At 37.2% G+C, this 102,903-nt stretch overlaps 7 protein-coding genes, 1 long non-coding RNA gene and 2 pseudogenes across 16 annotated transcripts; 6 read left to right on the plus strand and 4 right to left on the minus strand.

Moving 5' to 3' along the window:
• Window positions 1–2,208: 2,208 nt before the first annotated feature.
• On the minus strand, window positions 2,209–4,697 carry LOC147495921 (histidine biosynthesis bifunctional protein hisIE, chloroplastic-like). Its single transcript, XM_086564705.1, has 5 exons — window positions 4,398–4,697; window positions 3,874–4,119; window positions 3,689–3,784; window positions 3,413–3,564; window positions 2,209–2,784 (listed from the first exon to the last, which is right to left on the minus strand). The coding sequence occupies exons 1-5, from the start codon at window positions 4,572–4,574 to the stop codon at window positions 2,589–2,591; spliced, it is 867 nt and encodes a 288-aa protein (XP_086420831.1). The 5' UTR covers window positions 4,575–4,697; the 3' UTR covers window positions 2,209–2,588.
• Window positions 4,698–6,871: 2,174 nt separating this feature from the next.
• On the plus strand, window positions 6,872–9,238 carry LOC147495922 (putative cinnamyl alcohol dehydrogenase 1). Its single transcript, XM_086564706.1, has 4 exons — window positions 6,872–7,093; window positions 8,081–8,366; window positions 8,551–8,638; window positions 8,766–9,238. The coding sequence occupies exons 1-4, from the start codon at window positions 6,879–6,881 to the stop codon at window positions 8,960–8,962; spliced, it is 786 nt and encodes a 261-aa protein (XP_086420832.1). The 5' UTR covers window positions 6,872–6,878; the 3' UTR covers window positions 8,963–9,238.
• Window positions 9,239–12,392: 3,154 nt separating this feature from the next.
• LOC147495923 (uncharacterized) lies at window positions 12,393–14,057 on the plus strand. Its single transcript, XM_086568498.1, has 3 exons — window positions 12,393–12,959; window positions 13,301–13,352; window positions 13,459–14,057. The coding sequence occupies exons 1-3, from the start codon at window positions 12,393–12,395 to the stop codon at window positions 14,055–14,057; spliced, it is 1,218 nt and encodes a 405-aa protein (XP_086424624.1).
• A 4,362-nt stretch (window positions 14,058–18,419) lies between these two features.
• Window positions 18,420–21,238, plus strand: LOC147495924 (putative cinnamyl alcohol dehydrogenase 1). Of its 2 annotated transcripts, none has more exons than XM_086564708.1 (7): window positions 18,420–18,557; window positions 18,626–18,732; window positions 18,931–19,044; window positions 19,137–19,367; window positions 20,104–20,389; window positions 20,576–20,726; window positions 20,892–21,238. In XM_086564708.1, the coding sequence occupies exons 2-7, from the start codon at window positions 18,641–18,643 to the stop codon at window positions 21,086–21,088; spliced, it is 1,071 nt and encodes a 356-aa protein (XP_086420834.1). In that variant the 5' UTR covers window positions 18,420–18,557; window positions 18,626–18,640; the 3' UTR covers window positions 21,089–21,238. The 2 variants fall into 2 exon arrangements, with proteins under 2 accessions (XP_086420834.1, XP_086420833.1); XM_086564707.1 differs by having other exon boundaries at window positions 18,500–18,557; window positions 18,630–18,732.
• Window positions 21,239–22,187: 949 nt separating this feature from the next.
• LOC147495925 (protein MOS2 pseudogene) lies at window positions 22,188–27,033 on the plus strand (annotated as a pseudogene). Its single transcript, XR_015197857.1, has 2 exons — window positions 22,188–23,789; window positions 26,894–27,033. The product of XR_015197857.1 is annotated as a protein MOS2 pseudogene (transcript).
• A 1,630-nt stretch (window positions 27,034–28,663) lies between these two features.
• LOC147495926 (uncharacterized) lies at window positions 28,664–31,984 on the minus strand. Its single transcript, XM_086564709.1, has 9 exons — window positions 31,711–31,984; window positions 31,378–31,621; window positions 31,158–31,307; window positions 30,409–30,466; window positions 30,218–30,310; window positions 30,004–30,102; window positions 29,490–29,581; window positions 29,264–29,323; window positions 28,664–29,179 (listed from the first exon to the last, which is right to left on the minus strand). Exons 1-9 carry the CDS (start codon window positions 31,914–31,916, stop codon window positions 28,931–28,933), a joined length of 1,251 nt encoding a protein of 416 aa, XP_086420835.1. The 5' UTR covers window positions 31,917–31,984; the 3' UTR covers window positions 28,664–28,930.
• Window positions 31,985–33,685: 1,701 nt separating this feature from the next.
• LOC147495927 (uncharacterized) lies at window positions 33,686–57,519 on the minus strand. Of its 3 annotated transcripts, none has more exons than XM_086564713.1 (9): window positions 56,339–57,519; window positions 56,016–56,065; window positions 54,082–54,119; window positions 53,856–53,915; window positions 52,516–52,564; window positions 52,311–52,420; window positions 51,640–51,734; window positions 34,603–34,809; window positions 33,686–34,468 (listed from the first exon to the last, which is right to left on the minus strand). In XM_086564713.1, the coding sequence occupies exons 1-9, from the start codon at window positions 57,472–57,474 to the stop codon at window positions 33,859–33,861; spliced, it is 2,355 nt and encodes a 784-aa protein (XP_086420839.1). In that variant the 5' UTR covers window positions 57,475–57,519; the 3' UTR covers window positions 33,686–33,858. The 3 variants fall into 3 exon arrangements, with proteins under 3 accessions (XP_086420839.1, XP_086420840.1, XP_086420841.1); XM_086564714.1 differs by lacking the exon at window positions 34,603–34,809 and adding an exon at window positions 48,087–48,138 and having other exon boundaries at window positions 34,141–34,468; XM_086564715.1 differs by lacking the exons at window positions 33,686–34,468; window positions 34,603–34,809 and adding exons at window positions 47,761–47,972; window positions 48,087–48,138.
• Window positions 57,520–61,277: 3,758 nt separating this feature from the next.
• LOC147495928 (uncharacterized) lies at window positions 61,278–64,387 on the plus strand. The gene is made up of 2 exons (XR_015199357.1): window positions 61,278–61,569; window positions 64,151–64,387. It is a non-coding gene; the product is annotated as an uncharacterized LOC147495928 (long non-coding RNA).
• A 15,302-nt stretch (window positions 64,388–79,689) lies between these two features.
• LOC147495929 (histidinol dehydrogenase, chloroplastic-like) lies at window positions 79,690–83,773 on the minus strand. Of its 5 annotated transcripts, none has more exons than XR_015199356.1 (10): window positions 83,434–83,773; window positions 83,271–83,313; window positions 82,714–82,778; window positions 82,283–82,462; window positions 82,138–82,169; window positions 81,832–82,049; window positions 81,016–81,075; window positions 80,773–80,883; window positions 80,336–80,537; window positions 79,690–79,892 (listed from the first exon to the last, which is right to left on the minus strand). XR_015199356.1 is itself a non-coding variant. In XM_086566998.1 (10 exons), the coding sequence occupies exons 5-9, from the start codon at window positions 82,140–82,142 to the stop codon at window positions 80,370–80,372; spliced, it is 513 nt and encodes a 170-aa protein (XP_086423124.1). In that variant the 5' UTR covers window positions 82,143–82,169; window positions 82,283–82,462; window positions 82,714–82,778; window positions 83,271–83,313; window positions 83,434–83,773; the 3' UTR covers window positions 79,690–79,892; window positions 80,336–80,369. The 5 variants fall into 5 exon arrangements, 4 of the variants coding, with proteins under 4 accessions (XP_086423124.1, XP_086423125.1, XP_086423127.1 ...); XM_086566998.1 differs by having other exon boundaries at window positions 81,881–82,049; XM_086566999.1 differs by having other exon boundaries at window positions 81,881–82,049; window positions 82,259–82,462.
• A 479-nt stretch (window positions 83,774–84,252) lies between these two features.
• LOC147495930 (putative purine permease 11) lies at window positions 84,253–92,792 on the plus strand (annotated as a pseudogene).
• Window positions 92,793–102,903: the final 10,111 nt, after the last annotated feature.

Below are 102,903 nucleotides of genomic sequence, written 5' to 3' on the forward strand. Positions count from 1 at the left end.
AAGCGCAACTTTTAGGATTTACTATTATAATTTAAAAAGGTGAGGGGAGCCAAACACGTAGTATCATTGTGTAAGTTGGCACCCCCTTACTTCGTTGTATGCAATGAATTTCATTTTTCAGATCAAGGCGCATCTGTCTTAGGTACCCAACTTATTTATACCTTAAAATAGAATATATGCACCCTGCTGATCCTTTGTCCCTTTTTAAATCCAGCTCCAACCGAGCATACGTCTGCTGCGGGAACAGGAAGAACGGAAATCTACTTTTATGTTCAAGTCTTTCCCGTTGGAATGCTGGGGGCGCCTCGCACGTCATGCTTTGTATCTGAAGTTGTTGGCCCATGGTCCTCAGTGAGGAAAGGACCTAGAAAAAGCAGAGAAGAGGGGACCTCTAGGAGAAGCCGAAGCAGAAGCGGAGATGGGGATTCTGCACGTAGTCAACTCATTCAAATCTGTAGGTTACTGCGTGCCCCATACCAAACTTTGCCTGTCTATGATTCTCTGAATTCTATTGGCAATCGTCCGTCCATCAGTCCGAACCGTCACAACAGGAGTGGTTAAGCCTAAGTCCAGAGACCTTTTCAGATGCCTGCCTTCACTAAAGAAAGGGAAACCCACTATTTATCCTACCATAGTATAGGTTTAATCCTACTATATAGTTATAGTACTGGAAAAGCGGAGGGAGAGACCCATTTGAGGCAGTGACCGAATGACCCAGTCAATCCTAGGAATAAGCCCGTTTACTAAGAAGTAGAAGTTCACATGCCCAAGCCTGAAGTAAATCGAATCGGCTGTACACGGTTAAAGACTCCACTTTACCGCCCCTAGCTATCGTTGTGATGACACCCATCTCTAATACAAGTTTGCTGTGACTATGGCTGCTAATGCTATCGGGGTACCCTTTTGTAAGTCCAAAGCCATCGTTCATACTTTCTTTTTGATAAAAATGGATCCTCGAACTGTGAGAGAACAATGTAACGAGCAAGCCAGTAGACAAGGAATCTACGATGTTCTATCACAGGGTTCCTTAGACCCATGAAAAAGTTAAGCCATGCAGCAAACAGTTTTTAAGGACATTTGTCCTGGAGGCGACTAGTTACCCAATCACTGCCTTCTTGTGCATGAGGTCCTACTTGACAACGGGTACCCTTAGGAGGAGCTAGTTATAACATGTTTTGATTCCCAGTTATAGCTAGTCCTCCCTAAGGTTCTAATCCATTGTCGAGAGTTTGAATTGGGGAAGTATTGGCACCCATCTTAGATTTAGCTAAGATTCGTGAGATCGCCCGTTCCATCTGCTCATTTCTTCAATCAGTGCACCTCGACCTAACCTAATGAAATTGAGGGAGAGGCGGTCCTTTCCTGGCCGGACTTGCCCTTTCTCGGTCAAGGAAAGGGGATAGGTGTCCATCTTTTTTGCAATGACCATCCTCTCTTTTTGTGTAGGGTTCTCTCATTGAAGCATTAACCCCAAGTTATTTCTCTGGATGCAGAGTTTAAGATAATTTCATTTGAAAATTATAAATTAATATCCAAAACCACAAAGTGAAGAGGTTATCTCATTTTGATCTCTTAGTTTCCAAGTACTTATGCACCATAATCACTGCTCATTAACGTATTTCGGTTTATTTTCAATAAAAATATATTCTGATTCGAAAATTTGCCGCTAAATCACTATAAATCTAAGAAAACTATTATACAACTAGATCGAGTTTAAGATAATGTTATTTGAAAATTACAGATTAATATTCTAAACCACGAAGTTAATAGAATATCTTAATTTGATCCCTTAGTTTCCAAATATTTATACACCATAATTGTTCATTAACGTATTAAGGTTCAATACATCTACATCCAATTTCTGATTTCCTATTAATTGTTTTTCTATGTTAGTTCTATAGTTTACAATTTCTATACAGTTTGCATACATGTAAGAGTTTATTTTAATAAACTCAAGTCTGCACAGACAGTCAGAAAGATTGATCAAGTGATTTAAACCAAAGAAGGGAACCATTCCGTACTAATGAGATAGAGATTTTCAGGAAACACTTTGCATCCCCATCAAATGAGATAGAGATTGTACTTGCTTCATATTTGGGAGACCTACGCAGTGGCTGGACCACCTAGCCCTTAACCCATAATATAAATCTATCCTCACCAGCAAACTTTTGCGAAATTTGCACAATACTAAGCAACCCCTTCAGTCCATACTTTGATCAGTCTCTAATCCAGTTAACTACCAATTCAACAAGAGTTCGTGACAAACATGAGATAATGATAAAAACACCGATCAAGTGAAACTACAAACTCTAAGATCATATGAAGCTACATTCCGCCACTATAATAGTATCTTAGATTTCATAAAGTACGGGAACACTTCTAATCCAGTAATCCACCACTGAAAAGAGTGATTCGAAAACATGAAAAAGAACGACCCCTTCGACCAAAAAGCTTGGATTTGCTCGACTGGCCAGAGTCATTCTATTCAAATCAATACGCATTGACTCCACTGTTATCAGCTGTTTAGTAACAAAATTGAATAAACCACTGGAGATTTCCATTGGGTTGCTACTCAGGTCTTGGCCATGTCAACTGCGACTGTTCTTTTCCTCAATACCTGACCGGGAGAATCTCTGTCTAAGGACTTGGAGGACCTCCTCCAGCGTCACATCTTTATTTTTCAGTAAAACCATGCTATGAAACAACACATCCGCGGCCTCTGCAGCAGCATGGGATTTATTCTCGTTCTCCTCCAATGTCCGACATAACTCGTCTGCTTCTTCTCTACACAAGTGGGTTTCAAAATAGAATATACAACCATAAGAATCTTATGTTTGTGCCAATAGGAAATAAATAACATCTCAATATAAATCCAAGTTTAAGCTTGCTGCTAGGGTTTTATAATCTGGAAACAGAACAGTTCTTTTGGTGCCAAGTACAATATGAACCACCTACAAGCACCATTGGAGTAGGTTTAGATGGAACAGCATCTTCCCTGCTTTAGTAATTAATACTTCACATCTCAACTCCAAAAAAGAAGAGATGAAACTACATATTAGGGTTTTTAAATTATTCTCTCTCCAAGTAAAATAAGATTGAATATCTAATTAAAGCACCAGAGAAACTACAGAAAACATCAGATACAAGGGTTTTAGCAAAGCAAATCAGATGAAAGTTGAACAAGAAAACATTCCAGATCATTATAAAGACAGAAGTGCCATCAACCAGCCATATATGCTAGCACGTGAAAAGAACAGATTTTGACTTGAGGAGGAATTTTCCATCCAGTCGTGTGTGCAATATAATATTACAGTCCAGTATGAGCTGCAGAGTGTAAAATGAAGCTAGAAAACAGTTGCCCCTGAGAATAATGCAAAACTAAACATATGTGTATATAAAACATTTGAGATACCGAATTTTGGAGCACAACAACTTCTGGTCTAGCAATAACCGCTTTGTCCATGATGGTTTCCCATTTTCTATGGCTCCTAATTCTGCTTGCCGCTGAGAGATTGTGGACTCTAACGAGTATAAAGTTGTTAATGCCAACGTATTTTCTTTTACCTGCATTTATTAATCATAAACCACATGAATTAAACTCTCCTCAAGAGATTTGGGTTATTACACCTCAAATTGGCTAAAAGAAAGGTATATAAAATAAGAAAATAAGGTATCAAAATTTCTCAACCTCGGAGCCTTTAAGATAATCATTGACCGAAACATAGTAGCAAGTCTCCGATCCAGTGTGGCAAGTAGGACCATCAGGCTTGCCAAGATATATTATCTGAAAACATTATTATCATATTAACAGATGGTAAATCTGACAGTCTCAGGTAAGCACAAATCACAATGATCAAGTCCAAAGAAGCTTACAGAATCGCGGTCACAGTCAAGAAAGATGTCAATGACATTAATAAAGTTTTTTGATGTCTCCCCCTTTGTCCACAATGATGATCGCGAACGGCTATAAAATGTTGCTTTATGAGTTGAAATGGTGGCAGCAAGTGCCTCTCTGTTTGCAAACCCTTGCATTAAGATGGCTCCAGTGTCCACATTTTGAGCAATCGCCACTGCCAAACCTTTGTTGTCCCATTTGATGCTATCCAACAATAATTCCACCTAAAATTATCCCCGACAAGAAACAATAGACCATCTCATATACAAATATCCAAACTGAAAGGAAAAGGATAAAAAGAAATGTCAATGAGTCCACAACTCTAAACTATACAAGGGGATCTACTCCAATAAAATAAGAAAACATATAGATATGGAAACTGCATGTAACTCGCCAAATCATGATATAAAGGCTAATGGTAACAATTGACACAATTGAAAGGGATACTTACAGTTACATACATTCACATAACTGATTTAATACAAATATATACTGGGGGTACCTTTTTATCGGAACCTGAAGCTTTGATAACGAGGCTTCCTTGAGACACCTTTTTTCGGTGAAAGGTAATACTATTAGAAGAAGGTGGAAATGAACCAGTCTTGGAAGCTGGAGAGAGAAACTTTAACGAATTACTGGTACCAATTGATGATGAACCAATGAAAAGTGAAATTGACATTATTTCCTGGTGAGTAACCCAAATTAAATTAAACAAGGAATGATGATAATGCAAAAATAAAATAATGAGGAAACCAATATAACAAAGTATCTAAGGGAGTAAGGGGGCTATTTGTTTTTTTTTGGGTTAAGTTATAAGAGGGTTGTGTTATGTGTTATAAGAGGGTATTATAAGACCATGTTATAAAGTGGTTTGTTTTTCATTTTAAGTTCTTCTTATAAGCACTTGTAAAAATAGAAAAAACAAATACACGACATTCTATATATGGTTATTTGACAAATATAACCCTACTTTACATCATATTTAATTTGAATAGATTAATTTGAAACAAACGTATAGTTTGATTTTCGGTTTCAAATCAATTTTGATAATTAGAATATCGATTTTAGAAAATTACCTTAATTGGGCTGCGGTCTTTGGTGGTAGTGGTCTTAATAAAGGTAGTGGTGGTAGTGGAGGTGATGATATTGGTCTTAATAATAAGCATGGTGGTGGTGGTGGTGGTAGTGGAAGTGGTGGATGTTTTAATAAAGCGGTGGTGGTGGTGATAGTCTTAATAGAATGCGATGGTGGTGGTGATAGTTTTAATAAGACGGTAGGTGAGAAAGCGATAGTGGTGGTAGTTGTGGTGGTGATGATGGTGGTGGTAGTGGTGGTGGCTAGGGCAATGGAGTTATTTGGAGAAAAAGATAATGAAAAGGGAAAAAGAGATAAATGAGGCTAGGGGAATATAGACAGGGGTGTTTAAGCTATTTTTCAAGTTATAAGACTTACAAAATTGAAGTAGATCCAATTTTGAGTGATTTATAAATTGGAGCCTCTTATAAGACATTTATAGTAGAATCATTATAAGAGGCAAAAAACAAACCAAAAAAATATCCTAAATCACTAGGCCACATCTTATAAGAAGTTATAAGACCTCAAGGTCTTATAAGAGGCAAAAACAAATGGCCCCTACAAAGGGACATTTAGTAGTTAGAGAAACATATAGCGGTAGCTCTGTATGTACTTGTTGCTAGGGCTGGAAATGGAGCGGGTTCGGGTCGGATCAGACTATACCCATGCCCAGATCTATTTTTTCAATACAAAACCAGATCCAGATCCATGACCCGAATGGATCCAAAATGGCATACCATATCTGAACCATTTCTATAAATGGGATAATCGGACCCGACCCGACCCAACCCAAATTGCGAACCACAAGCTCTCAATCACCCACGTGTCTACAAACAAGAGAGACCTATTATTATTTGGAAGATATATTAACAAAATTTTATATTTTGGATTCGGATCTAGGAGGATCCGAACCGTTTAGAGTAAAACCATATTTGAATCCGAATTAAAAATGGATAATCCATATCCGACCCATTTTCTTATTCGGACTCATTATTAAGGTCCAAACCCGTTGAAATGGGTTTGGATCGGGTCAAAACCCGCACCATTTCCAGCCCTACTTGTTGCCCAATCAGTAGGGACTAGGGCCGGTTCTACCCTATAGCCCCAGTCCAAGGGCCCAATATATCCTAGCCCACCTACAGTTTTAAATTCATTATTGTTTTATTGTGAAAAAAAAAACTCACTATTTGTTTTTCATTTATTTTAATTTGTTAGATAAGCAGTTTTATATTGGAAAATTGGAAATTAAAAAATCACATTAAACCCTTTCATTTCCCTCGCGTTTTCACCTTCTCCAACAAATAAATGGTTTTACATTGGAAAATTGGAAATTAGAAAATTGCATTAAGCCTTTTCGTTTTCCTCGTGTTTTTACCTTCTCCAACAAATAAACAGACACTTTATAAAAAAATAAAAATAAATAAACAGGCACGCCTCCATAACTAATTAAATTTCTTCATCACCTTATGACAATTTATCAAATGTGAGGCATTAAAGCCAACACTTCAATCTTATCTCTATCATTCTTTTGCCTTATTTGGTTTTTCTATATTGTTTAATTTTGTTTACAACTCTCTCTCTCTCGTGTAATTTTTTATTAAATAAATCTATTGAAATTTCGAGTTTGTGACCTTGTTGTTTGGCCATGATCTGCTACGGTGTTATAGGTGTAGGACATTTTTTTATTCTTCCACTCTTCCTTATGTTATTTATGGTGTTTTGTCTTGGATCTCTCTATATGTGAGGACCTCCCTCACAAAAAAAAAGTTTGTGGAGACTCAATATATCCTTTGGTCCCTGGTAAGCCGGTGTTGTTTTTAATATTTTTGTATTGAGGTTTGGTGGAATGGAAGGCCATTTAACTTCTACTATGTTGTTTTTTCCATTACCAGGCATGAGATTGTAGGCATGGTCAAAGAAGTTGGCTCCAATGTTCACCGCTTCAAAACTGGTGACCATGTTGGAGTTGGAACATATGTAAACTCCTGTAGAGAATGTTCCTACTGTAAAGATGGCCTAGAAGTTCATTGTGAAAAGGGTCGAGTCTCCACCTTTAATCGAATTGATGTGGATGGTACAGTCACAAAAGGAGGATACTCCAGTTTCATCTTAGTCCATGAAAGGTAATTCTCTTCAACTTATAAATTATTAAATATCCGAATCATGCTTGCCTTACGCTGCGTATTATCCATGTATACTATTTTACCGTGTAGAGTACTTAAGTAATTAATATTGCAGTAGTTCCCAAATAACCGATCAAAAACAAAAGAAAAAAAAGGTTAACTAGTATTAGCCCCCACTAGATGAGCCAATTAGGATTTTCTCCCACTAGATGGGAAATTAGATCTTCCCCCTAAATACACACAAAAAAAATTTGGTCAACCCATTTTGACTTTTTTTTTGTGTGTATTTAGGAAAGAGACCTTTTTTTTTGTGTGAATTTAGGGGGGAGACCCTAATTTTCCATCTAGTGGGGGGAAATCCTAATTGGCTCATCTAGTGGGGGGTAATACTAGTTCACCCAAAAAAATAACAATTCCAAATAGCGATCCATACTGTAAGGTGCACGTAAAGAATTCATGTGGCGATTTACCACAATCCAAAGTTATGTTTCTTCTTTTTATAGCTCGTCTGTCTGTGAGTGGTACATCATTGTTTCTTTGGTATAACTTCAAAAGAAAATGAAAACTGAACTATCCGCCTAACAACAATAACCCCCTTTTCTCTTATTCCTCATTCCTAGTATTTCTTTTGTAAAAATGCAAGTCGTGTGCTGTATTTAGAACCTTACGTCGTTGCGCTTGTGGGTTTCACATTCTACAGTTGAGAGTTATTGTGTCCATTATCTATTTGTCCTTGATTTCAGAAAGCTTGAACAACTCCCAAGCTTCAATATTCAATACCCCCTATCTATTCCTATATATTCCAAGCTTCAAAATTACGGAAAGACTTTTGCAAGCTCGATATCCTGTGGTCCGGCTGTACCGTTTTCATTTAAAAGTTCCTCTGCCAACTTGACATTTTTTAACGTCTTTTCTTTTGTAAAAAAAGAGAATGTGTTGTAACTTGTCAGGAATAAATTTGGTATTTTGTTCTTCCTGATTACACAGGTATTGCTACAGAATTCCTGACAACTACCCATTAGCTTCAGCAGCACCTTTGTTATGTGCTGGAATAACAGTTTATGCTCCCATGATGCGCCATAAGATGAACCAACCGGGTAAATCTCTTGGTGTGATTGGGCTTGGTGGCCTTGGTCATATGGCAGTGAAGTTTGGAAAGGCTTTTGGATTACATGTAACAGTTCTCAGCACAAGTACATCTAAGAAAGATGAAGCCCTGAATCTCCTTAAAGCTGACAGATTTGTACTCACAACTGACAAACAACAAATGGAAGTAAGTTATAATATAATGGCCTTTTTTTTAAAAAAAATATTGATAATACCCATTGGTATTTAGATTCACATTAATCTACCTCTTGAGTTTGCATACCTCTAATAGTTTATCTCCAGACAGTGATATGTCATATGAAAGAAATGAGAAGCTTTTGAATGGTGACCGAGTTTTCTATAACGTGTAGGCTGTGGGGAAGTCTCTTGACTTCATAGTTGATACTGCATCTGGTGATCAGTTAGTTATCTGTTTACCTTCCAATTCTCCAAAGCATGGTAATTATTTGTTTGTTGAATTAGTCTTTCTGAAACTGGTTTTTAATTGATGGAGATGTTATAACACATAGTAATAGGCTTTTAGTGCTCGTGTCAATACTAAAATAATTTCCTTTCTTCTTGGTAGGTTCCAAAACTCTTTCCGGGAGTATAGCGGGTGGTACGAAGGATACACAGGAGATGTTAGAATTTTGTGCTGCCAACAAGATATACCCGGAGATTGAAGTTATTCCAATCGACTATATAAATGAAGCACTTGAGAGGATGGTTAAGAAAGATGTCAAGTATCGTTTTGTGATAGATATTAAGAACTCTTTAAAATGAATGTTTTCACAATAAGAAAAGAGTTCCATTAGGTATTGCATTGTATGCAAGCTAGAACATAAATCAGTAGTACATTGTAATAATTTTATAGAGGGGTTAAGGAGATCCCAAGAACTAGGTTCAAAGGGAAGAACAAGTCATAGAATGCTGGTGATGAGTTATGCATTGTTGTTTATTAATCATTCCATGCTTGATTAATAAAATGCATGATATCCTGAAGCGAATACATAGGTTGAGTTTTTTGGGAAAACTCTTAATGAAGTTCTATGATCTTTATGAGTGGAGTGCATAGTTACAGGAGCACTCTTGATAGACTCACCTAGTGAATGTGAAAGTAGAGGCCGCTTTCGATCTATGAGAATGAGGGCTAATTCTCTAGATCATTCACGAATCCAGGAAGAGAGCACATGGCTTTTAATGTGCAGAACATGAAAGGAGAACACTAGATATGTTGTGCGTGATTATAACTTATTGTATACTCAAGACCTAAGTTTAAGACTTGGTCACTTATGACTCTTATACTTTGAGTAATTTTCACTACGTAAAGGTTTAAGTCTTGGACACTTTCATCTATGTATAACATGTTGATACTGATATTGATTGCCCTTAAATATATTTTATATTTTGTTTTTATCAAAAATAAGTGGGAGATTGTTGTGTTATTTTGAATAAAACAAGAGGTGAACTTGGGCTTGGGCTCTTTGATCCCTTATCTTCTTTTTGGTAAAACCTGTTTCCTGATAGGGTTGGAAACATAATTGGATATGGTTTGGGAAACAGAAACGTGATAGACTTGTATAATCCAATCCTTATCAGGAAACTGAAGAAGTTCCCTACAATCCGGATCTACCTAAGTGCTCCACGTTTTTCCTCTATAAATACTCCTATATCAGCAACCTAGAATATAAGCGAAAAAACTATTTTCTATACTATGTTTTGGGCAATCATAAGATCAGTATCGTGGTTCTTTCTTTTCTTTTTTGGTTGATCTGCAGTAAACAAAGGAGAGTATAACTGGTTGTTGTATTCTGGAGGTTGACGTGTTTTGTATGCATAAAGAGGAACAGACGCGAAATAACTTTAAAGAAAGCGTTTGATCCGTGCCTCAGTCATCCTTCTTTATATTCACAGTTTGTTCTTGTTATAGTAATTGTTACCAACACGAAAATACCCGGATGAACTAGGTTAGTTATAGGAGATACTATTAGTAGAGATATAGTTTTAGAAAGTTCTCCATTATTTCTCAATATAAGCTTAGTTTTTATTCTTAAATGTCTATTCTTTATTGCTTTAATATTATGGTTCCTATAACATAAGGCTAAACCTCCAATAGAAGAGGTTTATGAACAAGAGACAAAGGTCACATAAAGTGGTAATGAACAAGAGACAAGGTCACATGAAGGGGGACAAAGAGAGAGGAGAGAGAAATTTTTTTTTTCTGTTGGAGAGAGAATGTTTTGTTTTGATATGGGCAAGGGTAAAAGAGTCAAATTTTCGTTGAATTGGTCCAAATTGAGTGTTTTGGCTGGATTGAAAAGAATTGGTACTTTTCGTGCCTTATTATTTAGGATATTACCCGTCTCGGCAGTTGTAGAGCGGTCAGCATCTGTAGCTCCGTAACCTAAAGTCCAGTCCAATCCAAAATGTAATTTGTTTGTTTGTTTTTTTTTTTTTTTTGTGACATGAATCAAAGGAAGTATCAGATGATTCAAAGCTTAAAAACAAAGTTAGTTTAGTTACTTGAAAGAGAAGCAAGCATGTGGAGGCAGACGTTCAGGGCAAAACTGGGTGAAGGACTACACAAGGAATACGAGGTACTTTCATATCTCTACCATGTATAGGAGAAGAAAAATAAACAAGATAGAGAAACTCAAGAATGAAGACGGCATATGGAAAAAAAGGTAGAGAAGAAGTGAGTGAAATGGTTAATACTTTTTTCAAAGACTTATTCAGCACTGATAGTCCAGAAACATATAACACAATTTTGGAACTTTTCGAGCCAGTTATAACAAAAAGGGAGAATGATATCCTAGGAGAAGTACCTACCGATATATAGAGATATGGAATGTTGTCAAAAAACTACACCCTCTTAAAGCACCAGGTCCAGATGGTTTCCAAGGAGTGTTCTATCAAAGTTGTTAGGAAGTTGTAGGACCTCTTATTAGGGGTGGGCAATGGGCCGGGTCGGGCTAACCTGGCCCTAAACATTTAAATGCCCTTTAGATATTAAGGCCGGATCGGCCCGGCCCTAAAGTCAGCATAGGGTCGGGTCGGGCCGGGTCACAAGTCTAAATCTCAAGCCCTGACCCTACCCTAAGCCCTCTTTAAAGGCTTTAGGGCCGGGTTTTAGGGTTGAGTTTTAGGGCTGGGCCTATATATTTTCTTCGTTTTACAAATGTCATTTTTCATACAAAGATTGTTTTTTTTTGTTTATGTGTTACAAATGTCTGCTCTGTATTTCGCTTTAATGGTGTGGACGGAAACTTTTAGTTCTAGACTTGGCTTGGATGTGAATAAAAATATAATTTATAAGAAGTAAGTGGGAAAATAAATTGAGAATAATAAGTTCTAGACTTGGATTTGATAATCAAAGGAATAAAGTCTTATTTTTTTTTTATTAGGCTAGTGCTCATTGTTCTTCATGACTACTAGATAGGTTGACAAGTTTTTGTTATATAAGACAAGTTATTGGAAGTACCCTTGGGTGCAAGTGATAAATTACAAAGGACAATGTTATTTTAATTTACAATATTTAACAAAGAGTTCGACAATTATGGTACATGTATTTATAGTGAAAATGTAAAATTATAACTAGGGCTTGGTTAGGGCTGAATTAGGGTCGAGCCTATGTTTCAGAACCTTAGCCCTAGCCCTGCCCTAGAAGGCCTTAGGGTCGGGTCGGCCCTGCCCTAAACTCTGTGAGGGCTTTATAGGGCTTAGGGTCGGGTCAGTCAGTGCCGAGTTAGGGTCGTTAGGGCTAAATTCCCACCCCTACCTCTTATCACCAAGACAGTTAATGATTTCTTCACTTATAATATGTTACCTCCTGATTTAAATGAAACTTTTATCACCTTAATTCCCAAAATTCCTTGCCCAGACCATATCTCAAAATTCCAACCCATAAGCCTATGCAACTTCACCTACAAAATCATCTCAAAACTTCTTGCAAATAGACTAAAAACCCCCATTGCATAAAATAATATCCCCATTTCAAGGAGCATTTGTCAAGGGAAGATTCATTGGTGACAATATAGGATTGGCAAGTGAGATCTTCCATCACATAAGAATGATGAAAAAGAAGAGACAAGGATGGCTAGCCCTCAAATTGGATATGAAAAAGGCTTTCGATAGGGTGGAGTGAAATTTTTTATACCAAGTACTAGAAAAACTTGGTTTCAGCAACAAATAGATATCAATGATCAACAAATGCATGGAGATGGTATCCTATAGAGTGCTTCTAAATGGCTCTCCCTTGAGTCATATTTTTCCACAAAGGGGTCTTAGGGAAGGAGACCCCTTGTCACCATACTTATTCATACTTGTCACAGAAGCTTTGTCAAGACTCTTGGGTAAGGCAAAAGAGGAAAAGAAGCTGAGTGGCATCAAGATAAGGAAAAGATCACCTTCAATCAGTCACTCACTATATGCAGATGATTTGATTGTATTTAGTAAAGCTAGTTTTGAAGAAACTAGCAACATGAAGGAGTTGCTAGAGAAGTATTGCAATGCCACAGGCCAGGAAGTTAACTGGCACAAATCCAATGCTTATTTCAGTCAAAATATACACCATAGGCACCAGAAAATATTGATCAAGAAATGGAGAGTCAGAAAGTTCACAGAGAAGGAAAAATACTTGGGGGTGCCAATATTACTCAGTAAGAAGAAATGGGAGGATTTTGAATATCTTGTGGACATTCTGCAAAAGAAAGTTACAAGTTGGAAGGCCAAGATTCTCTCACAAGCAAGCATAACCACTCTTGTCAAAGTTGTGGGTCAGGTAGTACCAATATATGCCATGGGAGTCTATCCTCTATCAGTAAGTACTTGTGAGAAGTTGGACCAAATAAACAGGCCGGGACTTTTGGTGGAATGGCGTGGATAAATCAAATGCATGGCATACTCTTAGTTGGGAAAAAACCGTGTAGAGCAAAGATTAATGGAGGTGTAGGCTTCCGTAAGAGCAAAGGGACATGAACACGGCAATGCTTGCAAAGCATACCGGAGAATGATACAAGATCTTGAATTTATATGGGCAAGAACTTTCAAGAACTTATGCAAATGGGATTGCTTTTACTCAAGAAACAAAGATATAAGAATGAATCTAAGTCATATTTCTAGAAAGGTGTCAAGAAGAGTTTGGATGCGAAAGAGGGCTTTATGTGGTCACTTGGTAATGGCGTTAGCATAAAAAGCATTCATTGAACCTTGCTTGTTACTCAATGACAAACCAATTCATCTGTCAGACTATGTCACTAACGATTTTTCTTTCCCAGCAGTGGAAAGGAGTGGATATGTGAAGGATTTAGTAGTAAATGACACTACTGAATGGAATCAAAAAAGGTTGGGAGAGCTGTTTCCCAAACCAATCATGGAGTGCATCAGCCTCAAATCAGTAAGGCCAAGCAATCAAGACAAGATTATTTGGTGCAGAGAAGACAAAGGGATGCTTACAGTAAAATCAGCTTATAAGATGCTTTCAAGAGAAACAGAGAAAGGAGAATGCTCGAAAAGTAATAGCAGAAGTATACAAAGAATCTGGAATCTCGAAATAGATGCTAGTACTCAACTATTTTTATGGAAGCTTTATATGGGTGGTTTAGCTACTGGAGATATGTTGTTAAGAAGAAAATTCCTAAGAGATGTGAGTTGTGCTTTCTGCATGAAAGAGATAGAAACATATTATCATTGCTTCTTAGGTTGTGAGTGGTCCAAACGATTATGGATGGGATCTATTCTTGGCCAGAGAACAATGCATAATGAAGATAAAGATGTCAGAACTGTACTGAACACTTTGCTAGGATGGGGTTTGCAGAAGAATGACTCTAAAGGCAGATATGCAAAGACCTATGCTATTTGTCTATTGTCGGAAATCTAGAATTATAGAAACAGGGTAAAATTTGAAAAAAAGGAAGCTAAACCACAAGACCTCTACAATCATGTATATACTCATACAGAGCAAATCATGGAAGCTTTCAAGTCCAACAATGCCTCTCATAGGACAAATGTTATGATCACATTCACTTTAGCTGAACAAGTGCAGTATAAGAACTGGTATAAGATATATTGTGATGGTGCATATGAGAAGACCATAGGAAGAGGAACTGCAACGACTTTCTCGTAAGGGGCAAGATGGAAGGATTGTAGGAGCAGTTTACGAAAGTTCAAAAAGCCAAAATGTCATGGAAGCATAATGCAAAGGTGTTGAACTTGCAATTATAATGACAAAGAAACTCCAGTCCCGCAGTAGTGATATTAGGAGACAATCAAAGTCTTATGAAGAATTTTGCAGCGAGAAGAAAACACTATAACAAGAGACTTCGAGAAGATAGCTACAGCAGAGGTTTCGGGATGTTACGAAAGAGTTCCATGAGACTAACCCTTCCTTAGATTTTAAATTCTTACGGCTAACCGTAAATTGTAATACGAGAAACAAATCAATTAGCTAAATGGACCAACAAGTATGCAGGGGATTAGTCCCCAACCTTGTTGGTCGCATGATTCTGTAACACCTCTCTTTAAAGTTTAAGTACGAATGAAAGCCGCTTTCTATCGAAGTTTTTTTTCTTTCTAAAACCCAGAGTCTAGCTCAAGTCTTGAATTGCACTAGAAGTCCGAGCAAAGTTTGACCAAAGAAAACGATATATTACTTGCTAATTAACTTGTCAAAGTTTATTGAGTACACATTCATGCTTCCGAGCAACATAATTTGCGTAGACATTGACAATTGCTGCCTAATCGATGAATTAACCATAAATTCCATCATCAAATCGGCATCGAAAGTAATATTAAACCATAACAATTGCGTAGCTTGAGCTCTTCGAGTATGTGTCATAACTTTCGCAAAACGTGATCGAGGGTGTAGTATAAGAACCGCAGACGGCGCCAATTATGTTTCGAGCAAATATGATCAAAACACCAAGTGTTGATGAAAAAGACGAAGAACGTAGAAAAGTAATTAGAAAAATGATGGTGATCGGGGGAATGATGAGACTGTACCTTGTGGTTGCCTACGTACCCAAATTATCGATGGGATCAAGTCTTAAGAACGTAGTTCTTAATGAAAAATAGTTTGGTATTTATATAGGTAGAGTAGAGAGTCCTTGTAGCTCAAGTAATCTTGTAGCTTGAGTAATTGTGATATACTATAACTTTCAACTGATAATTATCTCTTTGATAAGAAACGAATCTGGACATAAATCAACGTACATTAGTGGCAAACCATGTGGCTAAAGCCTTAGCCACATGAGTTAATGGGCCTGTACATTGATCCATGATATTGCGAATTGGGTTTTAGCCCTGTCGATTAAACGAATAAAGTGGAGACTCCTACCAATGGACGTTTGCCACGTAGGTGGGGGTCGAAACACAATCACATGAAGCATAGGGCAACCCTCGACATCATCATATTGATCAAACTCTGGTTGTTTGAAGTCTTTGTTATGAGTAGCCCTTTGGACGGCGAGAGAAAATTTGTCCAAAATACCATCTTCAACCGCCAGATTTTCTAGTGAGTGTCTATTCAAAAGGATCGCCGTCGGAAAGAGCTTTTTAATCATTTCTCTGACACGTTGAGGAGTCATCGATCCAGATCTGTTGGATCGTGATCATAGTCACGATGACGCCTATGGGAGCGAACAGAACGAGAAGAAAACAATGAAGATTCATCATTTCTGTGTCGAGATGATTGTGGATGGTACGTTGGGCTTTCATTACGATAATGTTCAGAATGATAAGAACCGTGTTGCTGAAGTGTTTCACCATCTTGATGGTTCCGATCATGAGTCGCGATCATTATTCGTTAGCCATTTGAATTCCTGACTTGCCGATAATTTGTAGGATCGGGGTGCATTCGACGATTATTAGCGATTACCTTGCCTACCGAGAACGCGTGACCAAGTGGGTGGAGATTTCTGGCGAGGTCGGAAATTAAATTAAGCCCATTACTCTTAACTTCGTTGATAGTCATTGCGAATATCGCGAATCTCATCCTCACCACTTAAACGATCTCACACACTATTATGTCGTTGGCGTGTGTGGCGTTATGGTGTGACAGATACAACATCATCTGCGAGTGGAGCGCGTTTAAGATTACGCTGTAGTAATTATTATGTTTTGCGGATAGTCTTTAACTTTTGAAGAAGTGCTTCTCGAGACATATGACTTACATTATCCGCGATCGATCTCTTGGAGAATCGCCGAGGCAATAACCTCCATGGCCCGAATAATTTGGCGCATTGGTGGAAACGATATTAGAAGGTATTATCTTTGTCGGCAAGTTGTCCTTGACCATCATGTTCGTGATGATCGCCGAATCACATCGGGACCTTGAGCTCTTGAATATGCGTCATAACTTTTCGCTAAGCGTGATCGAGGGTGTAGTATAAGAACCGCAGACGGCTACCAATTATGTTTCGACCAAATATGATCAAAACACCAAGTGTTGATGAAAAAGACGAAGAACGAGAAAAGTAATTAGAAAAATGATGGTGATCGAGGGAATTATGAGATCAGACCTCGCGGTTGCCCTCGCACCCAAATTATCGATGGGATCAAGTCTCAAGAACGTGGTTCAATGAAAAATAGTTTGGTATTTATATAGGTAGAGTAGAGAGTCCTTGTAGCTCAAGTAATCTTGTAGCTTGAGTAATTGTGATATACTATAACTTTCAACTGATAATTATCTCTTTGATAAGAAACGAATCTGGACATAAATCAACGTACATTAGTGGCAAGCCATGTGGCTAAGGTTCAGCCTTAGCCACATGAGTTAATGGGCATGTACATTGATCCATGATATTGTGAATTGGGCTTTAGCCCTGTCGATTAAACGAATAAAGTGGAGACTCCTACCAATGGACGTTTGCCACGTAGGTGGGGGTCGAAACATCCAGAATGCACCATGTGTGAGAGATTTCCTGAAACACAAACTCATGTTTTCTTTGAGTGTTCCTTTTCTAGAGTTATTTGGTGCGGAACAAATTTGAACGGCCTTGTTAATCGGAGGAATATGAATAGTGGCAGCTTTAAGGAGCAGTTATCGTGCTTACTAAAAGATATAAGGACAATGCAAAATGGTGACGTGCAGTGCTGCTACTTTGTTGGGGTCTTGTGGATTATTTGGATCGCGAGAAATGACACAAGGTTTCAAGGGAAACGTCCTCATCCAGTTCGATACATCAACAGAGCCTCTAAACACGTACAGCTGGTCAAGGAAGTCATGTCCCGTCAGATGCATAGGGAAAAATGATGGTTTATATTAAATGGTTCCCACCCAAAGACGGCCTTGTTAAACTCGAATCTGAGATGGGGCTTCTATTGGAACCCGGATATGCAGTGGAGGATGTATTCTCAGGGATTCAGTAGGTAATTTTATAATGGGAGCATTGATTCCAATCTTTTTCGCAACCAACAATGAAGCGGAATTTGTAGCTCTTTTATACGGACTTCAAATTGTGGTAGAAGCAGGATATATGAAGGTGGAGGTAGAAACAGATTCTCAATTGTTGTTTAAGGTTTTAACGGATGAAAACTTAAACTGTCATTGGTTATTAGCTAGAATTGTTACTCAGATTAAGCTAGTGCTGAGTAAATTTCAAGAAGTGCACTTCAGTTGGTGTTATCGCGAAGCAAATGGTGCTGTAGACGCTCTAGCCTCACATGCTGTGGCTCAAGTAAAGAACTTCCGATTGTTGGAGCAATCAAATGTACACATCTCAACTGGCCCTGTTGGAGACTTGTCTTTCCTTCCACCATTTTCGTCTGTATGGTGGCATCAGGCACCAATGGTTGTAAATATGCAAGTCCTTTATGATGTCCTGGGCATATGTAAATTTCGTTTGGTTTAATTAATAAAAGTTTTAGTTTTACATAAAAAAGAAAGACAAGGTTACATGAAGGGGACAAGAAGAGAGGAGAGAGAAATACTTTTTTCTGTTGGAGAGAGAATGCTTTGTCTTGATATGGGCAAGGGTAAAAGAGTCAAATTTTCGTTGAATTAGTCTAAATTGAGTGTTTTGCACCAAAGAAAACGATATATTACTTGCTAATTAACTTGTCAAAGTTTATTGAGTGCACATTCATGCTTTCGAGCAACCTAATTTGCGTAGACATTGACAATTGCTGCCTAATCGATGAATTAACCATAAATTCCATCACCAAATCGGCATCGAAAGTAATATTAAACCATAACATTCATTGTCAACGTCAGACGGATTCAAAGGCCCAAAGCCAACATTTATTTGACTAGGCCCATCGGGCTGAGGTTGGCCCAGCTTAAGCTGCCATCACTAGTGACGACTTTTCTTCATCCTTTATATACTTGAAGCTCGGATGTACTCTCCAAAACCTCGCATCTCTGCTTCACGTGTGCACAAAGGTTTGTTTTGGACTATGCTTGTTTTCAGTTTGCATAATAACTAACGAATGTTTTTTTTTTGGTATCAGACAGTGAATATAACAATGAGTAGTACAGAAGGTGAAAACGATAATTGCTTGGCGTGGGCAGCTAGAGATCCATCTGGACTACTTTCTCCCTACAAATTCAGCCGCAGGTACGTCTACTATTTTGCATGATTGCTTTATTCATGTGGAAGAACTGTTGTCATTATTTATGTATGGTCTAGAAACATTACCAAGAAATGGTAGAAGAGCAAAATCTTTATTGAAGGAAAAAAAATGAGAATGGGAAAGTAAGTAACTATATATTACCAAAATCTCATGCCTTACTGACGACATTTTTAAATTGACAGGGTGCTCGGACCTGACGACGTCTCACTGACCATCACACACTGTGGAGTCTGTTATGCTGATGTTAGCTGGACAAGAAATGCGCATGGAGACTCAATATATCCTTTGGTCCCTGGGTAGGCCGGTGTTGCTTTTCATATTTTTGTATTGAGGTTTGGTGGAATGGAAGGCCATTTAACTTTTATTATGTTGTTTTTTCCATTACCAGGCATGAGATTGTCGGCATGGTCAAAGAAGTTGGCTCCAATGTTCACCGCTTTAAAACTGGTGACCATGTTGGAGTTGGAACATATGTAAACTCCTGTAGAGAATGTTCCTACTGTAATGATGGCCTAGAAGTTCATTGTGAAAAGGGTTCAGTCTTCACCTTTAATCGAATTGATGCGGATGGTACAGTCACAAAAGGAGGATACTCCAGTTTCATCTTAGTCCATGAAAGGTAATTCTCTTCAACTTATAAATTATTAAATATCCGAATCATGCTTGCCTTACGCTGCGTATTATCCATGTATACTATTTTACTGTGTACAGTACTTAAGTAATTAATATTGCAGTAGTTCCCAAATAACCGATCAAAAACAAAAGAAAAAAAAAATAACAATTCCAAATAGCGATCCATACTGTAAGGTGCACGTAAAGAATTCATGTGGCGATTTACCACAATCTAAAGTTATGTTTCTTCTTTTTATAGCTCGTCTGTCTGTGAGTGGTACATCATTGTTTCTTTGATATAACTTCAAAAGAAAATGAAAACTGAACTATCCGCCTAACAACAATAACCCCCTTTTTTCTTATTCCTCATTCCTAGTATTTCTTTTGTAAAAATGCAAGTCGTGTGCTGTATTTAGAACCTTACGTCGTTGCGCTTGTGGGTTTCACATTCTACAGTTGAGAGTTATTGTGTCCATTATCTATTTGTCCTTGATTTCAGAAAGCTTGAACAACTCCCAGGCTTCAATGTTCAATCCCCTATCTATTCCTATATATGGTACCTTCTTCAAAATTACGTAAAGACTTTTGCAAGCTTGATATCCTGTGGGTCGGCTGTACCGTTTTCATTTAAAAGTTCCTCTGCCAATTTGACATTTTTTAACGTCTTTTCTTTTGTAAAAAAAGAGAATGTGTTGTAACTTGTCAGGAATAAATTTGGTATTTTGTTCTTCCTGATTACTCAGGTATTGCTACAGAATTCCTGACAACTACCCATTAGCTTCAGCAGCACCTTTGTTATGTGCTGGAATAACAGTTTATGCTCCCATGATGCGCCATAAGATGAACCAACCGGGTAAATCTCTTGGTGTGATTGGGCTTGGTGGCCTTGGTCATATGGCCGTGAAGTTTGGAAAGGCTTTTGGATTACATGTAACAGTTCTCAGCACAAGTACATCTAAGAAAGATGAAGCCCTGAATCTCCTTAAAGCTGACAGATTTGTGCTCACAACTGACAAACAACAAATGGAAGTAAGTTATAATATAATGGCCTTTTTTTTTTTGAAAATATATTGATAATACCCATTGGTATTTAGATTCACATTAATCTACCTCTTGAGCTTGCATAGGTCTAATAGTTTATCTCCAGACAGTGATATGTTATATGAAAGAAATGAGAAGCTTTTGAATGGTGACCGAGTTTTCTATAATGTGTAGGCTGTGGCGAAGTCTCTTGATTTCATAGTTGATACTGCATCTGGTGATCATCCCTTTGATCCGTACATGGCACTCTTGAAGACTATGGGTGTTTTGGTCTTAGTGGGCTTTCCAAGCGAAGTTAAAATTCATCCCGCAAGCCTTATTATAGGTTAGTTATTTGTTTACCTTCCAATTCTCCAAAGCATGGTAATTATTTGTTTGTTGAATTAGTCTTTCTGAAACTGGTTTTTAATTGATGGAGATGTTATAACACATAGTAAGAGGCTTTTAGTGCTCGTGTCAATACTAAAATAATTTCCTTTCTTCTTGGTAGGTTCCAAAACTCTTTCCGGGAGTGTAACGGGTGGTACAAAGGATACACAGGAGATGTTAGAATTCTGTGCTGCCAACAAGATATACCCGGAGATTGAAGTTATTCCAATTGACTACATAAATGAAGCACTTGAGAGGATGGTTAAGAAAGATGTCAAGTATCGTTTTGTGATAGATATTAAGAACTCTTTAAAATGAATGTTTTCACAATAAGAAAAGAGTTCCATTAGGTATTGCACTGTATGCAAGCCAGAACAGAAATCAGTAGTACATTGTAATAATTTTAAGTGACCTGCTTTCAATGGCTCATTTTTAGTTTGTATTACTGAAATCGTGGTTTTTCGGATTTGTTCACCTTATGCTGCTGATAAAATCACATTTGTTCTTTAGTTTACTAGAAGTATAAATCTCTCTCTGTGTTTTCAAATACACAAGATTCAAATACACGTCTTCTAAGTTTTAAACATTTGTTTATGGGGATATATTTGATTGATATAACCTTTGGATTCAAGCAGACAAGCTTGCGCAAATGGTCTTATTCTGTTCCACACTTCAGTGTTTTACAGGAAACTAAGAAAACTTGGTAACCAAGATCCCGGGCAGAAGCTTAGTGCAGATTAATATCTTCAGATGGATGAGTAATCAAGAATGAAAAGCACAATATGGACAACTAAAGAAGACACACAACACAAATTTCATTTCAACATAAAATCATTTCTAGCACAAAATTCAGAGACTCACATAACAACAAAGAATTCAAACAAGTCCAACTGACTTCCGCTTCGGAAACTTCCTTCCAACTTCTTCAAGAAACTTCTCCGGGCACCCTACATACTCAACACAATCCTTCTTAACAACCTCAACAAGTTCCCCTTCACCAACTTTCTCAAGGTTCCTAATCAATATAGTCAATGTCAACTTATCCGGAACACAACCATTGCCTTCCCTACATTACCAACTTGTAAAAATGCACCAATCATTTCAGTATAAGTTCTTGTATCAGGTACTAACCCTTGATTCTTCAACTCGAAGAAAAACTCTTGGGCATTTTGAATCATATTATTCTTACCAAACAAATATATCATGTCACAATATAATGCTAAGTCTGGTTTATACCATATTTCATTCTTAACATCAACTTTAGTTTTTGCTATTTTTAGTGATTGTACTACTTGTATTGCTTCTGTTGATTTCAACACTATTGGTCCATGGTTTCGTAATGTCGGTGAAATTTCAAATATTTCAGAAAATTCGAAATCTCACGAATGTTGACTTAAGAAATTATAAAAACATGAAATTTTGTTCCAATCATCAAAATAATGGAACCAACAACGAAGCTTTCCTTCTCCCTCTCCTCAAAACCAAACCCTAACAACAACAACAAAAGGGTACCATCTTCTTCCACTTTCTCTCTCCAAGAAACGGGCCCATCCTCCCACGAACAACAACAACAACAATTCGTGACAGAATTCGACCCATCCAAACCCCCAACACTCATTAATAATAACACACTTGTCATCCCCAGACTCGAAAACACATGGAATCCATACAAGAAAATGAAAAACATAGACACCCCCCTTCAAAACATCCAAGACCCCAATCTCACTTTCGAACTAGAAACCACCCCTGCTTTAAACATGGACACCGACCCCTCCATGTCTTATGGTTTAAACATTCGAGACAAGAATATTAAAGAAGAAGAAGAAGAACGAGGAGTTGTTAGTGGGGGTGGTTATAATCCAGTGGAGAATGTACTACTTAAGAAGTTTAAAGAGGATATGAAGAATTTACCGGACGATAGAGGGATGGACGAGTTTGAGGATGTACCCGTGGAGGGGTTTGGTGTAGCTATATTGAAAGGTTATGGATGGAAAGAAGGACAAGGGATTGGGAAGAATGCTAAAGAGGATGTGCAAGTGGTGCAGTATGTTAGGAGAGGGAATAAAGAAGGGTTGGGGTTTCAGCCGGATAAGCTTACTTTCGATAAAAAAGGGCGTGAGCAGAAACAGCTCGTTGCTCCTAAAGGGGAGAATGGGAAGACTAGACATGTTATTGGGATTGATGAGAAACTTGTTGTTAGGGAGTTGAAAGGGGTTCATGTTGGGAAAGTTGTTAGAGTTGTTAGTGGTAGGCATGTTGGGTTGAAAGGGAAGGTTTTGGACAAGGTTGATAGTAAGGTTGTTTTGAAGTTGTCGAGCAATGAGGAAGTTACTGTTGGAGTACAGGAAGTTCTTGGAGTTGGGTACTGTTGATGATGAGTTGTGCGTGAAAGGGTTGCAAGAGGAGAAGATGCGTCGTGGGGGCTCTAGAGATGATAGAAGGAAAAATGAGAGATCGAGCTATAGGAGGAGTGAGATCAGGGATGACAAAAAGAGTGATAGAAGAAAGGATAGAGAAGAGAAGTCCATTAATGGAGCAGGATATGGACCTAGTAGCAAGGAACAAGAGAGAAGTGTGGCAGTTTCGTGGTTAACTAGTCACATTCGTGTTAGAATTATTAGCAAGGATTATAGAAGAGGGAAGCTTTACTTGAAGAAGGGCGAGGTTTTAGATGTTGTGGGCCCGAATACGTGTGATATATCTTTGGATGAGAGCAAGGAAATTATCCAGAGTGTCCACCAAGACCTTCTCGAGACGGCAGTCCCAAAGCGTGGGGGTCCAGTTCTCGTCTTGTATGGAAAGCATAAGGGTGTCTTTGGATACCTAGTGGAGAGGAATATGGAGAAAGAAACCGGTGTTGTGCAAGATGCAGATAGCCATGAATTGCTTAATGTGCACCTGGAACAGATTGCAGAGTATCTTGGAGATCCAGATTGTATTGGGTATTGATTTCTATAGAAAGAGTGGTGTACAACACCATATGCTAAACCCTGGGAAAGTAAATACTCCTGATGTAGAGGTATCAACTTGTCTTTTGAAGATTTAAATTTCAAACAATGAATTTTTCTCTATGAATATTTGTGGAGTTCAATATGTTACATTATTATCATGTTAAACTTGAAAACTTGGATTTAAGCAACATGGCTTGATGTCTATTTGTGTGCTATTTATATGTTTGAATTATAACGCAACAACTTTGTTTTTACTCGTATTTATTTGTATGCAACATAATGGATAAATTTGTTATGCTGGAGGCAAGCAGTGCTTTTAACTGTTACAGTGTGAGCTGAGATGCTTTATGATCATAGCCTTGAGGTGTTGTTCTTGAAGCCTGACCCCACGAGCATGCGTCCTCCATATGGATAAACAAATGACCATATAATTTTTTCCCAACAATGTCAGTTTCTTTTGTTCATCAGAATCAGTAGAAATGGATGTTACCTTTGTGCATCATATTGTGCGTACTATCCACATATTTAGCTTGAATATTTGTTTGTATGTTTTCTAGTTATTGTACATGCTTTATTTGTATCAAGTCAGAGTAACCCCCTATCTTTATTATCTTCTTAATGACTTGATGAGGACTATTAATGGGGACTATTACGTAGATATATATACCAAATGTATCTATTTAAGAAAAGGTTCATATATTTATGCGTCCCCTTTGTATGAACTAAAATTTGAAACAAATGCCAATCTATCTAATTCTGAATCTTATCCATAGTCTTAGTATAAGTTAGTCTCACACTCTGACGAATAAGTCATCAGTCTCACATGTAAATTATATGTCATAAGATGGGTCGCTTTGGTTTCTGAAAGCCTTTTTTTTTTGAATTAAGAGTCCAATGTGTTATGATTCCTCTCAACCCTACAAGTTTATTTGGTATATAAGAGAATCCTTCCAGTTGACAGTAATCCCTAGGGCAGGAAATGGAGCCCTCAACTTCGGATATCCATATCCACTAAAAACACATAAAAAATATTTATTTTAATAATTTTCATATATAAATGTAAGATATAAATTATTTTAGTAAAATATAATCTTGTTAAAATAGTTCGATATTCGAGAATTTAGATTCAGATATGGTCTATTCATAAAAATGAATTCATATGTTGACAGATAATTCCCAGCACTAGTAATCCCTACACGGCCATTTGTTAGCAGTGCACCAAACAGAGAGAAGTCCGTATCTTACAAACATTACTTGAATGTCTGTTATCAGGTAAGCCCTCAGCCTTTGATGGGGGCACACTGACGCTGTGACCCAAGTATTTTTTTTCCTGCCAAAGTTCACACCTACGGAACACAGTGTTGAGTCTGGCAATGTTGTGCATTTGAAGAGCCACTTTCAAAGTTATAGTTTGCTCCGTTAGGTGCATACATCTGGTGAAAAAGTTTCTAAGGTTCTAGGGTTGGTGGATTGTGATTGCGTCTGTGAAATGCCTGCTGAGGGTTCTACAAGATTGATATCTAGACTTCAGAGTTGGTTGTTCCTTTTATTATATCTTTATGCATGAGCTTGACTTGTTCTCAACAGACCATGAAAAAATTCTGAACTCTACCAACTCATGTTTAAGCTAGCTTGTTGTTAATGTTTCTGGGAATTTTTATCCACCAGCAAATAATTCTAACCAATTGTCACTTTTTATGCTCCCATGAGTTTTCCCATAGGAATGAGCAGATCAGTATAAACTTGTTGTGGGATGATAATGGATGAGCACCATAGGTTTCACCTTCTTAATTGGGAATTAGTTTGCTTGTCAAAAAAGGACGGTGTTTGGGCCTTTGGAGGTTTGATTTAGAGAGGGATAGCTTGTGCTGACTAATAGTTGAGTCGAGGTTTGGTGAATCTCATCTTGGTTGGGAGAGTGGTCCGTATGGTTTTGGTATTTGGAAGGGCATCTAGAAGGTGTCCCAGGTTTATAAGTGGACTATGAGGTATAAACTTGTAGTTGGTAATAATATTCTGTTTTGGGTAGACATTTGGCTGGGAGATAGACTTGAAAACGGGTGTTTGGTAATTTGTTCAACATGTTTGAGCATTAAGGGTGCAGAATTTGGTGATTAGCGAGTGCGTGGTTAGATCCAATGGGGCTTTTTCTTGGAACCTCGGTTTTCTTAGGGCCTACATTGATTGGGTCGTAAGAATGGTCGTTTGGTTCCAATTTTTTTTTCAAATTACGAGTGAAATGTGTTCTAATTCCCCATAATTCAAAATTTTCCTTCAAAAGAGCCCAAAGGCACTAACATACTTGTTATTCAAGTGAATAGTCCATGAACAGTTGATAGTAATCCTTCTATGAACATTTTACAGTAGCCAACCGAACAAAGAGAAGTCCGGGTCTTACTAACATTACGTCATTAGCTGAATGTCTGCAAACAGGAACTCCCTCAGCTTTTGATGGGGCACACTGAGGATGTGACCAATGAATTTTCTTTTTCTGCCAAATTCACACCTATAGAACACATTGTCGAGTCTGGCTGTGTTTTAAAGGGCCACTTTCAAGTTATTGTCTCTTTTAGATACATCTAGTTGGTGAAAAACTAGGTCCTTGATGGCTCTAGGTTGGAAGAATGTCATGGTTTCACTGTATCAGACAAATCAGAAATTGTATTAAATACAATATGTTCTACAAGATTAATAGTTCCCACGTTTTTTTTCTATATGTCTGTATAACCTTGAAAAAGGTCTTTTAATTGTACTCAGCAGACCATGAAAAAAGTTTCAACTTGTGTTTTTAAGCTAACCATGAAAAAAATTCAACTTGTGTTTAAGCTAAGCTTAGTTGTTAAAATTTGTGGGGATTTGATATCCACGAGCACGGAGCACCATAGAAATTGTTACCACAAAAAGGAAAGATAAAAAATCAATGTGTAAATTTGAGGCTGACAATAAAGAGATCTTAAAGTTTTCTGCATATTTTGAACTCTATCGTAGTATGGTATGACATGGTCACTGCAATGTATCTATAATTGAGGCTTACAATGTAGAGATCTCCAAATTGTAGCTGCTTATGCTACTCTTTGACACCCTTGTGCTTTTCATTTGTGAAGCACCTGAAGCCATTGTCCCTGCGAAGTTGTTGTTGGATGATTGTTACTAATGTTTCAATGTTTTCCAGTTTGACCGGAAGCAAGGGAAGCTTTGGAGGGGATAGAACTAGATATGGCAAGTCAAGAATAGGCCACTAGCATTCTTGCGCTGTGTGATAAGAGGAGGTTCACTATGAAGTTAACCAGAAAGCTTAGTCAGGAAAATCTTCTGAAGTTCCAGCTCTTACTGAAATGAATGTCAAATTATCAAAATTTAATGTTGTGCAGAATCTAGCAAGGTCTCTATTTCTACTGACTTTTGCTGTGAGTAAAGATTGTACTATACTGTACTCTGGGTACCTGGCAATCATGCTCGGATCTGGACCTGTGATCAGACTCTCCCAGTTTTTTAATTGCTTTGAGTTCTTGGAATTCGTATAATAGAGGTTTTTAAACTTGAAGGAGGGTCTGACTGTTGAGGGAGGTCCTCGCTCCTGGACTCTAGAGATCTCCGTCTGAGTAATCATAGAAGTTTTTGACAGAGGTACCTGTCTGATCATTTCCAACCATAAAGTTCTTTCTGATACACTGGGTTTGAAGCAACTTTAGGACGCTCATCTCCTGTGTGTGATTCTGTGCAACTAACAATCTCGAATGGATATTGTTAACTATAGCTGTATAGGACTATAGGCTTCTATCTATTGACGGACAGCTAGCCTGGTGCTGTGAAACATGCCTACTGATAGTAGGAAATTAAACAATAACCCCACACAAACATTGCTCCAAAACCACAAATTGTATTCAATTCTTATTTGGGTTAACTACCCCCCCTAGATGAGCCAATTAGGATTTGCCCCCCACTAGATGGGAAATTAGGGTCTCTCCCCTAAATACACACAAAAAAAAAAAAATCAAAATGGGTTGACCGAAATTTTTTTGTGTGTAATTAGGGGGGAGACCCTAATTTCCCATCTAGTGGGGGGCAAATCCTAATTGGCTCATCTAGTAGGGGTAACACTAGTTCACCCTTCTTATTTTATAGTTAATGCATTGAATTTCGCCTCCAAGTAATCCTCATCAATTCTGAGTCTGGAGAGATATAGCTATCACCTCCAACACATGCAAGCGAAGACTTGACTCTTACGACTTCGGAGTGTAGTGAAATTTTAAAAGAAACAAATCCTAATAGCTCAGGGATTTTTTGCTAGTATTAGTATCACAGGAAACAAGAAACATCCGTCTCTTTTACGTGTTAAATTATATGCTAATCACAAAATGATAATCAGGAACCAGTAAGCAAAACACTTCTTTTGAAGATCTTGCTAATTTGCTGTTACAATATAGATTTAACATGTCAATGCAAGCTTCTCTCTGCTTCGTTGCTTATACTGCAACTTACCATACATGGACAGTCAAATTAAGCACCACGCAACGAGTAATTGATTTCCTAAACTAGTCAAACACAGCATGAAATACGTAGTTACCAAGCAGCATGGGAGGACTAACATGGTAGTTCAAATTTTGACACCTGAAAAATCAACAAATATGGAGATAGTTGAGCCTATTATGGTTGAGGCTGAGCCGTATCCTGATAGATGCACCTGCCTTACCTAGAGTGAGATTCTACAGGCTTTCCTAGTAGCCACAAAAGCAACAATCAATCTGCCTTCATCATTTCTCTTAAAAAATGAGACCCTTTGTTAAAATGTAGAAAAGCATTAGAAAACAACATCCACGCATCCATTTTCAGTAGGTCCAGAATCCAGATAGCAATGATCAAGGAAACAGTTCTTCCAACAAATATAAAGCAATTAAGTGCCAGAAACCCCCCCTCCCTATCATTATATCAGGAGAACAAATTATATCAAGAGAACAATTTTATATTTTTGAATGAGAAAACAGAAAACACCATAATCTTATCCTTTCACGATTAAGGTGATCTGTGATTCACTTTAAATTCTACCATAATCCAAAATGAAATGGATGTCTGACCTACAAACAAAACTCATCATGAAAAGATTTGAACTGGGGCAGTAAAAGTATATGAACTACAAGAACAGAGTTCTTGACTCAGCTAGTCGAAAAGAAAGTTCTCATTTCAACCACTAATCTTATGCATCAGCTCCTCATTTCTTGTTATTCTGTAGCGAGAAAACAGGTTCTCCAATAATGCTGTTAGACTTTGCTGCACTCTTTGAATCACCTTCCTTCGTCTCACTGGAACCATCCCTTCTCTTGGTGTCCAATAAACCAGAATGGGTGCTCTCGCCAGCGCCGTCACCAGAACCACCAATCATAGTTTTGTATATTGACATGGCCTGAGCCATCATGCTGGCAGGGTTCGCGGCCGTGCTAGGGAGTAACATGGTTGTGCCCTGCAAAAGAAAATGAATGAATATAAAACTTTTTGCAACTTCCACCGATTGATATTATAACTGTTGACAGGGTTCATTACTCACCTTTTGGGCAATTTGACCAAAGGCGTGAATGTATTGCTCAGCTATTCTTAGACTTGCGGCCTGCAAAATGGTCAGTCAGAACCTTAAGAGAAAGCAAATATAGAAGCTGAGAAACTAAAAATCTTTTTGTTCTCTTTTTCTTCCTAATGATTCTTTATGAAATGCAGTTCTTTATAAGATAAATCAGAATTAAAAGCATTGCAATCAAGGTTGGGCAACTACAGACCTCAACTCCACCATTTGTTTTAATGGCTTCCGAAAGCAGATAAATTCCTTTGGCAGTTGCCTGTGCTCTAGCAAGTATGGCATCTGCCTCTCCTGGTAGATTGAGAAGTAATAGTGTTGCAAAAGAACACATGTGTAAGTAATAAAAAGGCAGATGAAAAGGAATAGCAGAATTACGAATTAGACAAGGAACTACTTTCAGTTGTCAGCTTTACAGTATCATGCAGCTTTTGAAGTGATATAATGTTACTTTATCAATCAGAAAACAGAGATTTTATTTATCGTGTTCATGAACCATGAACAAACAAAAGCGAAAACCAGTTCAACTGTCCCACAGGAAAAAAAGTGGCCCAACAGAACCAAGTGCAAGATAAACATGTCCTGTCTAACACAGGACTAGTTGCATTAGCTATTTTTTTCTGTAACATGATATATTAAAGATATGCAGTAGTATACACATATTATAAACATAAAAGAAACGATGCCAAAAGTATTACAGAATCATAGCCTCTCACCTTTAGCTCTATTAACCTGATCCATCATTGCAGCTTCTGACGCTAAGATTACACTGTTTTTCTTTCCATCGGCAATATTAATGTTTGCCTGCCTCTCTCCTGTTAGATCATACACAAACTATGTTAAACAGTTAAATGATGCAAGAAGACTGATATTTTTCTACAACAAGTATCAGTATTTGATTTTGAACTACTAAGTTTCACAAAAAAACACCTTCAGACTCGAGAACTTGAGCTCTTTTTCTACGCTCTGCTTCAGCTTGCATCTCCATAGCAGCTCTCACACCGCGTGGAGGACTAATATCCCCTACAAAGGAAGAAAACATAGTAAGCAGATTATAAACATTTCTGAAGGAAATAGTAAGAAAATGAACACTTAATTAAATGACTATCATGATCTCTTACTTATTTCATATCGAAGACATTTCAGACCCCAATCTTGAGCAGCACTGTTTATTGATTCCTAAAACACATAAATGACAATCATAGAACAACATATTGCTGGTTGAAGATGGATGAAAAGAATGACTACAAGATATGCAGTATGAAAACATATATGTGGTCCTGAAGGCAACTTGGTGGATAATTGGAAGCCCTATAGCATTCTTGCGGCAAGTAAACTAACATAACCTTCTCAAGTATGTTTCTGAATCTGTAACTCTGTCAGTCTAAACTACATGACCGATAAGTAGAAAGGGAGGAAGAATCTCATCCCAAGACTAGCCCAGATAACATGTTACTGAAAGCCAAAAATAAGCCACTAAGGCCAGATACAACAAACAACATAGTCCAGGGATCAATTGGAGAATAAACGAAAAAAGTAATTAGAATTTCAATCTCAATCTCCCAACTCAAAGAAAACGTCATCAGTAAGAATGATACACAACAAAAAGAATAATTGACGACATATTCTCATATTCGGGAAACAGAATTAGAAACATAAAAGTTTTAATAAGGTACATTTTAGGATAAAGAAACCAAAAGGAAAAAAAAACGACAGAATTGCATCAGGAAGCCAGTAACAATCTACCAAATTTTGATCAGAAACAAGGTCCGCAGCATATAAACATATAACTCCTATATGATGCAGTTTTCTCTCAAAGAAACTAACTTACTAGTAGATCAAAAGACTCGAGAGTCGAGACTCAACTTACCACAATTTTCTCATTCAGTGTATCTCTCTCCTCGAATGTTTTATCCAAAGTAATCTTTCCCAGTTCACTACGCATTGTCGTCTGAGCGAGCTGAATAATAGCAAATATGGGATTCTCAACACCATAGGATGCCTTGTGTGGATCCACAACCTACAACAGAGACACCATTATTATTACCAAAGTTATAGAACAAAACGAGCTGAGGTAGTTATTATTATACCTTAACATAAAGCACTCCATCAATCAAGATGCTGACATTATCCTTAGTAATAGCAGATTGATCTGGAATAGGAATGGCCTCTTCCTTGAGTGAATGAACATAAGCAATTCGGTCGACAACAGGAATCAAGATATGAATCCCAGAATCAAGAGTCCTTACATACTTTCCAAATCGTTCAATAACAAACGCCTTTTTTTCAGGGACTATTCTAATACCCCAATTGGTTGGTGGTGTCAGCTCATATCTAATAAACACAAAACAACAATGTAAAGCCCTAAAAATATCTGGAAGCAAACAAGCAAATAAAATGAAAATAAAAATAATAGGATATACCTCATACTAAGCTCATCACCAGAACGACCGCTAGCCCGGAAGTGACGGACAAGGGATGAGGGTGAAGATGGGTTAAAGTGAGGAGAAGAGAAAAGGGATGGTGTAGAAGATTTAAGGAATGGGCTCGAATAGGGAACTAATGCTGCTGTTGTATAACATCTTCTTGTTATTGTTGCTGCATTTTTTGTTAGAGATCTTAAATTCATTTTCCAAGATTTTAATAATAAAAACAAGTGAGGGTTTTTGTGGGGTTTATACTTTATAAAAATTTATATATATAGAAACTAACGAACCCTTCTCCAAGAAAACAAGTTAGTTGAACCGTCTGGAAACACTGTTCTTTTTGTGGATCCGGATCCGACCCGACACGAAAGCCTTTTAATGTGGGCCTTGGGTTTTAAAGCCCGCCATTTAATAGTGGATAATAAACTAGTATACTGAAATCGCTGTTCTAAAAATCTAGGCGGTCTCTAGGCGCTAAGCGGTGCCCAACCGACTCGCCTAGGCCTTAGTCGTTTTAAAAATCGGTGGACCAACTAGACGGGTTTAGGCGGACCGATTAGGCAGCCTCTAGGCGGTCCAGTAAAAAAAAAAAAAAATTTTTTGAATGATTAAATGTCGAAAAATAAAGGCCCGTGTAGGCTTAAGATTTGAATGAGTTTAAAAGACTTAAGTCTAATATAAATTATATGCCACTATAACAAAAAGTATGTTTTTATATGAAGTCAATATTCCTCAACTATTACTCATTTTTGTAATAAGTATTTTTATCTGTGTTTATTTTTTGAGTTATGGTAAATGATTTTTCTTCATTTTTTGTAGTATATGTGTGTATTTACTATATATATTATGAAAAAAAACCGCCTTGCGCCTAGCTCATCTAGGCACTGCCTAGAAGGCCTAGGCGCTAGGCGTTGTCCCACCGTCCAACTACCGCCCAGCGTTTTTTAGAACACTGATTGAAATGGGCGTGAGCGGAGAATTGAAAGGGTGTGGAGAGTGGAGAGGGAGAGGGAGAGATTGAAAGGGCGTGGAGTTACTGACGAAAAGGAGAGATGGAGATAGACAGAAACCAACCAAATGACATTTTGACCACATACCCCCATCAGTCCAGAATGTTTGCTCCGCTCACTTGATTAATTTGTGTACGACTTGGCACTTCATGGTTTTGTCCGAGACAGCTTCAGCAACACTGTGGATACTTTTTTGCCTAATAAACTCCATATATGATCTAATGATCATCTTCATTTACTGTCCATCCCAAAATTTCATCACTTACTCCAATCCTTGTATCCCATGAGACCGGGATGACGACAGTCCACTTTTATAAAACTTGATTGGAAAACCTTTTTTTTTTTGTGTATCGTTCTAATGATTTACTACTAAGATATACAACCCCTGTAACTCTGCTCACACCATGAAGAAAGGAAGGATGACTTTTCCTCTTTAATCATCACTTGGTCGCTCATTGATCTACCAATGGTACATACTAAAGATACTATATCCAATAGCACTGGGCTTTATCCCCAGTGAGCCAGTATTCGTGACTTCATGCACAGACTTCAGCTCATTCAGATGGATGGATAAGAGTACCATCTCTCACACTCATGTTCGTCAGGAACATCCTGGGAGAGGTCCCTAGGTAGCTTTCCGGCCACCATGACATTAAAACGAAAAGATATTACGTACTCAATAGTACGAAAGAGCTGAGGCCACTTATTTATTTTTCTCTCAAAACGATTTCTGATAAGTTGATGCATTTAAACTCTTTACCCTACTGTTCTATCTGGTGATTAAGACATACAACATCCTTAAGCTGTCTACAGCACGAAGGTCATGGACACAGCAGTAATAATAATTACCCATAGTGCAAAGTCAACTCTAGGTAGATTGTATTCTATATGAAATACGATTGACCTAAGCCAGTCACATTGGCTCAAGAAATTCCCAGGAAGAGATGTTTAAAGGCATGTTATAAAGCAGTAAACTTGGACTGTATGCCATTTACGGATTTACCAAATTCATCATTGTATGGATCAATACAACAAAGTTCCCAAATCAAAGACCAAAATACAGTTTGTCACAAACTTGACGATTACATCATATCCCCACAGATAATGCATTTTAAATCCGGCCAACTCATAAAATCTAAGGCTTATATGGCTCCCAAAACAGAGTACAACCAACAGGATAATCAGACTGGATTCCAAAAAACGACCGAGGAACAACTGAACAAATGAAACTACCCTGACAAAGATTAAAACCTTGTAGTTGTAGATCACCCCCTTCCGTATTTGTAATAACAATCCAGGCGAGTTTTTTAATAACCTTCTGGCTGATCATGACCATTTCTTCTTTAGTTATACCATTGATGCAGTCCACGGACACAACAACATCCCACGCCATTTCATCTTCCGATTCGATTCTATCTTCCAAAATCCATTTGACAGTTGGCTCTTCCCCTAACGGACACTTCTCCACACCAGTAAACACCTTGAAAATAACTTTCCGAACAGCATCTTTAAACGCAACCTCCTTGTTCAACATTTCAACCTCTTCTTCAACTGTGTTTTTGTTGCCGTGGGTCACAACACTAACTCCATAGTACACGGCATTGATTCGTTTCGCCCCATTCTTAAGACATTTGAGCTTAAAGAGCTCAAAGAACATTCCAACCTTCTCTATGTCTACCATGTCTGGATATAAAACTTTCCCCTCACTTGAACCTTCTCTAAGTTTGAGCTCTTTACTGAAAATTCTGGGAAATGAAGAAAGTGCCAGTGGGGAATATTATAAAAAACTTTCAAAACACAACTTCTTTGAAGCAATGAAATGGAAAATTAAAAACTCATTCAAGCTAAACACTAGAAATAAGAAGTTGAGTCTGTTTACCTTGGAAATCGCTTTCCAGATGGCTTGCTACTGCAAAATTGTCGAAATGAGGCTGGGATGAGTTGAGAAGGACGCGTTGCTGAACTTGCTCTTGCAATGTGATTCTTCAGAGGTGTTAGTGTTACTTTCCAGAATACCATTTTCTCTGTATGGCCCTTAAACCCTTTTGTGCTCTTTTGGGGTTTGAGAATTGAGACACAACTTGTGCTGAAGTTGACGAGAATATGAAATAGTATCAGATATATCGTCATAGCAAAGCAAAAACTTGAAAAAGTTGGTAAAAATCGGTAGATGCAATTTCGAATAAATACCGTACCACCAGTTATTTTAGTCTTGTCCTAAACTCCTAATGACATGTAAAATCCAATCAACCCACCCCTTTAATTTTCATAATATGAACCAATCGAATAGGATAACTACATCCGTAGGAAATACAGCTAACTAAGGACTGTACGTAGGATATAAAACCATCATGATCCTCAAGCCTCTGAGGGGAAGCTAACAAACTTTTGGAATTACATGTTCAAGCCAAGGGATGAACCTTGGTGCTTCAGAATGATATGTGTGAGAAAATTTTAGCTCACGAGTTTAGGATGAACCATGAAGTTGTAGGACTTATACCTTTGTTCTCCCAGGGTTACTTACACTCCCAAGTCTCCAATAATTGGATCTAGTTCACTGAAATAGAGTTTCGGGAGCAAGTGACTATTACTTAATTGATCCTTCTCACAACTGTTTACCTTATATTGTATGGCATTTAACATGCATGTCCATATATTATTTATTTATTTTTCCTGATAACTTCATAAAAATCACATATCTGAAATGCAATGAATACTGAAGTGAGAACAACTCTAATCGTCTAGAAAGTCAAACAAGAAATAAATACAGACTACAATGTGGGAAACCCAGAATGAAAAGATCAAGAGTTCAAGACAACTATTGGAGCAGAAAATCACTTATAAAGAAAAACAGAGAGAGAAGGCCATGAATATAAACATGATCTGTCTTAAGGAACAGAGAATTGACAAGAAGAATTCTGGAAATGACCATGTTTGACTTTGACCCAAATCGAGTAAGGTTGACAAAATCAGTTTAGTCAAATTTCATAAGTCATACTATCAATACAAATTTCAAAATTTTGCGAAAGAGGGAAACCAAAGCAACCCGAAAATTTGGCGAAATTTGGATACCAAAAATCGCGCTCTATCGTTATTTTGGATCTTTTTGGAAACCTCAAAATCGCCGCTCATATGAGGAAACTGAATGTCCCTTTCTCTCCTCTCTCCCTCACTGGCCAGTACACACTCTTTTCTCATTGTCGTTGTGCAATATTCTAAAGTAGGGTAACTAGAATACTTCACTCATCTCTCAATTAATTGTTAACAAATTGTTTTTCATCTCTCTTAATTTATGGTTTTTCATTTCTCTTGCTTAGATTTTGCTTGCGTTGATTCTGCTTCTATTTTTCTTGCTTCAAAGTATGTTTTATATTTTATTAGTTATTGATGTGAATTTAACATATCGATACTGTCCCGGTTTTGCTTGGTTTGAAGGTACTTTATTTTTATCTTATTTGTTCGAAATTAGTATCTTCATACTATTATAATTTTGGTTGGTTCAAGGGTGTTTACTTCATAATGATTTTATTTCGTTTGAAATTATGGGGGTGTTTCAATTTCCACATAAACTCTAGAAATAAAAAGAGCAAAAAAAAACTCATGTTTCTTTAGTAAATTGGACGTATTTTTTGTCTAAACATAATGTTATACATATTGTGATGTTGGTGAATAGTGAAGTCCAAGTGGTGCTCGAACGTCATCAGGAACCCTAAATAAGTTACTTTGGAGCATTGGTACTGGAACATACCTATTCACTCACAAGAACGAGGCCTCAAGATATTAGACCAAATACTTATTCACTTGCAACCCATGGTAAAGAAAATGTATATTAAAATGTGCCGGATATTTAAGTTAGTTAAAATTCACCATATGACCAAATCATGTCATATACATTTTACATATATCGTACAAAGGTTTAAATTCCTTGAAAGGATCTTACTACTTGGAATAAGCATGTTTTATGTATACTTCTCCTCCAGGGTTCGCGGTGGCTGTCCTTTCACAGTCGCCTTCGTCCCCATGACGATACATGCCTGGAATTGCCGGGGGATTGGTACCACCAAGGCAGTTCAAAAACTAAATGACCTAATTAATCGGGAAGTTTGATGTAGATATAGTATGTCACTCGAAAACAAAAGCATGTAAGGAAAGTATTGGCATTCTTAGTAAGCAACTCAAGTTCAGTGGACACTTTGCAGTACCATCTATAGGACTCAGTGGCAGTTTGGCAGTCCTCTGGAAGGAAAGGGTGGGCCTGGAGATTCTTGGGGCATCACGAAACCAAGTGACAGGTAAATTTTCAAGTTATTTTCATACAGAACCCTGGTTTTTCTCGTTTATTTATGGTGAACCTGTAGCCCATAATAGAAATGAAGTTTGCAATGAGTTGAGGGATTTTGCCCCTCTACTTCCTGGCCCCTGGTGTCTGTTTGGAGATTTTAATGCGATTTCCAGCTTAGATGAAAAGATTAGAGGTAGAAGCAGGATTACAAAAAGCATGTATGAGTTTAATAGTTTGATTAATGATCTAGGTCTTGTGGATTTCGGCTTTAGAGGCCCAAAATACACCTGGAGTAATAACATAAGACCTAGTGATCATATTTTGGAACGACTTGACAGAGCTTTGGCTACTCCTAATTGGCTTGCAAAGTGGAACGACTAGACAGAACTGTAACTTCCCACTTTGGAGCATTGGTACTATAACATACCTATTCACTCACAAGAACGAGGCCTCAAGATATTAGAACCAAATACTTATTCACTTGCAACCCACCGTAAAGAAAATGTATATTAAAATGTGCAGGGTATTTAAGTTAGTTAAAATTCACCATCTGATCAAATCATGTCATATACATTCTACATATATGGTACAAAGGTTTAAATTCCTTGAAAGGATCTTCCTACTTGTAATAAGCATGTTTTCTGTATACTTCTCCTCCAGGGTTCGCGGTGGCTGTCCTTTCACAGTCGCCTTCGTCCCCATGACGATACATGCCTAGAATTGCCGGGGGATTGGTACCACCACGGCAGTTCAAAAACTAAAGGACCTAGTTCGCCTATTTTGGAACCAAATATTTACCTTTAATGATTGTCTTATACATTGGAATCAAGAAAATGTACAATATTCTACTAATTCTGAAACCAAGGCAAATGCAAAGTGCGAGCTTAGCTTAGCTTTGCTCATTCTACTAATATTCGTAGGTTAATTACTTTTCACCTTGAAATCGTTTTTTAAATTGAATCCAATCTAAATGATATATTTTTTTCTACATTGATTTATATTGAGCTTTGTGTGCTATTTTAAATTGTCAATTTGGCACCATAAGCGTCATCGAATTATTTATCTGTATCTCCAGGGGTTAATATAAATTACTTGGGGTTTTTAATAGTTTTAGCACGGTCCAGTTATCTTTTGATGAAATGGTACGTTGTCGCTTGCCATCAAAATCAAAATATTATGTTGTGTACGTGCGTTAAAGAGTGTAATGAAGTTGGATATTCTCATTGTATATTCTCATTGTATATTTGCGTTAAACAGTTTCATAATATTTACATAAATATATCTGATGCTTGATGAAGTTGGATAAACTAAAGTTTTATGTATATCTGGCCTTTTAGTGTTGCATGTTTTGTTTTTATTGTACTGCACAAAATCATTTTTATAATATTCTTCTTGATGTGCCGAACGCATGATTGTTTCCTCAAAAGTGATGAGCTCTTATAGTTAATTTCCTTTAGTCAATGAAGTTTTCATTTGCTACTGTGCTTCGATAAGCATTATATAATTGTATTAGAGAAACCTAATAGGTCTTAATCCTTTTTATTCTCATTTTATATGACTCTAAAGGCAACCAAGTTTTGCATATATGTACCACATTCACATCCACTATTCTCTGAATTGCTAGCAGGAACCATACACCGAAAGAATAGAACCAGTACACCATAATACAATGTCGCCTCAAACCCAAAAGATGGGAGACTTACCTACCTAGACTTCTTTAGGTAGAATCCACTATTTTGCTTCTTACCTATGCGCTATGACACTTAATTATTATGTTGTCTAATTAATGTATCGCTCTAAGAGAATAACATACGTACAATTTTTTATATGACTACACATTTGGACAAGATAAATGGTATTAGAGCATGGCGAGCGGTACTTTAATTTACAGTTGATTAGCTTGCATGATGACTTTATTCATATACATTCCATGCAAATAATATAATGTGTGTCTTGGAAATTTTAGTATGTAAACTTGATTCTGGACTATATTCTTCAATTGTGTGTGTGCAAAATTGGGAAAGAGTTCAATTGGAAGTTGACGTCTTGGTATGCAAATATTATTGCCTTTCTTTTGCAGGTGTAGAAAATTATTATTGAGTAGTACAGTAACATTGTGAAAATATAAAGTGAAATAATCTGGCTTGGCAATTAGATTCATCATCCATGTGCGGAAGCTTTCGTTAATATTTCCCACCATTTCTTAGGCACACCATATTGTTACTTTCCAATCACCTCACCTCAAATTTTATACAATCCAGTGTAGTGGGAAGAAGCAAACAAGTAGTTCTAAACTTCTTGGAACCGCGGTTTCTTTTTTCAGGTCCCGCCTCAAATGTTGAAGCCCAGGATAGAGTGTTTGAGCTGGATGGAGATAGGTCTTGCATAGTTGATCGTGCCCAAGTCATGGAAAACAGGAAGGATGACTTTGAAGTTTGAATGATCTGATTTCTTTACAGGTTTGATAACTCTCAATTGTGCCCATAAGTTTGTCTTACAGTTTATTCAGTTACATGCAGTATTAGTTTCGCTACTGCACCTTAACATAAATAAGTATGGAGTTGCCTCACCATGTTGGAATTTGGGAATTTCACTACTGCACCACATCGATAAGTTGTAATTCTTAGCATTAACTAAGATCAATTACTGTAGTGTCAAAAGTTCAATTTTGAGTTCTTTGATAGCATATTCTATGGCCAGGATATGTTTTTAGTGGGCTACCATGGCGTATAAATGGAAAAATTCCTTAACATTCTGAAGCTAAGCTACATGCTTCAAAGATGTAACCAAACTTACACATAGGTTTAATTTAATGTACATAGCCATTGAGGAATCGAAACGTCATTATATCCTTTTACGCCATGGCTGGCAAACCTTTCGAAGCATGTTCTATTTTACCTTTTGTTTGAAGGAATTGTTCTTTCAATTTCTATTTTTTGAAGCATCATTTTTCCTGATAATCTTTTAAGCAAGTTTGAAAAAGACTCAAACAGTGCTCAATCTGCTAACCAAAAGGCTGAATAGAGGCTTGGAGGTTGTAATCAGATGGCTCTAACAAGTGTGATGACCAAATTCATACTTATCATTGTGTGACAGAAGCTCACTGTAAGTCACAACACAAATACGGAAGCTGATAAGCATCATTGGTCCTTCATAGTATAGGCATTGGTCTCTTACAAGTCTTTACAAGAATCCTTCACAATACTACAATATATCTTTGGTGTTGTACTTTTGGTTTTTGGTATTTGTTTGTTTCAATTACTAATTCCTATACTCTTAGAAGTAGGAGATCTATTAATATTCATTGGATTTCATTCTTTTTTTACTTTTTTTTTTTCATGTAGTGAAATGTTTGTTGGATCCACCTGTATATTACCTATTGAAAATCCTTACAAACATTTTGTATGAGTATATGATCATGAGGGAGGGGATGCACACTAAGACCAGAAAATAAACAACTTCATGTATAACCCAAAAACTATTCAGTTATAAAAATTTAAAATCTTTTACTGCCTAATTTATTTTTCAATTTTCTCAACTGCATAAACGTCACCTGTTCAGTAAACCAATTAAGCTACTAAGGTATAAAGCTCAGAGGAGGTTCAATATATGGAGCACTAATGCTAAAAAGAATGTGCAACTCTGGATCGTAATGACCAAAAAGAAAACTATGCAAGGTGACTAAGTATATATTTGTGTAACACTTTTCACTTACAGTAAGCATGAAACCGAAACTGATGTTGGTAGCAAACGTGAGCACCATTTATTGAGTCACACTATAAGTTGTCATTATTCGTTTTTTTGACTTTCAAGTTTTGGTTGCAAGTCTTTCAAGCAAACATCACAACAAATAGAAACAACACATGCTGTTGGTTAGCTTAGGCTTCTCAATTAGTCAGCGCATCAACGTTTTCATAACAAACATAGCACTATCAAAAAAAGAAAAAAAAAAATGATTAGATGGTATTACTATTAAGCAAAAATTTAACATAAATCAAATATTTTACTAAGCCGAATAATGATCAAACGGGCAATCTTAGTTTATATATACACTTTTTAAAATTATTTACAGATTTTGATTTATATTTCGAATAACATATTGTTCATCCTAGATAAAGTGATTTAACCGCTTGGGTAATATTAAAAGGCGCCTATATAAATGTTAGCTATACACAAAATTTTGATTAGTTATTACTACCAATATTCACCCTTACATGTATGAGGATGGGTGTACATAATTCACAATACTATTCATAAATTAGGGGGAAAAAAATGACTGGTTGTCAAAATATAATCAATTAAAAAGTGTCGTCGACAGTTAAATGTTAAGAGTTCAATGACTTTTCCAATTTGAATTTGTGCATGAAAGAAAGATAGATTCTACTTTTAAATTTTAAGATTTATCAGTGGTTTGGTCATAAATCAAATTAATTATGTTTGTTGAGCTAATTTTCCTTTTATTAATACTATATTATTATGCCTCAACACCCTTTCTACGAATCATTACAGTATTCTATAGTTAAAAATTTTTTTTTTTGATACATAATAATTCAAAAAATATTAAAAATAATCAAATCAAATTGTATGAAAACGGTCCCGTTCGTTAAACGGGCTCAAAAACTAATTTACTATCAGTAGTTGAGTAGACTACCTCACTACTCACTAGAATCTCCTTTACTACGTACCAAAAATATGAATGTTTACCATTTACCAAATAATAACTACAGCCCAAACAACCTTTATACTAGACAATTTCAAGTGCCCTATATTACATGAATTATATCAGATAGATTACGACGAAAAGAAGAAAATGTCTACATGTCAAGTGTAGTGAAGTCTTGCATTAAGAGCATAGAATAGCTTTCATTGGCTAAAGTAACATACTCTTCCAGACGGAGTCGAGCAAATTAGCCTCAGGAGAAGATACCAAAGGTCCATAGCAGCATGAGACCATAAGGTGTACAGTAAAGGTTTGCAGTATGGGCAGAATAAAATTCCATGGGAAGTAATTTCTAAACCTGCCATATCCATAAAATCATGTACTGGCTTATAGGTGGTGTAATTAATGGTGTTTAAAGGAGTAGGTTCTACAAATGTTCCACAGACGTACACATGCTAGAAGCTTCAAACCATGGCCATGTGATTACCCTTAGTATGGGACATTGGGACATGAACTTTGAAACTTCAATATATTTGTTGTTTGTCCCACGAACAGTTCCTACAGGCTCCAGTGTCCCATGTGGAAGTTGAAATTGCTGCATTTCAGCTTCTGTGTTTGGTGCTTTTAAACCAACAAAATCAATTTATGAACATTTACGTTGTTTCTAGAGTCTAGACTCTAGACCCACAAACAATTTATACACTTCGCATTTGCAAACACAGGATGAGAAAAGAACCAAGATACGGAATTTATATCAATTCAAAGTGGCTTCCTTTCCTCCAGCAACTTGTAGAATCATAGTATCATGCCACCAAATGCACAAAAGTTAAAAGAATAGGCCAATTTTCGATATGGACGTCCAATATATCATGTGTCTGCATTTTTACCGTCGAAATGTTGTTGGCATCTATTATAGCCTTTGTAAAGTGTAATATCTCGATGCACAAGTCGATATCTGCTATATGTCAGCATTTTAGTGGGCATTGAATTTCAATTATAAGAACGCGTGTGATTAGAGTATTAGACTGACAATTACTGTACAATCGTGGTCTATTCATTTCCATGTATCTATCTTGAATTCTGAATTCCATGTATCTATCTTGAATATACAAGTGAGCACTACAACTGTACATGTTTTTTGATCCCTTCTGACAAATGCCGTACAATTTTTTCAACAGTTTCGATCATAACTACCTGACTATTAAAAGAATATGGAAAGCTAAGCTGGCTGCACATTGCGAATTGTTCATGTGGAAGGTGTCTCAAGGAGGCCTAGCCACTGGGGATATCCTTAAAACAAAGGGAATGAAGAAAGACTTCAAATGCCCTTTCTGTGATAATGCTGAGGAGTCAACACTACATATTTTTTTCTCCTGTGAATGGATTCGAGGGATTTGGTTCACAGGTTCACTTAATCACTTCACAATTGGCTTTGAGAACTGACTGTTATAGCCAATGGAACACTCTTGACTGGGTTAATGAGATTATGCAATTGAATGCAAAGAAGGGGTGGCAGACTTAGGAATGTATGCTTGTATACTACTTTATAATATCTTGATGCTAAGGAACAGCATAAAGTTTGAAAAGGCACAACCCAATAGAGACAGGCTTCTGAGTACTACTAGGCATAATAACCCTGGACAGGACCAGGATCAGGATCAGGATCAGGACAATGGAAAAGAAGCTGGAAGCTTTCAAGCAAAGGAACCCTGGACAGGACCAGGATCAGGGAGTTTCTAACAACTTTTCCACCTCTATAACACCTCGTAGGGCTGCTAAAATACCAGGACAAATCATATTCTGGGAAGTAGTACTGCTAGGCATAATAACCATAGTAATGCAAATAATACTAGCAGTAGTAATAGTAATATAATAGCTACTGGTTCTTATATTTGTTTTGATGCTGCCTATAACAGGGCAACTGGGAATGCAGCTGCTGGAGCTGTCTCTCGTGGGACGCTGAAGGATGCATTGGGGGGATAGCTTATAGGAGATTCAAGGCTTTCAATGTGGATGAAGCAGAACTAAAGGCAGCAGAAGTAGCAGCAATCCTAGCAGCCAGACTTGGTCAAGCATCTACAACAATCAAGGGGGACAAACCCAACTATCATAGAAGCTCTAATAGACCCAACCTCTTCCTGTAGTTGGAATCTATAAGCTCTGAGAGATTTTGTAATAAGCATTTCATCTAGACTTCAAGTTAATTTTAAGTAGATTAGCAGGAACAACAACAAGGATGCTCTGCTGAGGTTGCTAAATGGGCTTTAAGAGCAGATGGTCTTCCAGTATCACGACCAAATGCTCTTAACAGACGTATTGGACCTGTCTTTGATATTCAATGAAATGGAATGTTTTATCGCGAAAAAAAAAATGAAAAAAACTTAGTTTTTCGAGCAAACAAACAATTGATAAAATTGTTTATTTGTCTCCCAAATTTTTTATCTGTATGTAACTAGAGCTAGTCTGTGATGATAAAATTTAAGGCTTCAGAGACATTCCAGTGGCCGCCTAATAGGGGGGTGATAATTTGGCCCTCACGCCCTCAACCCGCCCCTCAAAATTGCATGTTCAAGCCCTCAAAAGTTGGCCCTCACAGATTTGAGGGGCGAGTCGGCCCGGCCCTCATGCTTATAAGGGACGGGCTAGGGTCTAGGTTCTGAAACATGAGCCCGGCCCTCATTAAGCCCTCACCAGCCCTCACTTGGCCCTCATACGTTTTCTTGTTATTTTATATTATATATATGTATTATACTCTAATTATCTAAGTTATATAAAAAAAAATTGCTAAATTAGTTTTCAATAGGAAATAAATTAGAATATAATATAACATATGCGCTTTTTGTAATTGATTTAATGATATGTATATAAGTCATACATAAAAGCAAATCAAACCTAACAAGTAACAACATAGTTAAGTATGAAAAATGTAGATGTTTTAAGAATATCATCTCTTCCCCCATCTCTATCTATTATTATTTTTTCTCTATCTATTATTATTTTTTTCTAAAGGCATAAAAATTAGTTTTGTATACTTAGTTAAAATTGATATACATAATCAAAGTATGATAATAAAAATAATAAAAAATAAAAAATAAAAAATAAATAAAATCCCAGCGCTCTCTTCTTCCCCAGCGCTGCACTTCTCGTGCAACACGCGCCTAGCCCCACCCTCATCCACCACCATGACCATGGTTATAGCCAATGGAACACTCTTGACTGGGTTAATGAGATTATGCAATGGAATGTGAATGCAGAGAAGGGGTGGCAGACTTAGGAATGTATGCTTGTATACTACTTTATAATATCTTGATGCTAAGGAACAGCATAAAGTTTGAAAGAGCACAACCCAATAGAGAGAGGCTTCTGAGTACTACGTACTCTCTATGGAAAAGAAGCTGGAAGCTTTAAAGCAAAGGAACCCTGGACAGGACTAGGATCAGGGAGTTTCTAACAACTTTTCCACATCTATAACACCTCGTAGGGCTGCTAAAATACCAGGACAGAATCATATTCTGGGAAGTAGTACTACTAGGCAATAATAACCATAGTAATGCAAATAATACTAGCGGTAGTAATAGTAATATAATAGCTACTGGCTCTTATATTTGTTTTGATGCTGCCTATAACAGGGCAACTGGGAATGCAGCTGCTGGAGCTGCCTCGTGGGACGCTGAAGGATGCATTGGGGGGATAGCTTATAGGAGATTCAAGGCTTTCAATGTGGATGAAGCAGAACTAAAGGCAGTAGAAGTAGCAGCAATCCTAGCAGCCAGACTTGGTCAAGCATCTACAACAATCAAGGGGGACAACCCAACTATCATAGAAGCTCTAATAGACCCAACCTCTTCCTGTAGTTGGAATCTATAAGCTCTGAGAGATTTTGTAATAAGCATTTTATCTAGACTTCAAGTTAATTTTAAGTGGATTAGCAGGAACAACAGCAAGGATGCTCTGCTGAGGTTGCTAAATGGGCTTTAAGAGCAGATGGTCTTCCAGTATCACGACCAAATGCTCTTAACACATGTATTGGACCTGTTTTTTATATTCAATGAAATGGAATGTTTTATCGCGAAAAAAAAAAACGAAAAAAACTTAGTTTTTCGAGCAAACAAACAAATGATAAAATTGTTTATTTGTCTCCCAAATTTTTTTTATCTGTATGTAACTAGAGCTAGTCTGTGATGATAAAATTTAAGGCTTCAGAGACATTCGCAGTGGCCGCCTATTAGGGGTGATAATTTGGCCCTCACGCCCTCAACCCGCCCCTCAAAATTGCATGTTCAAGCCCTCAAAAATTAGCCCTCACAGATTTGAAGGGCGAGCCGGCCTGGCCCTCATGCTTATAAGGGGCGGGCTAGGGTCTAGGTTTTGAAGCATGAGCCCGGCCCTCATGAAGCCCTCACCAGCCCTCACTTGGCCCTCATACGTTTTCTTGTTATTTTATATTATATATATGTATTATACTCTAATTATCTAAGTTGTATAAAAAAAAATTACTAAATTAGTTTTCAATAGGAGATAAATTAGAATATAATATAGCATATGCGCTTTTTGTAATTGATTTAATGATATGTATATAAGTCATACATAAAAGCAAATCAAACCTAACAAGTAACAACATAGTTAAGTATGAAAAATGTAGATGTTTTAAGAATATCATCTCTTCCACCATCTCTATCTATTATTATTTTTTTCTAAAGGCATAAAAATTAGCTTTGTATACTTAGTTAAAATTGATATACATAATCAAAGTATGATAATAAAAATAATAAAAAATAAAAAATAAAATCCCAAATCTTCTTCCCCCCGAGAAACCCGGTATTTGCACTTCTCGTGCTTACCGTTTGGTTTGGGGTTTGTTGACCTGGCTGCGGGTTTTGGCTATGAGAGGGAAGAAAGGTCTCGCCCTCTCAGTAACTTCTTCAGGGGTCTGTGCCCCCCCTAAGAAACGTGTCCATTGTTCTTTCCGGGATCGTCATGGATGCACCAATAGAGTAAACGGTAATAGGTTTACTGTTCCCTATATTTTCACGCATTTCGATAAACAACATTTGGATTACCAGTTGAGTATCGATAGAGTACGAGATGAAATTAAGGATGATCGTGAATTGTATTTGTCACTAGAGAACTCCTTAAGGTCATTAGACAAATGAGTTTTTGTGGCATTGGTCTTTGCATCCATGCACTTGGGATATCATGTCGTCATCCAGATGATATCATAGAACTGCCTGCTTAGATGGAGAATGGAGAACCCGCATGTGTTATGGTGGGCATACCACAGCCGCCCTCTAAGCCCAACACTATGGATCTTACACTCATGGCACACAGGGGTAACGGTGATACCCCTAATCAAGTTGGTAATGTTTCGCATCTTGACGAGACGTTACTTGATAGTGCATTCCGTATACCTTTTCGTACTGTGAAAAGTATACCACATGTTTGTCGTTTGTCTTTTTCTGGTGCACTGAAATCTGCTCTCGGGATATTACGGTGATCCCGGGTTGATTATGCCTTGGGTTAGATCTCCTTACGCGTCTTTGTACTCTGCAAGTTTTTCAATACAAAATAGGGGCAGGCTGACCCGGCCCTCAATCACGAGGGCTTTTATGGTTTGAGGGGCGGGCTAGCCCGGCCCGGCCCTTTTATCACCCCTACCGCCCAAGAGCTTTCGCCTTTCGTCTCCAAAATTGTTTATTTATCCATGTAATTTGTAAAAATGATACCAAGGAAGCCCAAATGAATCAATTCACAAGCGGCAATCATATCTTAAAAAAGGCATAGCCAGTGCATATTTAAATGGCCGGCCACCTCTCTTTTCTGCCTGACTTCTTAAGTTATTAAAATCCCCCATCACCCTTTCGTTTGCGTACGTGTCAACGCAAATTTCGTCATAAAGGGCCAATTAGCTTAGTAGCACTAAAATCTCCTGTTTACAAGACAAATAAAGGACATTACCTTTCGACCCCCTTAAGTTGATAGAGAAGTTACCAAAACTAAAGCAAGCAATTTTTTTTTTTTAAAGTTGGTAAATTAACATTTGTGCACATGGAACTGGACATGACTAGTCGAAGTAGTAAAAGATCATTTGCAGAATAACTCAATAACAAACTGACAACTCAATATTGCCATCCAATTTTTGCAGCGTATCATTTCAATACATAACACATACACAGAAAGCGCAGTACAAATATATATAGAGGAATAAATTGCTAACTCGCAAACAAAATAATTACATACAGTCTCGACTCAATCCCAGCTACGTGCATCACACCAATCAAACGAACACTGGTTTTGGCAGCTACAATCCCTGCACCCAGTTACAATGTGTTTATTGGAGCCTTGTAGCAAAAAACAAGGGGGTACCCTACCCGCAACAACACAAATTTCAAAGGTAGGAAATGCAACAAGGACTTGAATGTACCTGTTGTGGCTGCCCTTCAAACCAGGTATCCTCGACTCCAGTCTTAACAGAACTGCAATAAAAAAGAAATCAATGTAAGAGAGACATAACAATGCTCACTCACTCACTCACTCTCACTCTCACTCTCCCTCCCACCATTGTCTTTTCTGGAAACGCCATATTATATTAAAATATATACAGTCACATATTACTCATTATCTACATTAAAAGCACTTCTTAACACATAACGTTTGTTGAAAAAGTCCGAAGATCTCATTTATGACATCCCTGTAGTAGCTCATAAGGACCATTAGATAAGGAGCACTAATCACAAGAAAGTGAAAAACCAGGAAAGTTTATAAAAAGTAAAACGACAAATCAGCACAAGTCAACCAACACAGAGGACTGTCTTCTCTCCTTGTTCTTTTCCTCTCTGCTATTCTTCAATCTGTTAAACCAAGTTGATTTTTTTAGTTGAGATCTTTCACCTCCTAATCACATTTTCACTTTACAGTATCAACTGTGTATCAGCCGCAAATAACACGTTCTTAATAAAATTGTGAATTAAAGTTGAGCTTTGGTTTTGTTTGATATGTTGTTCCACAATAAAATAATTCATATCAATAAAAGGAGGGAAAAACACATGGAGAAATCTATCAACTTAAAATACAAGAACGTGATTGTGAAATTTGAAAAAGACAACAAGATCTCTACTAAATAAAGACCAAGATCTATCATTTACAAGCGATTTTTGGAAAATCACATATAACAGTATCTTTGCAAGTCCAACCCAGTTACCAGTGTTAATTTCTGTTGTTGAAATTTTTTTCTAGTAAATTACTGGTATAAATCGGCAAAATTTAGAATGGGGACAAACCTAATAATTAGTGGATCTGTTTTTTGCTATTTCTTTAAGAATTTTCAAATGAGGAAGAAGCAGCACCAGTGGAGACTAGAGACTACAGACCAGAGACCAGAGATGCTTTCTCCCCATTTTCAGTTATATATTTTCTCCTTTATGTCCTGTGAATTGTGCTATCTCGTCTTTTGTTTGAAAAACAAGTACCATTTCAGCGATGTCAGAACAAGATTAGAGGGCTAGCAGACCCCTTGCTGAAAAATGTAAAGATTGAAGGTAAAACACTTGGAAAGATAAGACTTACTGTTCTTAGTAAAAGAGAAACATATACTAAAGATAGGGTCATGGGGAGGGGCGGGTCACCATTAACAGTTTTTTTACTCAGCCTCCTTTCCAAGTCCGAAGAGAGTAGGCTTCAGGGGGTGGAGATTTGATGATGGGTTTGAAATCTATGTAACACACACACTTCATATTCTAAAAGATCTATGTTGGACACTTGCGTTGGTCAATCTGACACATTACACATAGGCTTTCACAAGTGTTTCTTTTAAACCTGAAAAGACTAAGAACACAATCTGCAAAATATAGTACAACTCCATCATATGGCAGTAGCATAGTTACTTGTTTGTAACGAAGCTCTTTGCCCAAAAAGGCAAGAAGAGATGTGTAACTAAAGAATCGTAATTGTTTGTTTTTTTTTCTTACGTGTCCATGTGTCCTACATATCAATCGTTAAGTCCGGACATGCTGTGTAGCCTAGCACGCTTACCCGTGTCAATGTTACTTATTATCTTGATTTGAATAAAATGAAAACGACTTGTGCGAACTCCAAGTGAAACACCATAAACCAACAAAAGTTGCTTCATCTCTAAAGATTATCAAAACAATATGGATTGTTGAACTCTCACCAACCGATTCCCATCTACTTTTGGGTCAAAAAGCAACTTTTAAGAGAATGTTTAACTTAAAATCATAAACGTGGTCCCATCTGATTCATTAAGGATCTCACAATTAATACTATAATAAATTACTTAAATACAGTGCAACTGAGCTAAACACCAACTTACTGTGTGGCTAGGTGACAACCAGTGCCACGGTAGCAAGTTAGCTCGGTTTCCAAACACATGTGATTTCTAACCCCATCAATTTTCTATAGTTGATGACAAAAACGCTATGTCCGGAATCAAAACGTACTTCAAAGAAACAACCATAATTCAGTAAATGAATAGCATGGATAAGACCCTCATAACTCGACATTAATCACTCTAATTCACGAAGTATCACCACAGGAATGTTTGCGCGGCCAACGGCCTTATAAAACTAAAATTGCCTTTCTAAAGTCTAACATATATGCAATCAAAGGCTTGCCTAGGCTCACCCCAAGCCCCTTGCGCTTCGCGATTCCTCAACTCTCGCCTAACCTCGCCTAGGCCCTTCACCTAGGCTCACCTCCAAAGCCTAGGGAGTGCCAGCGCCTTTAACTGCACTGCAGAGGTTCTACTACAACTAGGAGACAGCCTAAAAATATCAATCCAAAATTTGGAAAAATAAAATACTAACACCAGAATTCAAAACAAAAAATTGTAAACATATGAACCTACTATAAATATAAATACTAAGACCGAAATTGAGATGCAACTTTATTCCCTGAAACCTGGTGAAAGTAGGATTACTAACTGATATGTAACATACCCTTAGCTCCGAAACATTATATGGTTACTGTGTAGTATTAATCTTGTGTAAATTAGTGTTGCCAAATGGTCTCCATACATGGGTCAATCAGACACATTTATCCCATTCAAGATGTAATAACGAAATCAACAATTGTTGCACAACCACTTGATTCTCATACTAACTTGTTCGTGCCGATGCGAAGTGCTCTTCCGATGCACCCCAAACATTTATAATCCCCTTCGGAGCCTAAGAGTGGTGATGTTGTACACTAGCACAAGTTAGGTATCACTATTACTTTATTCTGGGAAAAACTCCACCAAATCCCATATTTTGAACTTTTTGTAAGCAGGAAACGTCAGTGTAGCAAAGGGTGACATATTGAAATTTACTATTCCTCTCGCTCTTAGTTGTTGTCCAACTATTCGAAGAAAGGTCCCCTCTCAGTATCCATAAAGTACGCCCGCTCTAACAGCTCGAGATATAAGAGTGAGTGGAGATTAACAATATAGTATGTACTTACACTTTCTATCATTTATACTTTGAACCCTCTTCCTTATTTACACTTCACAAAATTCCAAATCTATATCAAAAGTCAAATTTGCTTAAAACTTAAGTTCTACGATAATTATAGTTAGTCAGGATAGGTTAATTTAGATGTAAGGTGTGAATATTAAATGTTTGGTACAACAACATGCACCACTGAACACTCTTTTGAGACGACGGGTTTAGCCTTTCATTCTTCGAAAGAACATAGAATAAAAAATTATTAACCTAAACTGTTCTAAATATAATATGTAAAACAAATCAGAGAAATAAAAAAGTATACTGGGATTGAAGTAAAAAGTGTCCACCACAACGACCAAGCAATGCATGTACCAAACATTGCTGCGCCTAAGTACTTTAAATAAAAATAGGGAGTTGAGGCATATAAATATAGAAACAAGCTTCGCCACTGTACCACTGCCACTTATGCACATAAACACTAATATACAAACACACGGATAAACACAACTTGAAAAATTCTAATGAAGTGAAACTTACTGTGGGTAGTGGGGCTTAGAAGGCAAGTCAGGAACATGGTATGCGTCCAACCTAGCATTGTAGTCATTAGGCCTACGAATCACCAATTGCGCACCCTGTTTATATGAAAGGCATTAGACTGATCAAGTATCTGAGAAAAATGCGGAAAGTGCTGAGATTTATAGTGTCTAAAAAGCCTTGCATAATAATATAAACTTCCTAGGGCTTCTCAACTCATTGCTAATTAGTTTTCAATTGGATGCTCCTAAGATTTAATATGATATCAAAGAAGGCTATTCCTCTGGCCCAAAGGGCTCAAGTACTCCATGTCACCCATTTAAAACTTGTCCACGCGTTAGGCTCAAAATACGCTAAACGTGAAGAGGCAGTTGAACTTTATAATTCCATATTGAGTGCTCAATTGACTAAAGCCTCGCATAATAGTAAAAAAATCCTGGGACTGCTACATTCAATGCCAATTGGTTGAGTTGGATCCTCCTCAAATTTAATAGAAAGCTTCTACTTAAACCAATTTGAAAGTTGAAACAATTCATAATCTCTAAGGCTGTTAAAGCTACCACAATTCCATCACTAAAAAAGACGGAATAAAAGGCAAGCATAATACGATACAATGAGGAAAATAATTAATTAATATTGTGCAAACGATAATGCACACAAGATCAAAATTGCACCTCTAAATATATAGTCCCTAGTTTCATCGCTTGACTTGCTTCTTCCACAGAAAAAAATTCCACAATAGCATAACTCTCCTCTTGATTAACGTGGACATCATGTACAACACCTACAAACACAGATGCAACAACGACAAGTGAACTTGCATAATGAGAAACCAAAATAATATGAGTACATATTTAAATATTTAAAGTGAGAACCAACCTGAATGGAAAGAGCCTTTTACTTTACAATTAAACAACTCAACAATTGCCTGTTTGAAGTGATACAACAGTTAGACATATGAAGTAACACATTAGGCAAATACCAACAATATATACATATAAATACAATGCCAATATGCAAACCAATAACTCTCTCTTTAGATTTCACTTTCATATTTCAGCTATAATGCATATGGTATCTTTGACATTTTGGAAGAAAATTCAACATTCAGTTGATATAGGGAAATTATAAAATTAACTAGAAGCAGGAAAACAAAAAAACTGAGCAAATAATAGAAGCAACAAAAGAGAATACAAAGGCATTCCAAAAGAGAAGAAATGGCTTAAAAAAGGAGAACTCTCAACTCTCTCTCTCTCCCTCTCCAAGAGTAAGAAAATAGAAAGGGCAATATCCACATTGGAGAGATGTGCTATTAACTACATTGACTTGTTAATTCTGCAAACTAATTAAGATAGATTGTTGTGCTTCCCTATAAAGTAAGCACAGTATCCCACCTATAAAAAGCTGAAATAAGCAACGCCTACAAGAAATGCGACAAAGCTCCACTGATCCCAGACAGTAGAGTGTTAAGCACATACCTGACTAGACTTGCATAAGCAATAACCATTACCATTCTCTATTTTTTTTTAGATCAATTGCCCAGACAATCAGTCAAGTTATATATGTGGAAGGCTTGCGTAAGTGTGTAGGTTGAAAACTTCTGCCAGCAATCTATTCAGTTTTGACCAGGAAAATTTGCATCAGTTCTAGCAGCTTGTCTCTATGGACTTGTATATTCTATTTATTTAATAATATCTCTAGGACTTGTAATGGAAATTAACTAGTATTTTCAATGAAGTCGTTATATTTTTCTTCTTGAAGGAGTTTGTTCTCGGTGATACAACTTCGTATCCCTTTGGTGACTTTCCATAGGGTGGTGGAGTTCTTGTTTTTTTTTCGAGTTTGTGCACGTGCTTGTCCTTGCTGCTCTTTTACCACTCAGTTGGTGCCAATTTAAAAAATGACTAGAGACATAGGGGGAGTCGGGGATGCACTGCCTAAAACCCTAGGGACAAAAGGTCATCTAGGGCCGATTTTTATATCACTTATGCATCTCGAGAAATAATGATTTGTCAGTTTAAGATAAATAGCTTCTGAAGAAATATATTGTACTCTTAAGATTTATAATACTTCGAAATAAAATTGTTTTTAAGATTTTGATTGGCATCTCTGTTTTTAATACAACGGGTAAATGTTTATTATGTTAATGGACATTCTCTTCATACGAGGAAAGAACAGGTTTGACGATGCAGTAACTTAAATAAATAGCATAACAACACCTCTTTGCTTGTCTCTGAAGGAAGGCCACCAACATATAATCGACGTGCATGCCTAGAAGCCTACACAGGAAAGATGGAAACAAATACACAGTTAGGAGTTAGGACTTCTGACATGATTTGCATCAGCACCAATGCAAAAGCCCCAAATTCACATTAACAGTGACACCACCAAGAAAAACTTCAACAGTGTATAACAATAAAACCAAATCTTTCTGAGCATAAGCACCTGTGACATCACATGAATCCTTGACATTGCCTGTTCAACTGCAGCAAGAAGCAACACAAATGGACCATAAAAGTTAAAACACCTTTTTATTAAACATCACAAACATTGCACAAGCGTTGCGTGTGATACACAATTGTATATACGAAAAAGAGAATATAAACTTTTATGAAAAGAATATTTTACAAGTATTATACATGTACCATTTTAGTATATTATAGTCAGTTATATAGGACCAGGAGTATGGATTTAAAGAACAAGGGGCCATGGAATCAAAGCTAGAAATAAAACAGTACACGTAAATGTGAAAGCTGAATAAAGGTGTAGACTTTAGAGCTACACGTGTGGAGTTCAGTATGATAAGAGCATTAAATGCGCAGCCCACCAATTCTAGCTCCAAATGCCCAATTGTGAATTACACTTGCAAGTTACAGGAATATTACAGCATGTTTTAAAGGGCAAGACTGCTGTTATCAGAACAAAGCATAAAACTCAAAAGTATCAACCATAAGGACAACAACTTTTAGTTAAAAAATACAAAATTTGATAAGTATATAAAGTATAAACTTAACTCCACTTCCTTCTTCCGTTTATATAGAATTTTAAAGAAATACCGTTGCTCAGTTTTGTCCATTGGCTTCGAATATTTAGAGAAAGTTAATCACACTCCAAGAGAAACAATTGTCCTTGGGATATCACCACCAATAACAAACATCAAAACCAAAATATTTCTCCAGTAATGTATCTACTTATCCACCATTTCCTGCCCAACCACCACAGGGAAGTTATATATGCAAGTTTTCTATCTCACAAAAAAATCGAAATTGACAATATTATGAACCTGATTTCTTCTACTTCTCTACTCTGTTTGCTTTTGTCAAGTGGCAGTGGGGCTTCGTTCCTTTACAATTTTGTGCTACCAAAGTGTGAATTTAGTCCACAAGTGATACACTTGCGGTTACTTCAAAATATTATTTTTAGATTTACACATCAATTAGTTCTTGATTCATATTGATACATACACAACACCGTGTCACTAAAATTTCATATACTTGTTTCTTCCATCAATCTTTGTGTTCTTCCATGTTAAAATATCAATACAAGATATTTGTTTACAATAATATATATGTTAATCAGAGAAAGAAACTTCGCCCACTCACAATTTGGTATTTACACGTTGTTTTCATTAAATTTTCGTTTCCGATTCAATCCAAAAAAGGGAAAACAAAAATGAACAAATTCTACCATATTCAAGTCCTAAAGTGCTGAGAGAATGGAAAAGAAGGAACAACCATTGGAGACGCGAGGACAGTTTAACAAAAAAAAAAAGACGACAACAACAACAACAACAACAAGTGTTCACGTATAAGTAAATAAATATGGCATGAATACGCGAGTCTATCCATCACATATAGGCTTTAACAGCACACAACCGGCGAGGTGAAGTAAGACCTGAAAGATCGGATGGAAGGATATATGGACAGGTAAATCCCTTGTGGATTATAAGGTATTCTTTTAAGAGGGGATTCCTTATTCGATATATGGACAGGGGATCCCTTGGGACTACTCAAGAATTTCATATATAACTTATGTCATGTCGTAATTGATTAATTTGTATCTTGAAAAAGAATTCAGATAATCTGCATCACAGATCTAACTGGAAGGAAGAACGAATCCATGAAATGTTGGCTGGCCCTTATCCATATATAATCAGTCTGAAAGATCCATAATACCTCACAAACGAAAATAGGCAACAAGACTCTCAAGTAATGTCAACAAGCAAGATGACATTTTGCAAAAAAAAAAAAAAATATACTTGACACAGTATTTGATAGGAAAAAGCAAACCGAAAATGTTCATCCCAGTGTCGAGTAGAAAAATGTTTGAAAAGGTGAAGAAAAAAAGATAGCAAGGAAACAGAGTAGTAGAGCACAAACCTTTAAGAACAGAGTCAGGAGAAGCTGAAGAGTGCTGTCGTGACTGTTTCCTGTAGAAAGTGTAGAAAAATGGACACATTAAAATTGGCAATACTTAGAAACTGGGAACTAAGTGCTCCACTGGTTTGTGTTAGCCGTCTCAGCTCTGAAAATATATACAGTTAGCATCAAAGGGGTTGCTCCTAGTGCAATCAAGATGAGAGAATGAGAAAGCACGTTTAACTTTCTAATAGTTTGGTTTATTATATATACTCTATAGATGCCAGCATGCATATTTTCGTTCTTTTGGACAATAACTAGCAAGCTGGGTCAAAGGTGCTTACAGGGTAAAGCAGTCGTTCATATGAAGGACATCTCGGAGGGGGTGATGATCGATCCGGTGGACATGGGCATGGAAGCTGCCATCTGGTTTTTCCTGGATGTGAAATACTGCACAATTAACATTGATACCGCCACTTCCTTGAACACCACAAGAATGCCAAAGCATGCAGAGGTCTTGATTCCCTAAATGAAGGAGAAACACTGGAACTCGATGTTTGTAAACACAAAAAGCAGGTGTATCATCCGCAGCTAAGATGGATTCAACTGCCTCCTCTAGGCCAGTGACCTTGATCAATTTCTGCTTATTCTGATTGTTGGTACCATAATCTTCATCGTCTGCTTCAGAATCAGAACTATCATCATCAGAGGTAGAATGATCTTGGACAAGTGTGGAAGGAAATGCTCCCTGGACTAATTTGTAGGCATACAAGTGCTTCTTAGAAAACATGAAGAGAACATCATCAAGAATGACATGTCTCCCATTTCGGCATGCAAAATTATTATGAGTAATATCCTTGTGCAGGCCATATTCCCAAGTATTAGTAGTGACATCAAAAGAGCAAACACCACCGGGGTCAAGTCCAAAGTAGGCATATATCTTGTTATTCTTTTCATCAACAACATGTTTGCGTTTTGTGGGTATTGAATTGTCTTTAAGAACATCTGCCGAAGGAGAAGACAAGAAATCCCAACTGTTTGTAGTGGGGTCAAAAACCTCGGCCCATGGTACGGGATCCTCATCGTGGGTAGATCCCAGAACATAAATTTTTTCATCCAAAACGGCTAAAGTAGGGCTGATCTTGCCTCCAATCATCCGAATTTCATCTTCCAACTTGCCAGGACGACAGGTGTCAATAGAAAAGACATAAGACGAGGGAACAATGCATGAAAAGGAATTGTGAGGGGAATTATATTCAATACCGCCAACGACATAAACTTTTGAACCTAACCCGGTACATCCAAACTGAGGCTTCAATTTTTCAAGAGGAATATCACATATTAAACAAGGTGGACTACTACTTTCGTTCTTGGGATTGAATTTATACCAGCTGTAATGCTTTCTCTTCCTGGCCCAAAAGCACAGACTAATGTCTTCTTCCTCTTCCGTCCTCTTGAGATCACTGTAACCAGGATTCATCCTTTCAGACTCACGAATTTGATCGCCTAGGGTTCTAAATTTTTTGGTTTTGGTGACCCCCGTTTTATATGTCGCTATGTCGGTGTTCCATCAACCGATATATTTAAGTTTGTCGGTATTTTTAAGTTTCACTTTTGGACTTCGTGGGGAGCTGTGTAGGGCTGTCAACGGGCCGGACCTAAACAGGACACACCTAGGTCCAGGCCCGCAATACATGGGAACTGTTATTTTTGTCTAAAATTTAATCAAATTTGTAAGTGGCAAGAGTCGAACCCACAACTCTTGTGTGGCAGGCACAATACTAACCAATATGGCTTCCAATTTTCTATGTCAACTTTCAATAAATATAATAGATATATTAATAATATTAAATATAAAACACATAAACTATTATAGATTTCGGGCCGGGCCATTATCGGATCGGACATAGGTTTGTCCAGACCTGGCCCAATAATCTTATCGGGCTAAATTTAAAGTCTAAGTCCTTATCTTATCGGTTCGGATTCAATCGGGCTTCGGGCTTGTCTTGGCCCATTGACAGCCCTAGAGCTGTGGGATCATCCATCGTTCCGCGGTTAAAAAATCAAGGGAATAAGGCGTTGGCTGAATAAGGAAAAGTTACAGGAAAAAAGGTTAATTACAATACGTCCTATGACCCAATGTCCAACCGAACACCTCAAGAAAACAGTCAAATTTAAAAAGGCTCAACTATGTACAAGACCAAGAAAATTAAAACACAAACGCCCTTTCTTGTTTCAAGGTCGTTTACACCAATTAAATCGGTGTTACTATCCAAAACGATTTTATTTTTAGTTCAGAATAATATAAATTTTCGACGTAAAAGAATTCAACATGAGTGATATTCCCTAATTCTACTTAAGTAAGGACAAAGTAAAACTCCTTCTACTTAAGTAAGCGCAGTGACTAAGTGGGGATAGTATCGATGTGGTAAGATGGGGGCAGCTCGTTACAAAATAGTATCAAAGCTGTCCTCGGCTAGATCTTAAGGTGGTGGGATTGTGGTACCCTTGGGCGTGGGCTGTCGATGGGCTATGATGGAAAGGTGTCTAGCCCGGGTATGGGTGACGGTTGCACCATGGTGTGATCCCATTTCGTTTAAGTAGTTTTCCAAAGATCCTGGCTATAAGTAATTAATCTATAAAATCCTAACATCGATGCCTTTTCTAGATCGTTTGGTTGTGGGGTTGGTAAGAACTCCATAGTTAAGCGTGCTCGGACAGGAGTAGTCTAAGAATGAGTGACCTCCTAGGAAACTGTTGTCCGGAGTTTGAAAACCCCACACTATCGGATATCTACAGTGACTGATAAGAGCCCAAAACTATAGTTTAAATTCTTTAATAGTATTTCAATTTAGTCAATTATGTTATTAATAATATAGGTTTATCACTAATTATGTGCTTTTGAGTATTTCAGGCTACAGAGTTGAATAAATGTAAATTCGTTACTAATTATGAGCTAAAAGAAGCCAAAGTGATTGATATGAAAGTTCTATGAAAAAAGCCCAAGTTTCATAGAGAAAAAGTCCTTAAAAAGCCCAAGTCAAAGTTGTTAAGTGAAAGTCAAACTGGATTAGAAAGCTGAAGAAAAGTCAACAAAACTTCAAAAGGCCATATCTTTGGACTCAGCCCTCGGAATTAGGCCCATTTTTTTTTTATCAAAATGACCAACTCAGAAAGCTCTTTCCAATGGTCCAGACCATGACTCGATCAGAGTAGTATAAGTTGGTGAAATCGCGTGTTACAGTAACACAACCAAAATTAGAAAGCTTGGATTTACCTAATTGGGTTATGGACTTGATTTATGGGTCCATAACCTAGCCTAAAAGCCTATGCACGAAATTGTAACCTAACCCTCTCCTATATAAAGAAGGTTAAGGCTAAAACAAAAATTGGCTACTCCCCTCTTTAGTTTAGTTTTAAATTAGGGTTCTCTCTCTTTCTCTTGTTAGTTTTAGTTTATGAGTTTAGTTTGTAGCCTCCATTAGAATCTTTTAATAAAAGCCTTAGTATTCAATTCCATAATTACTTCTTCTTTACATTATGTCTTCATTTCATTATTTTAGTTTAATTAATCCAATGATATTAGGCTAATCCCCTCCCCCCAATTAGAGGGAGTGATTATGAAATCTAATGAGAAATATATAATTTAGTATAATTATTTCATTGTGCGCGTATTTCAATGAGTTTAGTTTATTGTATGACTTCCAAAATAAGCATATAATAAATTAAACTAGGGATTGTTGTAATTAAGTCGAGAGACTTGGTTGTAATAATCATACATGCTAGTAATAATGATTATAGAGATGTAGGTTGTTGCTAGGGATGAAATATATAGGTTGAGGCTTTAGGTTGAATCGTTGCGTGAAAACCTAAATATGATCTCTTTTCAATTAATAATTCGATTATTGCATGAAACTAGTTATTAGGTGGATTGATTACTCTTCTCTATAACTTTCTCTTTCATCAAAACCCTATTTTTATTAGTTTAATTAATTTAGATTTATTTGAATCCATAGTATAATCGTATAATAAATCTCTCAATATAACATTACTCTCACCATTGTTTCTTTGTGTTTGATTAGTTGAATTTCTTAAGTCTTGGTAGTTTAGGAGTAGAACGAATCTTGACTCTTTATATATTACTTCATTATTATTTGAGAGTAGGAATATTGATCTAAGCACTTATTTTTGTGATTGATTATTTGTGTTTACGCATAGATAGTTAGTTTACGTAAATTTGTAAATATCAAATAGCGCCGCTGCCATCTTAAACTCTTTTAGGACAAGAATTCAATTGCTTGAATCCAAAGGGCAATCCCCAATTCTCAACCCACCCACCCTTTTAATTTTTCATTCTTATTTCTTGTATTTTTGGTACCGTTCACTGTTTTAGGCACAGGGGTTACGAATTCACAGAGGAAAACAATGCAGTAAAGGTATTTGTAAATTTCAAAAAATTCTAAAAATTTACAGGCGTAATCTTTAAGGTTTTATTGATTTACTGTAATATTTTCAGAGTTTTCCTAATTGTTTTACCTAGTGAACTAATATGATCTTTACAGTGCTACATTTCAATTTTCAAACCGTAAGTTCTTGAAAAACAGGCGAGTAGGGTTACTTAGGCAGTTCGAAAAAATTTAAAATTTTTACAGGAGTATCTATCATAATTCAAGAGTTTTCTGTAAATATTTAACGATTTTTTGATTTGTTTTGACCATCTAACTAGTAGATTGTTTTCAGTGTGTTTCTGCAGTTTTGCAAACACTTAATTTCTGGAACACCAGCTGATAAGGAGGGTTTGTAGAACTCCAATTGCACTAAAACATTTACAGGAATACGTAGGATCTGTCAGGAGTCTTCAGTAAAATTTTGGCAACTTTTGGCTATGTTTTGATTGGTTAACCATTCAGTTGTTTGTATTGTGTCCGAAAACTATTCCACAAACTTTGAAGGGCGGTAGAAGGACTTTCATAGCTCCGATTAATCTGAAATTTACAGGCTACTTGATAGACATCTTAGCAAACTTGTAACGCCCGTATTTTTAAATACGTATTTTTCTATTTATTAATTAATTAAATTTTTTATTTTCAAAATTCGTCGGATTGGACTTGGGACATGTGGGCCTGATTTTCTGGGCCCGAGTCTGTGTTGGGCTTGGGTTTCGGACCCAAGTATATAAACACATTGTTCTAGAGAATAGGGTTTTTAAAATAATAAAATAATGAAAATGGAGGCGGAGATGAAAGCTGGATTTCTGGAGGGTGGAGCGCAACGGCTCGGACTCGGAGAAATTCGTAGGAGCTGTTCATACAAGTGAGTAGATTTTATCTTTCACTGACTACTAAAACTAAGATTTTCGTCTGTTTGAATTTACGGATTTACTGTCCAAGCTATATAAGTTTTGCTCGTTCTTCTAGCTCGTTCTGTTCGATGTCCATATATCCTGTCGGCTGTCGATATAAACTGTAAAGTGTGAGCAGTTATTTTTCTTATTTTTTCTCGTATATAAGACACAGTTTACTTCGACTGTGCGTTTTTGGATGTTCTGCTCGTCTCTTCAAAGATGATTCTTATGGTTAGTATTGAAAACTTGTTAGATTACAAGAATGTCCAAAGACTCGTAGGTGGTTATTAATGGAGGCGCGAGCCCCAAAACCTCCTCTACGGCACATGTAAATGATTAGAACCTTTCTTGTATTCTTGATGGTTTTGATTTGTGATTTTTTGTTGTTTGAATTATTTGGTATTGTTGTGGGTTGTTTGATGATGTTGGGTGGTAGTGGGGGTGTGTGAGGGCTGTTGAGTGGGCTGTTGGAAGCTTGAGGCCAGCCATTAATGGCGGCAAGAAATTTCCTAGATCTAGTTTTGGTGATGTTTGGATTGGACGATTTGGGGTTATCGTTTTCATTAAAGTGGTATGGGTTTCTATGAGGAGCAAAATCGCATGGTTGTATTGGGTGATCGATCGGAATTGGTGGTGGCCGGTTTTGGTGGTGGCTGCTGGGTGAAGAAGATGAACAGTAGCCGAGTTCAGTCTTTGGGCCTTGGGCCAAAACCTTAAGTTTTTGTTTTGGGCCGGTTTAGATGGTGGTTGGGCCGAAATTTCATTTTTAGTTTTTGGGGCCGAAAACTTAGTTGTTTTGTATGGGCCAGTTCTAATATTAGTCTATGGGCCCGTTTCATTAGTTTTGATTGGGCCGGTTTCAGTCAAATTTTTGGGCCGAACTCAGTTGTGGTTTGGGCCAGTTCAATCTAAAGTTTTTGGGCCAGACTAATTTGGCTTAGTTTATGGGCCAGTTCAGTTGATGTTGGGCCCGGTTTTGTTTTAAATTTGTGGACCAGTTCAATTTAAAGATTTTTGGGCCGAACCACTTAACTGTTTTGGGCCAATTTCTAATATTGCTTGGGGCCAGTCCATAGGACTTTAAATAGATCTATTTGGGGTCTTCCAATGTTTAGACTTTCGGGTTCTAAGGTTTGGGCTTGGCCAGTTGGGTCCGAACCATTACCTTGGTCATGAGCCCATGAGCCATGCACCTTTGACCTTAGCCATGAACCATGGCTATGACCCTGAACCTGTCGAACACGGAAACGACAGTTTGACTTTGACCATGATATGTTGAATTTGACTTTGACAATGACGTGTTGACTTTGACCATGGCATATTGATTTTGACTTTGACCATGGCATATTGACTTTGACTTTGACCATGGCATGTTGACTTTGACTTTGACCTTTGACCGTTGACTGTGGAATGTTGACTTTTTCCAGTTTTTTCACATTTTTGCTTCTTTGGACAAATATAGTAATAAAATATTGTTGGAGATTGTATAACTTGGTTGGTCATTATCTAATTAAGATTTGACGTGAGTAGTGTGTAAAGCATATAAATATTGGGCTTTGATTGTAGACTTTTTGACTGTCTAATTGTGCTACGTTTTATGTTGTATATTGTATGGACAAGCCATAAAATAAAATGGTACGAAAACCTGCATATTTGGTTAGTCATTATCTAAGAAAGATTTGACATTGATGTTGTGTATTGTGACAGTATATTCCTAATACGTTATAATAAAACTATATGCGATACGTTGAAGTATTGTGACATAATATAATATGTTGGGATATATATATTAATGCAATATCTTGGAGAAATTTATATAAACGCTCCATTATTATATATCTGAGATGCTACTATGAGGTAGTATAGTATTGGTGAGTATTTGTCCACGGGATTGTGGCTTAGTGCAATAATATATTGGCACGTGAAAGTATGAAAGTGGTTATGAGATATAATTGAGATATGTCTAAATATTGTGGCTTAGTGCAATAAGGTAATTGACATGCACGTGATATAGTGGAATGATTATGAGTCATAAATGTATGACACCTGAATAAATTACGTAACGAAAATCCTAGAACCTGACTACCACAACTCATGTGATTTGCCGTGGGCGTATGTGATATGATTGGCCCTTGTGTAGGGTGTATATATAAGATGTTGATTGACCCATGTGTTGGGCAATCATAGCCGAATGGTGGCTTGATTATTCCGTTCGCAATATAGAACGATGATGCACAATATTTTATGCCGAATAGTGGCAGTACTTACATATATTTGGCTTCCGTGTGAGGATTTACGGTGTCGCGGCATCCGCTCGGGGTGGTTCGCGCCGAGGGTGGTTCATTATGTAAGGAAGCATGTGGATGTACATGTTCGGCGTTGGGTAGCGATTGTGGTAGCCAGGGAAACTAGGTAAGACATAGATACGAAGTGATTTTAGGGACACGCAAAGAAAGCTTGAAATAATCTAATTATGATAATACGTTTGGTTGGTTACTTGTTTAGTTGAACCTAAGGCGCCTCGATGGAGGAACTACCCCTTATTTATGATCATTATAGTTTGTTGTGTGGTTGAGTGGGAAGTTAAAGGCCTCGATTGGAGGAACTACCTGCCTTAATTATTGTACTTAAGGATGTTGTATCAGTCGTTGAAAGTTAAGGCGCCTCGGTGGAGGAACTAACTGCCGCATGGATTGTGTATATATATGTATAAGTATATGTTGTATTTTTAGAGCTACTCACACCAGCATTTTTATAATGCTGACCCGATTTGCATGTTTGCTTATCGGGTGTGTTCATTCAATGAACATAGTTGATAAGTTTTGACAGGTTTAGTGTTGAAGAAGATTGGTTGCTGCTTGTGGTTTGCGTTAGCGTCGCATTTCAAGAGATGTTTTGTTTTCCTTTAAGGTGTAATAGATTTTATTTGAGACAAAGGTAATTTGTATTTTCAGTTGTAATTATAATTAAAGAGTTGTTGAAAGGAGGTTTGTAAGTTAATCAGTATTTGAGAATTTTGAAATGAATAGGACTTTTGTTTAAGTTAAAATTTTTTATTGGTTTTTAATTATCCGCATATTTAAACTGTTTATGGGTTTTTGGAAATGGAGAGTGTGTCACACCTCGGAGATCGAAGAGTCGGGGACAAATAATGTTTTCAGTGCAGCCGAAATTGGAGTCGTGACAAAACTACTATAAAAATTTCAAATTTTTTGGAGCACGTTAAACTTACTGACATTGCCAAAGGCAAGAGCACGACCTGCGCCCGTGTCAAGCAAATTCTGGCCCAGCTCAACTCCATCGACATCGCCTTCGAGGAGCGCGGTAGCGACTGCGCCCTTCCAGAGGCAATTTCGCACACCCCCGCACCCTCTTACGAGCGACTCGATCTTCACGGGTTAGTACAAACTTCTATTTCTTCAAGTTATTAAGTGTTTCTAACTTGTTAAATACATTGAGCTTCAGCGTATACAAGGCGCGCTTTATAAAGCGTAGCGGGGGAGCATTCAGTGCTCCTTCTGCCTCGCCTCTTACGTCCGGAGGAGTTTCAATTTTAGTATAATCGGGCTTGTTTTTGTAGGCGCCTTATATCACCGCCTATCTAGAATTTCACACTACACTGCATCAATGGCTAAAGAACTAGAGACGCCTCTCTCGATTTTTATAAAGCACTAAGCGATGGCCCTAAGTCGTGCATCGTTCTTCTGCGGACATAGTGGGGGATTTTCAAATTCCCCGAATATTTTTAACTTGTTCTTGGTTTTCCATGGTTTAGCCCATGAGAAGCCTTTCATCAACATCGTGGGATAGAACAAGTTCTCACTACATTCCATCATCCTAGTGTAAGTCCGGATCAAGTTAAACTTAGGGTGTTTCCATTCAGCCTAGCCGACAAGGCGGCGTCTTGGTTAACTGCCCAAACGCCAAACTCTGTGGACTCATGGGCTAATCTTGTTCAATTGTTCATGGAACAGTTTTACCCACCACTGAGTTGGGGAGGTCACGACTCTTCCCACTCCTCTCCTTTTTCTCTTGAGGTTAAACATGATCCCGAGCTTAAAACTCTTATCGATGCCCTCACTAAAAAGTTAGATGTTCTCTCTACTCAACAACAACCCACTCTAGTCATGAACATTAAATCTACTTTCGTTTGTAATGTGCGTTTTAGTCTTGAGCATTAATTTCTATTGTCCTCTTATCTATGCCTAACCACCACCACAACCATCAAACTTCAACCAGTTAACTCTACATCAAGGGCAAGGATACTTAGGTGACTAGAATAGAAGTTTAGTGCCCATGACCCAGAACTATCAACATCAAGACATGAATGCTCAACAAGCCTTAATTCTAGTCCAACCATCTACAGACAAAGTAGTAGTGACCTTGTTGGAAAAACAAAATCAAATTATGTAACAAAACTCCAACTTGATGAAAGATCAGCATGATCAAAACTCTAATATGATGAAACAAATGATGCAAATGATGCAGTCTTTGTGCCAAAAGGTTATTGACATGTCTCCTAACCAAAATAATAACCAAGCGGTGTTTCGAGGTTAAGCGATTGCCTAATCCTAAGTCAACAAACACTGCCTTCGAAATAAACAATATTCACTGTAATGGTAAGATAAACCAAGGGGACCTACAGGCAGTCACTACCCTTTGTTCAGGGAGAGTAGTTGATAACAAAGTGACTATGCTTACTGATTACCCACAAATGAAAGCTGAAAATGAAACCATACCGAATACTGTCATAGAAACTGAAGACCCTACAACTGTAGAAGTTCCAGTCCCACCACAACCAAAAGGTACAACCTTACTAAATACCTCCATAGAAATTGATGATCCTACACCTATAGAGGTTATAATATGGACACCTAGATGGAAAACGGCTAAAAATAACGCAAAGACTAATAATACTTTTGAACCTTATGCTAAATATAGAGATAAACCACCGTATCCCCAGAGACTAGTTGTGTCTAAAAAAGATGAGAATTTTGATGAGATTTGGAAAGTGTTTAAAAATCTGACTATAAACCTACCTTTTCTAGATGCTATAAAAAGTCTATCTAGACACGCTAAGTTTCTAAAAGAGTTGTGCACTAAGAAGAGGAAAACCAACATACCCAATGAAGCCTTCTTAACTGAACAATATCTTTATCTGAACATAACGGAATTGTTAAGTACAAAGACCCTGGTTGTCCTACTATACAATGCACCTTAGGTGTTACCTTCATAACAACTGTTTTATTAGACCTGGGAGAGAGTGTTAACTTACTCCCTTTTTATTTATATAAACAACTAGGTCTAACAAAACTTCAACTAACCAAAATGACTTTGCAGTTAGCTGATCATTCTATTAAGTATCCCAAGGTGTAGTTGAAAACATTCTCATTATATTAAAGTTCAGGATTTTTACTATCCAGCCGACTTTGTTATTCTCGACATAGAAGTTGCTCATGATTCCATTCCCATCATCTTAGGGCGTCCTTTCTTGGCAACCACCAATGCCCAAATCAATTGTCGGGATGGCTCAATGACTCTTTCTTTTGGGAATCTTTCTGTGGAAGTTAATATGTTTAGACAAAGCAGGGACAACTAGGTTTGCCTGTAGAAGGATAAGTGAAGTCCATTGAGAGTTTTGTACCTCACATTAGTGTGGCTGATGCTTTATTCCCCACACTAGTAGATACCCCTCTTATGGAAGAAGATAAGGATCACAATTTCTACTCCCTAGATGTAGATAACATCGAGGAAGATTTCCTTCGACTCTTTTGCAACCCTTCATTGCCACCTCGCGAGTCCCCTCCTATTGACATCCACTTTCGTCTCTTGGCCCATGGCCGGAAGAAGAATTTTTCACCCTCTATCCCATGATTCTTCTTACCCACCTATTGAGGAATGTCTTGCATATCTCAAGGCCTCTGATGATATAGAACTAAGAACAGTAGTTGAGCACCATTCACCCACCTCACATCCTCATGTCACTCATTCACCTTCCATCACGAATGTTCCTTGCCCTCTACCTTTCCAAAGAACCATTGAGTTTGTACTTGACCTTCTTGTTTCTCCTATGCTTCATAAATTTCTAAACCCATCTGGTGAAGAAGTAACACCCAAGGACAAGCCACCTGACACTTTTTCATTTTTTCCATTCCTTCCTTCTCAAAATTATCCACATCCCACGTATCTTCCACAACCATCCATTTTCTCACGTTCATTAACTTGGCATCCCTTTCGTATGAGGACAAAGAAGAAACTGTATGCTCGATTAGGTTTTAGATCCATCATAATTCACTCCCATTCCACTAAACCACATCATAGGAAATCTTGGTGTTTAATTTTGTTTGATGGTGCTTTCCATGTTAACTATTTATGGAAAAATCCACAATTATTTAGATTATTGATATATGGTAAACTGCATGTTAATACATATATATCACATTAAGTCTAGGGAATCTGACTTTAAAAGACCCAAGTTTTTGTACAATACCACTTTTTCTGGGTATAGGCCAAACAAAATTTTCAAACTTAAAAGAGTTTTCCAATTTTGTTTTGGGGGTGGCGTATTTTGGTATTTCATTTCAAAATATTTTGCCACCCATTGTCTGTCATGTTTACTCCAATTTAGTTAGTACGTAACAGTTTAATTGTGCTTCATGTTATCATATCATCTTTATAATATTTCTATTATAGGTACTGCCAATTTTTACCACGTTTCTATGGTAAATTATTTTCTTATCTCTTTACACTTTGAGGATAAAGCGTTCGATTGTTTGGGGGTGTGATAGAAACATTTGCAAAAATTAGGCACTTTTAGGATGTAAATTACGCACTTTTCTTTATAAAATATTTAAAAAATCATAAATATTGTGTATGCTAGGCACTTAGTGATAACGGTATTGTTCCCTTCTCCATGATAATATTAGTCTAGAAATCTCACGTAGTACTTGAATTAGGATTTAATTTTTGAAACTTAGATTAATAAATAGGTAATAGTCATTGCATCTTTTCATGAACATCTTGCATGAGCATTTTTTATTGTACTTGGCAGTATTTTTCTGAGACCTAGGTTAGAGTACTTAATACATATCCTATGATCATCTAGCCTAAAAGCCTCATAAGAGTGAAATATCTGAGTGATGACACAAGGGAGAAGTAATTTCGAGTAGAGAAATCACACATCCACTTGCTTGATCACCATACCATATCCTAAGCGAGAATTTAGGCCCTCTTTAGATCGATATAGTCAGAAATTCACACCTATATGAAATTTATTATCTGCTAGTCGCCCCACTGAGCCTTTCATTAGCCTTTCAAGAGCAGTGAGGAAATGTGTTCTGGTGGACAGGGTTGCCACCAATTGTCTGAAATTGAAGACACTAACTACTAATCTGAGCTCTCTTAAAAGTTCCAAACTTTTAGATATAGCCGGATAGAATAGATTTTTTAGTAATGGGGACTGTGTTGTTGGGAAGTGGGAGTGAGATAACATAACGTGTTTCCTGATCCTGTGCCCTTATTCTTACCTAAAATAGGAATATAGCCGGATAGAATAGATTTCTTATCCTAAAACTTCTTCCTTTTCTTTCTACAATAGGTATATCCTCCTCTGCACACAGGGGGATTTCAAAGAGATAGTAAGCTTCGTTTTCTTTTCTCTTCTCTAAAGGTAAAATCCTTCACCTTCCTGATTGGGAGTTCTTAGAAAAGTAAAGATTAAACCTCCTTGTATCCACTAAAGGTAAATCCTTTCTTTGTCTACGATAGCAGTTCTTTAGTGTGAGCATCTTTCTTAGTATTATGGAGTCACAAGTAATCCCTCTCCTTTGAATACCACGAATGGATATTACGGAGCCGCGAGCCAACTCTTGGAGTCGCTTTTTAGTAGACAAGGAGATCGAGAAAATACGGTAGCATTCAAGGAATTCTACCGCCTGTTATAGTTGATGGAGTAGCGGTTTTCCACAAGACCTAATAGAAGCAAGGGATCAACAATGGGATGAGTATCTAGTGGGCTACTTTCTAGACTTCCGACTCTCTTTCCTATGGTGAAGGAATGTTTGGAAAAGAAGTGGAAGCTAAAAGGTTCTTTCGAGCTTACTCTTGACAAAGAGTTGTTCTACATGAGTTTTACCTCCTCGGAAGATAGACAAATGGTTTTGGAAGAGGGACCCGGTCTTCATAGCGGGAAGAGTGTTTGTAATAAAACCATGGTGCGTGGAAATAGATAGTTTTGAAACAAAGTGGCTTCCGGCCCGATATGGGTCAAGTTAATGGATGTCCCAAAGGAGATGTGGACATTTGATGGCTGTCTTATCTTCTGAGAGCTTGGTAGGGGGCAAACCCTTGAGTTCATGGGCGAGGCCTCTGACAAAAAGGAAAAACTATCCTTTGCGAGGTTTTTTGTGTCAATTCCCGGTCAATCATGAATACAAAGAAACTATCAAAGTTAAATGGGAAAAAGAAGTAGTCATTCCACTTGAATATCCTTGGATACCAATATCATGTTCTAAGTGCAACAGATTTGGGCATACTATGGAGCGGTGTAAAGGGGAAAACCACAAGAGTATGGAAAAGAAGAACACCACAACAAAATGAAGAATCACAAGTCGGCGAGGATCCAAGCGAGAGAGGCTCAGGCGCCCGGCGAGAAGGAAAAATACAAATGTCGAAACAAATAGACACAAGCTGATGCACGTGGCGTGGTGGAAAACTTCGACTTATGACCAAGAGCATTAATCGAGAGAAGAGATCGATGAATCTGGCCCGGTGAAGAATCTCAACCGATCTTGGCGAACTAGAGATAGCAAACTCAAGGAGAATCTGTGATAACACCGTGCGATGTAGAAGGCATACATCTTTGGCCCGACATAGATCTTGAACTGTTGGTGGACACTCATCAAGATCTTGAGGAAGTCATAGGAACCTCTCTAGTGGTATCACAAAATCCACTTCAACAGAGTCGGACCACCACATCTGCGGTCTGAATCTGTTTGGTGAAAAGAAATCTATTTGAGGAACTAGCGGTCACGGAGGATGGCGACTTATCGGATCGAGAGCGAGCTCTCGGAGATAACATCTCCAATAAAGAGAACACCTCCACCCGATCAATGAGAGAATAAATGGAAGGAGCTCTCCGGTTCAAACTAGAGCCCGGCAGAATTCCTCGGCCGATTTGAATGTAGGGGCCTCCTGCGATTCGGACTAGAGCTCGAAGAAAAACAAAGTAATCTATCGCAATCAAAGCAAACTTCGATGGGGAAAAGAGATAAAGGGGCGTCAAAAGGAAAGGGAAAGAGGAGAAACCATCATTAATTAACCCAAATGTTAAAAATAAGTCTGCTTTGGAATATCACGGGGACTAAACGACACACCACAAAGGCAAAATAGATGGAAAAGTTTATCACGAGAGAACAAGATAAGTTGCATGGGGTTTCGGAAACTAAAGTCAAAAGGGAGAAATATACTAGTATAATAGATATAATCATCCGTCATGGGCGTTAGAGAATACTCAAGTAATGAATACGGCCCGAGAATATGGATTGCTTGGGATCAAAATTTTGGATGTACATAAGGAGGTGGAAGGAAGTCGGTTTATCCATTTGCAAGATTAACCTTTTGCAGCATGGATTCTTCTTCTATGTAACTATGATATATCACAGTAATAATAGTCGGGGAAAAAACTACCCTTTGGGAGGAGCTGAAAATGTTAAGTCTTTGGTTTGCAAGACCCATGGTGTGTAATGGGAGATTTCAACAATGTGTTATACTGCATGAAAGGATAGGAGATCGAAATTTTGTACACCCTAGGGAAACTCTCCCATTTGCTAGCTGTTTGAATGTAGTTTGGGTTATTTGACCACTTTATACGGATGCTTTTATACATGGAATAGTAGCAGGGATGGAATAAGAAAATGGTCAAAGATTGATAGATGCCTTGTAAACTCTTCTTGGTCGTCTATTAAGTTGGCTACAAAGGTGGAATTTCTAACTCAAATAACCTCGGATCACTCTCCAATGGTCATGTCTTTCCTTACTACCTTTCGAAGTCATCCACCGTTTAGATTTTGTAACTTTTGGATGCTTCATCAAGATTTCGAAGCTACTTTGAAAACTTGTTGGGACATAGCAGTTTATGGCAGTCCAACCTTCATGTTATCCAGAAAATTGAAGAGCTTAAAAGGGGTGTTAAAAGGATGGGCAAGGACTTTCTGCCATGACATTCAGAGACTAGTTAAAGACACAAGAGCTGAGCTGGAAGATATCCAAGTAAGATTGCACTTGAATCCATTTGGATGGAAACCTTAGTGAGCAAAGAGTTCCTTATCCCAGGAAGTTGTGTGACTTGTTAAAGCTAGAGGAAGCAAAATGTTGCGAGAAAGGATATAGGCTGGATGTGCTATGGGGACAAGTCACGGTGAATTTTTCTTCAATGCTTTGAAGGAAAAGAAGACAAGAAAGTTTGTATGGGATGTCATTGATGAACAAGGGATTAGAAGAGAAGGGGAAAGAACCCGATGTTGCGAAGCTTTCTTGAAGTTCTATCTGAGACTTGCTAGGGGTGCCTTCAAGTCTGCGAAATGTGATCGGAGTTTCTAAGTAGGCTAAAAATTGAGGAGGTAAGCTCCGCCTCTAGTCAATACTTAGAATCTCCAATCGATGAGGAGAGATAAAAGAAGCTTTATTTAGTATGGAGGACAATAAAAAACGCCCGAGTCCGGATGGGTTCAATGCTCATTTCTTTAAGAGATGTTGGGCCACTGTGGGAGAGGATTTCATAAAAAGCGTCAAGTTCATATTTTCTCAAAAGCAGATGGCAGGAGGTATAAATTCTACTATGCTTTGTCTCATTCCTAAAATGAAAAATGCTTCTCATGTTAGTTCCTTTAGACCCATTTCCTGTTGCAATACCATATATAAATGTGTGTCAAAAGTACTAACTAACAGGATGAAGACATGTATTACATCCTTGATCTCTAGCTCTCAATCGGCTTTTGTCCCTGGGAGGTCTATACAGGACAATCTGCTCCTTGCACATGAATTACTCAGAGGTTACACAAGGAAGAAAGGGCAGAAAAGATGCACTATTAAACTTGATATAAAGAAAGCCTTTGATACGGTCTCTTGGCAGGCTCTCCAAGCCATACTCGAAAAGTTCAAGTTTCCTCCAATCTTCATCGAATGGCTGTATATGTGCTTTGCATCCCCACCTTCTCTCCTTGGTCAATGGATCACCGAAGGATATTTCAAAGGTGAAAGAGGGATAAGACAAAGGCGACCCACTATCACCTTATCTGTTTGTGCTCATAATGGAAGTGTTGAGTGCTTTGCTCAAACAAGGCATCCAAACCAAGTCGATCGATGTCATTCAAAATGCAAGAAGTCGGCTATCTCAAGCATTTATGCTTTCTTGACGACGTCCTTCTTTTTGCAAAGGAAACATAGAATCATTACTTGCAATAAAAGACATTCTCTCCACCTTCTCACTAGCTTCTGGGCTCTGGTGAATAATGAAAAGACCACCTTATTAGCGAGGAAGCATGTCGAAGAAGAAGGGGTTATCTTTAGTTGAAGATGAATATCTCCGGTTGTTGCTCCAATCATCACATACCTCGGTGCGCCACTTACTGCAACAAGATTGGGTATTAGAGATTGCTTACCTCTCATTGAAAAAATAACAAGGCGTATCTCGATTGGAAGAATAAGGACTTGAATAGAGCGGGGAAGAGTACTGACTAGTCAAGTCGGTCTATCTTCCTTTCAAACTTACTTGGGCAAAGACATTTGTTTTACCGAAAAACTGTCTTGGAAAAGGTGAGCAAGTTATGCAATAGATTCATATGGGCAGAACCGAATATGGCAAGGAAGATGCATCACTCGAGTTACATGACAATGCGATTGGACAAGGAACAAGGAGGGCTAGGGCTGATTGACCCAAGAGTGTGGAATCAAAGCGACTCTTTCGCGGCTAGTGTTTAAAACCGCCCGTAAATCGAGAGCCCAATGGGTTCAATGGTCTTGGGATCAGCAAATCAAGCAAAAACATTTCTGGACAATGAAAGCCCCAAAGGACTGCTCCTGGGTTTGGCGAGGTATCTTGGAGCATAGAGAAGTTGCATGGAAGCTAGTCCGGTAGAGCATAGCGAATGGAAATGACACGAGCTTCTGGCATGACCCTTGGTGCTCAGGGCCACTAATTTTAAATGCTCAAGCTAAAGACCTTCTACTAAACTCAGTACCCCAGGATGCTAAAGTAGCTGCAGTCATTTCAAATGGAGAATGGTCGAGGACCATCACAGAAATGCCGGAATGTGAAGTCAAGAAATGGATCATGGAAACTGAAATCAATACTTTCCTTACTGATGATCAAGTTATATGGACTCCGTCAAGTTCTGGAGAGTTTTCCATTTCCTCAGCATATGCCGCTCTAAAAAATGTCCGTAGTAAGGTGAAGTGGTACAAGATAGTCCGGGGAAGCATGTGACCTCAAAACATGCTTTCACTATGTGGCGACTATTCTTCTCCGATGCCTTCCCACAATACGTAATCGACTTGAATGAAGAAAGTGATTGGGCAATCAAGATGTTGTTTATGTGACTCGCAAGAGGAAAGTTCGCACATTTATTTTTGAGTGTTCATTTTCAAACTAGTCCGGCAAAACATCAAGAAAGCAATGGGGCTAACAGCCGAAGGGTTAAATAATTCACATGAAGAGTGGTATCATCTCATGAGAATATGCAGATCGAAATCGATGACGATAGAAGTGTTAAAGGCATTGATCGGTCTTTGCTTTGTCCAAGCTATCCGGACCCGAAGGAACCGGAGACTCAAGAAACAAATAGCCGTGAGCTGCCGAGGTCGTAAAGTATCCGAAAGTACTTAACAATATGAAGATATACTTAGGGAAGATGCTAGAAACAGTTAAGGAGGATGGATTATTGAGAGCCCTCTTGGCCGACCGGGTGTAGGGGCAAAGTTCAACAATGAAGCAAAATGGGTGCGATGGGAGAAGTCGACACAGCTCACACTCTTAACTCGGCGGCTCTCTCCAAGGTGGAAGCCGGGGTTTGGAGGAGCAATACGAGACTACAATGGAGATGTTATTCCGGGCGCATGTGGTAGCTCCAACAAAAATCGGTGTTACACCGAGAACCGCTTATGGTACAAAAAGGGATTGAAGGAGCAATAGCTATGAACATACATAGACTCCACATTCAATCGATTCTATCGAAAGTGATCCAAATAATTAGGAAGGAAGAAGTGTCGCCATGGTATTGCAGGAATCTAATAGCACGATATGGGCCGATATTCCAAAGTTTGATGAAATCCTTTTAAACATGTTTTAGAGAAGGAAACCAAGTAGCTGACTATATATCCAAGCTGAGGAAGTCCTCATGTAATGATATTTTGTATCATATCCCTCCAATGGACCAAAAAATGTATGAATTGGTTAAAAGGGATAAAGAAGGAAAAATGTACTTGCGCTATTGACTAAATAAAAGGTTGGGGTCGCCTTAACCCCTAGCCATTTCTAAAAAAAACCTTTTCACAAACCAAAAATCCTTTACCCAATAAAACAAAATAAAAAAAATAAAATCAACCTACCTATCTGGATAAGTTTGAGAAATAGGATGAGTGAAGAAAAGAGAAGAGAAAAACCTGTGTAAACAAAAATTAGTTAGTTGCTTCAGAAAAGAAAAAGAAAAGAAGTTTCCATCTAAAGAAAAGAAAAGAAAAAGAAAATAAAATAAAAACTCCAAAAATAGAATAAAATGAGTCAAAAAGCCAAAATAAAAAGGCTAAGGATGGAAACAAAGTGTAGAAGCAAAATAAGAACGAGGTTTTCTCTAGTTACATAATATGAAGACCCTATTTTCTCAGACTTGTTTTTTTTTAATATCCATTTACTTCCTTCTTTAACCAACACTTACACCCAGTATCACCTAATAAAGACCTCTAGCTCAATTAGGAATAGGTTGGTATGATAGTAAGTGGTAGATGTGTTTGATCAACCTCGGCTTTCTTAGATTGTCATTGAGATTGTGAGAAAACGTGTGCCCATTACACACTGGAGTTAGCAAACTTGAGTGAAAAAATTAGAGTGTTATGTGTTTTGACACATTCCTTGTGAGAACCTACTTAGGCACGCTACCCAAAAGTTTCAGAAACGAACCTGCCATTGCATTTCATATTATAGTTCACTGTATAGTTGTTTATCTTAAGATGATTTGATTATTATGCATGTATTAGTTTAAGTTTTAGAATGATCATCCTTGTTTAAATACTAGTAAGATGTATAGATTCCGAGATAAAATTAGGGAACAATTACTTTTATTTCTTAGTCGTTGTAGTATAAATGAAGTTTGTGAGTACCTTCTCTAGAAAACTCTCACGAGGCTATAACTCGTCCACTAGGGAATTCTTAGTGGTTTAAGGCCTTATTGCATATGGTCAATGCAGTCGCACTAAGTGAAACGAGACTAGTTAAAAATACATTTTTCGGCCACTTATTTTAATTTCACATATTTGCTTGAGGACAAGCAAAATGCTGTTTGGGGGTGGTTTGATAAGAGCCTAAAACTGTAGTTTAAACCCTTTAATAGTATTTCTATTTAGTCAATTATGTTATTAATAATATATGTTTATCACTAATTACGTGTTTTTGAGTATTTCAGGCTTCGAAGTTGAACAAATGTAAATTCGTTACTAATTAGGCGCTAAAATGGGCCAAAGTGATTGATATGAAAGTTCTATAAAGAAAGCCCAAGTTTCATGGAGAAAAAGTCTTTAAAAAACCTAAGTTAAAGCTGTTAAGTGAAAGTCAAACTGGATTAGAAAGCTGAAGAAAAGTCAACAGAACTTCAAAATGCCATATCTTTGGACTCAGGCCTCGGAATTAGGCCCATTTTATATCAAAATGACCGGCTCAGAAAGCTCTTTCCAATGGTCTAGACCAGTGTAGTAAAGGCATTAAAGTACATCTAAGGCGCAACACCCTCTTGTGCCTTAGGCGTAAGGCGCGAGGCGTGGCGCGCCTGATTGAAGTGAGGCACGTAGTAATAAAAAAAATAGATATATCAAATAAAAAATAAAATAAATATTAAATATGACATGAATTATCACTAATTTGCTTAGCCAAACTTTAAAATTAATTTTATGTGATTATTAACATAAAACCATTGTAGTTATTTAAAAGAAAAATCTTAAGCAATAAGTAAATAGCAAAATAAAACTCGTATCTCTCAATACAATCTAGCTCAACTTCAATAAACTAAAATAATGAACCGATCAAATTGAGCCAAATGAGTTCATAAAATAGAACACGTGATTCAAATTTTAAAATCCCGTAAAACTTCATTTAAAATTTAATCCATCTTTGTGTCTTCTCTCAATCCATACAACTTAACAAAAACTAGTCAAAATTAAGTTTAAAGTGTACTCCACAATGAAACTTACTAAATTTGTACAATTTCTTATATCATACAACAATTGGATCGAGTGTAAATGTGTCACGTATAGCAAAAATTGTAAAAAAAACGAAAAAACTGTAAAAGTTGATAAGGCGCGTGCCTTGTGCGCCTCGTGCCTCAACAAAAGGCGCAGAAAGGCACAAAAAACGCACGCCTTATGTTACCTCTCGCGCCTTGGTCAAGGCAAGGCACTAAAAGTGCGCCTTGCTTATGTTTTAAAAGCCTTTAAGTGGCTATTGACTATTAATCGGGTCTAGACCATGACTTGATCAGAGTAGTATAAGTTAGTGAAATCATGTGCTACAGTAATACAACCAAAATTGGAAGTCTTGGATTTACCCAATTGGGTTATGGACTTGATTTATGGGTCCATAACCTAGCCTAAAAGCCCATGCATGAAATTGGAACCTAGCTCTCTCCTATATAAAGAGGGTTAAGGCTAAAATAAAAATTGGTTACTCCCCTCTTTAGTTTAGTTTTAAATTAGGGTTCTCTCTCTATCTCTTGTTAGTTTTAGTTTATGAGTTTAGTTTGTAGCCTCCATTAGAATCTTTTAATAAAAGCCTTAGTATTCAATTCAATAATTACTTCTTCTTTACATTATGTCTTCATTTCATTATTTTAGTTTAATTAATCCAATGATATTAGGCTAATCCCCCCATTAGAGGGAGTGATTATGAAACCTAATGAGGAATAGATTGCTTAGTAGAATTATTTCATTGTGTATGTATTTCAATGAGTTTAGTTTATTGTATGACTTCCAAAATAAGCATATAATAAATTAAACTAGGGATTGTTGTAATTAAGTCGAGAAACTTGGTTGTAATAATCCTACATGCTAGTAATAATGACTATAGAGATGTAGGTTGTTGCTAGGGATGAAATAGGCTGAGGCTTTAGGTTGAATCGTTGCGTGAAAACCTAAATATGATCTCTTTTCAACTAATAATTCGATTCTTGCATGAAACTAGTTATTAGGTGGATTGATTACTCTTCTCTATAACTTTCTCTTCCATCAAAACCCTATTTTTATTAGTTTAATTAATTTAGATTTATTTGAATCCATAGTATAATCGTATAATAAATCTCTTAATATAACATTACTCTCACCATTGTTTCTTTGTGTTTGATTAGTTGAATTTCTTAAGTCTTGGTAGTTTAGGAGTGGAACGAATCCTGACTCTTTATATATTACTTCATTATTATTTGAGAGTAGGAATATTGATCTAAGCACTTATTTATATGATTGATTATTTGTGTTTATGCATAATAGTAATTCTAGATTATATTGGTTACTTCATCTTAGTTCTACGCGTCTTTTCTACAACTGTTTACAGGACCTCATACCAAAATATATGGCCTCTCACACTCACTTATACATTCTGGTATGAATAATTAGTTACTTACCCAAGTGCACTTATTAAGGTATAAAGTGTGACCTAGTTAATTATGTAGGACTAGTCTAACATTGCTGCCGAGAAAACTCAAAGTTACTTCTAAGATGTTCAGTATAGTTCCTCATAGGATGTTTAGCCTTGTAGTATATGTTAAAGTTCCCGGGACTCTCGACTCATTGCCGATTGGTTTCGAGTTGGACGCTCCAAAGTTTAATATGGTATAAGAGCATGCTATCGTATTTGGCCCAAAGGGCCTGCAAAGGTTGTATTTGGGTTAACCTTACAGATGCAAGAAAATGAAGGAGATGATGTTTGAATATGGGTTTGACCGAGTTCATATGGACGAACTACCTACGTATCAAGTTCTCTCCTTAGGGTCCAACTTGAATTAGGTCAGACATAGTTCCTCATCCTCTTTATATAGGCAAAGTGCCTGCGCCTCCCCGCGTCAGGTCAGGTTCAGATCTTCAGGTCACTTGCGAGCCAGGATGGCGAGTTATGGATATTTACTGTGATGCATACCTGAAGCTCCGGTCTTGATGCATGGCAGTAATAAAGACATACGTTACGAGCCGTTGTGGGATGGGGAGAGTGAGTATTGAGGAGATCGCCTCTATACGAGATCATCTACTCTACTCGAGTCACTTTGAAGCGAACTCGTAGGACGAGTACACGAGATCGGTTGGTGGTGACATTGCTCTGGGCACGAGTTGCATAGGTCGCTTGTCTGAGTCAAGTCACTATGAAGGGAGCTCGGAAGACGAGGATTTGAGGTCGATTGGTAGCTCTGTTTATGTTGGACACGTGTTTGATATTCATTGGATGTGAATATTACTCCCTTACATGGCCCGTTTACTCCATTTCACCCACGCATGTTTGTCCACGTGTTAGGCAAAAGTAGTGCCATATCTGTTAACGCACTACACCATATCTATATAAGGTATTCAATACACTATATAAGTTGCCCCACAAACATGTCCGTTAACGCACTACACCATATCTGTTGAAAAAAGACACTTTTGGATGTCATTTTTCCATAAAAAGACACTTTTGGGTGTCGTATGGTGACCCCTTTTTTTTTGCAGTCTTTTTTTTCTACAACACTTGACAAGTGTCTTTTTTTTTTCATTTATTTTTAAAAAAAGGCCGAATCAGGGCCAAAAAATGCCATGCCCCTACAGTTTTGTAGCATTAATAGCATCAGTAATAAACAGATACTTGTGCCTTTTGAAGTGTGCAGTAATAGACAAAGCCCAGTCCTCATCCATCATCAAATGGCCAATAGAAACAATTTTATAGCCTACTCAGCGTCTCAGCCTAATAGCAACAGTTAAAGGTTCCCATCAAGAAGTTACTCAGCTTCTACTAACAAACCATCGCAGCTTCTTTTAGTACTTTTACAACCCACTAACACTACTACTGATTCTCATAACATATTCAAGTTGAGGATATTCCATCCATAGAAACTCAACCAAAACTCAAAATAGAAAACTCAACCAAAACATTTAGTCGTTAAATGGTCCTAAGTTCCTAAAAAGTTCAGGATATCCATCCATAGAAACAAAACAGAAAATAGTATATTCTTCTAGTACCAATTGCTTTTAAGATACATCAGATCTTGATGGAATTCTCCATCCTCGACTTCCCGCCTCTTGTTGTGTATTCATTAATGGAAACTCAGTAGAACCTGAAACAGATAATAAGATGTTTCTTTAAAAACAGAACTCTTTAAATGCCTGAGACTGAAAGAACAAAACACTAGTGACAACAAATACTATCAACATACAAAACATGACAGATACAAACCAACCTCAACCCCCCAATTGCTTTATTTAAGTCTTTTTGCACTTAACAAACAATATTCTAGTAAGAATTAAGTCCTATCACAATTTTCATCCAATAAAATTTTCCACTGAACCAAAAAGTCCATAAGAATCAAAATAGTTTACATGCAACAAGGAAAAAATCAAACTTTTTGCAACCACGTTTCACATTTCACTTCTACATGCAACAAAAACTGTAAAACTAAAAACCCCTTTAATTACTCAAAATATTCCTAAACTTAACAAAACAAACCCACTCTTAATAAAAACTATTTAAGAAAATGGAGGGAAAGAAGAGTTTACTTACTATTCAAGCAAAACAAGGAAGCCCATAAATGTTACTAGTACATTTTATTATGGTAAAGCAATTGGTAGACCAGACAAGGATGGAAAGAATTGAATGCAGCCCATTTGCATTCAATATTCATGAAAATTTCAACACATTTGCATCTGTCCACACCATCCCCATAAATTACCAGAACAACCTGACTGTCGGGACCATGTTTTGCCTGAAAGAGAGCAAAACAATCATGTCAATCAAGCAAACGATAAGGCATTAAGAAGTTAGGATACGCAATAAGAACAAACAATTGTCCTGCGTAGTAGAAAATTTTAGTCAAGATTATTTGAGTATCAAATGTCCTAACTAGAAAAGGCAGAATTGTTGGATCAATTGCCTCAGTCTTTCAATTTAAAACCCCGACCATGTGGAGTTAAACAAATATTTAATAAAAGCATTATAACCTGAGATAGTAAATCGGCTGCTATGTGAACTGGATTAGCATATTTGTCCGCAATTACTAGAACTTCCGATGGGCCGGCAGGCATGTCTATTGAAACCATGGCTTCACTATTCTGCATTTATGAAGAAAACTTAAGCTGGGTGCCCCTGAGTCCTAATCAATTCTATGAGAAGACAAAGTTTCATTGCAGTTTTATAGGTATTTGTCCAATTTGGAAAATTTCAGCATTTGCAGAGAATCATACTTGGAGAATCATTTTTGTAGTTGTAACATACTGATTTCCAGGACCAAAAATCTTCTCCACCTGCAAAAAGAAATTATCATTGGAAATTCATCAACTAAATTCTACATGTAGAAGCTACAATACAAGTATGACGATCGATCTAAGATGTACTAAATGAACGCTACTTTTATCAATTTTTTCTGATCTCTATATGGTCCATATAGCACAATGTTGATTATCATTATGCACTTTCATAGAGAACACTTTCACAAATCTTTATATGGTACTCTTTTTCTATATATATCTTTTAATTGTGACAAATGCATTCACCAAAAAGCTTCAAACCGAAATCTCAAATCGAGAACTACAATAGCATACTCTATTTAGTGGCAATCAAAACTACAGTCCCCAACTCAAAATGTCCGATGGCGCTTTTTTAGTCCTTTGTGCCTAGGGTGGATCCAATTTTATACTAGGACTTGGGGTAATAGGCTATTTGTGTGGCACATGTAGGGCTGTTTTGTGCATTTTCGTGTTCCTGTGCTCATAAACTTTCTCAACCTACTTTACTTCATTCATTAATGAAATTCTATTTTACCAGGAAATAGTTATAATAATATATACTATAGGATAACTTATCATCAGCAAGATCCTCCACACTTCCCTAGTTTTATAGGTTTATAAAGAAAAAATTATAACAAGAATGGAAGCATCAAGTTAGTAAGCTAAACATGCGAAGGTTAATCAAATGAGAGCTGAAGTGCTAATTGCTAAACCATATCATCATTTCACTAAAACTAAAAAATAAATTAAATTAAATATCATCATTTCACTTACAATTGTACAGTCATTGAACTTCAGAAATCAGACAAGAAATTGTGCTTACTAGCCAGGTTCCGCCTTTCAAGTATGACTGGGTCATTGGTTTAACGAAACTAGGAAAACCATTTTCAAGTTTCGACTTCAAGTCCTCAGCTCTTTCCATCACAGGGTTGACCTTAGAATCCTCAGCTGTTTCTATCACATGGTTGACCCTAGATTCCTCTGAATACTCTCTGTTGACAATCTGATTTGATAAATTAAGTACATTACACATTATATCCCATCAGACAATCTTCTAAATACATATACGTAACCACAAACCTCATAGGACTTTCTTCAATAACAGTGGGATCCTGAAAAATGAACATTTGGGGGTAAGTGAACTTCAAAATGCAATGTGGATATAAAGGAAGTAACTTGGGTCGAAGAGAAAATGACTCACTTCTTTTATCGGAAGTCAGATTACCTGCAATCTTGATGGTAAGGCTCCAACAGGATTAACTCGGAACAGGAAATCTTAATTTTCCGTTGAATTGCGTAGACAACTTTTAAACAAACAAATGAACTCCTTGGATAGATTTACCATGGTAAAGTAACCCAAACATGTGTCAATAGCGGATTCAAGATCAGCACCTGTATGAACTGCCTGAAACATAAAATGTCAGCTCGGGAATAAGTGAATAACCTTACAAGATTGTATTGTTTTAGAAAATTAGAACTCCAACTTCGAAGACAAGCACTGAGCTTAGGTTTAGGGCGCTGGAGGCACAGAGCACAATATAGGCTTTGTGCTTTTAGGAGACACGGTTAGATTCAAAGACAAATACACTTTGAAGGAAGAAAAAAATTAAACAAAAGAATAAATACCAAAAACAGAAATGAGATGATACAACAAACCTGCTGTTTTAAAGGTGATGAGAAAAACACTTTCAAGAATCAAGACAACGCTCTCATGCCGCAGTCTATATACAAAATAATTTGTGTGTTTTCAGTATCTCCCCAAAGTAGATCTTAAACAAATGGCAGAAGTGTATTAACAAGCTTAATTCGAGTCGTTAAATTTATTGGAGCATTGGAATTCAATTTCCAAATTTCGAGAAGCTCCAAAATTCCTAAACACAATATTAAATTCCTAAACACACACTGAAAGTTCAGCTAAAATTCGTTAATTTTTTTTCCAGAACCTAAAACTTACAATACAACAAACAATTGACAAAATGCAATTGAATTATAACTAACGGATACTTTTGTAACCATTACTAGTCATTTCCACCATAACATTAATGTTTTCTAATAAGGAGACAACACATTTCAAGTTATTTCAAGCTTTATTTCATATCTTCACATCACAAAAAACCAATACCAATCAATAATAAGCTAAGAACATATCCAAAATAAACATTTAACATTTATACAAAAATTTAGGGCTATGAAAGCAAGCTTTGTTTACTTACTGATGATATTAAAACAATGATCAAACAGCTGAAAGTGAACAATCTGTAAATGTTAAGAAGTGATCGAAATCAATCAAAACATCAATTGAAGTGATCGAAATTAAAACTGAAATCGTTTATTTGGGATCGAAATCAAAAGACCAATTTAAGTGATCGACATTACCTGAAGAGAGATGGTATGTGATTGAGAAGAGAGTGATTTGAGAGCAATTTGAGATTTGAGAGTGATTTGCAATTCGAGAGGGATTTGAGAGCGAGGGTTTTCTTATTTTTGTGAAGAGAACGAATGAGTGAAAAGTGATTTTTTTTTTCTTTTTGTTCTCTCCTGTTTTTATCCTATGGGTTCTGATCCGAAGCCTCACGGGGACTTCAACAGTTGGTAGTCTTGTCTTTTTTTCGAAGATCTGGTGTAGTGTTGGATATGTCCGTTTAAGAGAAAGTCGTTTAAGAGAAAGCCGTTTGAGTTGGATGCTCCAAAGTTGAACAACTTACACGAGTGGCCAATACAGCGAACTAGCCTTGTGGAAGATTAGTCAGGAAGATTAAAAAGTTTAGCTCATAAGTAAGGGTGGAATTTGAGCCGAGGGCTCGGAGCTTGGCTTGGGCTTGGCTCATTTAAGCTTGGCTCGAGCTCGCTTATTTAACTATATGAGCCAAGCTCGAGCTCAAATTAAAACTCGTGTAACAAATGAGCCTGATGAAGCTCGACTCGTTTAGTTCAAATAGCATATTTATAGTGTAAAATAACCGAGTGGCTCGGGCTCGGCTTGGGCTTGGCTCGTTTAAGCTCGGCTCGAGCTCGCTCGTTTACTATATGAGCCGAGCTCGAGCTCAATTTAAAGCTCGTGTAATTAGCGAGCCGAGCTTGAGCGCAAGCTCGGCTCGTTTAGCTCGAATTCCACCCTTACTCATAAGTACATTTCTGTGCATCACGAGATAAATTATGAATCCACTTTATATGTGATTGCTTTGGTGAAATCTCATGACAACCGTATAATGTTGAAATATAACAATCTTATGAAGTTTTACTCTCTTAACATGTTTTTCTTTATTTTCCATTCGGAACTTAATGTGTACTTTCTCCATGCTAGAATTGAAAATATCAGGCTCAGTGAAAGAGACAATTGTCATGGATTACACCCTTCCGTGGACTCAAGCGGGAGAAGTGGCAGCTGTTGGTTGCACTTAATATTACTTTTCTTCTTGTTGGTCAAGCTGTTTCAACTCTTCTAGGGAGATTCTACTATGACCAGGGTGGCAATAGCAAATGGATGGCAACCCTTGTTCAAACTGTAGCCATTCCGTTTCTGTACATCCCACTGTTCCTCTTCCGTTCCTCCTCCACAAAGCCTTTGACTAACACTGTTGGAACTAAGGCTAGATAAACGCCAACCAAGATAAGAATAAACCACCAAGATAAAGATAAACCACCAGGATAAGGATAACCACCAGGTATTGGGATGAGTGTAGGACTCTATCCTAGCCAATATTAGATGAGTATAGGACTCTATCCTTAGCCGTTTTTGGATAAGTATGAGACTCTATCCTATCCAATGTTGAGGAGGTTGGAGAGCTCTATAAATAGACCCCCCACCCCTCACATATTGATCATCCCAAACAACAAGAAAAGCTCTCTCTCCTTTAATGGTGGCCTCCAACGTTTTCTAAAGAAGAAACTAGTTTTTCGTGGAGATTCCATAGGTGGTAACCTCCATTGCTAGCCATTGTCAGTTCTTGGTTCGTGAACAAAGGTTGCTTCCCGTTCGTGGTTGGAACTTGACTCTAGCTAAGTTGAGAAGAAGAAGATCTTGAGTGTGCGAAGAACATCATTTTCTCCGGTAGATCGAAGCTTGGAACTTCGAATTGAAAGTTGTGACAAAGGTACGATCTTCTATTTCCGCTGCGCTTCTTTATGCATGTGATATAGCGTAATTGTACATATCGTAGGAATCATGCATGAGATATCGGTAAAAAACCTATATTGGCATCGAGCCAGGTTTCCATAGTTTGCATGCTTTTGTTTGTAGTTTTGATCTTGTGATCTACATTTTTTTTGAAAAACTGCGTTTTTTTTCAAAATCTTTTAATTAATTTTTAAATAATTAGGTTGTTTAAAATTAATTAGAAATTGCTTAATTTTTTTTTTTGCAAAATAAATTATTTATGGGAAATAATTTGTGGAAATTTTTTTCCTTAGAAATTTTTACATGGAAATTTATTTTCTGAGATTATTTTCTTTAGAAATTTTAGGATTTTTCACATGTATTTTTTCACAATTAAAAATTGACATTAGGATGTTTATTTTTACCATGCAGTAATTATTTAAATTTGGATTTTTACTATTGCATGTATATAAAATTGTCTATTTTCTATCAACGGTCATATGAAAACTAAGGCATAATGCCTAAGTCGTATAGACCTGAGACTTGTAGGAAAAATGAACCAGATCTTGGGAGACGGGCTTCCAAGAAACGCATGACTGTAAAGCAATATAGGAGAGCTTTGAAGTGTACTGTCTTGAAATCTGATAAGATAAAGACAGAGCCACTATCACCAGAATATACACCAAAGAGCCCCAGTTCTATTCAGGATAGGAATGAGGCTCGACCACTTAAATATCTCGTACATCGATTATGGGATGATGCTAAGGAACCAAATCCATATGATGTGTCATCAGGGTCTATTTTCCCACCTCACAGGGAAACAGAGGAAGTGGCTAGTATTTTTCAAATAGCTGATGGTGACTGTGAGGATGAGAATGACCCCCCTAGGCACCCAGGATGTTTCTATGTTCATGGTTGACTGGCTCTTTTTAGTTCCACATTGTTTTTGAAAGATAGAAAACTCCTTTTTGTAGAAACAATTTTATTAAATGGAAATTTAAGTAGTATATTTTTTTGCATATTCTATGTTATTAATAGTCAAATGCATTGATTTTATTTAATGGCTAGAATCATGCTAGTAGATTATCATGATCATCTCATATGTAAAAATGTGGATTACTTAGATTTATTTTAAGAGATGATTCTTATTCGTAGTATCTTATTTTTGGAATTCAAACTTCATAGAATGGCACCCGGTGGAAAATCCCTGTTTACCATGCTACCTGAAAATGACTTGTTAAACGATAAGAATTACGAACTTTGGTCTAGGAAAGTTAGGCTAAGTCTGGCAGATAGGAAGGTCATTGACGTAATAACTGAGATAGTAGCAGAACCTACCGCTGAAGGATTAACACAAGCTGCTTATACTACTGCACTTAGGAAGTACAATGCGTATACAAGCAGAGATAATGTTGCCCGAATTGCCATACTTGGCACCATGAGGAATGACTTCATGATGCGGTATGATGGCCTTGGATCGGCTAAAGAGCTATGGGAAGCAGTAAAGGCGGACCTTGGGGGTACGACTACTGCACAGCTGAGGAGGCTACAAATGAGCTTTGACAAATTTATCAAGCTGCCCCATACCTCTATGACACAACATTGCACGGTGATGAGGAACATGGTTGCTGAGTTAGCCCAAGCAGGACAGGTCCTGTCAAATGAACAACAAATTCAAGCTGTCATTAGGTCTTTACCTAAAACTTGGGAACAATTTCGTCTTATCTTGACGCATGACGACAGTATCACAAACTTTGCACAGGTGTAGAGGAAATGTGAGCTTGAGGAACAAAGGCTTCTCAATGAAAAGCCTGTTGTTCAAACTGAAGCAAATGTTGTCAACTCCAAAAAGAGGAAGGCTCCTTGGAACAAGAAAAGTGGAAAAGGGAAAGGCAAGGAAAAGGCCAAACCTGACCCACAGCAAAAGAAACCTAGGAAGTCGATAGACATGACTAGTGTCGAATGCTTCCGTTATCATCAGATGGGACACTATGCTAGGGCATGTCCTTCTCCTGAGGTAAGTTTTACTTTAAGTACTGTCAATGTGATAAGTATTGTCATGCTGTCTGATTCATCACAATATTAGATTGTAGATTCAGCAGCGATAGACCACATAAGCCGGGATAGGTCCCTGTTCGAAGATTTCAGGAAACTTCCACAAGGAACTCGGAGAGTCCACATGGGAAACCAAAGTGTAGCTGATGTTTTGGGCACAGGCACTTGTAGGTTGGATTTTGCGAGTGGGAGATCCATCCTTATTGTAGAAGTACTCTTAATTTGTACCCTCAATTAGGAGAAATATTTTATCAGTTTTGAAATTACTTCAAGAATCCTATGTGTTTAATTTTTCCCAGAACTCGCTTGAGATATCTTTGAATAACAGTCTGATAGGTCATGCTTATTTAATGGATTCTTTTATGACATTACACTTAGCACAAACTGAAGTTTTTATGTCTAAAATGGTTGGTTGCCAATTGTGGCATGCTAGACTAGGACATATTGGACCGCGATGGGATAGACCGATTAGCAAGGGAGGGCATTAGGTACCTTAACCTCTGTTAAAATGGAAATCTGTGAAAGTTGTCTTGCTGGAAAGGCCACCAAGAAACCTTTCGGGAAAGCCCAAAGGGCAACTTATCCTTTACAACTTATTCACTCAGACATCTGTGGACCAATGAATGTAACAGCAAGGCATGGGGCTTTATATTTCATTACCTTCACAGATAACTATACACGTTATGGGACCGTGTACTTGATGTCTCACAAATCAGACACCTTGGACTGTTTTAAAAAGTACAAGAACCTTGTTAAGAATCAACTTGGTAGGACAATAATGGCCTTAAGAACTGACCACGAATGTGAGTATCTTTCTGATGAGTTTAAGGAACTCTGTGAAAATAAGGGTATAGCTAGACAACTAACTATTCTTTATACCCCTCAGCAGAATGGTGTCTCTGAGAGAAGGAATAGAACCCTGCTGGACATGGTTAGATCTATGATGGCTCAGGCTAACTTGCCCATCTCATTTTGGGGTGATGCATTGTTAACGGCTGCGCACATACTTAACCTAGTTCCTTCAAAATCTATTGACAAAACACCTTATGAACTATGGACTGGTAGATAACCCGTTTTGAACTACCTTAGACCATGGGGGTGTGCAGCCTTTGTCACTTCTCAAAATCAAGAATTTGGGAAGTTGAGTGCTCCTGGAAAGAAGCGTGTCTTTATAAGATACAGTGAGACTTCTAAGGGGTATGTCTTCCTAGTGGAGGATACTCAAGGGCATGTCACAGAAATAGAAGCACGTAACGTCAGATTCTTAGAGGATCAATACCCAATGAGGGGTGAAGTTGATAAGGATCTACAACATTACAAAGTCGACAACCTTATAACTGCTGATGAACAAGGCGAAGATGAAACTTTCATCAACCTTGATTCCAGTGACAATGGCATTGGTCAACTGATTGATCAATCCTAACCTCGTAAGAGTGTTAGAGGCCATATCCCCAAACGTCGGTTTGAGATTGAAGGGGAGATAAATATGACCAATGCACTTACAGAAATATCTGATGAACCTAAAATGTTCAAGAAGGCTATTTCTGGGTCCAATACAAGTAAGTGGATGGCAGCTATGAAGGAAGAATTAGAGTCAATGGAGAAAAACAAAGTATGGAACTTAGTTGATCTACCTCCAAACAGGAGATCTATTGGGAATAGGTGGGTTCTCAAGATCAAGAAAAATGCGAAAGGGAACATAGACAAATTCAAAGCCAGGCTTATTGCAAAAGGTTACACCTAAAAAGAAGGAATAGACTATGAGGACACCTTCTCACTAGTAGTGAGATTTGCCTCCATACGTCTCTTCTTGTCAATGGTTGGCCATTTAGATTTAGAGCTTTACCAGATGGATGTCAAAACTGCTTTTCTCAATGGAGAATTGCAAGAGGAAATCTATATGGATCAACCCACTAGTTTTTCAATCAAGGGTCAGGAACACAAAGTGTGTAAACTGAACAGATCCATATATAGTTTAAAACAGGCCTCTAGACAGTGGAATCTGAGATTCCATGAAGCTATGCTTCAAGACAAATTCGAAATGGTAAATGAGGACCATTGCGTATATGTCAAGACATCTAAAAATGGTTTTGTGATTCTATCTCTATATGTGGATGACATTTTGTTAACAGGTAACAACAAGGCATTGATAAATTCCACTAAGGAGTGGTTGTCATTAAACTTCAAAATGAAGGACATGGGTGAAGCTAGTTATGTTTTAGGAGTTAAAATAACTCGGGATCGGCCCAAACGCTTGTTATCTTTGTCTCGTGAGACATACATCAAGAAGGTTTTGGAAAGATTCAACATGACTGATTGCAAGCAAGTGGATCTCCCAGTAAGTCTAGGAGAGTCTTTGAGTTCTAAAATGTCTCCTAAGAATCCTACTGAAACTCAGGCTATGAAAAATGTACCATACTCAAGCGCAGTCGGAAGCCTTATGTATACAATATTGTATCTGGCCGTTTACATCTGCTATGCAGTTGGGTTAGTATCAATGTTCCAAACAAATCCACGGGTCGATCTTTGAAGGTCATCCAAGAAGATAATGAGGTATCTCAAAGGCACCATGGACTACTCTCTTGTCTACCAAGGGAAAGATCTTAAGCTAATTGGGTACTCTGATGCCGACTGGGCTGGAGACCTTGATGAGAGAAAGTCAACTTCAGGATATACCTACATAATGAATGGAGGTGCTATATCCTGGAGCAGCAAGAAGCAAACTTCCATAGCACTTTCAACTATGGAAGCTGAGTATATTGCATGCTGCTCTGCCACACAGGAGGCTGTGTGGCTTAGACGATTCATCAAACACTTGTCAGTGTTCTCAAGAGCTGCTGAACCAGTTCACATCTGGACTGATAGCATGGCTGCTCTTGCATATGCTAAATATCCAAAGTACCATGGAAGAACCAAGCATATAGAGTTAAAGTACCACTATGTACGACAAATGATACTGAAGAAGAAAGTGGTTCTACAACATATATCCACTGATGAGATGGTTGCGGATCCACTAACCAGACCTATTCCAAAGGAACTCTTCCTTGCACATGTAAAAATGCTTGGGTTAAAGAGGATGTGATTATGCTAAGAACACTTTGATGGTTTAATGAATAAACGTGCATTCTTTCCAGATCGATTGCATTCTCATTATACTATTTATCATCTCATATGTAAGTCAGTAGGGTTGACTGGTTCACTCATATGAACAGTCACTTCCATTTTAAACAGTGGGAGTTTAGCTTGACAAGTCACTAAACCGTATGGGAGGGGTGGACCTAGTGTCGAGTCATGCCCCTTCTTATAATTGGATAAGAAGAAACAGGCTTCATAGGGAAGATTCTGTCTAAACCTACAAACGGTTGTTGCCAAGTGGGAGCAAAGTATCATTGGAATTGTCATTAGGGATGACAACACTTGTATGGTATGAGTGGACATACAAATATCTATTGTTGAGTAAACAAATTAGATACTCTTGCCATGACATGTTTTCACACAACATGTGTATAGTTGACCACCTGAGAGCAAGAAAATAAATATCCCTAAATATTCTTGCAATGTGATCTCAATTGATAGGTTTTTTGTTTAAGACATATCGAATGGTACCCTCCTTGAACTTTTGACCTTGTCAAGAAAATAAGAGGACTACTCGTAACTTTGGTTTGCTCCCCACAAGCTTTTACTATAAGGCTGACTGGATGCATATTGGGAAGTTGGTAGAACTCTGACGACAATGACTTGCGTACAAAGGGTAAAAGAATTGAAGGTTTATCACACAATCACTAGGATTCTACCTGGCCAGGACAATTGATGATAATTGTGAATCATGTGATGCGTTTTTGATTTTATGGTATGGACTCATAGGGATGAGTGTTATTTGTCAAAGTGATGAAACAAACAGATCTTGGGGTATACACACACTCTCCGGATATTAGGTTTCCGGATTCTTCTTCTTTAAGATCATTTTCATGGTAGATCACTGTGTCGTACTTTTCATTGCGACTTGCTACTTCACAGATATCATGATACGTGTGCTAGGGTCACACGAACCATTTGCCGTGTGAGACACACAAATGGCTGAGCATTTTACTTAAACGCTTCTCTTAGAAACCTTCTTTGCCGTTGTGGGCGAGTGGGAGATGTTGGAAATAAGGCTGGATAAATGCCCACCAAGATAAGGATAAACCACCAAGAGAAGGATAAACCACCAGGATAAGGATAACCACCAGGTATTGGGATGAGTGTAGGACTCTATCCTAGCCAATATTAGATGAGTATAAGACTCTATCCTTAGCCGTTTTTGGATAAGTATGAGACTCTATCCTATCCAATATTGAGGAGGTGGGAGAGCTCTATAAATAGACCCCCCACCCTTCACATATTGATCATCCCAAACAACAAGAAAAGCTCTCTCTCTCCTTTAATGGTGGCCTCCAACATTTTCTAAAGAAGAAGCTAGTTTTTCGTGGAGATTCCATAGGTGGTAACCTCCATTGCTAGCCATTGTCAGTTCTTGGTTTGTGAACAAAGGTTGCTTCCCGTTCGTGGTTGGAACTTGACTCTAGCTAAGTTGAGAAAAAGAAGATCTTGAGTGTGCCAAGAACATTATTTTCTCTGGTAGATCAAAGCTTGGAACTTCGAATTGAAAACTGTGACGAAGGTACGATCTTCTGTTTCCGCTGCGCTTCTTTATGCATGTGATATAGCGTAATTGTACATATCGTAGGAATCATGCATGAGATATCGGTAAAAACCCTACAAACACCTCCACAATGATGTATTCTGTTGGCCTTTTATATCTCCGACTCTACTTACGCTCTTCTTTGTGCAACTCAGTTGGTCTTTCATGCAATTTTCTCATTCTTTATCAATTCCCAAAAGTTCACAGCATTGATACTTAATTCTGTTGTCATTCTCACCTTCTCTGCCTCTCTCTTGGGTGTCAGTTCAGAAGCAGAATCAACGAAAGTTTCAAAGGGGAAGTAATTACTTGGCTTTCTATGCACCCTCGGAGCATCAGCCATTTATTCTCTTATTATTTCCCTCATGCAGTATTCCTTCCAGAAGATCTTAAAGAAGGAGACATTTTCTGTCGTCTTGAATATGCAAATCTACACTGCACTTGTTGCAACTTGTGCATCTCTAATAGGCCTTTTTGACAGTGGAGAATGGAGTTGTTTGAAAGGAGAGATGGAGGGATTTCATAAAGGAAGAGTGTCTTATGTGATGAGTTTGGTTTGGACTGCTGTTGCATGGCAGACAACTTCTGTTGGTGTTGTAGGGTTGATATTTGCGGTTTCTTCCCTCTTTTCAAACGTGATTAGTACCTTGTCGTTGCCTATTGTTCCCATCTTTGCTGTGATATTTTTCCACAACAAAATGGGTGGTGTAAAGGTGGTGTCCTTGTTGATGGCTCCCTGGGGCTTTGCTTCTTATATATATCTATCAAAATTACCTTGATAATTGCAAGCTAAAAGCATTGCCATCGAATACCTAGGAGATCTCTGATTCTCGTTCTTATTCTCCTACTGTACGAAGAGAACCGTCATATGGGGATACGATGATTGGTTTCTTAGTTTCATAATTAAACAAGGTTCGCGGTAAATATCTCCCAGCTATTTGTTTTTTTTTCCTGCCTTTTGATGTTATGCTAGACACAATCACATTAAGCGATAAGTTGATTGATTATTCAGAGTATGCTACTAGCCTACTAGAGTAAGGATATTGAGTTTGCAAGTAACTGACCGTATTCATTATAGCCATGTAAGGTGTCTCTATTGATCCCCAATCTATCAAGCACCACAATGACTGCTGGTGGAAATTGCCAATGGTCATCTTTTATAAATCTATTTAGTGTGGCTGTGCAAGGATCAAATCTTCAATGGCGTTGTCACTTAACCAGTCGAAGTAGTAAAAGATCATTTGCAGAATAACTCAATAACAAACTGACAACTCAATATTGCCACCCAATTTTTTCAGCGTATCATTTCAATACATAACACATACACAGAAAACGCAGTACAAATATATATAGAGGAATAAATTGCTAACTCGCAAGCAAAATAATTTCATATATCGTCTCAACTCAATCCCAGCTACGTGCATCACATCAATCAAACGAACACTGGTTTTGACTGGTACAATCCCTGCACCCAGTTACAATGTGTTTATTGGAGCCTTGTAGCAAAAAACAAGGGGTACCCTACCCGCAACAACACAAATTTCAAAGGTAGGAAATGCAACAGGGACTTGAATGTACCTGCTGTGGCTACCCTTTAAACCAGGTATCCTCGACTCCAGTCTTAATAGGACTGCAATAAAAAAGAAATGAATGTAAGAGACATAACAATGCTCTCACTCACTCATTCTCACTCTCCCTCCCACCATTGTCTTTTCTGGAAACGCCATATTATATTAAAATATATAGTCACATATTACTCATTATCTACATTAAAAGCGCTTCTTAAAATATAACGTTTGTTGAAAGGGTCCGAAGATCTCATTTATGACATCCCTGTAGTAGGTCATAAGGACCGTTAGATAAGGAGCACTAATCACAAGAAAGTGAAAAATCAAGAAAGTTTATAAAAAGTAAAACAACGAATCAACACTAGTATACTGCTAAGCAGTGGGGGCGTGAGCGGAGAGGGAGGAGTGAAGAGGGAGAGGGAGGAGTGGAGATTTAGAGTGTGTGGAGAGGGAGAGGGAGAGGGTTGGTTTTTGTCCGCATAACCCATAACACCCCCCCCCCCCTCCTCTGCCAAGATCGTTCGCTTCGCTCACTCGACAAGTCAACCAACATAGAGGACTGTCTTCTCTCCTTGTTCTTCCTCTATGCTATTCTTCAATCTGTTAAACCAAGTTGATTTCTTTAGTTGAGATCTTTCGCCTCCTAATCACATTTTCACTTTACAGTATCAAACTCTCAACTGTGTATCAGCCGCAAATAACACGTTCTTAATAAAACTGTGAATTAAAGTTGAGCTTTGGTTTTGTTTGATATGTTGTTCCACAATAATATAATTCATATCAATAAAAGGAGAGAAAAACACATGGAGAAATCTATCAACTTAAAATGCAAGAACATGATTGCGAAATTTGAAAAAGACAACAAGATCTTGCTAAATAAAGACCAAGATCTGTCATTTACAAGCGATTTTTGGAAAATCACATATAACAGTATCTTTGCAAGTCCAACCCAGTTACTAGTGTTAATTTCTGTTATTGAAGTTTTTTTCTAGTAAATTACTTGTAACGCCCGTATTTAAAATACGTATTTATTTATTTATTTATTAATTAATTTAATTATTTATTTAAAATTCATCGGATTGGATTTGGGATATGTGGGCCTGGTTTCTGGGCCCGAGTCTGTGTGGGCTTAGGTTTCAAACCCAAGTATATATTCATATTGTTCTGGAGAATAGAGTTCTAAGATAATAAAATAAAATAAAAATGGAGGCAGAGATAGAAGCTGGTTTGCTAGGGAGTGGGAACCAACGATTCAGACTACGAGGGATTCGTGGTGCTTTTTAATATAGGTGAGTAGTTACATTTTTGTTTTCATCGAAAAAAGAAGAAGTTATATATGTTTTTGATCTGTTTTCTTCCGTTCAATTGTTGTACTATTTTTCTAGGCTGTTTTTCTCTCATCCCGTTAAATGATTAACTCGTTAAACGTTAGGTGTTGTTTCGTTTAATTACTAAAACTTTGGGAGTAGGATTCGTTGGAACTGTTGGTGTGCTCGAACTCTGGAGGTCGTTAATGGCGGCTAAACTAAAATAAAGAAGTCGTCCGGCATGTTTTGTTTGAACTCTTAATTGTAGGGTTTGTATTGTTGGTTGTTAGTCGATTGAATGGGGCTATGGAAGCTTGAAAGAGTGTTAATGGGTGCTGTTAAAGCTTGGAAATGGCGTTAATGGCGGCTCGCCCAAACATCCTCTGTAAAATGGTTTGAACTATTATTCGGTTGATTGTATTGGTTGATGGACGATTGGTTGTAGTAGCTAGTGTAGTGTGTGTGAGGGCGGTCGAATGGGGGCTGTTGGGAGCTTGAAGATGCATCAATGGCATCGAGAATCCAGATCTAAGGTTGGGGGAGTGTTTTCGAAACTAAAAATTTGGAGTTTCTTGGTGAATTAAAGTTGTAGGGGTTTTGAATCTGGTTAATTTCGGTTGGTTTTTGGATGGTGGTGTGTGGAGGTGGTGGTGGCCGACTTGGTGGCTGCTGGTGAGGGAGATGACCGGCTGGGCTTGGGCTTTGGGCCGAAGCCTTTAGTTTGTTAGTTGGGCCGAAACTAAATCAATTTGTTTTGGGCCAATTCTATTAGTTTTCTTTGGGCCGGTCTATTTTGTTTTGTTTTGGGCCAAAATCTATTAGTGTGTTGGGCCAGTTCCAGATTAAGTTGTGGGCCAGTTCAGTTTAAGTTTTTGGGCCTAAACACTAGTTAGTTATTGGGCCGGATTAATCCTTTGTTTCGGACCAGTTTAGTTTAAGTTGGGACCAGTTTTAGTTTAAGTGTTGGGCCGGTTTCAGTTTAATTCTCCGGGCCGAACCCAGTTGTGTTTTGAGCCAGTTTCTAATTTTGGTTTTTGGGCCGGTCCATATAACTTAAAATAGATCTATTTGGGTCTTTAAATGTTTAGACTTTTGAGGCCGGGTTCTAAGGTTTGGGTTTGGGCTTGGCTAGTTGGGTCCGAACCATTACCTTAGTCATGAGCCCATAAGTCATGCACCTTTGACCTTAGCCATGAACCATGGCTATGACCATGAACTGTTGAACATGGAAACGACAGTTGACTTTGACTTTGACCGTTGACCGTTGACTGTGGAATATTGATTTTTTCTAGTTTTTCACATATTTAAGAATATGGACAAATGTAGTAATAAAATATTGTCAAAAATTGTATAACCTTATTTGTCATTATTTAATTAAGATTTGACGTGAGTCGTGTGTAAAGAATATAAGATTGGCATGTAACAAGCGGGGGGCAATTTTTTAAGACTTAGATATATACATTTTTATGAGAATTAAACTACACATGGACTCAGATTCATGGACTTTAGTTTTGGGCTTTTTGATTGTGATCAGTTTGACTTGACTTGTGATTTGGACTAGAATAATTATGCATGATATTTGGACTTGAGTTGTTCTTTCTTTTTAAAGTCGTTTTATTCTGACATTGGTAGAATGGACATATATTGTGATTATTTATACACTATTTATATTGTGCACAAATGAAAATAATACCTGCCTTTGAGGGTGACTTGAGTTCCCATAAATATATTGAACGAATACATTACATGATTTATTACTATTATGAGTTGCTATTTAAATGAATTGTAGTATGTATGAAGGCTTGAGATATTCCATATGGTGTAGTGCAATATATGATTGGCAAGTGAAATAATAAATTTTGAGATTTGATATAGAGATACTTGGATATCGTGCCATGAATAGTATTAGTACGTGATAATGTGGATTGTATTATAACGAGAAACGTTGAGCTTCTGAATTAAATATCTTGGCATGAGATAGAATAAAATTATTCGAGATATAAATGTATGACACTTGAATAAATTACGAATCTAAAAATTCTAGAACCTAGCTACCACAACTTATGTGATTTGGCCCTTGTGATGGGCATATGTGATATGATTGGCCCTTCGGGAGTTTCAGTGAATCTGAATGGCCCTTCTGGCGTAAGTAATGTGAATGGCCCTTCTGGCATAGCCGAATGGTGGTTTGATTATTCCGTTCGCAAAATTAGAACGAGACGCGCGATATTTTATGCCGTATAATGGCAGTACTCACATAATGGCTTTCGTGTGAGGGGGTTACCCGTGTCGGCATCCGCGTGGTAGTTACGCATGGAGTGGTTCATTATGTGAGGGGAGGCATGTGGATGTACATGTTCGGCGTTGGGAAGCGATTGTGGTAGCCAGGGAAACTAGGTAAGACATAGATATGACGTGATTTTAGGGACACGCAAAGAAAGCCTTAAATAATATAATTATGGTAATATGTTGGTTAATGATATACCTTTAAATATATGATTGTATATGGTTTTGCAGAAGGGTGGGTCAAACTAATTACTTGTGCAGAGACGACCCACTCTGTAATTGAGCATGAAATGCGGTAAGTATATAATATGCTTGGATGGTCATTAGTTTAGTTAGAACCTAAGGCGCCTCGTGGAGGAACTAAATGCCTTTTTATTATGCGTATGGTTTGTTGTGTGGTTAGTGGGAAGATAAGGCGCCTCAGTGGAGGAACTAACTGCCTTATGGATTGTGTATGTATATGTATAAGTATATGTTGTATTTTAGAGCTACTCACACCAGTATTTTTTATAATGCCGACCCGATTTGCATGTTTGCTTATCGGGTGTGTTCATTAAATGGACATAGTTAATAAGTTTTGACAGATTTAGTGTTGAAGAAGGTTGGTTGCTGCTTATGGTTTGCGTTAGCGTTGCATTTCAGGATATGTTTTGTTTTCCCTTGAGGTGATATAGATTTTTAGTCTAGACAATGTTTTTTGTATTTTCATTTGTAAATTTAATTAAATAGTTATTGAAAGGAGAGTTGTAACCTAATCTTATTTGTGAAGTTTTGTAATGAAGATGACTTTTGTTTAATGTTAAATTCTTATTGGTTTTTAATTATCCGCATAGTTAAACTGTTTATGGGTTTTTGGAAGTTGAGAGTGCGTCACACCTCGAAAATCGAAGAGTCAGGAACAAATATTGTTTTTTCCGAATTCTGTCGAAATTCGGGGTGTGACATTACTGGTATAAATCGGCAAAATTTAGAATGGGGACAAACCTAATAATTAGTGGATCTGTTTTTTGCTGTTTCTTTAAGAATTTTCAAATGAGGAGGAAGCAGCACCAGTGGAGACTAGAGACTATAGACCAAAGATGCTTTCTCCCCATTTTCAGTTATATATTTTCTCCTTTATGTCCTGTGAATTGTGCTATCTCATCTTTTGTTTGAAAAACAAGTACCATTTCAGCGATGTCAGAACAAGATTGCGAGGGCTAGCAAACCCCTTGCTGAAAAATGTAAACGTTGAAGGTAAAACACTTGCAAAGATAAGACTTACTGTTCTTAGTAAAAGAGAAACATATACTAAAGATAGGGTCATGGGGAGGATGGGTCACCATTAATAGTTTTTCTACTCAGCTTCCTTTCCAAGTCCGAAGAGAGTAGGCTTCAGGTTGTGGAGATTTGATGATGGGTTTGAAATCTATGTAACACACACACACTTCATATTCTAAAAGATCTATGACGGACACTTGCGTTGGTCAATCTGACGCATTACACATAGGATTTCACAATAGTGTTTCTTTTAAACCTGAAAAGACTAAGAACACAATCTCCAAAAAATATAGTACAACTCCATCATATTGCACTAGCATAGTTAGTGTTTGTAACGAAGCACTTTGTAAGGTCTTGATAAATATTAAAATACAATTAGATTTCTTTAATTTTATTCTTACGTTATCAATTATTTATTTTCTACTCTCATATATATATATATATATATATATATATATATATATCTCGGGCCGGCTAGGTCAACATACTATTCAAACATACCATCTTGACATACCTAGCCAACCGTCAGATCTTGCAAAATCTAACATCTAGATATGCTTCAAAGAAACCAAACAAATAAAACATAGGGCAAAAATGTCATTTTCATTTTTCTTACGAAAGAAAAACCCTTTTCTTCATTCTTCATTCACGTTGGCCTGCTTTCATTGCTAAAAAATTCTATGTTCGTAAGTATATATACTCAAAAAACTAAAAGGGAGAAAAAATATTTTGCTTTTTCTCGATTTCTACTAGTTTCATTTCAAGCAATCGTTGTAAGAGAAATCCATATCGAAGATGACACGTATTCGTTCCTCCCACAAAAGTTTTACATGGAGGAGACGAAGATTAGAATTGAGGCTGCCTTTAATTTGTTGAAGAAAAAAAATATGAAAACTAGAATTGTTGAAGTGGAAAATGGCCCATTCCAACCGTTTGCTTCGGTGTTGTGGAGAATCCCATTGAAGGATGGTGGAATTTTCATTTTTTTTTTGAAATACCTTGGATTGCTAGTAAAGATAAATAAACCTTTTTGGCAAGTGGCTGCTGATATATGATAGTTGTAAAAAATGTGATAATTGTTCCTTGGAAGCTCAAGACTGATCTTGCAGAAATTTGAACCAGCAAATACTTGGATCGAAGAGATAGAGAACAACGCGGTATAGAAAATAGAAACTTCAGTTTAAGTCTCAAAGATGGGTGTGAAACTAAAGAGGAGAAAGGAGAAAACAGAGCACTTGGAAAGATGACTAAATGATCAGCTACTGGTAGTTCTGGCATATTTTTTACTGGGCGTGTTGGATTTTATGTCCAGAGTATTGGTAATCAAAAACGCTAAAGTTTCCTAAACAATGACCCCTTTAAAGAAAAGGTTGACAAATGTTATTATGCTATTAGTGATTCTTCTTCCTCAAGAATGGATCTTCTGCTTAAGGGTGCCCTGCCTCGCTGGCTAGTGAATTTAGCCTTGCTTGCACTACACCCAATTTAAGTGAATAGTATGTTACATACGTAGCCGCCCGTATTTTTAGAGTATACTGACAAACATGAATGAAGAATGAAGAAAAGGATTTTTCTTTCGTGAGAAAAATGAAAATGACATTTTTGCCCCATGTTTTATTTGTTTGGTTTCTTAGAAGCATATCTAGATGTTAGATTTTGCAAGATCTGACGGTTGGCTAGGTATGTTAAGATGGTATGTTAGAATAGTATGTCGACCTAGCAGACCCGTGCATACACACTAGCTATTTTAAAAACGTATTCAACAATCATAACTATACATATATAAATTTTTTAACAAATCGTAATTTCTGTTTTCATCGTTAACCCGTTTTAATTTCCTAACAAATTGTTTTAATGAAGTCTTTAAAACCCATTTTAATGTCTCAACAAATTGTTTTAATTAAGTTTTAAAAGCCCGATTTTTAATTGGAGAAGGGATCCTGTTTTAATTTAGAAGTGTGATTCCTGTTTTTAATGTGAGAAGGATTTCCGTTTTAATTAAAAGTGGTAGATTTTTCTTTTTGAGTAGGAGAGAAATTCTCTTTATAATAGGAGAATGATTCTCGTTTTAATAGGAGTTGATGATATGGAATTTTAAGAGAGCTAGAAAAATACCCCTTGTGTCCGTTTTAATTTCTCAATAAATTATTTTAATTAAGTTTTAAAAACCCATTTTTTAATTGGAGGAGCGATGGATCCCGTTTTAATTTAGAAGTGTGACTTCTGTTTTGAATAGGAGACGGATTCCCGCTTTAATTAGAAGTGCTAAATTTTTCTTTTTCAATAGGAGAGGAATTCTCATTATAATAGGAGAATGATTCCCATTTTAATTAGAAATGCTATAATTTTTCTTTTCAATAGGAGAGGAATTCTCGTTTTAACAGGAGTTGATGACGTAGAATTTTAAGAGAGCTAAAAAAAATCCATTGTGGCCGTTTTAATTTCTCAACAAATTGTTTTAATTAAATTTTAAAACCCCATTTTTTAATTGGAGGAGGGATCTCGTTTTAATTTAGAAGTGTTACTCCCGTTTTTAATAGGAGAAAGATTCTCGTTTTAATTAGAAGTGCCAGATTTTTCTTTTTCAATAGGAGAGGAATTCCTATTTTAATATGAGTTGATGACGTGAAATTTTAAGAGAGCTAGAAAAATACCCCTGTGGGAGCTTTAATATATTGCGTAGTAAAGAGTTTTTATGCTACTACTTGAGTTTTGGTTTTAAAAGGAAAGGAGATTCCCGTTTGAAGTTGGATTCTAAAAAGAAAAAAAGTTTCCTGTTTTAAGTTAACTATTAAGTTGATGATGTGGAATTTTAATAGAGCTAGAAAAATACCCCTTGTGGGAGCTTTAATATTAAGAGTAGCTTGTAGGCCTGTCCGTGCATACGCACCGACTCTTTTGAAAATATTCAGATTTTTTTTAGAAAATTGGGACTACTATTTTAATTGCTAACCAATTTTAATTTTCTAATAAATTGTTTTAAATGAAGTTTTAATTAAATTTTAAAAACCCATTTTTTCAATTGGGAGAGAGATCCTGTTTTAATAGGAGAATAATTCCCGTTTTAATTAGATATGCTAGATTTTCTCTTTTCAATAGGGGAGGAATTTCTATTTTAGTAGGAGAATGATTCCATCTTTAATTAGAAGTGCTATAATTTGTTTTAATAGTAGAGGAATTCCCGTTGTAAAAAAAAAAAATTCTCGTTTTTCAAATATGAGAGAAATTCCCGTTTTAATAGGAGATTACAGGAACTATATATATATATATATATATACAGTTTTTCTATTAAAAGTAGCTACTTAAGTTAACTTTAAAATAAGTACGTAAGTAAAACTTCACCTACAAAATGAATTTAAACCTATTTTTTGTGGATATGATATACTCAATATTAAGATCATCTCTACAAAATTTCAGCTCATTTGGAAACCTCTAACATTGGTAAAAAAACAATTACAAAAATTCAACATTTCTAGGCCGTTAGATTTCTTTTTAAAGATGACAACAATTTTTATCTATGTTAGAGATTTCCAAATGAGCTGACATTTTGGGAAGATAATCATTATGGTGAGTGCTTCATAACCACAAAAAATTAGGTTTGAATTCATTTTGTAGGTGAAGTTTTACGTACATACTTATTTTAAGTTAACTCAAGTAGCTACTTTCTAGAGAATTATCTTGTATATATACCAGTCATATATATATATATATATATATATATATATATATATATATATATATATATATATATATATATATATAAATTGTTCCACTCTTAAACCTCTAGACTTAACGAATTCAACTAATCAAACACAAAGAAACAATGGTGAGAACAATATTTATGGATGTGAATTTATAATACGAAAAAAAACTTATAAATTTAACTTATACTAATTTAACTAAAGCAATTGAATATGACTTGAATAAAATATGGAGAAAGAATTAGAGAGATTTGATAAACCACCTTGATTAATCCTTAACGAACATGCTATTATAGAGTTTGTTGCAAACTCTAATCTTTATGTTTTTACACAATGTTCAATATAAATACTAGGTTTTTTTTATCCCTAATTATTCATGGTATCTCTAGCCAACTAATAATTAGCATAAGAGAAAGTTGAAACCTATTCTCATAGTGAATGAACTACCCTCTAGTCTAGGTTTATTTTACTTATTGCTAAATAGAAAAACCTAGACTTGAAGCTCTTTAATACAACTTATCTATACTAGAATATCAAGTCTTCATCAAAACTTCAATCAAGCCCCACTAATGGAGGTTTTAGCTATGATTCATTAGACTATCATGTAAATAAGAATAAAATGATGACATAATAGAGAAAGAAACAATTGAATATTGAATTGAATAATAATAACTTGAATGAAAACTAAGGACTTGAAGGTATTTTAATGGTGGCTAAATGCTAATAATATAAACCCTAAATTAAAACTAAACTAATGACGGGGAGAGAGAGAGAGAGTATATATTATTCTAACTAATGGGAGAGAGAAGATATTTCTAACTAATGGGAGAGAGGAAAGTATATGGTTTAGGGTTTTTGTTCTCTTATATCATCATACAAAATCGTGCATGGG

This window comes from Coptis chinensis, chromosome 6 (assembly GCF_015680905.1).
Source record: "Coptis chinensis isolate HL-2020 chromosome 6, ASM1568090v1, whole genome shotgun sequence".
Taxonomy (NCBI): Eukaryota; Viridiplantae; Streptophyta; class Magnoliopsida; order Ranunculales; family Ranunculaceae; genus Coptis; species Coptis chinensis.

Bases quoted from the DNA above. Each gene is read 5' to 3' on its own strand.
- LOC147495921 (XM_086564705.1), bottom strand. From the start codon at position 4,574: ATGTCAATTTCACTTTTCATTGGTTCATCATCAATTGGTACCAGTAAT. The intron at 4,120-4,397 runs GTACCCCCAGTA...GGATAATTTTAG, and splicing joins CTTCAGGTTCCGATAAAAAG to GTGGAATTATTGTTGGATAG. The intron at 2,785-3,412 runs GTATCTCAAATG...CCACTTGTGTAG, and splicing joins TTGTTGTGCTCCAAAATTCG to AGAAGAAGCAGACGAGTTAT.
- LOC147495922 (XM_086564706.1), top strand. From the start codon at position 6,879: ATGGTCAAAGAAGTTGGCTCCAATGTTCACCGCTTCAAAACTGGTGAC. The intron at 8,367-8,550 runs GTAAGTTATAAT...TATAACGTGTAG, and splicing joins CTGACAAACAACAAATGGAA to GCTGTGGGGAAGTCTCTTGA. The intron at 8,639-8,765 runs GTAATTATTTGT...TCTTCTTGGTAG, and splicing joins TTCCAATTCTCCAAAGCATG to GTTCCAAAACTCTTTCCGGG.
- LOC147495923 (XM_086568498.1), top strand. From the start codon at position 12,393: ATGGAGATGGTATCCTATAGAGTGCTTCTAAATGGCTCTCCCTTGAGT. The intron at 12,960-13,300 runs GTAGTACCAATA...TCATATTTCTAG, and splicing joins TTGTCAAAGTTGTGGGTCAG to AAAGGTGTCAAGAAGAGTTT. The intron at 13,353-13,458 runs GTAATGGCGTTA...CTTTCCCAGCAG, and splicing joins GGGCTTTATGTGGTCACTTG to TGGAAAGGAGTGGATATGTG.
- LOC147495924 (XM_086564707.1), top strand. From the start codon at position 18,512: ATGTACTCTCCAAAACCTCGCATCTCTGCTTCACGTGTGCACAAAG. The intron at 20,390-20,575 runs GTAAGTTATAAT...TATAATGTGTAG, and splicing joins CTGACAAACAACAAATGGAA to GCTGTGGCGAAGTCTCTTGA. The intron at 20,727-20,891 runs GTTAGTTATTTG...TCTTCTTGGTAG, and splicing joins TCCCGCAAGCCTTATTATAG to GTTCCAAAACTCTTTCCGGG.
- LOC147495926 (XM_086564709.1), bottom strand. From the start codon at position 31,916: ATGAATTTAAGATCTCTAACAAAAAATGCAGCAACAATAACAAGAAGA. The intron at 30,467-31,157 runs GTAAGTTGAGTC...TATGTGTTTTAG, and splicing joins CACTGAATGAGAAAATTGTG to GAATCAATAAACAGTGCTGC. The intron at 29,324-29,489 runs GTCTGTAGTTGC...ACCATTTTGCAG, and splicing joins AAACAAATGGTGGAGTTGAG to GCCGCAAGTCTAAGAATAGC.
- LOC147495927 (XM_086564713.1), bottom strand. From the start codon at position 57,474: ATGAATCCTGGTTACAGTGATCTCAAGAGGACGGAAGAGGAAGAAGAC. The intron at 34,810-51,639 runs GTAAGTTTCACT...CGTCAACTTCAG, and splicing joins TCTAAGCCCCACTACCCACA to CACAAGTTGTGTCTCAATTC. The intron at 34,469-34,602 runs GTAAACAGACTC...TTCATTTCCCAG, and splicing joins TCTGGAAAGCGATTTCCAAG to AATTTTCAGTAAAGAGCTCA.
- LOC147495929 (XM_086567001.1), bottom strand. The intron at 81,076-81,880 runs GTAAGCACAATT...TTCTTTTTGCAG, and splicing joins TGAAAGGCGGAACCTGGCTA to GTGGAGAAGATTTTTGGTCC. The intron at 80,884-81,015 runs GTATGATTCTCT...TCATAAATGCAG, and splicing joins CTACAAAAATGATTCTCCAA to AATAGTGAAGCCATGGTTTC.